This window comes from Cricetulus griseus, chromosome 2, assembly GCF_003668045.3.
Source record: "Cricetulus griseus strain 17A/GY chromosome 2, alternate assembly CriGri-PICRH-1.0, whole genome shotgun sequence".
Lineage (NCBI taxonomy): Eukaryota > Metazoa > Chordata > Mammalia > Rodentia > Cricetidae > Cricetulus > Cricetulus griseus.
The window spans coordinates 342,306,745-342,450,923 of record NC_048595.1 but is presented as its reverse complement, the minus strand read 5'-3'; the positions used below and the strand labels follow the sequence as shown (position 1 = coordinate 342,450,923).

The following is a 144,179-nucleotide window of genomic DNA, read 5'->3' as shown; positions in this document are numbered from 1 at the left end:
AGGCCGAACCTCATGGCTGTCGTGGGTTAAAGCTGAGACAAGCCGGGTCACGACAAACTATTCCGAAAATTCTTCAGTGGCTAATGGAAACAACAGCTGAAGATTATTTTTACGATGAGTATTAAAAATGATTGAGATTAATTTAGGGAAATGGACATCTAAGTGAAAAGTGACTTCAAAGCGTGTTGTGTAAACAAACTTTTACACAGCTGCACATGTCAAATTGTTTTCTTTGAGAAAAAAACTTAAAAATAGCCTGGAACTTTGAAGTAGGTGCTGCTGATCCTCTGACATGTGCATATCTTGTGCTTTTTATGTTAGTGACATCACTAAAATTCCCAGATTGATGGCAAATGTCAGCAAACATTTTGTGCAAATCTTAAATTTGCCTTTGTCTTAGCAGCTTTCCACCACAGGAACAAATAACTGAGATAAAAAAAAAAATTTACAAAGATGAAAGGTTGATTTTGGCTCACGGTTTTGTAGCTTTTGCCCCATGATTGATTGGTCCAATTGCCTCAGGCCTAGGGCCAGCCAGCACATCTTGTGGGAAGCAGGTGGTAGAGAGAAGCAGCTTAACTAACAGCAGGTAAATAAAATAGAGGAGAGGTTAAGTGTTGGGTTCCACTATCCCCTTTTAGGGAAGACTTTCAGTGACCTGAAGACCCCTACTCTGCTTTATCTCCTAAAGATTCCATGACCCCTCCTGAGTGTCAAGCAGATGATCAAACCATTCGTGGGCCTTTGGGGAAACAGTCTAGATTCAAAATAGAACAGTCAACATCCCACACCTAATTTTTCACTTTCGGGTTTTTAGTTTGTTTTACCATCATTGTTTTTGGTTTGAGTTTTGCTCTTTATTTACCTTATTGCTGCTGAAATTATTACAAAAATTTTGAGTTGCCAGGTAAAAATAATAACACCAATATAGCAAGAAAATGTATGTTCTTCTCTGAGTACATCTCTTTTTCTATATTGTTAGGTTCTTGGGTCCAGCACATACCTCACCGTCTACCCCCTCCATGTTTCTCACTGGTGGGTAATCTGAATCTCCAGGCTTTGGGAATCTTCCTGGCCATGGCCCAGCACAACCAGGGAATAAATGACTAGAAAGGGGAAAGGCAAATACAGAAAGCAGTGCTAAAGAGAGACAGAGAGCTGCAGGTGGCGCACACCTTTAATCCCATTACTCAGGAGGCAGAGGTTTGAGGTCTACAGAGGGAGTTCCAGGACAGGCTCCAAAGCTACAAAGAGAAACAGGATACAGGACTGCTATATTAGTTTTCTGTGCATGAAACACACTTTCTTCATCTATAAAAAGAGGGATAGTGACACTAGATCTGTTTGGGTTTACAAGGGCTGAAAGAGTCAATGCATATAAACATGGCTGAGTTGAGGGAACTATACCAAGATTACATAGTATAGTAATCATCACTGCTTGGAGGGGGTGGAGACACACAGCTATTGTAATTCTTTCAGCATGTGTCATTGTTGAAATTGCCAGAAACCCACACATCTTCTAACCCTCCGCTGTGATCGGTATTCTCAAAATGTCCCATTTGCCACTGTGCTGTCACAGTTGTTTCTGCAATTTTATTGCTATATCTTCAGCAACTTGCTCTTTGGGCAGCCATGTCTCATACTTAAAATCCAAAAGAAAAATCCAGATGTGTTCATGTGATCCGTTTCTTAGTCCACATCGCATTCCCCAAATCAGTTTGCGTTTCTGAAGGTACAGCCAGGCTTTCCCATCAAACCCTTTCACCTGACCTTATTAGCTTCATCCCATATCTCTATTTTTAATAGCTTTTATTAATCATTCAAATTAGCAGCTTTGGATTATTTGTTATCAAACTAACAATTCTGAATTTAATAATTATAGGTTTGAATATCAGAACCACTGTTCACTAACTGCATGCCTTTGGACAACATAATCTAATTCCATTTCATCTGTCAAATGGAAATCATAATAAATACGTCACACCATGGGAGTCTTGAGATGGTTAAATGTTATAACCGGTATCTTTTCCAATCCATCATTATATAATAAAATATCGCTGTAAATGTTTATTTAGTCATAACGTTTACTATATACAACATAGCATTCAATATTAATGCAACAGGTCAAATATTACTGTTTATAATAATTGAGAAATGTTATGGTCTTTATTTCTCATGATGACAATGATCCCTTGACATTCCAATAAAGATCTCTTTTTCAGGGGTGGGGATACAGCTCAGTTAGACAGTGTGCCTAACATGTATGAGGCCCAACACAATCCATAAAAAGAGAGGGAAAGGACTCTTTCTAGGTAGGTAGACATATGGCAGCTTCAACAGCCTTTAAAACTCCACTGAATAAATGAAATCACCTTACTGAAAATCAACACAATCTTACTTGACTCCTTACACACAGACCTTTCTGGTATGCATTACTTTTGTGCCTCAATCCCATGTTATTCTCCAACCTCTTGTTTATGTCTACATCAATGCGTCCACCTTGAAGATGAAACTCCTGAGCAGAAGACATCTACTCAACTGAGCACATTGAATAAACTCAAAGCACAGCATATGGACCCATGAGGGTCAGGGAGTGTTTTCTAAAGGCAGTCCTCCTGGTAGTATCCAACTTTCATTAAATACCTTCTGAGTGTGGGTGTTGAATGGCTACAGCTAATGCTCCATTGAAGTTCTTACTGTTCCCGGCACTTCATGGTGTCAGCAGTCTTCTCTGGGTATATGCCTATTTAACTCTATAACAATCTGTAGTTGGCACTGCTTTCATGGTTACAAAGAGAATACTGAGCCCAGGATTGGTATGTATTAATACTTATCTGAGTGTCAGAACTGGGTTATAAGCCCAGAGAGGGCAGCACTGTCATGCCTTTAGCTCAACCCCACCTCTCTTCAGGCAGAAGACACTAAGCGCCATACATAACAGTTTCTCCTGGCCAGTGTGCTACCCAAAGGGGCACTCTGGGCAGAACTCACTGCTGGAACATATTCCAAGATAACACACCCCAAGGGTTGTATGAATCCTGCTCCATTTAAGAATGCTGCCTGTTTCAGAATGACAGGCAAAGCAGGCTTCCCACATGACTGTGCTGTCCATCACAGCCCTGCTCTGTGGATCCCTCTTGTCTTGAGTATCCCCATGAGGAGATATGAGATGTCCTACTTTTCCTCTCAAAGCCAAATTTCTCTCTCTCTCTCTCTCTCTCTCTCTCTCTCTCTCTCTCTCTCTCTCTCTCTCTCTCTCTCTCTCTCTCTGTATTGTTTTCAAAGCACCCTACACAAAAAGTTAATTCCTCCTCCTTCTCCGTCTGGGTAGAGTTTAGAAGCCTCAGGATACAAGGTGATGTGGAGGGCTAAGCTGCCTTGCACTTCATGATTGGATATTGGACAAAATGCAACACTGAAGCCATTTCTTCTTCACTACACAAGCCAAAGGACCCACCCCAGATGTCCTATTCACAATTGTTCTGGCAAGCAGCCCAGTTCATCTTTCCCTTGCTCTACTTGGTTTGTTTTTAAAGCTCTTTCGTCACAGCTTTTCACTTTGGAACATGAGGAAGAGGGACAAAGTTGAAGAAGGAGTAGCAATCTCTTTACCACATTCTCCACAGGGCTAGGCGGTCTGCACATTTTGGACTGCCATACATCTCCAGCCCCCACCTGATACGAGCACCCCTCTTCCTGCTGCCCCCTGGGTCAGGTCTAACTGCCATGTGGCTAGCTAGCCCTAACCACTCTACCTCTTTGTTCCATTTCCCTTTCCTAAGCATTTTGACCACAACCAAGTACTGGTCCAGAAACTACTACTGGACAGTGCCCTTCTGCTAAGAGTCACAATCCATGCTGGCTTTCAGGCTCTTTCTCAAAAAACCTGCTGGGTGGTCAGTTCTTTAAGAGGTCAGTTCACATCTTTCCTCATCCAGAACCACAGTCATACTCAAGTGAACACTAAATGTCCCCATACACAATGTTTCATCTACAATAATTCAGGAAGACATATCTCATTCTTTCTTAGAGTATAAGCTGAAAGATTAGTAGCTGGAGAAAAGACAGCTTCCATGTGGAACGCTGAATACCCTCCAGGTCTACATGCATCACCTGGCAGTAAGTCCTCTAAGACTATTTATGAATGCCACAAGTAACAACCACCTGTCCTAGGACCTCATACTCCAAAACTGTTACCCTTTCTGCAGGAGTCAGAACATGAACCCTTAGATCTCTCAAGGGACACCATCGCTCCCTCAACTGAGCATCTACAGAATCTTATGTCAACCATTCCCACCTCCCACACCTTTAATTATGTTCATGGCTGCCTTTCTCCAACACTACCCCCCCAGAGTAAAGCCAACGTCGTGCACATGTTTATAATCAACTCCCTCTCTCTCACTTCACAGATGCTCCACAACATTTGTTGTGCAGAGATATTTTAAGATAGACAAGGGTCATATAAGAAAGAGAGTGTTTATTGATATTTTAGCTCAGGTTCATATACAAAGGGGACTCCAAAGGAAAATATTCGAACAATATACCCACCCAGCATTATTAAGAACAGCAGTTGTTTTCTTCCCCTGCCCCTCTTTTGAGCATAGTAATAACTTTTAGTATAGCATCCCTCCCAGTGTTTGTCCTGTCTGGACTGGAAGATCCTCGACAATGAGTCTGTGTGATTCATCTCTGTGATACTTGAGTAACAGATGTTTCCTGGGTGGATACCGATGACATTAACCAGGTGGTTCACTAAAACGTGAGGCAGGATGGCACTGGCACCATGTTTGTCAGTGTCTTGGAGCTGTAGAACACCAGTGTCAAAAGACACCATAGAAGGGAAGGCCAGCTCCCTCATTTTCAAGAATAAGCTAGAGTAGAGAGGGTAAGAATCTTGAAAAAGGTCACAGCCACTGAGCCAGAGTTTAGACCTTTGATCTTCTGGTTCCAAGTCCAGGATTCCTATCCCTTTGATAATTCGAAATAAATAGGAGAGAGTTGTTTTTTGTTTTTAATCTTCCAAGTGTCCCTATTCCCCCTGCCCCTTAACCCAGGCCCTGCAGAAAAGGACCCTCACACTGTCACCCTCCTCCAGATATGGGAATTAGGAAAACTTTAGACTGAGATAGATGAGAACACTTAAATGGCACCAACATTTCCTTCTCTCCTCTCAGCAGTGACTTCCACTTGGAATGTTCCTTCATCCAATAGATCTACAGTTTTACTATGAAGGATTTTCACTGCTGGGTTCTTTAATAGTGATTTTTTTTTTTTGAGACGGGGTTTCTCTGTGTAACAAACAGCCCTGGCTGTCCTGGAACTAGCTCTATAGACCACACTGGCCTCAAACTCACATAGATCTGCCTGTCTCTGCCTCCCAAGTGCTAGGATTAAAGGCATGTGCCACCATCACCCGGCTAATTGTGAAATTCTTACCCAATATAAATTTCTAAAATCAGTAAGTCATTTAAGTAAATCATAGAATGGCTACCCAATGACATAGATTATACAGAACAGCTATGCAGCAACTCATTGAAATTAAGAGCTTTATATATGTTATCTTGGTCCTGATGGACTCCATTTTATACATGAGGAGAGTGAGGCAAAGAGAAGCCAAGAAATGCACCCAAATAATACAAATAAAAGGGAATTAAGAATTCTGGGGAAAATGTTGATATTATAAAGTTGGGTTTTAAAAACCAGTTATTAATCCAGGTATGGTGGCACACACCTTTAATCCTAGCACTCAGAAAGGCAGAGGCAGGCAGATCCTGTGAGTTTGAGGCCAGCCTGGTCTACAAAGTGAATTCCAGGACGCATAGAAACCCTGTTTCAAACCTGCCCACAAAATCAGTTATTATCCCTACTATGTGTTCTACCCAAAGGTAACAGCAACTTAAGATATATGTATTCACAGATACTAGAAATAAGCATAGCTTTTGTTTTCTAAGAATACTGAATATTTTTCAAAATTCTATGATGGATACATATTCTTATTTTACTTACATTTTTGTTGGTTTACTCATTTAAAGACACAAGTAAAGCTTTTTTTTTTTAGGAAAGAGGTTAATCTTAGTCCATTTTTGGCTGTCACTGAATACCACAGGTAATTTGTAGACAATAGAGGTTTATTCAGTTCACAGTTCCAAAACCTGGGAAATCCAAGCAGCAACACTTGGTGGCTGATGAGGGCCTTCTTGCCACATCACAGCTCTGCAGAGGGCATCACATGACTAAATAGAGCAAGCAGGTCAACTGTCTCTCTCCACTTCACTTCTTATCAAGTCACAATTCGAATCCACCCTATCTAATCCTAATTACCTCCAAAGGCCCCACTACTAAATCCGTTAACATGAACTTGGTGATACTTACGATTTCATAGGGTCATTTGTTTGAATACTTACTTGGTCCCCAGCTAGTGATGTTGTCTGGGTAGATCATGGAACCTTTAGGAAGTGGGCCTTGCTGGAAGAAGAAGGTCACTGAAGGCTGACCTTGAGGATTTTGTTGTTGTTTTTCTCTACTTTTGTCTTAGTTAGGGTTTCTGTTGCCATGAAGTGACACCATAGCAACTCTTATAAAGGAACACAGTTAATTGAGGTAGCAGCTTACAGTTCAAAGGTTCAGTCCATTATCATCATGGTGGGAAATGGCAGCATGCAGGCAGACATGATGCTGGAGAGGTAGCTGAGATTTCTACATGTTTCAGGCAACAGGAAGTAGTCTGTCTCATTGGGTGTAGCTTGAACATATATGAGACCTCAAAGCAGGCCTCCACAGTGGCACACTTCCTCCAACAAGGCCATATCTACTCCAAAAAAGCCACACCTCCTAACTGTGCCATTCCCCTTGGGGGCCATTTTCTTTCAGACCACCACAGTTGCATTTTAACTATTATTGTGTGTGTATGATGTGTGAGTGTGGCCAAGTCCTGCATGCAATTGTCAGAGGACAACTTTGTATAGTCAAATTTTTCCTTCCACATTTCCCTGACTTCCAGGATTAAGTTTAAGTCATCAGGCTTGCATAGCAAGCACATCATCTACAAGGTCATCTCTCAAGTGCCACCTTCAAGTTTTATAGCTCACTCCACATCTGTTCACTTTCTATTTTCCAACCATGGGTGCAATGTGATCTCTCTCAACTGGTGCCATGCTTTCCTAGCCTCAATAGAATGAATCCCTAAACTGTGAGCCAGAATGAACTCTTTGTTCCTTACATTTCTTCTTGTCTGGCACTTTGTCATAACAATGAGAAAATAACTAAGACAAAAATTCAGTTTCCAACATGAGATTCGAAGCTACATTCAAGCCACACCAGTGAATACCTTAGAAAACTCCATGAGAAAGTGAAGGAAGCTGAGCCATGAGCTACCTATACTCCTTCCCCTCCTCTAAGCTGCTTCTTCAAGGCCCAGCACAGGTCCTGCCTTTACCAATAAGCAGTTTCCCACTTTTTGACTCAAAGTAAAAGGACCAGAACTTCTTGTCTCACAGTATCAATGAGATAAGTGCTAGACACCTCTCCAAGAATTTCTCCCAGAAATCCTTGAGTGAAAATTCTAAACTCTCTATGCAGCACTGTAATTTCCCTCAGGAAAGAAAAAAGTTCCACCTAAACTCAGACCTCCAGACTCTATGCTGGGGATTTCACATGATTTCACAGAGTTCTGTGGAAACGGCCAAGAAGGCCAGAGGTGAACGCACGAGTTTCTTGCTCATTTCCTTCTTTCTCGTCCACTCTGTCCAGGATTTTCCCAGAATGATCTGAAGTTAGAATGAGTAGAGAATCAACACTTTGAAATGAATCTGGCTTCTGTTTCACCCAGCTTGCCCTTCTTCCATCACTCCATTAGCTTGCTCGCTGGGACTATATTGCCTCCTTTCTTTAGACATAGCCCCTACTTCCATAGCTGTTTGCTTCCAGGAGCACGCGCAGACAATCCACAGTCACCCCATACGTTCACAGTGCCGGAGCCACCTAAGAACCCACAACTCTTGTATAAGAAGGAAGGTAGTCAGCAGGCAAGCTTCTACAAGGCTACTCTCTTTTCCTTCTCCTTTACTGGTTCCTCTTCCCCACCTGAACCCACACAGGAAAATCCAGGGACTTAGTCCTGACCCTTACTACTTACTACCTTTTCCTCCAACTACTCCCCACCATGACGCCAGTCACGTAATAAGCTGGGGGTCCCCCAAATGTGTATTTCTAGCTCAGATTCTCTAGCTAATTCTTACACATCAACAATATTTACAGGTGGTCCCTCCATGGGAAGCAAAATGAAGACTATAAGTGTAACACAGAGATTTCAAAACCCATTTTATCTGGGGAAGCAAAGCTCTTTCTCTTACCATCAAATCTTTTAAACTAAAACATTTTTAAAGGCGGAAGAAATGAAAATGTGCTTTAAAATACAAAGAAGCTTAAGGGAGTTTAAATACGCGTAGCAGAAATGAGGGATTTATCTTTTCATGAATAAGCATAATATAAACAAAATCATGTATTTTGGTACTCTTCTCTACTTATTATTATTTTTTACATTGGGGATGGGGAGCACATTCAATTTGTGGAGGGCAGAGGGCAACTTGCATGAGTTTGTTATCTCTTTCTACCTTTTGGGTTCCAGGGCTCAAAATCAGATTGTCAAGTTTGGCCATCCTGCTGACAAGTTTATTATTATTTTTGAGTAAATTCAAACTTGCTTCTCCCCCACACCCTCCCCCCCCCCCGCTAATATTCCTAACAACCCTATAGAGCAAGCAAAGGAAACATCTTTATATCTTTATCCAGGTTTATCCTGTAAAGGAGCTGAACCCCCACAAAAAGGCACAGCAAGTATGTGTTGCAAGATATTTGATTGCACTATGTAAAGATATGTCACTGTGACCTTGTTGAAGTAGGTATGGCCTTGTTGGAAGAAGCGTGTCACTATGGAAGTGGGCTTTGAGGTCTCATATATGCTCAAGCAATACTCACTACATAGTATCTCCTGCTGCTGCCTGTGGATCAAGATGTAGAACCCTCAGCTCCTTCTCCCATACGTACTATGTCTACCTACAGGCCACCATGTCCCACCAAGATGATAATGGACTAAACCTCTGAAATTTCGAACCAGTTCCAGTTAAACATTTTCCTTAAGCTGTTGTGGTCATGGTACCTCTTCACAGCCATAGAAACCCTAACTAAGACAGGATATATCTTCCTTATCCATTAGACCCTTCAGGAAACATCCTCAGACATATCCAAAAGTTGACACTGGAGATGAGTCATCACCGAAGTAAAGAGCAGTGCTGAGTCTGGGGTTTTAGTTCTTCTCCTCTTATGACTTTTAGTCATCAGGATTTGCTTGTCACTTAGATTTGACTCACATCATGCATCTCAGCAGGGAAGTGTAGCCTAAAAGAAGTTAAAAGTCCACTCATGAAGAGTACACTGGAAAGACATTTTCCAGGGCTGGTTTGGCAACTGGAATGTGTCATCAGAAACTCGGGATCTCATCTCTTGTTCACCTTCATCATTTGTTTCTGTTGCCAAAATTCCTCCAGGCCTAAGGTGGAATCTAAAGTTCTAGCTTTCAAGGTCATCTTCTAGTCTCACATAAGAAGAAAGCAAGAGACAACTGTAAGACCCTCGAAAAGCTGAGGCTTTCAGAATCTTAGCCCAGGACCTCGGCCACCCCAATCACAGAATGGAGGCGAAAGCTTGCTGCGAACTGCATGAGGCTTTGTTGTAATTTAACAAGCTAACCCCATGTTAGCTGGGGTCTTTCACCCACCCGCCATTGCGGATTGCTGGCAAAAGACAGTTTGAACTGGCTGCTGAGAGATCTCGTAGGGCAGCGTAAGGGGAGTGTCTAGGGGTACGCACAGGCTTACAATTGGTGTGCCTCCAGGCTTGGAGGGCTTGCCCTGTGTTGATTGGTCAACTGGTTGTTATGGCCCATAGGCCCTCCCAGGGTGGTTGCTATGCTTTGTGTGTCATTGCTGTGCGCTTGTCTGTAAAGCACACCCAGGGTCGTAAAGCATAGCACCACCAGCTATCTTCTGATTGCTTCCTTGTCACAAGGCAGGCATCTGACTTTCTAGTGTCTAGGACAAGGTCATAGAAGCACGTGTTCAGCCGTTATGGCTGCCAAACGGGAAGCTGGTCCCTTCACAACTATTAAACTCTCTCCTTAAAAAGCCTTTTAATAGTGGCTTATGCCTGCTTTCCAGCACTCAGGAGACTGAACCAGAAGGATAAATGTAGCCTAAATAATAATGCTGAATGGTCAGAGAAGTAAAGGAATCAGTCCCACTACACAGACCACTTACCTCTACCAAGGATCAGACAAAAGGGAAAATCCTGTCCCTACAAATCCTCAGACTGAATGCTCTGAGCCCCTGTTTCTTCCCACCTTATATTCCTCTCTTTGCCTGGTCTCCACCACTTCCTGTCTCCACCATCCTAGTGCTGGGATTAAAGGTGTGTGATCCCAAGTGCTGAGATCAAAGGTGTGAGATCCCAAGTACTGAGATCAAAGGTGTTAGCTCTGTTTCTCTTTTAGACTGATTCAATCTTGTGTAACCAGGGTGACCTTGAACTCATAGAGCTCCGTCTGCCTCTGTCTCCTGAGTGCTGGGATTAAAGGTGTGTGCCACCACTGCCTGGCCTCTATGGCTGTGGCTTGCTTTGCATTCTGATCTTCAGGCAAGCTTTACTAGATCATAAACAAGATATCACCAAGTTCAAGACCAGTATTGAACTTGTGTTCTAGGACAGCTTGGCTATGCATCCACAAGCACAGAGAACCACAGATACAGTCACATGTACATTCACGGACAGATAAATAAATAAATAAATAAATAAATAAATAAATGCCTTTTCAAGAAGTTCCACATAGCCAGTCAATTTAGATTTTCTTAAAACCTTGTTGCATAACCAAACCAAGATACAAGGAAGGGAGGAGTCATAGTCTGTACTATAACTTGTCAATTTCCACCTAAACGTGTACATTTATTTCCTACTGCAGACACACATGTTCATCAATGAATGTTCTACTCACAGTAGTTAAAACATAGAAATAACCTACATGTCTCTCAGCTGATGAATGGATATGAAAACAGTAGTGCCTAATACGAATAAATCTTCCTCGGCTATAAGGAAAAATGAAACTATGAATTTTGCACATGAATAGATGGATCTGGAAAGCCCTGTACTCAATGAAGCAACCCACACCCAGAAAGACCAACATCATGCTCTCTCACTCATGTGGATCTTAGAATTCATCTTTAGATTTGTGTGATTAGCCTGGAGTAGCTGTAAAACATAAGAAACTAGAAAGGGCCCATTGGTGAGAAGGAAGAAAGATCTTAAAGGCAGCCAGTAGGACACATGTATATGAAGAGGAAGCAGGAAATAATGGGGGAGAGGTTCAAGTGAGGAATGGCAGGAGAAGTATCGTTAACACAAAGGGTATTTGGAAAAATCATATGAAACTCTACTATTTTATAACATATTCAGATATAGGCATATAGATATATAAGGAATTTAATTGTAGTTACTGTATACAGGGGATAACATTCCCCCAGAAGCTATGGGCTAACCAATAAAAAGTCCAATAGCAGGTATGGAATAGCTTCCCTAGATTTTTTAAATGTGGATGTCCTAGAAACCATACCTCCCCTGCCCCCCCCCAAAAAAGCCCACACAAGCCCATGACTTGCCACCAGATTTTGATAGTAAGACACAGTCTTAGTCAGGGTTTCTATTGCTATAATGAAATACTATGACCAAAAAGCAACTTGAGGAAGAAAGGGTTTATTTGGCTTACCTTTCTAAGACACTGTTCATCATTGAAGGAAGTCAGAACAGGAACTCAAACAGGACAGAGACCTGGAGACCAGAGCTGATGCAGAGGCCGTGGAGGAGTGCTGCTTACTGGCTTGCTCATCATGCCTGTTCAGCCTGTTCTTTTATAGAACTCAGGACCACCAAGAACTCAGGACCACCAGCCCAAAAGTGGCACCCTCCACAATGGGTTGGGTCCTTCCTCATCAATCACTAATTAGTAAATGCCTTATGATCTTATGAGGGCATTTCTGCAGTCGAGGTTCCTTCCTTTCAAATGACTCTAGTTTAGTTCAAATTGACATAAACTAGCCAGGACAGACATAACTGCTGAATATGCCACATAATGTGGCCACAGGACATCAAGAACATTCTTTAATACAGCAGCTTAGATATACCCTAGCTGAATATAATAGCCTTTACACTGAGGGACAACCATTGAATAGACACTGTACATCATATCATTTAATTCCCACAACGATATTATGGAAAAATAATACTAGACAGGAAGAAATAGACACAGATTGGCCTTGCAACTTGCCCACAGAGCTAGTAAGCAAAGGAGTTAGACTATGTCAAATGATTTAGAGACTAAACTGTTAATGATTTCCTGCCCCTTTGCCTTTGTTTTGTTCCATGACCAAAACAGACATCTCATATTTAAGCTTGTGAAATGTCTTTAACAAACTCTATGAGTTGTAGAATGCTCAATAACCATTTGTTGAACGAGTGCTTGGTTGATTTTACATTAGAAAAGTTGTTTTGTGGGGTTTTTTTAAATTACTAACTACAATATGATGCAATTGCTTCTCTCTACCGGCAGTACTGTTTCATACAGAAACCCCCACTAGTTGCCTAATAACTGACAAGTTTCTCATCAGAGAATACCATATATGCGAGCACTTACTATCTATGTCTCTATCCATTCTAAAACACAGCCCGCAGAGAGTCTACATGCAGCGACTGGGGAAATATGTAACCTGTAGTAGTCATCTTTATTTATTTACACAGCTGTACTTTCCCTTGTTCAAGCAGAGACTGCGGCCCAGAAACCAGAGATGGAAATAAAATTAGGGGGCTTTTGATGACTGCTGTGTGGGATCCTGTAGCCTGGGCTCTCAGCAGGGATTCAGGGTCCAGGGACTTTCAAAGTCTTCCTTTGTGTTAAGGGTACTGGTACAAAATGAAAAGTGCTAAGGGCTTGGGGCTGTGGGAGAGGTTGTTCTAAAGTACCGATGTCCTGCAGTGAGGGTTGAATGTGTTCTGGTCCTTGGGGCTCTTATCTGGAGCCCTAAGATAGAATGGGGAAAGAGCAGTCTGCCTGAACTGCTTTAGGGTTGCCTTCAGCCTTCCCCTGGGAAAACCTAGCTTCAAACACAAATCAAGGGGAAGCTGAAGAATTATTTTTTTTTTAAGGGTCGTCAAACAGCCAGGCTTTATTTCTTCAAGTAGGGAGACAAAAAGAAGAAATTGAAGCCAACTTTCTTTCTAATTAAGTTCCACGGACCTCCCAAAATACAACACAGATGCTACGATGAATATTAGCAGGCTCTTCAGCTGAGAGCACTTGTACTCAGTGGCAATTAGAGAGAGATTTTCGAAACTGAAATATTTAAAACCAAACAAAACACACAGAGAAAGACTATAAAAATGTGATGTAATTCTCCAGAAAGTTATGCAATAAAGTGTGATTCTTTTCTCATCTGTAAAGTCAAAATAAATCCATTCTTCTCTTTCAACCCCATGCTAACACATAGTTAGGATCAATTCAAAAGCAAGCATTATTTTTTCTCAGAACATAAATTAGGGGACAATGTCTAAGTTTCAGCACACCACAGAACCATATGGCTCAGGATAACGTACAGAGGTAAGAAATACTGACCACCCACAGGAATGAGTGAGTTAGGACCTACAGAAGTGCTGGTCAGTTTGGGTGTGGCCAAGTCCCATAGGAGAGGAGTGGGGTGGTTGAAAGTTGGGTGATAAGTTCTGGATAATTTTAGTTTCAAGTTCACCAAGCCGCAGCAAACATTAGGTCTTTTCTTCCAGTCCCAGGGTCCGTATTTATGTTCTCACGGATAACATTAAGAAGATGAAGGAGACACTAGGTATCTAACACAGTATCACTCAGACAGAGCCAGGTCATGGACTAGATTCCAAAAATGATAAATGATGCTATTTTGAAACACAGACCAGTAGAAGAGTTGATCTCCATGTGTATGATATTATAATAGTCATTATTTGTAAATCATATCAAGGAAGAAAAACAATGTAAATTGATAACTGTATGCTTATTAGGCAACCATGGAAATCCTTACCAAATATTAGAAAACATCAGCTAATTATAAGTACAAATTTATTTTTGAGATGCATTTGTATATTTGTGTGAGCATATTTGCATATTGATATACAGATATATATGCCCGTGTGCACACATGGAAGCCATAGAGGGACTTGGGTGTCTCCTTCTGTCATTCTCCACATATTCCTTTGAAGTAGGGTCTCATACTGAACCTGGGACCCTCATTTTGTCATCTCAGTCAGAAGCCAGCAAATCCTAGCAATCTTCCTGTCTCTACCCTTTCAGAGCTCTGGTTACAGGTGTTTGTGGAGAAATCCCAATTATGTTAGTTCTGTAATCTAAACTGTAATCTTCATGCTCCAATGCTCTTCGTCAATGAGCCCATCTCTCCAGTCCAAATCTACACATTTTTTTAAAAAGCAAGAATAGCAAAGATAGGGCTGGGTGGTGATGGCGCATGCCTTTAATCCTAGCACTTGGGAGTCAGAAGCAGGTGGATCTCTGTGAGTTTGATGCCAGCCTGTTCTACAGAGCGAGTTCCAGGACAGCCTCCAAAGCTACAGAGAAACCCTGTCTCAACCCCCCCAAAAAAGAATAGCAAAGATAGTTGTGAAGAACTGTAATAAAGCTATAATGATTAAAACTGTATTAGTATTCACACAGTGAATATGCAAACAGAGCAGTGGGTTGGATTAGAAGTCCAAAAACAGATCCATATATTGTAAAAATACACTAATTATAAACATAGCATGTAAATTGGCTTTTAAAAAGTAAAGCCTATTGATAAAATTATACTTTGTGGCAAGATAATTCCAGTTACAGTAAGCATTTAAATTTTAATTTTTTAAACAATAAAATTCAAAGAAAAAAATCATTGACATCTTTTTATAGACGAATGGGAAAAGTTTTTCAGAGTACCACAAAAATCCCCAGAAATTATAAAGGTGAAGACTGATTATTACAGCTACGTAAAAATGAAAACTAAGAACAGAAAAACCCACAGAAATTATAATAAAAATAAATAGCATTGAATAAGTATTAGAAACTTAAATCACAGATGAAACAAAGAATTCTTATTACATGACATTTCTAAAAACTAGTAAAATAAGACGAATAAGTCAATAGATAAACAGCCAAAAAAAACCATGTCACAGTCAAGTATTCATGGAGTCGGAAGGTGTTATGCATGCCTTCTGGTGGGAAAAGCCATCAGCAACCTGAATTGTGTGCCACAACACCCATATACCAGACAAGACGTGCCCACTGGTGCAATAGTGGCATGAAGATTGGGGGAGAGTGTAACAAACTACTTTCTGATTGGATGTTGAGGCCCATTCCACAGGACAGAATTCGTACTTGATATTATGAACCTGGTCAAAACCCTACAACTGGGAAAGCCACAGGCAGAATCTACTACTGATGTTTCACAAAGGTGGCAGGTAACCAAACTGCCTTCCAATGTCTACATGGAATATATCCATAGAATAGTGCTGTGCTCAGCCTCAGTCAGTGGGCGAGGGTTAATGAAGGGATTAACTGATCCAAGTGCTGAAAACAAGTGACTGTTGAGGGTTGAAGCCTAAACCACCTATATGGAGGAGATATCTGTATCACTCCTGCCAAGGATCAGAGACTTTCATTGTCTTAGTTACTTTTCTATTGCTGTAACAATACCCTGCATCCCAGGAAACGTATAGAGAAAAAGCGTTTACCGGGGGCTTACAGTTTCAGGGGATGAGCCCATGACCTTCCTGGCAGCAGACTGGCAGACAGATGTGGCATTGAAGCAGAAACTGAGAGCTTACAGCTGAGGCAGAAGCATGAGACAATAGAGAGAGCTAACTAGATATGCCCTGGGCTTTTGAAACCTCAAAGCCTACCTGCCTCCCCTAACCCCCAGTGACACATCTCTTCTTGCAAAGCCACACCCCCTAACCTTTCCCAAACAATTCCACCAACTAAGGAAACAAGTATCCAAACATATGAATCTACCAGTGCCATTCTCATTCAAACCATCACAATCATTGAAAACAGGGAAGATTTTAAAGCCAAAGGCTGAAGAGAGATGCTATGAGATTCCGTGTTCTGTATATGATATGGCTGTCAGGATCATGAGCACACAGCTGCTATGACTTCGTGCACAACAGCTGCAGAAGACTGGGCCCTTCAACTTTTGTCGTGAATGAGGGAGGGGTGTGTGAAGTTGACCTCTCTCTAAGAAGCTATTGGCAGCTAATGGTTGGGAGGAGAGTCATTTACTTCATGTGGCCTCTGTTCCAGGAAATAGATCTCCACTCACGTTCATATACTCAACCATAATTAAACTCATTGAGATGCCATGTGCATGTATGCACAGGCATACCCACAAAAGTCAGGGAGAGACTATTTGCAAAGAAGGGTGTCTGAAGGTATGACAGAGGGTAACAGAGGGAAGAGGAGGATGAATACATTACAACATATTGTATATATGCATGGGATGTCAACAATAATTTTAAACAAGATACGGCATAGAATAGCTCCCAAAGCTAGCATAAAATGTTTAGTGCCATTTATCAAGAAGATAATTAAACTTATTTACTTTTGTGCCTAAGTTTGCAAAGCTAAACCTATGCAAAACAGCTCACAGAGGAACCAGCCATATCGATATATTATTGCAAGAGTATAAATCAATAGCTTCTACAGAGAATAATTGGACTACATCATTCAAACTTCGCAAGGACACACATGTTTTGACCACAAAATTCCTCTTGCAGAACTACTTCCTCTTAATGTGTTTGTATGTGTCCAGAAGAAGATAAGCATCAAGCATTGTCTCCAGCAATTAGAACTATAGAAAAGACTGGAATCATCAAAATGTCTAATTAGGGATTTGATTACTTAATATGACATACATTAAGGGATTCTTGTTTGTTTTGTTCACTGATATATCAAGGGTGAAGGAAGTGTTTTCACACCTGGTACAATCTTAATAAATTATTCAGAAGGATGTTCTAAGCAGAAATAAAAAAGAATGCAGAGTTTTCTCAAATATAGACATGAAATGATATTCAAATATTAATAAGGGAAAACAGAAATGTGAAAAACAACATATACAATAGTGTATGTGTATGATGCTTATGTTTCCTTAACTGACTGAGCTGCTTGCCCAACCCATTTTTTAAAAAAATATTTTTACAGCCGGGCAGTGGTGGTGCATGCCTTGAATCCCAGCATGCAGGAGGCAGAAGCAGGAGATCTCTGTGAATTTGAGGCTAGCCTGGTCTACAGAGTCAGTTCCAGGACAGCATCCAGGTCTACACAGAGAAATCCTGTCTCAAAAAAGAAAGAAAAGAAAAAAGAAAGAAGGAAGGATAAAGAAAAGAAAAACAAACAAAAAACCTTGCACTAAAACACAAAAGAAACAAATAACATCCATTGCATCCAGAGAAGGAAGTAAAGAGTTGGAGCTGGGGTTAGATGGTAGTAAAGCCAAAACATTTCAATACATAACAATGTGTCTTTGAATCATGAATCATACAGATATATTTATTTATCAAATAAATAAATGCAATGTAAGTCATTTATAAATAAAAATGACTCTGTCTCTGTCATAGTGACATATATGACTTATATGACTTAAAAAATAAGACCTACATAATTGAACATGTTAACTGTATATCAATATACTATATTAATATACCATACAGTATATAGTACATAATACAATATACTATAAAGATGCTTAAATTGTAGGGTGAGCAGCCAGGCAGTGGTGGCACACACCTTTAATCCCAGCACTCGGGAGGCAGAGGCAAGCGGATCTCTGTCAAGACCAGTCTGGTCTACAAGAGCTAGTTCCAGGACAGCCTCCAAAGCCACTGAAAAACCCTGTTTCAAAAAACAAAACAAACAAACAAACAAACAAACAAACAAACAAAAAATCAGGGTGAGCTAGGAAAAGATTGACTATTTAATCAATGGAATATTTTGCTACTGTTTTAGAAAACAAATAGAAAGCTAATTTCTTACATTATAACAAACTCCAATTAGATTAATGCACTTGTTGGAAACAAAAGCCCTATTAAAATGTTTGAAGAAGTTGGACTTTGGAAACAAAGGCAGAAGCATTACTTCAAGTTCAAAGCCAGTTTGGCATACAAAGCCAGTTCCAGACTCGCCAGGGCTATATAGTAAACAATGTTTTAAAAAAACAAAAATAAAGCCAGATGTGGTGGCCCACGCCTTTAATGCCAACACTCTGATGGCAGAGGCAGGTGCATCTCTGACTTCAAGGCCAGACTGGTCTACAGAGTGAGTTCCAGGACTACACAGAGAAACCCTGTCTTGAAGCAAAGAATCAAATAAATAAACAAAAGAATTGAAATTAAATATTGGAGAGTACGGAATACTTTTATAACTTGTGAATGGAGGAAACCTTGCCAAGAAATACTTAAAGCCCGGAAGCCACAAATAAACAAGGAAGAGTAAGAGAGTCATCTGATAGTACATCAAACTTCCGACAAGAAGAAAAAAAAAAACAAAACAAAAGCCTCATAAATGAAGCTGATGTCCTTGATAGCACTGCAACCATATCAAGTGAGACACCTTGGATAAGCACATGCGTGAAGAATGCAAGTTCATAGGCAGCAGGGTCCTCATTGCCCCTATCAAGACCAACGAAATCCCTTCTCAGACAGACCATAATAAAATGCACATTAGCACAAAGTCAAATCCAAAAGATCACAGAGGGACCCATTCACCTCCAAATACAGATGTGTACCTGTGCTTTGTTTTTAAGATTTATTTTTAACTGCGTATAGGGGTGTGTGTGTGTGTGTGTGTGTGTGTGTGTGTGTGTGTGTGTGTGTGTGTGTGTGTCTGCCCCGGGAAGCCAGAGGCATCAGATCCTCTGTAGCTGGAGTTAGAGGTTTGAGCTCCACATGATGCCAATCTTAGGAACTGAATTTGGGTCCTCTGAAAGAACAGCAAGTGCTCTTAACCACTGAGCCATCTCTCCAGCTCTGTGCTTTATTGTAAGCCAATAAATGAGAGATAGCACCAAGTCTGTGAAATACTTTGACTCTGAAGCAGTGTGAGCATAAAAGCTTTGGAGATGCCTGGAACAATTTGAAAGATACTGTGAAAGGAAGCTATGGTTTTCAGTAGGTGACAAAGTCCAGAAACTGATGTGATATGCTGTCACCATCCATCAAGTGAGAAATATGCTGAATTTTATTAAAAGGTTTACAAATAAATATGCAATGCCAGGCGGTGTTGGTGCACGCTTTTTTTTTTTTTTTTTTTTTTGAGACAAGGTTTTTCTGTGGCTTTGGTTGGAGTGCTGTGGCACTCGGGAGGCAGAGGCAGGCGGACTTCTGTGAGTTAGAGACCTGCCTGGTCTACAAGAGCTAGTTCCAAGACAGCCTCCAACCAAAGCCACAGAGAAACCCTGTCTTGAAAAACAAAAAATAAACAAACAAATAAATAATAAATAAATAAATAAATAAATATGCAATGCTTTTCCTACGCAAGTTCACAGACCCATGGGTTCTAGCCATTCAGTTTGGCAGTTTGGAAGGTTTCTGTGATACAGGTTCAGTATTCCAGGGAAAGATCTTGATAAAATTTAGAAGGACCAGGAATGGCAAATTACAAAATGCAAACTCCAATCAAGTTGTTATCAATCAAGTTGCTTAAAGTCAAATAAAGAAACAAAACCCCTAGGTGTTGATTTATGTGACCACAGCCCTTATCCCACAAATACAGGACATAGAAACTCTAAAGAGTCCTTGAGCATGGCAGTCCCTCAACATCCAACTTCATATCACATGGCCAAAGACCCTAAACAATGGGCAACACTGCAAGTGAACATATGATCTTCAAGCATTGCCTTAGGAAAACAACTCAAAGATGTCTTGGATAATGTAATTACATTCTCATCAGGTGTGTATCTAAATCCTGGAGAGATTTAAATTTAAATATGGGCATGGGAGACAGCAAACCTACTACATTCTATGCATGTTCTGAGTTCAGGAGGCATGTGAGAATCTTTGGCATTTAAAGTTCTTCCCTTGTGGTTAAGATAATTGGCATTTTAGACACCACTTGAGCTCTTTCCTTCATGACTTCGCTGTCCTCTTCTACTGCCTCCACATCATCTTCTTTGTCGACCCAGGCAGACTCCTTTGTAGACTCAACCCCTTATTATCTAGCTCTTCTTTGGCTACATTCACATCCCATTCAAGCTCTATGAATATGCTGATGAAACCAAATCTAATCTCTAGCCATGCCTTTCCCCTGAATTCTTTCTTCTGTATCTACAGCCTACCCAACTTCCCCATTTGATTGCCCTGTTTGAGCTTCCTGACCACACGCTATGTAACCTATTCCCTGTCCCAAATCAGTAAATTACAACTACATTCCTCTAGTCACTTGGGCCAAAAGTCCTTTTAGATGTCATCCCTTTAGATCCTGTAAATGCTTAAGACAACTGGCAGCAGTATAAGGCGGAATAACAGAGCTTGACAAGGTATTATACCGATTTTTGTAGTTTGCTGGTAAACTGGAAAGCACATTGTTAAAATAACTCTATTTCACTTCCCATTTTTCCATCCCATGTATTTATGAATTGTCTCAAATGCCAGACAGTTCTTTCTTGGCACATCTACTCAGAGCTTCAAATTCCATGTGAGTGACAAGTCCCAAATGCAGAGTGCCAAGCCTCATCTCTCTAGACTGTCGTGCCACCTGGGCATCTCCATCTGGAGATTTGAGAGGACCCAAAATTCGGCTCTTCGTTGCCTAAGCCTCCTGATTCATCTACTCGTTTCAGTAAACCCAGGCCTAAAACCTTGGTGTCACCCTTCCAGATTCCCCTTTATACACACTGTCTACTACAGTAGCAGTGAACTCTGTGCCAGCATCCCAGGCACTGAAGACTTAAGGATTTGTGGTGGATTTTGTTTTGCTTTCTGTTCCTAGTGGCTAAATGAAATGCTTATGGCAGCCCCAGAACTCAAGGATTGACTATAAAGTTCTACTTATGTTTGGTGTTTTATTTATTTGTGATTTTTGTTGTTGTTGTTGTTGGCCTGAAACTAACTAACCAGGCCAGGCTAGCCTTGGACTTGTGGCAACCCTCTTCTCTCTGCCTCTCAAGTGCTGGCACTACCAGGTCCCTCCGTGAATGGCTTCATGATAGAGCCAGTTCTGGAAGGACAGGGATTTTCCTGGAAAAAGACAAGCAACAGGAAGTTACCCTCTGCAGGCCTTCTTTCCAAACACCATCCCAAACAAGAGCAAGCCCCGGGCTAGGATCACACTGATAGTGTGTTTCATCTTTAAAGGGCTCCAAAGAAGCAGGAGAAAGAGCCCTGGAGGAATCTGAAACCAGAGAGAAGGGAAAGCTCTACCTCCAGATTTTGGGAAAGATAAAATTCCCAGCAGCCATCTCTAAAGGGCAGATGGTACTGACTGTATCCAGGTTGTGAGGGATGAGTTCATTTTAAAGCAAGTATCACATGTAAAAACACGTTGCAGATGGAAAAAAAAAATCTCTGCTCTAGGTGGCAAAGGGTTCTTTGTGTAGTCTCTTCTGCCTGAGTCTGAAATGTTAGTGATTGTTATTCCTTGATAAGTGTGTCGTTCTCATGACAGGGCTTCTTCTAATGAAACAGATGAAAAACCAAGGCTCTGACCAAAGCCTGGGTAGAAAAGGGTAGAAGAAGGGGAGAGATTCTGGTGGGTATGGTTGAAGAATCCCCATTTGCTGTCCGTCGATGTTCATTTGTGTGTCAAAGAGGTTGGACAGCTCTTGGACCATTTATTCATGTTATGGCAAATGCTGGACCAAACTAAATCTTTCTACCTCAGGCATCAACACAAACCCTTGATCTTCTAAATGCTGTAACTGTCTACTGGAGAAAGAAGGTAATTTGATATATTTGTTTCTTTTTTGTTACCTTCTATCTTGTACTCTCAAGTACAAGCGCAGTATAAATAGTATAGTGTCCTCCCCCACCCCAACGCCACACACCGTGTATCACACACACCTTTCCTCTCTTCTTTTGGTATGCAAGCAGAGCACACTCTAGGCCTTCTGCTGGGCCCCTCTCAACTCTGTCTTTGCTGCTGACTTTTCCCCTACCATTAGAAATGCCTTTCCTTCATGTTCCTAACTCTTAGGGGGCTTGGGGTAGGGATAAAAAACCTTCCATCTTTTGAGTTCCATCTGAAATGCTGCCTTTTATATGAAACCCTGACCCCCTCCCTGACTAGAATTAACCTTTCTCCTAATTGCCTGGGGAATTTTAATTTAATAAGCCAATGTTTATTAACTCATTTATGAAAATACAGGTGCTGTATGTGCTAAGTAGGTGCCATGCAACGTTTCTATGCAGTGTGTAATGTTTAAATCGGGTTAGATATATTCCTCAGACATGGATTGTTTCTTTGCGGTGAAAACTTTGAAAATCCTTTCTTCTGGGCTTGCGCAATGTGTAGCATCGCTGGCACCTGTGACTGCCCTCCTGTGCAATGCACCCTAGGGAATTTTTCAGTTCATCTCTCCCATCCGGACTTCCTCTGTCTGCATCTCACTGCACATTTTCCCTGCTGTGATGTAAGGTCCTTCAGGGCTGCAAATATTTTGGCCTCCTCTACATCCCGTCTTCCCTCCACTGTTTCAACTGCCATGGGAATTTCTGGAGGCCTGAGGGAGGTGTTTTCACTGGGAATTTTATCTCAATGAAGTAAAATTGTAGGGCACCAATGCGCCTGAACATTGAGAGGCTTGAGGTGAGTCCCAGCTGCACCACCAATCAGCCAGCCTCTGACCTCGGCAGTTGCTAATTCTAGGAATCCCAGTTCCTTCATTGGTAAAGTGGGAATAATAGAACTTCACTAACAATACGATTGTTGTGACAAGCAAATGAGGCAAATAGAAAGGACTGGGCACAGTGCCCAGCATAGAAGAGACTTAATGAGTGGTCGATATTTTTATGGTTATTACAGTATTCTTAACATTAAACCTCTGTATGGAAACCAAAATATTCTTGCCACGTGTTAATCTACTTAAGTAAATTGGTCTGGAGAGGAAATTTTCATGGGTCCTGCCAATTCCATCGTCTAACACTGCTCTGTAAGGAGTAATCATTCTGTAGGCGTGCTATTGCATAGAAATAGAATGTGGGTCACGTGTGTGTCTTAAGATGTCTACTAGTTGCTCTAACAGGAGCAAAGGAAACAGGTGAGATTAATTTCAACATGCTTTTAAAAAAAAATTTAACCTGTTTTCAGTGAGAATTGTGTTCAAGATCATTCTACCCTGCTGTCGTCCCAGTGATCTCTTCCTTTCCTATCTGACACATTTGGCTCTCTGTTGCTTTTTCCTATCGTTGTCCAGTTTACCTGGCGATAGGCACCTTTCCAGGATGAATGCCCACATGGACAGTTGTGCCATTAACCTTTTCCTGCTTTTCTCTTTAAATGTAAAGGACATTTTTCTTCCTGGAAACCCAGCCAGCATTGCTAGTCTGCTGACCTTTACTGTCCTCACACAACCAGAACTTCATTCTTTTGGATCAGTGTAGATTGGACATTGTACTTCTGTCCCAAGTTCTTGGAAAGAGAACAAGACACAACCTTCCAACTATGAATGGTGTGCTGAAATGCCTTGCAGGGCTCTTGCTTCAGCCAGGAGTTACCAGGGGGTTGACATTTCCCTTTTGCAGCCAGCCCAGAGAATCCGTTCTTCACTTTGGCAGCTGCTGGTCCAGCAACTGATGTAAAACGGAAGGGTGACATGTTCTGTTTAATCCAGCACAACAAAATGGTATCATTATACTATAAAATCAACATAAATGGTTGTTAATGAGACACTGTGCATTTGGGGGAGGACTATGTCCAGTGTGCTTTACACATAAAGGGAGAATCTCAGTTACCTGCTGAATTCAAGTTTCCAGTGATAGGCAGCTATCATATTGAGCATCATGAATTCATAGCATTACATGTAAAACTCCTGCCTGATAAAGAAATCCCATGGTACCAGACACCTACACAACCCAACTGGTATTATAGGACAATATTTTTCTGAAAATGATTAGCACTGGGCTACCAAACTTAGAAATATGTTCTTGGTGCTGCTGTCCATTGGTTAGCTTTGAGCAAACTAGTTTTTTTTTCATTTCTCACCTTCATCCTGGGATTTAATGGGATCACAAGGCCATAAAACATGTGATTTAATAAAACTGTTCTGTTTTGTTTCCTTTGTGATGAGTGACTCGCCACCTGCATTAATTTTACTTCAGCAACTTAGGATCTTAGGATCTTTCTTTAGTGGGGAGGCAGCTGCATGGGCTCTCCTTTGCATCTTCAATGACCCGGAAGTGAATGTCTCATGAAGGTAACATTTCCCTTTTGCAGCCAGCCCAGAATATCCTTTCTTCCTTAATCTTTCAGTTTAGCATCCATCTAGACTTGTTGGAAGATGGGACTGTTGCTCAGGAGCACAACATAAATCTTAAACATATGTTTTAATGCATAAGCTAACTTTATTTCAATCTTCTCTCCTTACCACGCCACCCCCCCGCACCATTGCTATAACAGCATCCCAGGACCAAAAATTATCCAGCCCCTGAGGTTGATTTGTGATAGAGGTCCAGACAGTTTCTACCATCCCCCCTGCCTTCTCAACTCAAAGCTGCATTTTCTGTTGCTTAAAAATTTGCATATTTTCTCAGTGCCTGTTTCTGACTCACAATAAACAATGCTCCGACCTCCTGCCAAAAAAATGTCCAAATTCGAAATAGTTGCTATAATAGTCGTTTTTGTGATGGCAACTTTGAGCTGTGTGCTTTTAAATTATAATTACTTTTTTTTTCCTTACAAAAGATGTGTATCTGTCTTGATTGCTGTAATTATGATTCTATACCCGAAAACAGTTATAAAAGACTCATGTCATCACTCTGCCTCATGAAACCCTTGCCTTTCACCAAGCTTTCTCTGGTGACTGTATTATGTTTGTGTTCAATTTGCCACCGAGGAACCTAATGAGAAGCTATTAAGCACTGAGTATATATAAAAATGTGTGTCCTTAACTAAACACACCAAAGAGGGGGTGGCAAGCCCATTATTACCATGATTTGATTTAGAATTGTAAAAGCGACTTGAGACAAAGAATCTAGTCGAATCTAACTTTATGGATGACACTCAAAACTGGAAGGGAGAGTGTGTAGTTTTGTGATTGAAAACATAGTGGGACCAGAAGTCAAAAGACCTGAATTCTAAGCCTCAACCTGACACAGGAATTATGGCAAATGTTGACTTGACTTCCTTGTCATCTGTTTCCAAATTGTGATGTGCAGATCAACCCACAGTCTTGGCAGGTACTGGAGAGAATGAGAAGGTGCTAACCAACTGAGGGAGGCATAAAGCTCACACATGACCCATTCAGTTAGAGCAGCCTGCCTGCTTGTATTTTATATGGCAGTGATTAAGAGAGGAACACTTGGCCTTTTTTCCTTCCTGAAGTTTGATGTTTACTGTCATGCTTTCCTCTGGTGTTAGAATTGCTGATGGACCAGGAGAGAGAACTAAAGCACTGAGTGGTAATGACTTTAGAAATGTATGCCCAAAGGACTAGAGAACATGGGGAGGGACAGCAACTCTGCAGGATCTGGGAAAGCAATGGGGCTGGGAAGGGCTTAGAGTGGACTTCCCAAAAGAAAACACAGATGAAGGACCCTTCATTTTAATTTTCCTTCCTACCTGTCTTTAATAAAAGCTACTGAAGCCTTCTTTTGAAAGGAGATGAGAAAAGATAAGAAACTGAAGTTCTATGAATTATTTAAGCAGAACCCCTCTTTCATATAATCTTGGAAAAATTGCTTAATCTCTACAAATACAAATCTCCATTTCAGCATCTGGACCCACAGAACTAGCATAAACAGAAAATATCTCAAAATTATTATCATGAAGATCAAATTAGATGGTGTCTTAATTAGGGTTTTGTTGCTGTGAAGACACATCATGACCACCTCATGTCTTATAAAGGAAACTATTTAATTGGAATTGGCTTACAGTTGAAAGGTTTAGTCCATTATCATCATGGCAGGAAGTATGGCAGCACGCAGATAGACATGGTGCTGGAGAAGCAGCTGAGAGTTCTATATCTCAATTAGCAGGCCTCAGGGAGAGAGAGAAAAACTAGGCCTGGCTTGAACATCTGAAACCTCAAAGCTCACCCCTTCTATGAGGCCACACCTATTCCAACAAGGCTACTCCTACTAATAGTGTCACTCTCTAGAAGCCTATGGGAGCCATTTGCACTCAAACCATTAGCGAGGGTATGCATAAAAGTACTAATAAAAGGGCAGGAGGGATGGCTCGGGGTTAAGAGCACTTGTTGTACCTTCATAGGACCAGAGTTGGGTTTCCAATACCCCCATTAGGTGACACACAACTGCCTGTAACTCTAACTCCAGGGGACCTGATGGCCTCTGGCCCCTCATGACACACACATACACATAAAGGAAGAATCCAATAAATCAGTTTTCTTTTAGACTACTAACAAAGCTAGAAAATCCTATGATTGCCACTTGCAATTTCATGCTCTTTCCCAGTAAAACAAGACTTCAGTACTATAGAAGTTTAGCTTATGTTAAGCAACCTGGGAAAATGTAATTTCCAGTATAAGTAGTATTAATTGCAGTAATGGAATCTGTAATACAAAGTAGACCCCTTTTAGCTTTCATATAAAAGAAATCCATTGGGTTTCCTTAATGTCATGATCCTGTCCAACTCTTAATTAATTTTTAATAAAAATGATTGGTGTAACTTCTCGCTATTTGTGTATTTGCTTAAGGGGCTTATCTTTTTCATTTTCTACCTTCTATAGGGGTTCTCTGGGACCCTACCTTTGCTCTGACCTCTTCTTAAACCCCATGAAAGGTCAAACCATTAAGCTATACTAGAGATGCATGCTGGTAATAAAAAAGAGTGAAGGGCTAAGCCAGATGGCCTGGAGAAACAGTATCCCCAAGGAGTAGCCTTGACTCATTGTTGAGGCCTTCAAAGTCTTTGATGTTGTGAGACTTCTCCCATTCCTCAGTAGAATACAAGTTTTCATGTGAATGTGAATTCACCTTCCTTGGTTTCTGTTTCTCTTTTCAGCTTCCTAACTCAAGGGTTGCTCATTAAAAACTTTATATCCTATCTAAAATTAAAATCAGCCATGTGCTTATATATGGCTCCCAATACTTGAAATTATAGTTCAAGGTCCTCTGAGAGAGTGGGGTTGAGACTAAGTCTTATTCTAAGGCCTAGGCTAGCTTGGAACTTACTATGTCTTCTGTCTGATCTTAAACTCTGGGCGAGTGCCCTGCCTCAGTCTCCCTAGTCCCAGGATTACAGACATAAAACATGGGACTTGGCTCAGTTTAAGGTCTTTAATGTGATGCTTTGGGCCACCCTTGCCATCCTACCCATGATGCTTCACTTTATCTGCCAGTGCTGGCTCTGTGTGATTGCACGTCCTGCAGGAATTGCACAGCTCCCACACTCATCTTGTTCTCCATCTTATTAGCAAACAAACTGGCTAATAGGGCTCCCCATGGGATTCCTATAACACTCTCTAGTCTGCTACATAATGTTTGTGAATGTGTGGTTATGAAAGAAACCAGCATTTGAAGCCCAGTGATTGATTCATATTGGTTGAATGAATACATGAATGAATAAGCATGATTAACTAATTAAGCTCTACAGTTAGGATAGCTGCATTTTTCAGCTTTCATATGATTTTTAAAATGAAATCCAGTCAGTTAAAACAACAGCCTGGGGTTCACCACAGATGTTTCTGGGGTATGTGTATCCATACATGACAAAAAGAAAAGCTATCTACCTCCAGTCATGCATCTATGTCTGCTCTCTGTAGCTGGTCTACAGTTACACACTGGGGGCCAGTCAGGTTTCTTCTCATTGTCTTAACAGTCCTGATTTCCAAACTGTAAAAAGAACAGACACTTCTCAGGAGATCCTGAAGTGTAAGTTGTCCGAAGGAATGACAAAAATTCCTCCTGAAACTAAGAGATCAGAGTAGGAGATAGTCAACAAAGCTTGAAGTTTTTGTAATTAACTTCCTTCTCAGGGTGGGGAACAAAACAAAAAACCAAAAACAAAAACCCCATCACTTCCCTAGAGATTGTCCTGCAGGTGTCAAGACCAGCACTTATGGTCACCAGCACTCATAATGCAAGCCAGAAACAGGGCGCTTCATTTACAGATGAGTTGCTTTGTTGTTGCAGTATCCTATTTTTCCCAGAAAGAAGAATTTACCTAAACCACAGGCTGTCTGTTGTTGCCTGCACAAAAGAAAACTCAGGTCAATTTTCTCAAAAGAACCAGCATCTTCTCCCAGTGTGTGCTTGTTTGGGGGTTTTGTGTGCTTTCATCTGGAACTCCAGCACTAATGCTGCCTGGGCGCTGTGTCCAGTATCTGAGTAGCTTTAAATGTAGTACAACTGGCAGACGTTTGCTCGTGCTGTCTTGATCTCATTTATTTGATGTGTCTATGAAGGGGGGCAGTCATTTCCAAGTTCAATGGCCCTGCTTAGGAAGTGGAGGGGGCAGTGGGAGAAATACTCAGAGCAAATCCAGGTGGCCCCTGGGACATTAATGTTACAGTTTTCCAAAAGAGTAGTGCCCAGAAGTAATTCCCAATATTTGGCCCGGACCCAAACCTTGCAGTTCATATGAACTCTGAACTGAGCCTCTTTGCATCTCATTTTCTCAGTAGCTTTTATTACAACCAACAAAACCTTCAAGGGTGAATTATTTCCTTTCTCTATGAACTCCAGACTCCTGTGCTGTTTTCGAAAATTAAAATAATAAAATTGTTTTAGCCAAGTTTCAAGGATTTGGAAAGAGTGAAAAAAGGAAAAACAAAACAAAAAACAAAGAAAATACAGGCTCTCCTCTATGCTATCCAGAGTGGTTTTTCCAGGCCCTTTTCTTCCTGGCCTTGGGAGGTAGGCAGTGTGAGCAGAAATGCTATTGATTTGAAACTCCTCTTAAAAGTGTCCTATTTCTCTCTCAAGTCCCCTTAAAATGCTTAAAATACAGCAAGAAAAAAAAAAGTGAACATAGCAGTTCCAAATGCATGACTCAGGTGAAGATGGTAGTCTATGTTCTATGTTATGCATCCAAGCTACCAACAGAAAAACAGGTAGCTTTGATTTACCACAGAAAGTGGTAAATTGGTGATATAATCTCTTAGATTATGTTAGCCACCCATAAGAATTGCTTAATGCTCCCTGTTCATGAGGCACAAGACAGGTTCTTGCCCTCAAAGAGCTTATCATCTAGTTGAGAAGCCCAGACTTGACATGATCTTAAAAGGAAGCACACAGGGCAAGGCAAGGTATAATTAAGTGTTAAGCAACAGGGTGCAGATATTAGGGGAGCTGAGGCATCAGAGGAAAGAAAGCAAGAGATCACCAAGGGCTGAGACTGACAAGAGACAGTATTTTCATTAAATTAATGAAGTCGTGTCAAGTTAGGGAGTTGTTATAATTACTGCTAATTTGTCGTATCAGGCACTCATACAGTTCACCATTGCTTTCCAACTGGTAGCCGTTCCAAAGCACATACATAAACCATTAAGGCTGGCAGGGAACATTTTTTTTCTAGCTCCCTGGATTTGTTAATAAGGAACAAAAATATATACTTTGGTATTGGATGGCAGATACCAAAACAGAGCACACTTTGCTTGGGGAATCCAGCAAATAAGCAAATAGAACACTGGCTGTGATTTTGGGTATGTGTTTAGGTTCTGATGAGCCATTTTTTTTTTCACCTAAACTAGTTTTTAAGTTGGGGGGGTAAAGTCACACTCAACAATTCATTTTCATTTTATAGGATGTTTATTTGTGCGGTCCATTTTCCTTATAAGACAAATGGCCAAGGCCAGGTGTAGTGGCACATGCCTTTTAATCCCAGCACCCGGGAGGCAGGGGCAGATGGAGCTCTGAGTTTGAGGACAGCCTGGTTTAAGGAGCAAGTTCCAGGACAGCCATGGCTACACAGAGACACTCTGTCTCAAAACCACTCCCCCTCCCCTCCCCCCCCAAAAAAAAAAAAAAAAAAAAAAAAAAAAACAGAGAGAGAAGAGAATGGCCAGGAAAGTACCAGTTATAGTCTCAAAAGCAGGAGAACTTTATAACTCCTAAAAATAGGAAAGGGGACGTCCAGCATTCTTTAAAACAGAAGGAACTGAATAGCAATTTACCTTTGAAAATCCTGAGTGCATCTGCACTCTTGGTCTTAAAACGTTGACTTTATAGTTTGGCAGCGATCCTGGTACTTTTGCATTTCTTACCTTTCTGTCTTCGGAGCAGGCAGCCAGAGCTCAATTAGTTCTGTTATATTGGAGTTTTAAAAACTGCTAAAACAGGGGCATGTCTCACCTTGTGTTTTGAGTAATTTTATACAAGTTGAGAGGGCGTCAGTAAGCATTCTCCTCTCTATACTTAATTGTATTCAGGATCCTTCCAAGAAATGTCAATTATGTCTCCAGTGCTAGGGGTGGGGGGCACACAACAGTTGTATGAACAGGCAAAAGAACACCCTCTGACGTCTCTTGAGGGGAAGGAAACCTGAAATAAAGTGAGGTAATTAAATATGGTCTTGGAGAAGTCTTCCAAAGGTTCCTAATCGGGACTTCCACCGTCCAAGTGTGTGTGTGCTTTAGTTTTCGATTTTTCCAGGTCCTGATTTTTGCATTTCTAATAAAAGTGAACTGACAAAGCGTGAAAAAGGTCTGCGAAGCAAAACAAAGCGAGCGAGCATGCTTCTGGTGTGCCAAGATTAATCAATATTCCAGAGAGCTCGGGCTCTCCCTCCTCCCCCTGCTGTTTTCATTTCCCCACTCCCCCTTTACTCAGCCCAGGCTCCGCCCCTTTTCTTAAGTTGCCTGATAGTAAGTGGCGGTTTCAGAGCACATGCATTTTGTCAGGGCTAGCCTGCCCCGCCGCTCGCTCGCTCGCTCGCTGGCTCGCTCGTTCAGCTATTACTACGAGCTACCTGCTGGGGAATTCACCTTGACATTGCTAGGAGTGTCTTCCACCGGTCACAGAACCAGAAAAGGTAAGCGCAGCCTCCTATAACCCGCGGGGCTCAGTTTCGTGCCCCATTTTTCTGTTTGCTGAGCGGCGGAGTAAAGCTAGCCATGTTGGTAGGTAAGGTCCTGTTAGGACCGAGTGCCGCCAGCGTATGCTAATCAGCCAAGCCTAGTCCGCTCTTCATTTGAAATTCAGTCATTCAAGGTGGACTGGAGGTAAATGGAGGTCCGAGATGTAGAAATTAAATCAAGATTGAGCTGGTGTATTTTAAGGGGAACTGACGGCTTAGGGACATCAGAACTGTTAGTTAAAAAAAAAAAAATCTGGACTCTCCCTTTCTTCCCCACTCTCTAATCTTTTAATCTAGTGTAAAGTCTTAAACACATTGCAGGTCTTACTATCAATGACCTCAACCTGCAATTTTATTTCAAAGTCAAACTGTTAAGTCTCTTTTTTTGCACCCTTGGATTTGCCGAAAGCCTGAAAGTGCCTGGATTGTAGCTGCCTCCCCCACAGACGCACACGCTGGCTCTGGCTTTGCCAGATACACACGTCCACAGGCAAAACTGATCATCGCCAAAGACTAGGGATTAAGAATCTTGCACAGCAGCTGGAGGAAGCTCATGATTTCCAGCAGGGAAAATGGGCTAGTCGTTTGTATTTGAATAACCTAAGAGCGCTTTAAAGAAACCAGAAACCACACGCTGTAATGTTTGGAATGAAAATTGAATTCTCTCTTCATCTGTCCCAGAAATCCTAATTTTCAAAATACGAAGACTCGCGCTACTTGAAGGTTTGCCATAAACAAATTGTTGCGTTATGCTCTTACTTCTAATAATATGAAAATGGATTATGATTTCTGATAATTTATAGATGTGCCTAGGGCAATGTACTTGTTTCATGGAAAAAGTTACCCTGTAAAGGGCCCAAATGCATTTCTACTGTCCCCTGGGCACTCTGTGTTCTTTTTATGACCATATTTACAAGTTAACCTGTTCATGTTTCTTAGTGAAATTAATACATAAAACCAAAGATTCACTATGTATGTCAGTGGCCACATGTCAATATCTCAATTACCTCAATTCTTTTTATTGACATAGTTATGTCTTCAACCACATACAAGACGTGAGTTATCAAGTGAAATTTTCCGTGTGTTTAATTCAACCGGGCATTTATTGAGTGTGGGTTGTGCAAGGTGCTTGGCTAGGCTTTGAGGAACAGAGTGGGAATGTGGGTGCTTGGTCATGTCCAACTCTGAAGAACCCCTTACTCATTGAGGGGAAAGAGCAAACTGGAAGTTGGAACATAACTTTTTGATCATCTATTCTATTTGTATGTACATCTTGTACACCTATTGTGGCTCTCCAATCTTGGATTTCCAGTTCAATTTACCCAGTGCCCACGGTGGCATGAGCCAACACTGATTTCTGAGCCCAGGAGGCAGTAACTTTTGTGTCTTTCTGTCCCGTTCTAGTTGTATTCTTTAACACCAAAGAGGAGATTTCGCTGTCTGGGGACAATTTCACAACACTGAAGTATAAGGACGCGGTATTCCTAGAAAGATAAAACATGACAAAAAGCAATGGAGAAGAGCCCAGGATGGGGGGCAGGATGGAGAGATTTCAGCAAGGAGTCCGCAAGCGCACACTTTTGGCCAAGAAGAAAGTACAGAACATCACAAAGGAGGATGTTAAGAGTTACCTGTTTCGGAATGCTTTTGTGCTGCTCACTGTCACCGCTGTCATTGTGGGTGAGTCATTTGACCAAAACCAAAATTACAAAAGCCTGTATCCTGTTTCTGTGAGACCTTTGAATGCCTGGGAGTGTTATCAGATAGACTGATTGTAGGTATTCAAATTGATAGTTCAGGATCTCTGCATTTGAAGAAGTTTCCTGCCCTCCCTTCCCCCACAAGAAAACCCAGCAGCGTGTTGGGAATTATATATGCTAATCAGAAAGAATTGTTGATAAGAATTATGAGCTTCTGTTGATTGTGTGGATAAGAGAAATAAATGCTTTCCCAACTCACGTGAGGATAAATAAAGGAGTGGTAATTGAATCATTAGGCACGAGTACTTAGATACTAACAAAAACAAATCTAAGCAGGCTAGACATGGCCAAAAAAGTATAATCTTTATACAGTGTTGAAAGTGATTTATACAATTAGTGTACCCAAGATGAACCGTGAACCCTAGTAGTAATTATAGTCCTACCTAGTGCCGACTTGAAGCTGAGTGTCCGGTGCTTAAAAATGGAAGTCAAGTCTGCCCTGTGTTTGCACACTCTCATTCAGTGACTTGGGAAGGTAAACTGGGAAAATGTTAACACAGGTCTCTTTCATTCATTCATTGCCTCATAGAGCCTGCTATAGCTACCTACGTCATTTTTTAAATATTTCAGTCCCTTACTAATTTAGCATGGTTGATGGCAATCTGTATTAATAAAACTTCGGTTTGTTTGGTTTATAGCTGTTTGAAGTTTTAGTTTATTACTTACAGACAACACAAATCTTACCTTAAAATACAATATCTGGAATTTTTGACCAAGCCAGTATAGACACCCTTAGGCTGGAAACAATATAAACCAATACAATTAAGTCCTAAAATAAATTTCTACCTGTTTGCCACCAAAAGGCATTCATGTAAAATTTTAATTGCTGCTTTGTGATTAGCCAAGAAATCCATAAATTTTAAAGAATTAATGACTTCATAAAGATTAAGAAACTTGTATAACAAACAGACAGACATAATTTGGTCAAAAAAAGTTGACCTTATGAATGACAAAGAGAAATACAGCCGGAGAGAAAAGCTTGTCATAAACTTTACATTAATTCCATCTTAGCTCCTCTGGCCCTTTTCAGTGGTTGCTGATTAGTGGGATTCTGAGTCATTGTAGAAATACTCCAGGTGGCATGTCCTGATTAAGCCTGAAAAATAATGGCTTTTCTCAGGTTCCCAGCTTTGAGTTCATTCCAGGAAGAAGAGTTTTATTTAACACTGAGGCCTGGTCCTGGAGTCAGTACATACTGTAATGTTCTTGCTTCATTTTATGCTCTGATTAACAGTTGTTGTCAAGCCAAGAGACAGCATAATATTCAGTTTATACATGAGACAAGTCCAGCTACCTTCTGGGAGGGTTCCGTGTGCTCTCAGATCTCACTTGTGATGGTGGCTATGATACTACAGACATCCTCATTTTATGGATGAAACTGGTCACAAAGAGACCAAGCAGCTTGCCCAAAGTCACTATGCCAGAGAAGAGAAGTGAAGTCAGTCTAGTGCCAGACATTGTCCTCCTAAGAGGAGAGCAGTCTTGCCCTTGCCCTGCTGACTACTGACTTGTTTGAGAAGTGCTAAGAAGGGAAATGTCACGTGATGTGGAGGCCAGTGAGGCAACTCTGCTAGATGCAGCCATACAGCATTAGCACTCTACCATCTGACTGATTCAGTTAAACTCAAGGAAAAAAAAATCAGTTTCTACAATCTGATCAAAAATGACCAAAATTCTACAACTGAGTCTCATCCTTCACACCATTTAATAAATAACTACTTGCTTTGCAATACTATAGTATATATTACTATATGTAATACTGTAATGTAATGAGATATGTAATACTATAATATGTATGGAGCTCATTATGTTTGGGAAAGAGACAGAATGAACTATTCAAAATGGCATTCTAAACAAGAGTTCAAGCAGTATGACAAAAATACTTCCATTAAAAAATAGGAATGGGAAGGAGTAAGGCATGAGCTTGGAAGTCAGAATAATAGAGAAGTTGCTAAATACAGAGAAATAGCATTGCTCCGAACAAGAAGAAAATGCCAGGAATTAAGGGTCTGCTTCCTCTAGGGCTCTCACTTCCTAGTGGGGTATCCTCAGATCTGTGAGAACTACAGTCTGACTTGGCTGAGCTGGAGTAGATAAGTTGGCTGGATGCCCTCAGGGTTGGCTTTACTAGTGGAAACTGAGGAGTTAGAAGCAGTAAGAAGGCCCTGACAAAGAAACACAAAAAGAGCTCATTGACAGTCAGAGGGACCACCAAGCTTACACCAAAGGTCCTGAATAGCAAACAGACAACTTATAAGCAAACAGATTTAGGAGAAAAGGAAGAGGCCTTCGGTTATCTTTCCATATGTCTTCCTCGGCCCAGCCGAAACAAGGGCTCCATTTGTCATTGGAGTCCATGTCTATATTAGCCCTAAGCAAAATAATGGGGAAAGAACATGTCAGGACATCAATTTTTATGGGGGAAGAAGTCAAAACAGATGCTAGCAATGAAAAAGAAGTAATTTCCCCAAAATCTCACTAAGAAACAGGTTTTAATTTCCAAATTCTTAGGCGCTATCAGCATTAGGGAAAAGTTGCTTAACACTTTATCCAATCCATTTTGTTTTGTCTTTTTTTCAATAAGATGAATATGCATTTAATGTGAAAATGAAAACTAGACGAAGGTATTGTGGACTAGGGATAGAGACATGTGAATCCATGACCCCAGAATAAGCAGAGAATTGTACTTATTTCATCACCATGTCCTCGGCAAGTATGAGCACTTGCAGTTTGGTGCCATTTCTAAGCACAGGCAAGGTGTGAACGTGTTGTGCTATGACAAAACCTCATATAACAGGAAAAATTGGCAAGCTCCAAGTCACTTTGGAAGAGTTAGTGAGGAAAGCTTTAGACAATGTGTGTTTTCCTGGGCTACTGCAGACATTTGTTTGAACAGATGAACACATTATGAAGAGGGGTCGCTGTTTCCCTTCCTTTAGAAAGCACTTTGCGGTTCCCAACTGGTTAATCATGTTATAGTGACCTTGCATCTTGCTAAAAGAAAGGGAAACTTCTTTGTCTTATTGAAGACACAGACTGTGACCGTGTCAAGGGAATTTGGTTTCACAACAAAATAACCAGGAATAAGTGGTCATGAGATCAACTGCAAGGGATGAGAACTTGAACATAGATAGCAATGCCTGGATCAACACAGCACTGTTATCTGATGGAGCTCGCACATATAGCATCTTCACTCAGTGTTGGTCTTCCTGCAGATGGACACACACATACCACACACACCACACGCACATACAGTAAGTTGGCATCAGAATAGCCTTTACCTAAGTTTGAAAGAAATTGACTTCTCAGAAAAGAATAGATTGACTACATTTTTATAAATAATTTCTTCCCATTCTCTAACTTCTTTTGGCAATAAACTTAAGTAGACAAAACTTCAGTGTAGTTCAATAACATCTCAAGAAAATGGCCGATGTGGATGTCTCTTAGGACAAGAGATAGGAGTCTGGGGAGTTAGGAGGAAAGGATATTACTCTCTGTGATCAAGTTTCTGTATAGTTTGGGCAGGGTGGTGGTGGCACATACTTTTTTTTTTTTTTTTTTTTTTGAGACAGGCTTTCTCTGTGGCTTTGGATGCTGTCCTGGAACTAGCTCTTGTAGATCAGGCTGGTCTCGAACTCACAGAGATCCGCCTGCCTCTGGCACATACTTTTAATCCCAGCACTCGGGAGGCAGAGGCAGGCTGATCTCTGTGAGTTCAAGGCCATCCTGGTCTACAGAGGTAGTCTCAGGACAGCCAAGGCTACACAAAGAAACCCTGCCTTTAAAAAGAAGTTTCTGTATAGTTTGAACTTTGTATCTCATATATATATATATATATATATATATATAATATATATATATAATCAACTTATCTTCTCTCTATTAAAGTAATAAGTTAAACTACTTATTTAAAAATTCAATGTCATCCACCAATTTAACAATTACTGAAGGTTGTGTATTTGGTCCTGTGCTTTGCAGTGGGTTTCCCAGATCTTGGGTAGTTTACTAGGAGAGATGGATGAAAAGTAAGATGAAAAAGGAAAAGGTTGTAAGAGGGAAGTTTGTAATCTGAACCTTTAAAACAAAATAACATGCACATGTTGTTATAGTAGATACCCTCTTTGTCTGCTGTACCCCTAGATGTACCATATTAATAATAACTGAGGTTGAGCTTTTGATAAAAAATGTACCTGGATTCCTACAGTAGTTGTATTTATTATTCTATATCTGTGTGATCCTAAACAAAGTATTTAATCTCTCCAAGGCTTAGTATCCTCAGCTTTCATCAATCAAATTCAGCTAACAATGGCAGCCAGCTCTCGTGCTGGTTGCCACACACTCCTCTAGATTAACTTTGCTTAAACAACACACCAACACCAACCCAGTGAGGGAAGCACCTTTATGACACTTGTTTTATAGATGAGAAAAACAAAGCACAGACGCTCAGTGTCGATGCGTATTGAGGAGGATTCTAGGCAGACATAGTGACACACACCTGGGTCACAGCATTCAGGATGCTGGAGCCAAAGGATCACTTGAATTCAAGAATCAGAGAGCTCATCACACTAATGTGTGCACGTGTGCATGTACACACATTCACACACACACACACACACACACACACACACACACACACATTCTTTCTCTCCCCCACTCCCACCCCCGACTCTGGCTCCAGCTTCCTACTGGTATTCACACCACTCTGTGTGCCTGCCAGCCCCTGCTCTCAGGGATTGCTCATCCTTGTTTTGTTGTCAATTAGCTAAAGACCTGTGCTGAGTTCTCCATGTGAGAAATGAGAAGGAGAAAATGAGATCATTAGAAAGGTCGTTCATGAGACTTGAGGACTAAATGAAAGAGTATTGTGGCCTTATTCTTATATGACCAAGTGGTTGTATACAAGGGTTAGGAAACAGGAGAAAGATCCAAGAATCAGAGTGTGTTCCAATATCAAGCTACTTGGGCTCCCACTGAGTCTGAGACAGAAGGCACCTACTGGGACTAGACAGTGGAAGGGTTTCACTTTTGGAAGCTATTTCTATCACATTGGAGAGGATAAGGATGGCTTTGGATTGTAAGTGAGTAATGAGCAGTGCATCCTGCATAAGCTGGGTCCTTCCTGCCTGAAAGTAGTCATCTTTCAGAAATGCCACCATGTACCCCGTGGCTCAGACACTTGCACCGCTCAAGTTAGCTGGGTTAGCCAAATAGATTAAGCCACACGGATATAGCATGGTAAACTATCAGCTAGAGGGCTGAGGAGACAACCTGAGACCACACTGGTCCCCTGCTTTAGTCATGGAGTGGGCACAGTTTGATACCCATGATGATGTCACTCTGCTTCCCGAAGCCCCTAACAGTGGGCATCTCCACACAGGCTGGACAACAGGAACCCAAAGAGTAGTAGACAGGTTTTAGGAGCCATGGTTTCTTCAATACTTGTGGAAGATGAGAACAGAACTTCAGAAAGCTGGGAGGAATAGTAACCCTGGCAAGTCCTCTCCTGCTTTACCAGAGGCACCTATGCTCCCATTCATCAGAGGCTGTTGGGTCTGAGGACAAGGGAGAAAGGAAGCCGTGGATTTACAGTCCTTGCTCTAGAAAAGTAACACAGGGATTGAGAAGAAGGATTGAGTCTGTTCTCTCTCTGTCTCTGTCTCTGTCTCTGTCTCTGTCTCTGTCTCTCTCTCTCTCTCTCTCTCTCTCTCTCTCTCTCTCACACACACACACACACACACACTCAGAAGCAGAACTGCAGAAAGATTATCAAGGTTGATGGGGGCAACTATCTGGCACACATGCCAACTGCACACAGAACCTGTCACTGTCTCCCATATTCTCACAAAGTGTTCCAGGAAGACACCAGCTTTGCACCGATGGTCCCATGCAGAATAATGGAGATCAGAGCTCTGGCTTCTTTTGTTGTTGTTGTTGTTTTTTCGAGACAGGGTTTCTCTGTTTAGCTTTGGAGCCTATCCTGGCACTCCTTCTGGAGACCAGGCTGACCTCGAACTCACAGAGATCCGCCTGCCTCTGCCACCCAAGTGCTGGGATTAAAGGCGTGTGCCACCAACACCTGGCTAAGAGCTCCGGCTTCTGGAATCATACAACTTAGGTCTTGCAAGTGTATCCATAGAAAATGCAAAGCCCTGTGTTCTGCTTGCTTGATGCCATGGCAGAGATCCATATGATGCACTGATTTGGTGGTTCTCGTGGGCTAGGAAAGCCAGACTCAGGGTTTTAGAAGAATCAAGTGTAGGGATGACAGAAGATACTTAACATGGTTTAGGCTTAAGAGAAGTGGTTCAGATTTCCTTGGCTGGAGATGATTGCCAACAAAGTAGAGAGAGACTTGATAGCTGTAAAGTACTTTGAGAGGCAGATATGAAAGTCGGAGAGTGATATAGTCTATCTGACCCTTTCTGCCATGGCCTCTGGAGCAGAACCAGGGAGAATCCCCAGATTCTCAGCCATTCTCAGAGCACAGACTACCCAATGTGGGGAGCATTGGACAGACTGTGATTCTCTCAGAGAGCAAGTCATTACTGGGAACAATGTTTTTAATAAATGTGTCATACTCAAGGGTTTGGGTTTTGTTCATGCTTGAGGCCTATGGGAGAACTGTCACACACTCCCCACTCTTTCTCCAGTATTTTAATGTCTACCGCTCATCAGAGTTGGGGCTGGTAAAAGGAGCAGAGCTGGCGAGACACATGTTACTACTTCCCAAGAGAGTTGGTCAGGTTAAGGTTATTTTGAAGCAGAGGTTGAAGACTTGATGTTCTTAGATTATCTCTGGATTTTACTTTGCCCTGTTTTCCTTGTTGCTAGTTCAGATATAAAGAAAACCGAGCAAGCAATTTCTAATTTGCCTTTCGAGTGGGTGATCAGATTGTTCAGAACAATTACCTACAATAACAATGCTTTCCATTTTCAGCAAATTACAATTTATGAGGTGCATGTTCTCTGTGGTAATGTAAGCCACAGCCAGCCTACCACCATCTTGTTCCTTTCTGCAGATCTCTAGAACTCAGCTGAGAAGCACTGAGAACCTTAAGGCTCTGGTTACAGTCCCTGCTTTCCATACACTTGGAGAGTGAATTATTCCAATCTCTTGGCCTCATTTCTCCTCAATACTTAAGTTTGAATTAATGTCTGCTTCTAACACTTATGTTACAATATTTGAAGCATGCTTTTCCTGTCTCTAAAGTATTAGGATGTATGGAACAGTGCTTATTTTCATGCCAGCATTGACCACAGCAGAACCCTTTTCCTGGGCCTGATGAGCTCCTATTCCTTCGAGCCAGTTTCTCCAATGAAACAATCCTTATCTCCTCTTGACTCCGGGAAGGCCATCATGTAATTGGCCATGTGTCTGACAATAGATGTTTCCTATCTGGGGTTTAAGGACATAGGGGAAGCATACTGCAAAAGCCACTTGTGCTCATCCATCAAGGATCAGCAATGGAACATAGGAAGGCTTTGTTTTGGACTCACATAAACAAGATTATAAAGAGCTCATGTTGTGTAGGGGAGGCAACCAGAGGTTAAACACCATCTTTTCCAAGTTGTACATTCCAGGTTGAGAGTATACTGTATTTATAGAGCACTGGGATGTCATCATTCATCAAGTATTTGGTCTGGCAGCTGCGATGCTGTAGTATTGCCAGGAGATGAGGAAACACACAAAGCATTTCAGGGCACCACTTTTATCCATTATACTCATTAAATCTAAGAATTATGAGTTTTATGTCAAGGTTTATGGCTATCAAAATTGCCCAGAACTTGTTTTCTAAGCCAAGAGTAGCCACATGTCTATGACCGATCAAAAGGTATGCTCTTCAAACTTAATTGTGCAGGTCAAGGAAGTATATGGAGTCACCCAGTAGATTTATATAGCAAAAATGCCTGCCAAGCGGTGGTGGTGCATGCCTTTAATCCCAGCACCCAGGAGGCAGAGGCAGGCAGATCTCTGTGAGTTTGAGACCACCCTGGTCTACAAGAGCTAGTTCCAGGTCAGCCTCCAAAGCTACACAGGGAAACCCTATCTCGAACCCCCCCCAAAAAAATGCCTTCCTTTCATGTATGGAAACCATTTGAGACTAGAAAGCTATATTCAGTAAAGATTTTAATTTTTAGTTCTTGCAGTTCTGAAAAAGTTCAATATCCTAAAGAACTATTCACATACTGAAGAATAAAGGAGAGATACTCCAGAAGTTTTGAAATAAAAAAGAGAAGGATTAAAGCACCAAATAGGGAGGTTTAGATACACCAGAGATAGGTTGAGGCAGAGAGGGGAAGGCACTCCCTCTTTTCCTTGGGTACCATATCAAAGACCTAAAAGTAAAATTAGAAGCAGCTGATTGAGAAGCACAATCGAGTTTTGAATTTCAAGGCTGAATTCTTGTCTCCAGAGAAGCCGCTCCATTCTTCCTCTCCCCAAGAGACTTCTTAGGTTCTCCTTAGGCTTCCAGGCCACCAACTAAGGACAGATCTTTGTTAGCAAGAGATCCTTGTAAGAGGAGGCGTAATTATCCCTAATGAGGGTAGAGATGCTAGAGATGTGCGGTTCTCACCCTTCTCACTCCAAAAAGGTGGCCCATGTTGTTCACATTGCATCCCATCATTACAGCAAGAACAGACTCCAGGGATCCTGTGTTTGACAAGCTTATTGATGATTGTGAAAGCATCAAGACTTAAGAATTTATTTAGAGATGGCCTGTGACCAACATTGCCTTTGTTCTTGTTGGTAAATGCAAAAGTAAGGGCGTGGAGATGGAACTTACAAATCTTTTAAGAGATGGCCTGTGGTCAAAGTTGCCGGTTTTTGCTGTTGTTGATTCGTCTTTGCTTTCTTAGAGACTTTCATTTTAAGTTTAAGGGAAATAAGATAATACTGTCAGAAAGCTACTACTTCTTTATTCATTAAAACTCCTAATATGTTGTCAGTTCCTCCACTACAGTGCTTTTCACAAGTCAATGGGTGGTGGGGAAGCATCCCACCTTGGCTGGATGAGGTAATTTAAGTTGGCATATGTGGGGCGCCTCTATCCGAAGGGCTAAGTGATTGAAGCAGCAATGAGCCAACAACAACAATTAAGTTCAGAGTTGTTCTAGATTCATTCTCTGACCTCTAGAAAAATAGAAATGTGGTCAGAGTGGTCCATTTACCAAGCACCACGTAGAGCCTTTCTCTACTGTTCAAGCTAAGGAAAGCCTTTATTGAGGCAATTTAAGGGAGAACTCAGGAGAAACCAACTCAGAATGAAAAAGCAACTTCTTAGACAAGATAAAGAGGTAATATAGAAACAAATCAATAAGTGTTTTTAAAGTTGAAAGTCTTTATGGTCTAGCCATTTCTCATATGTCTTTAGAATAATTTAGTAAATATAAAAATAAGGATATACTTAATCATTTTTATAATTATTGGGTGGTCTTTTTTCCCTTGTATACTAATAATAGCATGGTATTAAAAACTCTGCTTTCTGCTTTTCTATATTTTCCCCTTTATCTTGGATGTTATTCCTTACTAACACGTAGAAGTTCCTCATTCTCTCTGAGCTACAGTGTATGTGGGTACCATAATTTCTTTAAGCATCCCTAGTTGATGGACATTGGATTGTTTTAACCTTTGTAAAAACAATTTGATGGATAATACTGTATTGGGTAAATACTGCATTATTATTTCATGCTGTAAAATAGACCTGTGGACTATATCTTAGGTAGGAACTTGCTGAGTCTGAAGGAGTTTTGATAAGTCTGTATAATTTCTGTCCCATAAAACTTAAACAGCAACTTGTTTCTCTGAGCTGTAGGTTTGTTTTTGTTTTGCTGCTATCACTGCAAGATTTAAGAAGGGTGAGTGAACTTTAGGATGTGGGCCTTCTGGCCAGAAAAATTAAGGAAACTAAAGAAACCTACATAAAGACAATATAAACAATTTGGAGGCTAGAACTAAGCAAATTCAGGTATTCTGTCTCCTTTCAAGATTTGGATTTACCTCAGATGGAATGCCCAAAGCATTTCATTTGTATGAGTCATTCAACTTTTAAAGCATTTTCTTATGCCTTACCATCTACAACCCTCACATCAAACCAAAAGGGATGGAGCAAGGTTTCGGTTCTTAATCTTTCTGCCTCAAATCTTTCCTTCAGTTTAGCAGAAGTTCAGAAGGTGATGCATTGAGCAACAAGCACTTTAGAAGTGGCAGCTGGGATTCAGACTCTAAAAAAAATGAGAGCCACTGCCTCCCAGGTCAGTCCTGGCCCTTAGGTGGGGCATCTAGCCATGAACAAACTCTCAGAATCCTGTGCCAGTTGCCAGAGGACCTAGTATTAGTGGGTCTCAATGGATGTTAGAAGAAGATAAAACACAAAAATAAGAATGAGCTATAGTATTCATGTTACACAGAGGCATGCACATGAGTGAGCAGAGGCTCTGAAGGAACACAGGTGCGTAGAAGCCGTTCACTGAATATGCAGCCCAGGACATGGGTGCAAAAGGTACACTAGGGAACTGGGAAATTTTTGCCTGTGTCTCATTTTGAGTTTCTTCTCACTCATATTAATACCTTTTTCAAGGAAGGAAGTCAACAAACTGATGATGTCGGCTGTGCTTTTTAGAGTAAAAATCAGTTTTGTTTCTTTTTTTTAAACAATATGTTGGACATGTAAAGGGCCCTTCTGATTATCTGTGAATTAAGTTTTCATTTCACACCAGTTTTTTTTTTTTTTTGGGGGGGGGGTGCTGGGACTTGAACCCAGAGTAAGCATGTGCTTCCATTCACAGAGAGTTGCACCCCTAACCTTACATAGTGTCAAGTTAGTATGCTTTTAGGAAGAGAGCTCCTGGCTTTTCTCACAACTAAAAGGTTTCACAACTGCTCTCAGTACCCCATCCAGACTTGAGTCTGCACACTGCTCATCCATCAGTCACCCTGAACTGGTTCCTATAGCACTAATGGTGGAGCAAGGCCAAAGCAGGTATTTCCCACTTCAGCAACAGGAAATACCAAAGGACAAAAGAGTGGCCCTGGCCAGGTCCTGAATCTCTGAAGGATGTGGGGGAGAGCTGAGAGGTTCCCTCCAATGTAGAGAAGCTTCTTAGCAGAAAAGGCCTAGAAGTTTGAATTGAAACAAAAGACCAGGGACAAGGGCCCAGCAGAAGTCTTGCCCAGGTAAATTTACCCGTATGCCCTTGTCCCATTTGTCAAAATGGACAAAATGGAACCTTATGTCCACCAGATTTGCCAGATTGGCCTGAGCTTGGCCTATGAATTCTCCAAATTGAGAGACAAACCCTGAGATAGAAATATTTGACAGTTCAAATAATTATTTATTGCATTCTTACCATAAAAACTTTAATAGGGGACTAGAGAGATAGCTCAGTGGTTAAGAGCACTGAATGCTCTTCAAGAGGACCTGGGTTGAGTTCCCAGCACCCACAGGCAGTTCATAATCACCTGTACCTCCAGTTCCAGGAGACCTAATGCTCTCTTCTGCCCTCCATGGGCACCAGACACTCAACTGGTACACTCAACATAGACATATGCAGGCAAAACACCTACGTGTACATGTAAAATAATAGATAATGTAGTAGTGAAATTGAAACATTCATGCACTATGAAAGAACCCAGAATTCCTTATAAGGAATCAGCTGAGTTAAAGTCAAATATCTAGGATTTATGTTTGGACTTGCATGGTTCTTTTAAACATTTCTCTGAGAATCTTAAAGAGCAAAGGGATCTTAGATACCACCTGTTCTGAAGGGACCAGCTCCCCATTTCAGCAGCCATGACAGTAACACGTGCTTGCCATAACCTTGCCTTGGTCACTTAGAGGTCAGATGCCTGCCTCGTGTATGGGCCATAACAACCAGTTGACCAATCAACACAGGGCAAGCCCTCCAAGCCTGGAGGCACACCAATTGTGAGCCTGTGCGTACCCCTAGACACTCCTCTTACGCTGCCCTACGAGATCTCTCAGCAGCCAGTTCAAACTGTCTTTTGCCAGCCATCCGCTATGATGGGTGGGTGAAAGACCCCAGCTAACATGGGGTTAGCTTGTTAAATTACAACAAAGCCTCATGCAGTTCGCAGCAAGCTCTCGAATCTGCCTGGTGATTGGCGTGACCGAGGTCGTGGCCTGGGACCCCGGATACCTGAGTTTTCCGGGGGTCTAACAGTTCCAATCTACCCACCCTCCCTGATTTTGTAGGTTAAAAAAAAAGAACTCTGGGGCGATTGCATGATTTGAGACTGCTAGAGAAACAGTTTGGAAGCTTATTCTGTAACGTTGCTTAATGCAACACAAATGGCTTATTCTTCCACGCCCAGTCTTCATCAAGGTGAAATGATAAACCTGTAGATTTCAGGAAGAGAGTATCCTTAAAGGAATACAGCCCTTATCTCTCTGGGAACAGTGTATTAGGAGATGGGGGCGGGCACATTTCCACAGTCACCAGTAGGAGCCTGTAGAGTTCACCTAATTTTGGAGTACCTCAATTTAGGTTAAACCCCAAGGTCAGGGCCTCTACCTGAGAGGGGATGAGTCAGACTGAAGCAGAGCTGGAGTTGCCAGGGAAAGAACTCAGCACACGATAGCATGGGGCAAGCTTCTCAAAGAAGAGTTTCAGCTTATTAAAGACATTTTAAGTTATTTTTGTAAACACAAAGTGGGAGTGTTCGGGGCAAGAATAAGACACACTCAAGTGTGAATATTAACTTCCTAAGGGAGAGTCACCATTACACGTGTTAATCCCAACAATGGGAAGAGAAAGATTCCCAACCCAAATCACCATGGCCAGATTAACTAAAGCAAGCAATTAATTGAGGCAAGCTTTTTTTTATTCATGTATATAGCTGGGGTTCAAGAGGTCAGCATTTGGATGTGAGGAAGACATATGGTTTATAGATCAGGGGTAGGAGGTTTCCAAATGGGGGATTTGGTGGGCAAAATGGGCAGGGTTGCAGGAACAGAGCATAAGTCAAAAATTAATCCCTCCAGAAACAAAGACATGGTTGCAAGGTATGTAAAACAAGGTAGTCATAGGTGGCCATATAACCTTTTGAAATAAAGGTAGGGTTGCAAGGTGGTTATAAACACCATTTTGAAATAATACTAATAATAAAACATGATTGTCATTCCTGGAACAAGCAGTACAGAACCATTTGTAGTTAAGGTTATCTGTGGGGCATAGCCCAATCCTTGAAAAATAGCGGTTTAATCAAACAGGAATGAACCTAGTTTGTCTTACTATAAGATGGCTTTTAAGCCTACAATGGAGGCAAGCTGGTTTGTGGAATGTTTTAGCATTAGCCATATATTCTGTTTCAGTGGCTTTCAAGTTATATCTCAAAGGGTTGCTATACTTTTCCTTTTCACTGTTTGATGGGTAGGATTATAGAGTGATTCCAGAGGTGTCTTGGTTGGAATTATAATCTGATGGAGTAAAGACAGGAGCCACTAGATTTGCACAAGAGGTTCAAGACATGTCTTTGGAAATGGAATTTCTAGTGAGATATCTAGAAGATTGTAGGTTTATAACCTAGGAAAGGGAGAGGGGCCTTAATTAAATGCGAATTGTGCTGAAATTCTTGATTCTCAGCTTGATTCTTGGAGGCTTCAGCCAAACTCCAGGGAAACCTCCCTTCCCACATCCCCATAATTTTCTCTTTCTAAACCTCTTCACCAAGACCATATGTTGGGATAAATCCAAACTGATGGGAGAGTGATGAGGGGGCAAAGGTGGAAGCAGAATCAAGGGAGGATGGAGTACGAGGAAGCTTCCTGATTCTGCAGAGCCATCAATTAACAGGGTCTGATGCCATCAGAGAGAGATATCAGTGACATCCTACTTTAGATGTTAAAGGGGTCCCTTTGGACACCAAGTTACTAGGGAGGCTAAGTAGTAGCAGGAAAACCAGTTAGAAGGCTACTTACTATAGCAATCCAGGCAAAGAGGAGTGGTTGTAGCTGAAGCCTACATCTGGATGGATAGATGGATAGAGGGATGGATGGATGGATGGATAGATATAGACATGTATGTATGTATGTATGTATGTATGTATGTATGTATGTATGTGAGTACACACACACACACACACACACACACATACACACTGTAATCAAAGCATAGGAGGTTAAGGGCATGCCCAGGTCATGGATGAAGGTAAAGTCAGGGCTGGGCCTAGCATCCCAGCATCATTCACTCACCATCATCACCTTCTGTAAAGCATTGTCAGTGAGAGCTCCTACACACTAGAAGGAGCACTGGGAGGAGGCCTATAGACTTCTGCCTGACATCCACGTACAACTGCCCCAGGCTTGAGACCCATTTCTAAGCAACAGAATACAACAAAGCAGAGTTCCTTTGTGCCTTCTAGCTCCACCTATCCTCTCTAGCTCCTCACCTTGGAGCATATTGCATTGTGAGGAATGACACGAGAAGGCTTTAGTCTGCCAATCCATTTAATGCAAGAGTTTATGGGTAAAAACGAACTTTAGCAAAATGTTGCTATTCCAAACACTGACATTCACCAAAAGCTAAATGGAATGATTTGCTTAACGTCTAACTTCAACTGTGTCTCACCTTCTCAGTCTTATTTATTGTCATTTCCAAGTTTTCCATGATTTTGACAGTTGACATATTAGCAAGTTAACGCTTTTAACTTGTGCATATTGAGCCTTAAAAATCAAGCCTGCTTTTGTCTTGGTTTAGAAAGTGAGATGATATCAGTCTTCTGAAGAAATGCTTGTATGCCCTCTGCAGGGAAACACAGAAAGCCTGCTGGAATTCCCACTTGGGCATTTCCTAAGTGAGAGCCTGTCTTTGGGCAAAAATGCACCAGTGTTCTTAGAATCCAACCACACAGAATTTACACCACCTTAAAAATCTCAGTTAGGACACTTCCTAGATTCTAGACTTCTTTTTAAAATACTTAATTAAAAATTCTGGAAGATTGCCGACTGAGCATGAGCAGCATAACATCCAAGTTTATACATCACCAACCTACAAATTTGGCTAAGTATGTTTTGGCTCTAACAGAGTTATTCTGATTTTTGTGGTCATTTTTGCAGAGGAATCAACAATAAAAATCTGTCGTTTTGCACTAACGTTCTGGTGGTCACCATAAGGCTTTGTGTTGGCTCTGGGGCCATCAGGCAGTACCTAAAACATCCACTGATGGAGATCAGCTTCTCAGTTTCTGGACCAAAGGGAAGCCATCTTTTTTTTTTTTTTTTTTGGTTTTTCGAGACAGGGTTTCTCTGTGTAGCTTTGGCGCCTATCCTGGCACTCATTCTGGAGACCAGGCTGGCCTTGAACTCACAGAGATCTGCCTGCCTCTGCCTCCCGGGTGCTGGGATTAAAGGCGTGCACCACCAATGCCCGGCAGGGAAGCCATCTTATCAGGGCTTGTCTGAAGACCTCACCTAGCTACCCCTCACTGGTAGGAAGGGCAGAGAGATGAGGGCTCTCAGAAGCCTGCAGCACACTGGGTTTCAGAGAAGGTTTTTTTGTTTGGTTGGTTTTTGTTTTATTTGTTTGTTTTTATTGCTGGGGTAAACGTAATGAGAAAAACAGAAAAACTTAACTGCTCGAAAAAGTGGGGAGCAGCTGTCTCATTCAGAGCATTTCCTCTTGATTTGGTGCTGATAGCTAGGTGACCTTCTACTGGCTTGGAGCAGAAAACTGAAGAAAAATGTCTTTTGTTTGCTCACTCAACATCGAAGTGTAGGGTAAAAGCGTTCTTAGGTAAAACCAACAACACTTTTCTCTCAATCACCAAAATTAGTTGTCCTAAACAGTCCTAGTCTGTTAGTGTTGTGCCTTGAAAAAGATAAAAGCTGGTCAAGCATGTTGTGATAACTTTGACTCCTTAAATCAGTAGCATGACTCTGAGAGGCCAAGGACAGAATAGACAGTGAGAGGACGAAGCTGTGCATTGGACATCCTGGGTGCCATGGCCCCTTCAGATGGTCACAGAGGGCCTTAGGCAGACAGCTTGACCCTGTCTAATCCCACCGAAGTGGCACTGTTCACTAGCTGTGTGGTGTTGGGACTCGACCTGCCTTCTCAGTGGCTGTTGTTCTTTGAGATGTGTATAATAGTTTCGACCTCAACAACTTTTGTGAAGCAACACACTTGTGAGGCCTCGTCACCCATCTGGCCCAGAGATGATTAGCTTTTGTTATGACTGAACTCTGAAAGATGTAAGAGCCTGAGGGTATAGAGGACACCTGGAGAACACAGCCTCTAGAACAACTGAGCAAGGCTCATATGAGCTCACAGAGACTAAAGCAGCAAGCACAGGGCCTACTACAGTCTGCCTCATGTCCTCTGTGTATTTACTGTAGCTTTTGGCTTAGTGATTTTTGTTGTTGTTGTTGTTTTGGTTTGGTTTTGGTTTTTCAAGACAGGGTTTCTCTGTGACTTTGGAGGATGTCCTGGAACTAGCTCTTGTAGACCAGGCTGGTCTCGAACTCACAGAGATCCGCCTGCCTCTGTCTCCCAAGTATTTTTATGGGGCTTCAGAGTGTGAATGAGCCAGTCTCTGGTTTTTGTGCCTGTTCTTGGGGCTCTTTTCCTTCTTTTGGTTTGTCTTGTACAACCTTGATGTGATAGTTTTTGTTTTATTTTATTCTATTTTTTTGCTGTTTGGTTGTTATCTCTTAGAGGCCTCTTCCTCCCTCCCTTCCCTTTTTTTGTTTGTTTTTTATTTTGTTTTGTTTTGAGACAAGATTTTTCTGTATAGCCCTTGCTATCCTGGATATCGATCTGTAGATCAAGCTGGCCTTGACCTCACAGAGATCCACCTGCCTCTGCCTCCTAAATGCTGGGATTAAAGGTGTGGCTTTAAAAGTATGGCTTTAAAAGCCATAAAAGTATGGCTTATGTCCACCATCACCTGCTGGACGCCCTCAGCCTGTTCTTTTCTAATGAGAGACAAAAAGGGAGTGTTCCTGGAGGGGAGGGGAGGTGGGGAAGAACTGAGACAGGGAGAGAGAAGAGAAACTGTATATTGTATGAGAAAAGAATCTGTTTTCAATACAAGGGTGGGGGGGGTTGAAAACAAGAAAGGAAGGAAGGGAGAGATAGAGGAAAGAAGGGAGGGAGGGAGGAAGGGAGAAGGAAGGAAGGAAGGAAGGAAGGAAGGAAGGAAGGAAGGAAGGAAGGAGACTGAACTCTGACACATTTTATTCACTTCATGTCCCTCCCACCTTTGATGCTTCCCAGTGATTAAAAAGGGTACAATGGGGAGGTGGGGAGGGACAGGCTATTTTATTTAATAAAATCATTTAGTTAATTAAAATATTCCTTAAGAGGAGGATTTTATAAGGCCAACTTGGTGGCACATGCCTGTGATCTCAGTACTTGGGAGGCTGAGACAGGAGGATCACAACTTCAAGGCCAGCCTGGGCTACATAGTTCCAGACCAGTCTGAGCTGCATAAGCAACACTGGTCTTAAAGGAAAAAAAAGGGGGGGGGCAAAGCAAGTAAGAAGCTCTGCAAGGGTTCCAGGATGTGCCAGGCACGCTTGTGGCACCCTGGGCTGTCCAACATTACTGAAGGCTGTGAGCAGCATGTCACTTAAAGAGGCTGAGGACCCAGGGACTTAAGTTTGCCTGAAAACTGCCTCAGGCCCAGGCTACAAAGCTGCATCTGTACTGGGTAGACACTTACCAACATGTAGTAGAAAAAGTATGGCTTATGTCTGGAGCCTTCTGTTCAGCTACTTACCAGCTTCCTAAGCTTGAGCAAGTTACTGCCTTCTTAGCATCAGTTTATTAATTTTTAAAGTTGACATGATAATATCTGCCTAATAAAATTATGATGAGGACTAAATACTACCATTAGCACATAATAAGGGCTCAATAAATATCCCCCTTCCCGAACACAAGCTTCTCTTTCCCAAGAGTACAAATGACTCACTTGGCAAAGAAGGTACAGTAAACACAACAAAATATAATCCAGGACAAAACTGATTCACAGTGTATATCTACCATCTGCTCCCTCCCCCCCCCATACCCTCGCTCTTCAAAGGCTGGTCCTGAAGCTATACCTTACAAATGAATGCTGCTTTGTGTCTGCTCTTCCCACCACAAAGAAGGGTTTTGGGGTGCAGATTATAGGACTAGGGTTGTAGTTCATAGTGCGTATCAAGCATGCATGAGGCCCTAGGTCAATCACCAGCACTAGAGGAAGAGGGGAATCTTTAAAATGAGATTTTAAAAAGGCCTCATTTCATAGGGATGATTGTACATTCATATTTATTGCTGTACTAGTCACAATAGCCAGGAATTGGAGCCAGCCTAGATGCCCATCAACAACAGAAGAATGAAGAAAATATAGAACATATACACATGGGATTATATTCATCTGTAAAGAAAAATAAAACTATTTTTAGGGAAATGTAATGAAATGAAATTGTGTTAAGTGCAATAAGTCAGATTCAGAAAGACAAATTCCATGTTTTTCTCTTACATGTGAAACTGAGGTGTGGTGTGGTTTGTGTGTGTTTACATTGTGACTCCACAGGTCATGAAACTAGAAAGAAGAGGGAAGGAAGAGACAGTTCTTAAGGGAGGGGAGGAAAGAGGAGAGGGAAATGGAATACATATATAAGAAAACGGAAACAAAAGCAAACAGAAGGTGGTGGCACCTCTGGGAAACAGGAAACTGGCCAGAGCAGGCTTAGGGACCCAGAGCAGGTAGTGAGGGAAATGATATGTGTGAAAGTGCCAAACTGAACCCCTTGCTTTGTATGCTAACCCATAGAGAAACTGAGGCATGCTCTAGAGGAGCAGATGTCTGGGTTGCACTGCCCAGCAGGGCCAGTTTGTTGATTGTAAGGAGACACAGAACATCACCACCTCCTGAGATGTGGCCTCCCTGATTGTCCTTCTTGTGCACTGTTCAATATCAATTTGACAAAATGAATGGGCTTTGTCAGTTGCATGTTGCCCATATATGAAATTATGTACCAGAACATTCTAGAAATAAACTCACTAGGAATCACTAACAGTGTTTGCCAGGAGAGGTGGGAAGTGTTCGAGATGGGGGGTGGGGGCATGAGATCTGAGAAGAAATGGCCTGGGCTTAAATCCTAGCTCTGCCACCAGAGTACATTTGACTTTGGACAAATTTTACATTCATTATGATCAGGTTTCTCTACCTTGCTGAACTAGCATCTGCATCCTGGAGTTGTGAGGATTAACTTGCTAGCAGGAGTAAAAGTACTGACAACAATGCCTGGCATGCAGTAAGAGTTTAGGGAGCATCAATGACTTCCCTTTATTTAAATTGTAGTAAGAGCTCAGGGAGCGTCAATGATTTCCGTTTAATTCAAACTGTAGAGCCAGCTCTCCGGCATTTCCCCAATCTGGTTTTCTTTCTTGCCTATTACTCTTACATTTCAGTAAACTGTTAAGTATTTTCCTGAATACCTGAGGCCTGGGTCAACTGGATTTTCTAGTCACTTACATCGAGGTGCTCTTTATTACAAGATCACAGTTGGAGAATGGGTAGTCGTGGTTGCTGATATCCAAGAACTGAAATTGGAGTTGCAGTGGTGATTGAAGTGAACTTTGTGTTCCATTTCATAAGGCAGAGAAGCAATTTCATAAGAAATTAGGCAAGTGTAGTTTCTGTAAGAACGTATTGCATTCCTATGAAAACCTCGGATTCACTCTCCCCGTTACTACCCTGACCTCTGGCTTCTAGTTACCTCAATATTTTATTTCCTCTATAATTTACTCCTTGGTCTTTTCAAAATGTGAAATTGCAATTCAAGGCAAATATTTGAAAGTGTTTACAATATTAGAATGATTCGATTTTTCTTGGGCAAAGAAAGTAAGTTGGAGAAAGAGAGGAGGGAGTAAATGTATTTGATAGTTGTATTAATTCCTGAATGTCAAAAGGTATCACACATCATCTAGCTTATTTACAAATTTATTATTCTGAAAGAATATTGTAAAATTTCAAGACCAAAAGGAAAGCTAAGGAGTCTTTTCTTTGTACCCACCCCTTTCAGAGTTTTCAAAAGGAAATCTTCAGGATTCTTTTTTCTCATTTTGAAGTCTTTTCTTGCCAGCAAATAGCAAGTCTGTATAATATAGTTGCCAAGGCAATGTCAAGACCATGTAGTGGAGAGAAAGAGAGAATGTGGTGTGTACAGACAGGGAGATGGTGACACAGCTGAACAAGGAGAGTGCCAGGGTCTTTGAGAATTGGAAAGTTTAACTGTGTTTTAGAAGTAGTTATGCTAGCAGCTATACAGACCATCTACCCTCGTGGAGCTTTCTCACGGGGTCTCTTTGAGCCACATCACCTTGCTCAGGACTGTTTGATTTGTCTGCCAATCATACCCTCCTCTTCATTCCTACACCAAGTTGTGTCAAAACGGGTTCCTTGAGTTTTGAATTAGACAGGGACATTTTTCATTTCCTTGGCCCAGAAACGCTTTTTCTGTGAACACTACTTAAGTGCCTGGACTCAAGAAACCCTTTTCATAATAACTACAAAGACAGATACATCCCTTGCTGCCAACACCGTATAAATATTTCTACTTAAATAAATTACTCTTGTCAGACTTGAGTAGCCACCAGCCAGATACTTGCCGATTGTCTAGAGACTATTGCCTAAGTCTTAAAAGACTCAATTTTCCTTTCTCTTTCTTTCTTTCTTTCTTTCTTTCTTTCTTTCTTTTTTTTCTCCCTTCAGGTACAATCCTTGGATTTGCCCTCCGACCATATAAAATGAGCTACAGAGAGGTCAAATACTTCTCTTTTCCTGGAGAGCTCCTGATGCGGATGCTGCAGATGTTGGTCCTCCCCCTTATCATCTCCAGTCTTGTCACAGGTACTTGCCATATGCAGTGTTTGCTGTGTTTTTTGTTTGTTTGTTTGTTTTTAAGTGTGCATATTGCAAGAGAATACTTAGAAAAGCCATTGCTTTAGGTTTCTGCTGGATGCATGCTCTCTGTTCTAGAAAAAAACAAGTCTCTTTGAAACGAAACGATGGAAAGGAGGGCTTTAGTAATGCATGAATGATTATGACTCTCGTATTTTTACCAATCACAAGAGGAAATGGATTTAAACAGCCACGTAATCTGGTCTACCTCCCCACGAATGAGGTACCCTGCTAAACACCACACAACCTGCCTTCCTCTGACCACATCAATATAGTTGACAACAGCGTACAACAGGTCTGTTTTCTCACCCTCTTATCCCACCCAGATAACATCTGGTTGGACAGCCTATTAGCTATTGATGCAAGAATGCTTGTTCTCAGAGCCACCAGGACATGAGCGGGAGCCTTCTTGGAAGCCTCATCAAGAGGTAATGCCCACCACACACTCACCAACCCTGCTGCCACCAACACTTATCTTTTCCTGGTGTGCCCGCATGATTTTGTTTCCTTCTCCGGCTTCCCCGCCCACCCCCACTACCTTTGATTGCTGGTGGGAGAATGGGGAGGGGGTGGGAAATGTCCCCATTGGCTACCCCATCCACAGACACTTGGATTTTCCGACAGTGGAAGCTTTGCAGGACAGGATATCTTTACTGTGACAGTGAGGGTACAGCTTTCTCCTGCATGGGTACAGGTTGAAGAGTCATTAGCTATGTGGTTGACAAATATAGTTGGAGCAAGAAGTTGCTGGGAAAAAAAAAAATTGTTACTGTACATGCCTTCCTGCCTACTCTTCTCCTTCCCCACAGCACATCTCTGACTTGGAGAAAGAATTTCCATAAACACTGCCCCAGCAGCACGGTGTCTGGGTCTGTGGCTAAAGCTCCAGACCTCAGGTACCATTGACCCTGACCCCTTTTCCCACCTGTGGTCATTGTCCTTCCTGGGCAGGCCAGTTCACCTCTGTGTGAGCTGAGTCTTTCCCCCTCTTCTCACGAGTTTTCAAAGAGAGTTATACTCTTTCAAGATATCTGTGTAACAAGAACTTCATAGAACAACTCAGCTTCACAGAGCAACTCAAAGGTCATGGGGCAGCATTCTGACTACCGCATGCCTTGGAGGGCTGGCCATTACATGGCACAGAAACTATGTCAGATTACTCCTCCGTGCTTTGCTGATTTGGACTGGCTACCACTTGCCCAGGGCCTAAAACAAGTAATTGCATGTACACAAGCTCAGAGTGGAGGATAAACTACCCACAAGCCAGTCTTGTCACCCTTTAGGGTACCTGTTTATGAAACTGGACTGGTCAGTTGCTGACTAGGCGTAATTATAGAAGCTAGAATTCTTATCCAAGAAGCTGTACCAAATGTTGGCCTGGGGCACATTTTCATTTTGCTAGCCATTTTTCTCAAAAAAGGAAATCTACAGAAATCACTTACAGGTCAGAGCCCATCTCTAAGATCTTATTGAGTGAAACCATGAATCCCCCTGCATAATCCCCAGCAACTAACTTGTAGGTTGAGAACCTGCTATTCCTGGACACACTGGTGCATCCTGGATCCCTCTCTACTGTTTCTTCTAGAGTGGAGCCCATGTTTCTGCTTTCTCACAGTTGTCTGATATATATATGATATATATTGAGACATAGAAACCCTTGTACAACACAGATAGAAAAAGCATTGCTTCCCCTTAGAAGCAGCCGGCCTCTCCCCTGAAGTGGAGTTCCCTGGTGTTTTAAATACTTAACAATCAACTTTATTAAAGGGACAAGAGCACTGGTTGAATAATTTTCAGGGAAAAAATTTACTCTGATGTAATCTCTTTCAGTGCTTCAAAAGAAAATTTTGGTCAAACATTGGGGAAATTAGCAAGCCTTATAATATGGCTATTAAAAAAAATAAAAACAGAACAGCAAGTTGCAAGCAACTGTTATAAAATGAACTCATAATATAATGTAGGTGCAAGTTGAGAGCGCTGTCACATGGGATTATTAAGAGTCATATCTCTCAGCCAGGATTGGGTCAAGGAAAGGGACATGTGGCAGAGTGTAGCCAAAGATTTTTTTTTTTACTGTGTTGTCTCCAACGAGTAATCCCTGAGCTGCACAGTAATCTAGACACTTTCAGTGATCAATTAAAATGAATGATTGATTCAATGAGGCATTCCTTTGTGGTTTTAAACACAAAACAATCTAAAAATGAGAATGTAGAGGAGGAAATGTTTGCAAATCACACAGACCTCCTAGAAGATCCCCTGGGCCTTACTGGGAGATGTTACTAGGGAAATATGTTGCCCTGGGAGGTAACAAAGTAAGACTCCATTATTCAAGAATGAAAAAGCAATCTCAAAAGCTCTCAGTCATCAAGTAGGTGACATGTACATACGAAGATACCCTTTCAGGCTACTTTTTGTTTTCCTACTTCGATAGTCATGGATACAGAGAAATATTTTCTTCAACAGGAGAAAGAGCAGGGCTAAGAGAGATGATTAAGTGGAGGGTGACTGCACTGCAGAATAATGTATTCAAAAGTGGGACAAGGAGGCTGTGGAGACCTGAGAAATAGAAGACTAATTGGCTTCCACCAGTCACTACTATGTGTCCACAAGCACAAAATAGACCATTTTTTTTTTCAAGAGAATTTAGTTATACCAAGTTTTAAGAGATCCTCCCAAGTTTTTAGGTTTGATACAGTTCACCAAACAGAACAGTGAGGCCAAGCAAAGTACATCAACTAGTTCAGTCAGCCATACTAATATCAAAACTTGTGTTTGCTTATCAGTGCCATTGCTTGACAAATGCCCCACTATTTCTGGACCTCTATCAGGCTTTTACTGTTTTTTCTTTTTTTTTTTTTTATTCTGACTCACCCATTGGTAATTCTAAACTAAACAAAGCTTATGTCTGGAATGAGCTGCTAAATACCGTGTTCGTTGCTGTTAAAGAAACGGTGATTGGGAAGGCTCTCTTCTACGTCTTCTGAGTACAGTCATATTGTGTCAGAGCTGTTCTGTTTTGTATCAGACAAGAGCATCATGGTGAGGAATCAGAGCTCACGCTGACATACAAGAAATTTTCCCGTGAGAAATGTTTCGAAGTCTTCGTGGTCTTAGATTCAAAAGCCTTGATTGAGGTCTGTACAAATGGAAATGAAGTTGAATAAAATCGTTAATTGCGTTTAGTTTTGTAACATTCCAGAGAATATACTATAACAGTTAGAGCCACTGAAGTCACATTTTATTTTATTTCTTAAAGTTTTATTTATTTGTTTGTTTATTGTGGCATGAGTAAACAAAGCTAGTACCATGCTGGGCAACTATTCTACCACTAAGCTACATTCCCAGACTAACTTAGAGAGAGATCTGTGGCAGATTTTTATACTTGAAACACTCCTTTTTGTGGGCTGAGGCATTAAGGCTCCATAAGCCACATTCTTGTCCTGCCTTGAAATCCAGTCTTCCCAAACATCCCCGGTGTGTATTAGCATTCCAGAAGCTCTGGGGAGAAGCTGGGAGGAAGCCCAATGGCTACATTTGTAATCAAGTACACCCCCCCCCCATTTTCTTTTCTTGAACAAGAAGAATATGTCTGTGCCAACACATCACACAATAAAACAAGGATTTGGCACCAGTTTCTATTGATTTGGTCAGGATAAGCAGCCAAACTAGCTATTTCATGCCAGAAATATGAGTTGGTTTGGCTAGCTTAGCCTGATTTAACATACAGGATAATAATTAAATGCCATGTCTGGTTATAGTGAGTGGACATAGCTAGCCTTACTTCTGAATCTTTTTCAAAAATTGGCGCTTTCTCGTGTTTGCATTCTAAGTTGCATTTTCCTGCAATCACTAACCACACAGGAAAACTTTACTGCCAACCCCAGTCTTCTGGAAGGGAAAAGCATTCGGCAGACAGTGTCTTTGGAGTGGAGCTTGTTGTAACTGAGAGGCGAGAGTCGCATTAGGTACAATTATGAAAAGCAACAGTTTGAAGCCCATGTTGGGGAATATTGGAGGTTGGATCACAAAATAGATAAAGTTCATCTTGTCCCATCCATTCATTCATTCACTTGCAGCTATGTTCTATGTCAGGCTAGGCACTGGAAGTACCTGAATACGAAGTCAAAGTCAAAGTGTAAGTAGATGTACACTGGGAAGAAAGAGAGATGATCCCCAAATTCTTCAACTCAGACAGTTACAATATCCGTGAGCAAATTCCTTCTCCAATTTCATTGTTCTCTGTATGCCCCCCAAAGGCAGTTTGATTGATTTTCTTCTTAATTTCTTGGTAATTTCATGCATGTGTACAACATATTTAGATCACATCCATCCTCACCTTCCTCTTGGTTCACTCTTTTTTGTTTTGTTTTGTTTTTTTCTTTTTCTTTTTATTTATTTGTTTATCTTTGGTTTTTCAAGATAGGGTTTCTCTGTGGCTTTGGAGGCTGTCCTGGAACTAGCTCTTGTAGACCAGGCTGGTCTCGAACTCACAGAGATCCACCTACCTCTGCCTCCCAAGTACTGAGATTAAAGCCATGCGCCACCAATGCCCAGCTTGTTTTGTTTTTTCAAGACAGGGTTTCTCTGTAGTTTTGAAGCCTGTCCTGGAACTCACTCTGTAAACCAGGCTGGCCTTGAACTCACAGAGATCTGCCTGTCTCTGCCTCCCGGGTACTGGGATTTAAGTCGTGTGCCACCACTACCTGGCTTGAAGATTCACTTCTTAGAACATGATTCCAAATCTGATTTTCTACAGTTGTGATATCTCCCATCTGACCTCAACTACTGCAGAGTTTACCAGCATAGATGTCATCCATATTCTCCCGTAAACATTTCTTCAAGTTAACACAATTTTTACACAGCCTCAAATCACTACTAACAATAATGGAAACCTCCTGCCCTTTGTCATGTAAAGAAGGTAATGAATTGTGGTGTTATGACATTCTGAATTAACACCACTGCTTGACATAGATTTCGAGGGACCGAGACCACCTCTGTCATATTTTAAGAATTAAAAGAGAAACAATTAGCAAATGTCTAAAGACGTTAAGTATACCTTAGGCATGAGAGCTGTCTCTTTCCTCTAAACCAAAGAACAGAAAGCAAATGAAACAAACAAACAAACAAACAGATTTCTCACTTTCTATGTGATTCTTCCTCCAGAAATCTAGATTTACCCCTGCTTGGGAAATACTGACATTCACCCATGCCTACAGTTTCCTTTCCAAATGACTGTCCAGCCTCTGCCCAGACATTTCCAGGAACAGGAGATCCTTGGAACTCACTTGTCCTTGTAAAACTAAGTGTTCTTTTTGTATCCAAAATAAGACAAGCAAAAAATTTAAAGAACTAGAAAAACAAAATACCTGCTTGCCTGTAATTCCCTCTCCACAGGACAAGCTTTCTTGTGGTCAGATGATACTTAGACAATTTCCCTTCAAATTCATAGACCAGTGACTTCTGTGGGAGATGAAAATTGACCATCTATAAAGCCAACAAGCTAGATCAGCCAGCAAAGGATTCTTCTGAGAAAATAATGAAAATAAAAGCAGTAAATGTACCTCATAGCCTGGCACTTCAGCTTCAGAAAAATGACAATTACAGCACAAGCAAACTAAAATTTTGTCATTTGACCCAAGTGATCAAAAACAAAAACCTGAGCTAGACAATTCATAGTTTTTTGAGACATATGTTAATGTGGTTACAAAAATGGAAGGTGGGGTCAGTTGAGAGAAATTTAATATTTCCAACTATTAGTTGCCAAGTGTCTAATGTGTATCAAGGTCAGTTTGAATACCCTGGGCACATATGGACAAGAACTGGAGGCAGGCTACTCATTTCAATTAGCTAGAATAAAAGGCAGTTCTCTCAAGAAATGAGGGTCTTTAGGCTTCACTCTCATTCTTAGTAAAGTAACATGGTTCGATGTATGTCCTAGGCTTGGTGTGAGGTTTTAGTCTAGCCCCTGGAATGTGCTCAACCAGAGGTAGCCATTGACAATAAGAAAAGCAACAGCAAGAGCTGTCCTCTCATTGCACACAAGAGAACTCAACATTGAGAACAGAGAACTTGAGTTTTCAGGCAGGCCTCCTTTGTTCATGATCCTTGCTTGTAGTGACCACTTTCTTATTTAAGGAAATTAAAGAACCCGTGAAATTAATACAGAAACAGCATGGAGCCAAAGAGAATTCCTCCCTCACCACTGGAGGTGATTGGTTTCTGCCCTGCAGCATAATTTTCAATTTCCTTGATCACAGCTACATAATTCTAGATATTATCATTGGTTATACAACTTCCCCGAGTCTTCCCTGAGAAGACAGAGCTCTTGTAGGGCACCCTGGATTTCACTAGGAAGTGAACATCACCTCTAGGAGTAGAGATTTTCATGAGCTAAAAAGGCCTTGGGCAAACAGCATCTACCTTAACATCCAAACTCCCTGGAAGGAGTTGGCCATAAAGGTACCTCATTTGAATTGAAGCCTGTGGGCTAGTCCTGTGTCATCTACTGTCCACAAACATGGGACAGAAAAGTTGAGCAATGCCTACCTGGAAAAGGAAGTCCTAGGATATAGTGAGAGAAGCCCATGCAAGGGGCAAGTCAACCTCCTGACTTCTTGCATCAGGTACAAAAGAAATAAGGGTATTTATGCCTGTGACTTTGGGTAGAGGTAAGATATAGACAAAGTCATTGAAATGGCTGTCACAGAAACAATTTTTTTTTTTCCAATATGACAACTTCACTGAATAAGCAGTTACTAAGGCTTTGTATATGCCAGCTATTGTATTACCAGGGCCTAAGGATACCTAAATGAAAAGGACAAGGTCCCTGTCATCCAAGAATTAATAGTCTGGTTTGTGGAGTCCAATCCACAGTTGGGCTATGGAGGGTGACAGTGACGGTAGAATAACCCTAGTGGGGGACATTGTGGAGGAGGTATAGTGCCACCATCTCTCTTTTTTTCTCTCCAGCATTCAGATTTCCTCATGTACAAATAATTGTGAGCAGGGAAAAGGTCTTGTTTGGTTGGCTACCTGAGTCATTCACAATTAAATGCAATGTGAGCCAGGGGTGGGGCTGTGTGAGTCCTGCAAAACAAGGAGTTTGAAGTCCCACCAAAAGTCACCATGGGAAATGAGACCTCGAAGATAGAAAGTCAGGGAGAAAGGGTGCCTGATGAGGTTTCAAGGACAGAAACTGTCATTTTTGTAGGGGAGGAAGGAGATGGGACTCCTTGAGCAAAGAAGGAAGTAGAGGCAATGTTGTGTCATCTTGCTCAGACACTTCGCTCACCCAGCACCCTGGCAGGTGCTGTCCAGCTCTACCTGGCCACTGATCTGTAGCTCACTTTCTACCTGCTGGCCTTAACTGTGCATGTGGGAGAAGAGACAGTATTCACATGGAGTCCCTGGGTACCTGAGCCCCTGAAAGATGTCCCAGTGCTTTTGACGGACCCGTTCCCCAAGTCTTCTACCATCCTGAATACCTCCCACACCCAGCCTTGTACCCAGAACTGACTGTGGCTCCAGGTGACAGGGTCGGGACAGTGATCTTTCCCAGCTACAACAGACCAGTCAGTCCCATGGATCTGGATTTTGTGGAAAGATTTTTATGACTAAATTGAAACAATTCTTTATTTGAAGACCTAGAGACCACAGGCTCAAGGTTCAGGTGGAATGCTGTGTGAGTTGGAAATTCTTATCTGTGCATTTCAGTAACTTCAAGTTAGCCTATGGTTCAGGTCAATTCTGGTTTAGAAAACACTATGGAGAATATAAAAGCCTCCTATTTTCCTCTAAGAAAAACCAGATGTTTCTCTCACTTTAATTACCAATGTGGTGGGCTCCTCAAGACCTACAGAAAACACATCTCTCTTGGTGCCATGGGAATAGAAGACTTTGGTCACTTCATACTGTTAACAGTAAGATCAGGATGAATCCTGTCATGGGGTCTGTGCTTGAGTACTGCAGGTGGCTAAAGAGTGGGCAGGATGGTCCTAAAATGAGACATCATTGTGTCAGTCAGGATTCTCTAGCAGACACACCACTAGAATGAATATTCATTAAAACAGGTTTTATTAGATTGGCTTACATAATAGGGTCCAAGTAGTCTGCTGATGGCTATCTCATATTTGAGAGGCCAAGAACCCAGCAGTTGGCCAGACCATGAGCTTGGGTATTTTAGTAGTCCCAATCTGAAATCTTCATGGAGATCCAGTGGTCTTCAGTCTATTTGAATGCATGATGAAGCTGATTCAGATACCAACAAAAGAATCAGAGGTGTCAGTAATAGAGTGGATGGACCGGGCCACAAGAATGGAGATTAAGCAAGCAAAAGACTAGGGTAGGTCTTCCTATGTCACTTGTGGCAATCAAAACAATCCCCTACAGACAAGTCCACGAGTCAACCTATTGTTCACAGTCCCTCACTGAGACTCCCTTACCAGATAATTCTAGGTTGTATCAAGTTGTTGATTTAAACTAAACATCATAACTGTCTTAGTCCTTTCTGACTTCCAGACCTTACCATCTGAGAATAATCACTGTCCCACTCAGATTCATCACCCCATTTGGAGACAGTACTGGGACCCCAAATAACTCTTCCCACAAGAGTTCTTCAATTAACTGGTTCAAAATGGGGCCTGGAAATTGATGTTTTCTAAATAGTTCTCAAGGTGGTTCTACTGTGAACTCAAGGTTGAATGCTACCATGTTATAGTTTCTCTGGAATTGCCCTCTGGTTTCTAGTGCTAGGGTCTCCTGTGTTAGCATTTAGTTACAGCCATAATTAATTCAGCTGCTTCCTTTTCCAGTAAGCCATCCTAGCTTTTCCCCACCTCTGCTCTAGCAGAGTTCTTAGATCCTAGAGCCATGGGTTTGTTTCTGTTTCATAGTTACTGCAACACCATCTGGCTCCTCACCAAGGCCTCAGGAGAGTGCTGTGTCTTTGCCTCATCTGTTCTTTGCATTGCCTAAAGAAGGAGTTCCTGCCAAGGCAAACAAGACCTTTGACAGACTTCACAAGCCACTGTGCCAGCTTTGTGGACCACTGCTTCCCTGACACAGTTTCCTCTTTCGATGTTTTGGTACCCTCAGCACTTCAGCCTTCCTCCTTGTGTGTTTTGTCTCTTGATGTGACTTCTTTCACAGCCCTACTGAGGTTCTTTGACTTCTCCAAGAGCCAGCTTAGCCTTCAGACCTTGCATAAAGTTATCCTTACTGGCTCCAACTGAATGCAAGGATCTTCTCCCTCGAGTAGCTACTACAGTTACTTATACGTCACTAACACACTGTAGGTTTATCCTCCCAACTAAATTAAGACTTCCTTGGGACCATGTCTTGTGTATTTTTATGACTCTTTGTTCATCCTACTTGACAGAATACTATTTTAATGGTTATCTTTAAGGACAAAAGTCATATGTAGAGAGCACTAAAAATGACACAAATAAACATTGATGTGCAAAAAGGGGAGAGGGAAATGCTACCCTGTAGAGGTAGGCACCATGCACAGTACTTATGCCATCAGGGGAGCGGTGCATGCTAGTTGAGGGTAGGATGATTGTAGAACTCAGAGTGGCCTCTTCCTATCTCAGTGACCTTAGACAAGCTATGTTGAGCTCTCTGTGCCTCGGTTTCTTTAATAACAAAATGGGAATGATGGCTACCTGCTTCACTGGCTTTTGTGCGGATTCAAGCTAATACCCATAAAGCTTGTGGATGCTACCTGATAAGGTGTCTGCTGAAATATGGGAATAATGGTTGGTCTTTCATGCCCTTTTAAAAAAAGCTTACAGACAAATAGGCTATCTTATTAACAGTCACACTTGCTCAGCAATATGCTTAACTGAAAAACATGTTTCATCAGTCTCCGATGATAATAATACAGACAGATATGTCTTGTGATTTTCTTCAGAATTTTGTTCTTTCTGGGAAAATAATACTCATTAGCCACTTGTTGTTCATGCCTGTGGTTCCAGCATTTAGAGACAGAAGCAGGAAGACTGTGGGTTCCACAGATATTTGGGCTACCTAGGAAGTTCAAGGTCAGCCTGGGTTCTAAAGTGAGACTCAGGCTCAATAAAATAGGCAAACAAAAAGATCTTCATTAATTTCATTATGTACATATCTTTGTGTTCTGAGTGAGAAATTTCTAAAAGTGGAACTGTTAGAATATTGAGTATGGTCTAAATCTGTTGTTTAAACACGAACTTACTAATACTGGATGATTTCTAGTTGGGCTGCAATTTGAACACATTGGGTTGTTTTGCCTGGCCCTGAACACATTGTTTTAAGGGTCTGTCATTATCTTAAAGCTAACTTCCTCAAACTATATTGCAAAAATTTCAAAAATTGAAACATAAGAAAATCCTCAGTGGCAGTATTCCTACACCACACACTGAGTATTTATGAAAAAAATGGAAGAAGTATCAGCAGCTTCTAGATTATATTTATTACTTGACTTCAATTCACGTAAATCTAGAATTTAAGTCATGTCTTGGGACCTAATGCTTGACATGTCATATTCATTCACACTTGTTCCTTTGACTTGGACCCCCAAAAGCCAGACTTTAATGTAATAATACCTAGCAACATAAGAATTCATATCATTGTTGTGAAAACAACCAAAATGTTTATATATTAAATTCTATAAGCTGGGTAGTGGTGGCCCACTCCTTTAATCCCAGCACTCGGGAGGCAAAGGCAGGCAGATCTCTGTGAGTTTGAGGCCAGCCTGGTCTAGAGAGTGAGTTCCAGGACAGGCTCCAAAGCTACAGAGAAACCCTGTCTCAACAAAACAAAAACAAACAAACAAAAAACATGGAAACTTGTATATCCTATAAGGTACAGTAACAAAGCTGTATTTCCATGAATGTAAAGCTATTAAATCTAAGCATGGTTGACAATTTCAAAATTTCCAACATCATTTAGGTGAAATGCTTCAGGGCTGTCAAGTCCCTTTCTGTTAGTGTTCAAAAAAATTAGAAGACCAGAAGGGGTGAAGAAAATTTTATAATGAAAAAAAACTTAAGATTGAGATAATTTTATCTATTACCTTTAATCTATTTTTTTTTTCCTGAAGTGGGCACAGGGTATCATTATTTTATTTTAACAGAAAACATCTGCATGTAGCTTATAGACCATGGATGCTCTGTAGGGACATGTCTTGCTGCCACTAAATATTTTACCATTAAATGAACATATGAACTTTAGTGAATAAGACCAACTTCTTGGGAAGAGCTGTGTACATACAGTGAGAGCGTGTTCCTTCTATAACAGAAGGGATTTCATCAAGGTGTGTTATATACCTTCTATTATTAGAACATATTCTGTTGCCAAACTTGTCACCTGTATGGTTCCCCCCATTCCTTAAATGATAGAAACTTACTTCACAGTTGAAAAACAAATTATTTCATTTATATGAGTTCTCTAAACTTATTTCTTGGTGTTGGTAAACTCAGGTTTGTTTTGATTGCACATATTTTAAATAGGTTTGTTGAGAAACAATTCACATTCAAATGCATACATTTCACACACACACAAGTGAAAGTCTACAACGTAGTGGTCTTTACCCTCTTTGCAAAGTTGCATAGTCATTATCACAATCAGTTTTAGGACAAATTTCATTACCTCAGATATAAATGATATTATTTGGCCATCATCTCCAAATTCCTCCATTCACCTCAGTGCTAGACACGTATTAATCAACACTCATACTTCACACATCTACATAGCACACAACATGTCATGGCAATAGAACACCCCACCATACATGTTCCTTTGTGACTGATTTCTTTCACATTGCCGTGTTTTCAAGGTTCATTTGTGGTTTTTCCCATTCATCAATATTTTTTTCTCTTTTTATAGTTGATAGATATTACATTGGTTTTCCCACATTTTTCTTCAATTCATCAGTGGACATTTGAGTTGTCCTCATTTGTGTGTGTGTGTTATTTTTCTTTTAACTATTACAAAGAATGCTGCTATTAATATTTATAGGCATATCTTTTCATGTCTCCTGGGTATGTACAAGTAGAATTACCAGGCTTTATAGTAACTTGCTTTCTTCCTTAAAAAATTCAGTGTATTTTTTTAAATGGCTGCACTATTTTACCATCCAACAGTAGGACAGTTCTGTATTTGCCACTTTCTTGCCAATGCTTGTTAAGAACTGCCATCTTGTTGACATATTTATTTTTGTCAAAACCAGTATAAAACACTATCTCCTTGTGATTTAATGTGGATTTTTCAGATTGTGATATTGAATGTCTTTTCATGTGTTATTGTCCATTAACTCTCCCTTGGAAGGATGGCTCTTTAGATCTTTCTGTTTAGTACTGAATTATACTTGCTCTTTCAATGTTAAAATTATACTTTTAAAAAACTCTCCATACACAAAATAATAATAGCAATAGCTATGTGTATAATTTGTCATAAGATGGTCATGATTATTCTTGAGAAGGATCCTATAGTTAATGCTGTATGTAAGCACTCATAAATACTGAATATAAAACATAATGCAGCCAGGCGGTGGTGCCTCATGCCTTTAATCCCAGCACTCGGGAGGCAGAGGCAGGCGGATCTCTATGAGTTCTTCACCAGTTCAAGACCAGCCTGGTTTATAAGAGCTAGTTCCAGGACAGCCTCCAAAGCCACAGAGAAACACTGTCTCAAAAAACAAACAAACAAACAAAAACCATAATGCAAAGAAGAAAACACTGGCAAAAGTTAGTAGTTCTAGACTAATAAGCACTTTTGAAATAAAACATATCCCTTCCTTTAGAAAAGTAAGCATTGACCGGCATTGTCTAATACGATGATCTGTGATTTAAACTACATTGTGTTCCTCTAACACACAGGGAGACGCTTTCTTTTCTGTACATTGTGTTTTAGTTAAAACCTAGACACCCATGGGACAGCAGTCTTGGTACATGTACACTTGGCTGAATTCCTTTAAAGTATAGATTCTAAATTTGTCAATTGCATATTTTTATGCAATAGGGTAGAATGAAGTGTGTATTAACTTCTTTAGTTACAGTTAATTAAAATGAAGTTAATTTAAAAAAAAACTGGCATACATAACACAGCAGTTTGAGTGCAGTCAATTCTACTGAGCTATGTGCTGTAAAATGGCTAAAGTGGATAACTGTGTTATATGACTTTATACAATTAAAATGTCGAAGCCCAACCCCCAGACAACTGTGGCCAACTAAGGAATGCTTAGAGAAGGAAAAACAGCCTTCCCCAGGGGAAAGCCCCTAACGGGTTTTCCAATGCCAAGTAGTCAGCCCTGCAATCATACATATACAAGGAACAATATACAGACTGAGCAGTTGTGTTTATTTGTCTAGAAATGTGTGTGTGTGTGTGTGTGTGTGTGTGTGTGTGTGTGTGTGTGTGTGTGTGTGACAATTAAAAAGAAGAGGCCTTGAATTTGAGAGATAACAGGGAGGTACATAGAAGGCTAGAGGGAGGAAAGGTAAAATGATGTAATTATATTTTAATTTCAAAAAGAAAAAATGTAAGGGCTGCTATAATTTAAAAATAAATTTCATGGACATATGTTTTTTGTACATGGTAATTGGTTTCATAAATAAATTTTCATACAAATATATCGTGTTCTTTGACCATACCTCCCCACTCTCCCCTCACTCCCTCCTACCTATTGCATTGATTCCCACAGTTTTGCTTCTACCCCCATGTCATAGGTGTACATATATACATCTGGGTTGTCCTTTTTAAATCTTCACTGGAGGGATGTCTGTTCAGATTCCTTATCCTTTTTTAGTCATATTGTCATCCTACTACTGAACTCCAATCATTTCTTTCTATGTTAAAATTGAACTTTGAAAATCAAATACACTAGATTACATAGCAGTTACTATTCGTACAGGTGTGTGTGTGTGTGTGTGTGTGTGTGTGTGTGTGTGTGTGTGTGTGTGTGTGTGTTACAGCTATAGGCAATCTAGGATTCACAAATGAAAAAACAAAACAAAAAGCATGGTGTTTGTCTTTCTGGGTCTGGCTCGTTTCACTTCACACAATGGTCTTCATCCAGTTACATCTGTTTTCCAACAAACCATATAGTTCAATTCTTCTTCATTTTTTTCCTTTCTTTTTTCTTCCTTTCTTAATGAAAAGGTCTCATTCTGTAGTCCCAGCTGGCCTGGAACTCATTATATGGATAAGGCTGGCCTCAAGACTCACAGACATCAGCCTGTTTCTGCTTCCCAAGTCCTGGGATTAAAGGCATGCACCATCATACTTGGCAATTTTATTCTATTTTTTTTTAATGGCTGAGCAAAGCTCCACAAACATTCTAAGTGTTGAATACTAGCCTATCAATATAACCTGCTACAGTTAATTTTGTTACTACTGTTTCTGTGTTTTGTTTGGTTTTCAATTTTTCTAAAAAGCTTTTGAAGCTCACTCTTGCTACTTTGAGTTAGATAATTTTCTTCCTGTCTGGTTTTACTTTCTGGGATGAGTCATCCAAATACTTGAGCTATCCGGAATAAGAAATGTTGGGGGCTGTGATCAGCTAGCTATCTCCTAGTTAAAACATTCTTCAGCTGCCCCTGTAATTGACCTAAGGAGAGAAGGTATAGGGGAAGGCACAAACGTCAGCATAAAACCTATTGGGTTTTACAGGAGTTCTCACTGAGGAATGTGCATGCTAAGACCAGAGTGCTGATACAAGTCTCATTGGTATGAAGTGGATTTTACAGGCTCTCTGGTCCCCTGGTACAGATCAACTTACAGAATGACTCTGCTGCTACAAGTTCTGTTTGGGTCTTTGAAAATAGTTTGGATTAATATTCTTTATAATTCTGTTTCTGATGAGTTACAACTCAGAGTCTGTAGTTTTCAATCCAGAAGGTATGCATTTGTTTTCTGTAGGTCTTCATCTTAAGTGTCTGCCAGAAAGGATTGTCTAGTTGTGTTCTTCTAGTATCTTTCTCTTTGGAAAGCATAAACAAGACTTCAAACCCAAATCTTATGTAGTAAATTTTAGAAGGATGACCCCCAAAACTGTGTGTGTCTGGGTATGAATGTGAGTACACATGTGTATGTTCATGTGAGTGTACACATGTGTGTGCCTGAATATGTGTGCGTGCCTACTGTTTGTGTCTGCATATGGAGGCCAAATGTGAACATCAGATATCTTCCTCTTTTTTAATTATTTTATTTTTGAGGTTATAATTACATCATTTCTCCATTTCCTCCTTCCAAATCCTCTCATATACTCCTCTTTGCTCTCTTTCAAATTCATGACTTCTTTTTTCATTGTTTATTATACACACACACACACATATACATACACACACACAAATATACATATATATATATATATATATATATTCCTAAATACATAAATACAACCTTCTCAGTCTGCATCATATTTTCTATATGTTTTCAGGATTGACCATTGGTATTAACTAACCAATTTGTGTGCTCTTCCCTGAGGACAGACTATTTCTCCGCTGTCAGCATTCCATATTGAGTAGGGTGGAGGCCTCCATTGGCTTTCCCCCATCCATTTTAACATTTTGTTGTTGTTGTCCTTGATCAGGCATGTTTGGGCAGTCCTGTTGGTGAGAATTGATGGTGTAGCTTCTGATGCTACCAGCAGACACAGTCTCACAATACACTTCCTGATCTGGCTATGACAATTTTTCCACCCCCTCTTACAAAATGATTCCTAGCCTTTGGTTTAAGAGTTGCTTTTCAGAAGTGTCCACTGGGGCTGGGCTCCACAATTCTGAATTTTGATTGGTTGTAGGTACACTGTGAACATGCCTGGAGCCCCCCAGAAGTGATAAGAAGTGTCAGATTCCCTAAAACTGGAGTTATGGATAGTTGGAATTCATGGTTGGGTGCTGGAAACCAAACCCAGGTCCTCTGCAAGAACAAGTGCTCTTAACCATTCAGACATTTCTCCAGTTTATTTTCTCTATTTCTTTGATGAGTAGGATTATAGGGTGGCTCTAGAGATGCCTTGAATAGAATAATAATCTGATAAGGCAAAACCAGGAGCCACTAGGGTTATACAAAGGGTTTGGGACATGTCTTTTTGTTATTGTTGTTGTTTTTCAAGACAGGGTTTCTCTCTGTAGCCCTGACTATCCTGGAACTCACTCTATAGACCAGGCTGGCCTCAAACTCAGAGTTCCACCTGCCTCTGTCTCCCAAATCCTAGGATTAAAGGCATGTGCCACCACCACCCAGACTCGCACACACACAGACAAACACAGACACACACACACACACACATACACACACACACACACACACACACACACACACACACACACACACACAGGATTTCTTATAAGATTCCTAGAAAAGTGTAGGTTAATAGCTGGAAGGGAGAAAGGCCTTAAGCATATGCCATGAACTGTGTTAGAATTCTTGATTCCCAGCTACCAAGGGCCTTAAGCCAGACTCTGGAGTGAGGAGCTTTCCCTTCTCATGCCTTATCAGTTTTTCTATTTTTCTATCCTGCCTCACAAAGCCAATTATTCTTCAGTATTCACTTTAGTTGGTAACAGGGTCCCCCTTAAATTTCAAACAATGTGTGTACGCAAGCTCATCATGAGATGGTGTAGCGTTTTAGTGTAACCTGCACAATCCAAACCCCTTGTAGATTACCTGTGATGGACTTTCCCATGTAAGCAATGTTGAGGCCCAGTGACTTTTAAAAAAAAAAAATTGTACATAGTCAGGACAAATGAAAGTGTTTCCCAGTGAGTTTTTTAAAAGTTTGTACTTGGTCAGGACAAATGAAAGTGTTTCCCAAATATTTTCTGTATGTGGCTGGGTGTGAAATTCACTTATGTGGAAGCCTGACTGTAATGCATGCGTGGATTACAGGTCATTCCACTCTATTCCTTCAAGAAAACAGCTCCAAAAGAATCCATAGTACAAAGTGTGAGCTACTAAATGATCTTTAAGGAACCAGAGCTGTGCCAATGAGGGGAAATGAAAGATGGCCGAGTCTGTCAAAGCTAATGTCAAGGGGGGCCACATCGTCCCCCTTAAACACTCTGCCAATGCAATTGTCCGAAACAAGACAGCTTGTTGCTCAGACCCAGGGCGCATTGGAATGTTTAGCACACTGTCTCTTGCATGCTGCCCTTGATGACAAGGGATGTCTGTTTTCCACTAACAATTGGTTTCCTCCGTTTATTGCTTCTGCAGATTATCTATTCTGTGTTGAAATCTACACGGGGGCATAATAAAATACAAACCCTCCAAAAAACAAAGGTAAACAAACAATCCCAAACTTCTCAGAAATCTGAATGTTGAATGTTAGACATTGTTTCACACTGTCCGCTTGCTTCGGTTGAACAAACCACCCTCTGGTATGTGTATGGGCTTTGTTCTTCTGCCCTGGGCTCTGCTTTTGATGGCTCCGCACCAGTGTCCTCTCCAAGTACTAGCTACATGATGGCAGAGAAGTGACTCTACTTTGAGCTTTGCAGTCAGCCTGGCCCTGAAACTTGTATCCATGGCTGGGCACTCTGCAATCTGTGTAAAGGCCCATTGGGATGCTCATTGTTGTTGGTTGGTTGTTTGCTCTTTGCTCTTACTCTTTGAGGGGCCCAGCTCCCAAATAAATCACACACAGAGAGACCTATTATTACTTAGTTATGCCCAGCCCTATCTGGCTTGTTTCTTACCAGCTTCTCTTAAGTTAACCCATCTACCTTTTGCCTCTGGGCTTTTCTCTCTCTCTTCTGTAGATTTTATTTTCACTCTTACTCTGAGGCTGGCTGGGTGGCTGGTTCCTGACATCCCCCTCTCCTTGTTCTCGAGTTCTTCCTATCACCTTTTCCAGATTTCTCCTCCTATTTATACTCCCCTCTTGCCAGCCCTGCCCATCCTTTCTCCTGCCTCGATATTGGCTGCTCAGCTCCTTATTAGACCATCAGGTGTTTTAGACAGTTTCGTGGAGTTGCAGCATAAACAAAAGCAACACATCTTTACATTGTTAAACAAATGTTCCAGAGTGGAAACAAATGTAACACACCTTAAAATAATATTCTACAACGGCTAATCTTCCTAGTGACAAGGGGGAAATTCTTCACAGTTTCATAATGCAGTTTCTACAAGGAGGAAATCCCACATTACACCTAAGTCTTTGAAATGTTTCTATTTCAACAGTACCTAGAAATAATATTGAAAGGGACATTTCTGAGAAAACAAACACCTTGAACCCTGCCTCAATGGAGGATAGAGTGTGGTTGGTGTGAGGGAAGCAGGGGTACTGGCAATAATTTAAAAGCACGTTGTGCTCACCTGCGTTAATTGTGCTATTGAAGTTCAAAGGGATAGAACTGGCTCCATAGCATCTATCTGGTTGAAATGACCTCTATTCCAAAGCCCTCATGTCATTAGTCAAGCACCCTCTATCTATCTGTTCTAATTTTTAAAAAGGGGGCTAAGGCACACTATCTATTGTGAAATACGGTTTCATTTGTTTTTCTTTAATTACTCTATTGGAAATGTGTTCTCTCTGTCTCTCATATCAAATGAGTCAATTTTGGTCATTTTCCTCTTGAAATATGCTCTGGGCCCTGCAAACTCTCAGTAAACATCCACTGTTGAACAGTTTCCACTTTCAGCCACATACCATTCACAAGGAAACCTATTTAGATAAGCTAAATGAAATAAATTGCCTATTTTCTATTTACAAAGGGCAATATTAGCTGCCCTGAATTTCACTGGAACAAAGCAACCTTGATTCTTCCAAACAAATGTTTTCACTTTTGACATCCCATCAAGATATACTCAAATTCAGATGGACTGTTCACTAAGGGGAGTGTTTCCTTTGGCATTAAAAATCACCCCAATATTGCCCAAAAGAAAGAATGGATAAGGAGAACAAATGCATCAGTGAAAGTAAAATCTTCCTTGGCAAGCGATTTCTACCCACTGTAAACCTAGAACAGAGCCACACCTATAATCCCAACACTTGAGGGAGGAAAGCAAGAGGATCAGGAGTTCAAGGCCAGCTTAGATGACATGAAACCATCTTTAAAAAAAAATCAACAACCAAACAAAATTTAAAAAAAGGCAGTAACCTTTCCAATAATGGTGATTTGTGTTAACTCCAAAACAAAGGGAGATTTATATTCACTGAAGGATGTTTCCTTAGTAAGAATCCAGACTTCAGAGATCTGTTTCATTACTAGAATCAGTTTTTGAGAAAGGGCAGAAGTTGCCATAATTATTGTCATTTTGGCAGTTTCCTTCATCCCAGTTTATCATAGTAACTCCATGGCTTATTTGTTTCTAGTTTTTGCGGTTTTTTTTTTTTTTTTTTCATCCTGACCTTGATTTGGAAAGGGCTATGAAGCCCTGGTATTTGGATCATCAATACTTTTCTGCAGCACTGGAATTAGGATGCCATGTGTGACCATTTAAATGTCTCCTTTGGTGAAGGCACCCATGGGCATTGACTAACTGGTTTGTATGGGTTTGCTTCTTTGAGGACCAAGCACACAGAGAGATGCAGGGAACAGTGTTTCATTCTTCTAGATATTTAATAAGTTCCTTAAGCTTCACTGCTGGCAGACTTTTCTGTCCTGCCATCCACTCCCCAAATAGCCACACAGAGATTTAATATTATAAATGCTCAGCCGATAGCTTAAGCTTGTTTTTAGCTAGCTCTTATAACTGGTTAACCCATTTCTACTAATCTATATGCTTCCCCAAGTCTCATTTACCTCATCTACGTACTTCCCATCCTGCTTGTTCTCCATCTCATGGCATCTTCTTTGATTCTTCCTTGCTTCTTCCCAGCATTCCTCTGCCTGAAAAACTTACCTAGCTATCAGCAAGTCAGCTCTTTATTAACCAATGAGTAGTACATATTCATATTGTACAAAAGATTGTTCCACTGTCCTTCACTGTCTCCTGGAGGCTGGGAAACAAGCTCAGTGGTAGCATGGTACTGACTTAGCATGCACAGAGCCCTGGGTTCTATCCCCAGCATAACATAAAGCCAGCTGTGTGACAGAGGATTTGGGGATTAAAAAAAAAAAGAGGCATAAAGAGTAGGGCTGCAGCCTTTCTGTAATTTGTTACCTGTTAAAAAGAAAGGTATTTCTGTCTTCTTCGGGAGCTTCATTACAACAGATTTGTTCTACAAACAATCCCTAACTATGTTGAAAGGACAAGGTGTAATCCACTTTGAGAAAATGCCCTAAAGCAAAGTCCAGATCAGTGCATCTCAAAAAATGTTCAAGTTCCAACAGGATAGAACAAAATCACCCTCCTTCTTCTCAGTAATAGATAGTAATGTAACCACTTATTTTGTTTTTACTGTTGTCATGGAAGAAGCAGTGTGAGCTATGCAAACTTGGGGTTGTAGAGACTTTGAAAGTTACTCTAATATCCTGAGAACTCATTTCCTCCTCTTAACACTCTAGTGAAGTCTATCGCAACAATTGGAGGTCTCCGAGTTAGTTTTTGGAGAATAGAGAGCTTTAGACACTTCCTTTGCAGATCACTTTCACACACTTAGATTTTTGTCTTGAAGTTTCAGGAGCACCAGTATTCTGCCTCGGGGAATATATTTCTGAGTGATTATTAAGGCTGAGCTTGGAGATATCTGTTTTACAGTTAGAAAGCCAAATGCTGTCTTCAGTAGAGGCCTGTGGAAGAACAAGAGTAAATGTGAGTGAGCGCATACACATTGAGTCTGGGGCAGGGCCAGAAGCCTTCATCCCTAAGTGTAGGACAGTGCTGCAAGAGTCTGATGGAAAGATCACCTTTTGCCAGGCTCATTTGTCTGCCTCTAAAACTAAAGGATGGCTTTTTATTTTTAAAGGAAGTTTTCTTTTTCCCTAAATATAATTATAATATCTGTATTGTTCTTTAAAATTTACCAATAGTCCTTTATTATCATGAGCCTGTCCAGTTTCAAAAATCTCCATCTCTAGGCCTGGCACAGAATGGGATACACCTAAAATCATCAAGAAGATCCTGAGTTTGGGGCCAGCCTGATCTACAATAGTGAGTTTGAGGCCAGCTTGACCTTCGTTATGAAACCCTGTCAAAATAAAAATAGAAAAAAGTAAAAATAATAACCTCCCATGTCTTTTTCTTTTCTTTCTTTTATTTTTTAAAAAATTATTTTGTTAAACAGGGTCTCACTTTGTAGCTCTGGCTGATCTGGAACTCACTAAGTAGACCAGGCTGGCCTCGAACTTGAGTGCCTGGATTAAAGGCATGAGCCACCAATGCCCAGTCTCTCTCTCTCTCTCTCTCTCTCTCTCTCTCTCTCTCTCTCCTCTCTCTCTGTCTGTCTGTCTGTCTCTGTCTCTCTGTCTCTCTCTCTCTCTCTCACACACACACACACACACTCACACACACACACACACACACACACACACACACACACACACACACATAAACATGGAGGAGAAGTTACCTATTTTAGATTTTGAAAGAAAGAAAAGGAGAACTATTGAAAAGTTTATTCAAAAGAAGAAATCAGAAGTATACTGAAACTAAGAATTAAGCCGGGAAGTAGGTCCATCCTTGGGTTGCTCCCCAATTTGCCATGCTGGCTAAGTCTACCTCTCCTGCTGGCTTCTGACTATGGCTCCCTCCTGCACCCTCCGAACACCGTATCAAATCTGATCCACAGAACTTCCTCCTGGTCTCCTTGGTTTTTCTCCCAATCCCTCTCTCTGGGGTCTGGCTCTTTTCCTGCCAACTTTCTCTGTTACATGAATCCAGGACAATCTCTCCACAGCTCAGCTCTGAATTTATTCATCACATTTCTTTTGGAATAAAGTTCAAATATGTGAACACGTTTGGTATGGATCCTACCTATGTCTTTCCATCTCAGATCTCATTCTAGCCAGCCACTCCCTGCAGTCCTGCCAACGTGTCTACCTGAACTCACTTTCCTGCATCACTCTTATGTCTTACCTGGCAAGCCACTTGCTCCAGGAATCCTCTAACTTTGCATTGTAATTAAGTGGTCCCGCTATCTCCTCCACCCAACTGTGACCTGAATGCAAGGACTACTTTGTTCAACATTCCATCCCTAAAAACTGGCAGCTGTGGTTTTTGAGGTTCCCAAGAGTCTTAAGTTATTTTGTAGTGTTCAGAACATCTCCACTTTCACTTTCCAAAGCGTTCTGTACTCTGTAACAATTTACAGAAGTTCTTTTGGAGAGGAGGAGAAGGGATTAATGTGCCAAGGTTTGAACTGCTTCCTTGTGCAGTTGGGGAAAGGAAGATTGACCTAAAAGATATTTTGTTTCCTAGTGCCAATTTATGCAGTTGGATTTCCTTCCTTCCTTCCCTTTCCCCCCTCCTTACCTGCTTTCCTTTTTCCTTCCTTTTCTTCTTCCTTCCTTCCTTCCTTCTTCCTTTCCCTTCCTTCCTTCCTTCTTTCCTTTCCCCCTCCCTGCCTGCCTACCTGCCTTCTTTTACCTTCCTTTCTCCTACCTTTCCTCCTTCCTTCCTTCCTTCCTTCCTTCCTTCCTTCCTTCCTTCCTTCCTTCCCAGACAAAGAGCTTTGTCATGCTTTTCCTGGAAAGATTCACTGATTCAATCTTTTAGTTATCATTGGTGGAATGTCTGCTTAAAGCTGTGACATGCAATCTGCCCTAGGATACTAGAGTATGCCAGGCTGCTGTGAAAGTGCTAAGCATAACATGGGAGTTTTCTGCTTGCCACCTAGTTTGCTTCCCTGACAGGCATTTCTGGATGTGAAGAAAGACATGTTTTAGTACCCCAGCTCCTACTAGAGTGTGCATGTGTACACACACACACACACACACACACACACACACACACACACACTCCACTTTGCTCACCCTCAGTACCTAGGACTACATGTCCTCAGAGTTCAGAAGCTGAATTTTCACTGCAACATAATAGTTGGCTCTTTGTAACTTTCAAGGGGAGAAAGGACATCTCTCCCTCTCCCAGAGTGGAGTACAATCGCTTAAAAATAGAACAGCGTGTGGTTAGTGTGCTCTTTTCATCCTCTGCATCAATAACAGGTATACAGTTACTGACACAAAACACTAGATTCCCATCTTCTGGAGGCCTCCGGAGAATTCCTGTAGTTGCCAACAGAGCAAGAACGGGGCCAATGGAAGTAACCTAACTTAGCTACGTTTTACCAACACTTCTGTATCACACAGGGCTTCTTCTAGTCATCGTAGGATGGAAATGCACAATGAGGGAAGCTTTCACCAGAAACGGCTCTCAGGAAATCCATGCACACACCGTTTCCAGACCAAGAATAGAGATAATGCCCCCAAAAGTTAAACTGGAGAAATTAGTAGGCCACCATACTCCCTTTGAAATGCTCTGGGTTAAAGTGCAGAAAACTTTGGAGCCTCTGTCAGAGAACACAGGGGCAGCTTTGGAAAGCTGTGTGAGAATTCAGGTTGAAATCTCACTTGCTTCTTGAAGTGTTTTCTAAGGTGAACTCCTAAAGTTTCCCCATTCCTCCTAGAGAGTTGGATCCTGAGAGAGCACGCAGACTCGGAGATGGTGTCACCTAACAGTCCTCCTGCAAGTGTTCAGTAGGGAAGCAGCTTCCCCAGCAGCACACTTCTCAGCAACTGCTTTCCGTTCCCTCCTCTTCCTCCCCAAGGAGATGGCTCATACTAGATGTGCGCAGGGGCTAGGTGTCATGAGAGATGCTAGCTAGCCCTCAAGAGTTGGGTTCTTTCATGTCTCCTGTTTAGAATTTCAGCAGCCTTTAGGCTTCCCATGTGTTCTCATATTCGTATGTTCACAGAAACATTCAACTACTGGCTCCGTGTTTCTCTCCTCATCAGTTCTCCAAACCTATTCATTGGTTCTGACAAGATCACTGCTAAATCCTTGGCTCCTGGTCAAATCTGGTAAACATGCACTAGGAGATCGGATTTGGCGGATAAATCATTTCTCTCTTGAGATGAGCTTCTCCAGCCGACCACAGGGGTGTTGTCAGAACACCAACTTACACCTTATTTGCTCCAAGTCCCCTGGGTCTCCTCCTCTTCTCAACTTCATATTCCATGAGACAGATCTGGCAAGACACTGTACTCCCCTAGGTGGTCAGGCTTTGAGAACATATGTTGGATTTATATGTCTATTGCTCCTACATCTAGTATACATACAGTAAGTGCTCAATGCATGTATCTCAAATGAGCCAAGGATGATCAGATAAGAATATGGGCATTTTAAATGCTTTCTTCTTCATCCACTTTACCTCAGAAGACTCAGAATCATCTTCGGGTTGGGGGGGCGGGACTGTGAGGTCCCTCCGGGAGCTGCTGAGAAGTACACCCTAGACTGCTCAGGTACACTGAAAATGTAGTGTGTGTTGTCTGCACACAGTGAGAACAGTCTTAGGCTTCAAAACAAAACTTAAGAGCCATCTGCCCGGGGGGGGGGGGGGGGGGGCTGGAGAGATGGCTCAGAGGTTAAGAGCACTGGCTGCTCTTCCAGAGGTCCTGAGTTCAATTCCAAGCAACCACATGGTGGCTCACAACCATCCGTTATGAGATCTGGTGCCCTCTTCTGGTGTGCAGATATACATGGAAGCAGAATGTTGATTACATAATAAATAAAATCTTTAAAAAAAATCCATCTGCCTGTCTTATGTTCTGATTCCTCACTCATTAATACCCCATTCATCTTTCTCTCACCTCCCAACTTAAAACAGTTTGCATTATCCTCTTTTTGAAAGATATTCCTCAGCATCCAGGAGGCATTTTGCAAAGTACTGTGGCTTCCAAAGACAGTTGATAAGCCTTTTGGAGACATCCACTACAACATTTCCTTTATTTCCCTGTCAAGCCCTATATAGCTCTAGGCTTTCACTGAATGTGTGTAAATAGTCCTGACAGAAAGTACGTTCACGCTTCATTTCTTTCTGGTCCTCGTTGCATTTATGCTCCGAGTTTTACACAGCAGCAACTGCCTAGCTAAGGCTATTCATTCATTCAATATTGAGCTCCTCTGGCAAGACGTTGATGAAGGAAAGCATAGCACTGCTAACCTTGGCCTCCAGCACCTTCATCTCTCTGCACTGCAGCAAGATGCTTACATCTGAAAAGTTAAACTGGGGCCCAATGAAAGGGACAGTGAATACTCAGACTACCATAGGCTTATTTTTGGTAATTCCTGCTTGGCTCATAAGAAAATAAACTTATGGGATACCAGACTACTTTCTATACTAGGCTCAGCCCTGGCTGGTTGTGGAAGCTGTTTTTTACATTTGGGGCTCATTTATGCAGTGGAAATCATAGTAGCGGTGAGAATAATAAAAAGGACTCTGCGCTGGGAGGGGGGCTTGGTGGAGACCTTGGCTGTAAGTTGCCTAACCTGAGTCTGGGGCTGGTGCCAGCGATAATCACTACTCTCAGATTCTGTTTTAGCATCATGAACATGAACTTCAGAAACCTTTTTGTCTTCCTTGGTGGAGAGTGTCCAACATCAGGTCTTACACGTAGAGGCAGCCCAGAGAACACTATTTTTTTAGCCATGGCCCAGGTCCTCCTGGCACCCCACAGGCCAGCAATGCAGAGATGACAATGTGTGTGTTCCCACTGCTTTCAGCTGACATGCTTCCTGAGTTCTGCTAAGGGTGTCCAGGTACTCACGGGAAAGCTACTTCTTGTGAGCCCCCAATAAGCTAGTAGTGCCTTTATATTTCTATGGTGGATTGTTTTTAAGAAAAGGAGATACGGAATTGGAAATAAAAAGGACTTTGCCAAGAAAGCACATGACTATGCAAGACTAGGGAGACTTCAGGTTTTGTTAGTGTACTCAGTTCCACACGAGTACTCTGAAACACAGCGTTGAGCTGACTAAAGTTAGCAAAGCCAGTGACGCTTCCATTCAGTCCTGGCTGCACCCGTAACAAATGGTGTCATTTTGTACATCAGTGAGACTTTTGGGGTCATTGGTACTGCTTGCCAAACCAGGAGAGCCTGGGCGCTAACTTAGGCCCAGGTTTAGATGGCTAATTTTGGCTTTCTGATGACAGACTTGGTTTCCAAAGGGGGGTTGTGGATTTATGTTCTCTGTAACTCCATTCCCCTTGCATGAAAATGAGGGCAGGATTGGGAAGGTGACTCTATGGGAGTGCTTACTTTAACTTGTTCTCGGCTCTGAGTTCAACCCCAGCATCAAATAAGTGAGTTTCAAGCAAGTCTAAAAGCCATACTGTATGGTTTACTTAAGCTGGAGCCAGCCTGGACATTGGTAACTCTCAGTAATTATGTGATATTCGGCTTACAGCCGAAGCTGTGAATGTTGAACCAATTGTCCACCTTAATCTGATTAAGTGATTTTCTGATTGATGGGTGGCATTGTAGCTTTTTTATTTGCTAGCAGTTACTGAGTATAAATGACATACCAACTACTGAACGTAAATATTTAGATATACACAGAAACTTTTAGGAAAAATTTTTTGCCTTTTTTTTTTATTGAGCTATACATTTTTCCCCACTCCCTTTCTCTCCTTCCCTCTCCCCTTCCACCCTCCCCTCATCCCCCTACCCTCACAATTTACTCAGATCTTGTCTTTTTTCCCCTTCCTAGACAGGTCCATGTATACCTTTCTTAGGGGCCTCTTTGTTACCTAGGTTCTCTGGGGTTGTGGCCTGTAGTCTGGTTGTCCTGGGCTTTATGTCTAATATCTACTTATGAGTACATATTATATTTGTCTTTCTGGGCCTGGGTTACTTCACTCAGGATGGCTTTTTCTAGTTCCTTCCATTTGTCATTTCAAGATGTCATTGTTTTTTTACAGCTGAGTAGTACTGCATCTAGGTTGTTTCCAGGTTCTGGCTATTACAAATAATGTTGCTATGAACATGGTTGTTTAAGTGTCTTTGTGGTGTGAGTGGGCATCCTTTGGGTATATGCCTAAAGGTGGTATTGCTGGGTCTTGAGGTAGATTGATGATACTTTTATGAAATTTATTTCCTAAAGTTACAAGCTCAGCCTTAATGTTTTCTCACAAAACATCTTGTAGTAACTCCACGTACTAAGGATTCTTTCTATCTTTAAAAAAAAAAATGCTCCTTTGCTGCTACAACCTTTTGATTGTGGGATTCCTGATATAATTTATTTCAGTTATTCTGAAAAAAAAATGTAAACTCTCCCCCAATACCTTTATCAGTAAGACAGGGTTTGAAAAAAGCAGTGAGGTGGCCAGATGTGATGAGGGTACATACATGTAATCCCAGAACTCAGGAGGTAGACACAGAAAGATCAAGGCATATTTAAAGCCAGCCTAGCTACACAGTGAGTTCAGGACAGTCAGGGTTCCACAGTGTCTCCAACAAATACAAAAAAAAAAAAGGAAACAATAACAAAAAGCAATGAGCTAGATTACAATCCAACTTAACATTTATATCTCAAATATGTAAGGTTCTACATTAACCTGGGAACACCCTCAGAAAATGCCCTGGTGTACTTTTCCCAGAAAAACCCCTCTTGTTCCATATTTTATCAACAACTCGAAGACATGGAAAGCACTTACTAGTGTTTTCAGATGGCATAAGGCCTCCCTCGCCCCCCCACCACCACCACCACCACCACAAAAAAAAAAAAAAATGGATGGCTTTCGATGCAAATGCCTGCACTCCCAGTGAAAATTACTTCAATAGGCTGCAGTGCTGGATGGAAACCAACAAGATGGAGCGGGAGCAGGCAAGAGATGCACACTCTACTTTTAGATTCAAAAGGCAGTTGCGCAATTACAGGATGGGAGCAACTGAGCTTGGCAGCAGTTCCTGTGACTAAAAGCTTAATATGAACCAACAGTAGGAAGTGATGGCTAAAAAGGAATGAATATAGCTGTGTGCTTCCACAGGAGAAATATTAATAGTTCATTTTACTCTGCAGTGGTCACACTGAGTTGGGAGTAATGTGCAGGGTTCCAAGCACATTCGGGAGGGACTTTGACAAAGCAGAGTAGCTATTAAGCGAGTGTTGAATCCAGTCCAAGATACATTTACGGGGCTCCTGTTTCGAGCAGGCAGTGTACAAACTAGTGCCAGCAATAAAGCTAGGAAGAGACGTTGCTGGTCTCTAGCCTCAAGGACTTGAACATATAAATGGAGAGCCAGACAGGTAGGCACATGACTGTAAAACAAAGCAGGCTAGGAAAGCAAGAAGCACAAAGAATGTGCTGTGGGAATTTGGGGGTTGGGCTGGCTGTAGGATTTGTACAGGAAATGAGGAAGGCCTGAAAGCGAAGATGTAGAGGCAGGAAAACTCAGGCATCACTGAAGGAATACTGAGCAGTGTAGGTTGGCTGGAAGAGCAGGGTAAGGCTGAGAGAAGAAACCGACCCGAGAAAAGCTTGAGGACAGAGCAGGAGGACAGTGGTTGGGGGTGGAAAAGACACTGCAGTTAATGAGCCCTGGGAAATAGTGACACACGTGACAACTCTTCGAGATGGGTATTTAATCAAGAGAAAAGATAGCCAAATTGCCCTGGTGGCTATGGGTCAGATTTATCCTACATACTTCCAGAACCAAAAATGTGTCTCAGAGGATTTCTGATGTTCTTAAGCACAGGTTTGATGCTGTTTTTTGTTTGTTTGTTTGTTTTTTGTTGTTGTTGTTTTGTTTTTGTTTTTTTAATCAAAACTGCCCAGGTGAAGCACTACTTCAGGGCTTGTGAGTACCACCACGGATAGACTTAGGTCTCTGGCCTGAGCATTGACAAGAATCTTCATCGTGATTTAATGCATGAATAAGTAAAAAGTTGTTTCAACAATAAACACCCTTTAGAAAGAGCAAGATATTGTTAATACAACTCTGCCACTTCCCCAACTCACTTCACTATTTTTAATGGGCCAGCCACAGCCCTGAAATACTCATTTAAATTCCATGTTTGCACCTTGTTTCCCTCTACCTTGCTTTCGAGCACCATATCCCTTCTTAACAATATCCCCCATGCGTCCCCATTGGCTGAATCATGTTCACTCTGTTCCTGAATTCTGAGTTATTTTTTTCTACCAACCAGACCCATACTTCATCTCTCTCAAGTCAACCAAATGTCACCTCTATGCCTTTTCTTTTCTTCACACCCCTAGATCCCCGAACCATTAGTAATAAACGTAGCAGACTGAGGCACATTTAAGGCCAGCCTATAGTGAGTTCAGGACAGTCTGGGCTACATAGTCATCCTTGGTCACTCCTAGGATCCCTGGTCCATTAGTAATAAATGTAATTTAATGTAAGACACCGTCCAATTTTCTTTGGAGAATTTTTTTAATTTAAATTCTTTAATTACTACCCAATTACAAATCCATTCCCCCATTCCCTCTCCCTCCCATCCTTCCATGTTCCCCACCAACCCCCCCAACACATCCCCCCAACTCCTCGCCAGGGATAGTGAGGCCCTCCACAGGGGACCTTCGACGTCTGTCATATCGTTTGGGGGAGGGCCTAGGCCCTCCTTGTTGTATCTGGGCTGCAATAGTATCCCTCCATAGGGAATGGGCTCCCAAAGTCCATTTGTGCTCTACGGATAAACACTGAAGTATCCTAATCACCCCTTGAAACCCCTTTAAAACAGGAAAGTGATGGGCAAAAGCAACGACTGCACATGAGCACTATGGAACTCAAGCAGCAGTCACAGAACTAACCCCCTTCTCCAGAAAGCAGCACATTGGGAAAGTGTTGGCCACTGCTTGTAGAACATATCAGGAAACATACAATCCATTGTTGACCCTGTGGCTGGGGCAAGCACACAGTTTTTCCTGTTACAAGGGGGTGGGAGGAGATGGCCATACAGTCATACAATGCAAAAGACAGAGATGGGAAAGGCTGACTGGTCCCCGATCTGAGGACTGTTTCACACTGGGACTGATATTGCATTATTGTTTGGCTCAGTAGCTGGGAGAATATAATCTCTGACTCCTTGGGTGTGTCTATTCCTTTATAGATTAGATAAGAACAATCGATGAGCTTTTAAATGCTGAGAAAGCTAAATCTGAACCAAAAGGGAGTTGTGTGGGCCACAGCCAAGAAACAGAAGCGAGATAAAGGCACCTTTTCTCCTCTACGTTCCTTATTCCTCTGCTTTTCAGTTCCCCAGTCTCTGTTTTTTGTCTTTTCTGTCTTCTTGTCAGTCTATCAACTCTCTCCACACACGCTTCTTCCTTTCCTTCCCATCTTAATTCCATCCCCAAAGACTGATTTGGCACACTCTAACTGACCAGAAAGTGGACCTGAATTTGACTTTTAAATATATTCTTTTACAGAGCAAGTAAGATTCATATTTAATTTAGGGAATAGATGGGCGAGATAAAAATCTCTAATTGCAGGCTCGGGCCATGAACTTGAACCTCAGTCCCATTCCAAATTGGGTTCTGGTTCCAGAATCTTGGCATGCCAAGGAATGGGGGTGGGGTGGGAGGCAGATGGATACGAGTTTGCATGGACGTACGAGGCTCTTTTGACCCCAGGAGGATGTATACTGGACCTGAGCCATTGTCCTGTCTCAGCTGTTCTTCTGGGAAGCTGGGCCAGGTTGAATGGGTTTTCAGCATCCATGCTGCTTTCAACTTCTATGGGGTTTTCACTGCACTTCCTTTTCTTCTGGGGTGGACGAGCCTTGCTGCGTGGGAAGAAAAAGCACCCCTCACCCCAATATCTGACATGTTCTGCACTCAACTACAGACATCATCCAGTTAACTTTGGACAAGTGGAGCTCAATTGTAGAATCTGCTCATGGCCATTCAGCATTCTGGCAGTCAGGAGACACACTGTCGTGGTCATCTTCATAAAAAAAAAAAGGCCTTCAGGAAGGTCTATTCTACAACAGGAAACGGAAGCCAACTGTAAAGAGGGCTGTTTTGGAAATCGAAGACTACACATCCAGTGGTTGGTTGCTAGTTGTGATTAGGGAGGGGGCAGAAGACAGAGGGGGGCCCTCAGCTGGGGCTCTGGCCCTCGAAGAACTTCCCCTCATTAACCCAAAGCTATTGACCGCCTCCGCAGGTCCTTCCTATTAGTGAATTCACCTACTTTCCCACTGCCTCCTGGTGGGTACCACTAGATGCCTACCATGCAGAGGGAAGCACGTCTTCCACAAGGAAGGGGATTGTTTTCAAAGGCAGCCCTGTAGGTATGACCAAGGGTCTCTGATCATCCTGTTGTCCCCTCTAATCGCACACACTTGTCCTTTTCCTGCTCTTTTCCATGGTCCTGGAGTTTCTAAATCTTGGCAGGAAGACAGTCATTCCTTTGTGCTGGGCTGTGACAATGAGGTAAGCAAAGAAAGGGTCTTGGTCTGAGGCTGTCAGCTGTTACTAATCACTCTTCTCCTGCCTGTCGCGGGTCCACTCGCCTCTCCCTCTTGCTCTGCTTAGCACACATAAAGAAGATGAATTACTCTCTGGTTCCTCTTCAAAAAAGCATATTGTGTGGCACATTCCAATACTGTGAGCAAAGGATGGGCTAATGTGAAGGGTAAATGGGTATCTAAACCACCTCACAGGGGGTTTCGCACCCTCAGCTGGGAGCCTCTGAGACAAGAATTTCAGAGTTGCCCCCTACGACCATTTCCGGTGACCTCGCTGAGAGTGACAGGAAGTCCCTGGGGTAGGGTCCAGAGTAAACAGCACCACTAGAATTGCAGGGCTGGATTAGGACCAGGAATGAGAAAGGGAAAGTGTGGGCACTCAGGGATCTCGTGCCTGAATGACTAAGAGAGAGTGCTTCCAAGCTCAGGTTAAGCCAACAGGCACTTTGGCTCTGATATTAGAGGCAGCAGCGGTGGGCCTCAGTTTCCCTTCTCTGCTTCTTTCAATGTAATTTGAAAAACAAAACAATTTCACCATGGTTATGGCCAGAGAAAAAAGAAAGAAGACTGTCTGTTCAGTTCCCACAACCTGAGGAGAAAAGTATCTATTTGTCTTTTTCCTGGCCGCTAATAATGTCCACTCCACTGATTTTTTTTTTTTTTCCATTGACCAATCTTTCAGAAACAGTGTTCCATGCTTACTTTTCTGCACTTCATTATTTTCCCCTAGGGAACGCTGGAGCTCAAAGAAAGATGTGTTAGCAAGTTTTAGAGGTCAAATTAAAAAAAAAAATCAATTTCCCTGACAAATTATATGTCGTCACGAGCAACCAAGTGTTATCACCTGTTGCTTTCACGTGTACACCCTTCCAAAGCTAAATGGCACTCCAAGATAACAAAATGACAGGTTCTTCGATACACTCAGACATCATCAGGAAGGATACTTCAGCCGTGGTGAAAAAACACGTGAAAATATTTGTAATTGACCTGGCAGAGAAAGCTGCAAAGTTTCTGTCAGCCTTTGTGGAGATGACTTAATGTTCAGGATGGCTCAAGCCTGCAATCTCAAGAGGCTGAGAGAGAGCAGGGATGTCATAGCTGCAAGGTTGGCTTGGACTACATAGTATGTTCTGGATCAGCTATAGCTACATAGTGAAACCCTCTACCAAAAATATAAATAAATAAATAAATAAATAAATAGAAAATGCTGGGGAAATAACTTACTAAGAAAGTTTGAGGTGCAAGCATGAGAACAAGGACCCAAATTCAGATGCCCAACACTCACTATGAAAGACCCCTGGAGGCTCAGGCCCCCAGGATCTCATCCCAGGACCGAGGCCACCCCAATCACCATGTGGAGGCGAAATCTTGATGCAGACAGCAAGAGGCTTTATTGTAGTTGTTTAACGAGCTAACCCCATGTTAGTTCAGGCCTTTCATCCATCCACCATGGCGGATGGCTAGGAAAGATGCTGTGAAGCCACAGCATATAGATCTTATAGGGCAGCGTAAGGGGAGTGTCTAGGGGTATGCACAGGCTCAGGATTGGTGTGCCTCCAGGCTTGGAGGGTTTGCCCTGTGTTGATTGGTCAACTGGTTATTATGGCCCATAGGCCCTCCCAGGGGTACTGCTATGCTCTGCACGGTCATTGCTGTGCAGGTGTCTGTAAAGCACACCCAGAGCCATAAAGCATAGCACTACCAGCTAAGTTCTGATTGGCTCCTTGCCACGAGGCAGGCATCTGACCTCGTGACCAAGGCAAGGTCAGGCAAGCACGTGTTAGGCTGTTATGGCTGCTGAAATGGGGAGCTGGTCCCTTCAACTAAAAAAGCTGGCTCTGCAGTCCATTCTGTGTTGGCTAACTAACCCTGGGCTTGAGGCCTGTCCTGGACTGTGGATGATACACCAAGTGATACTTCACTTGGCAAAGCTGATTTTCCCTGTTCCAGAGATACCAATTGCAAACGGCTTCTTGTCTAAGCATGGGGCTTCATGAGCACTTCCTTTTCTCAGTGCTGGGATTTTGTCCTGTTTGAACCTATATAGGTCTAGTGCTCTCTGTCACAGTCTCTGTAAGTTCACAGGTACATCAGTCCTGTTATGTCCAAAGACACTCTTTACTCAGGGTCATCTACTCCCTCTAGCTCTTACAACCTTTCTGTCTTCTCTTTCCCATCAGTCTCTGAACCTTTAGGGGAGGGCTGTAGGCTCCAAAGACTCCACCTCTCTGCACATTGTCCAGTTGTGGGTCTCTGTATAAATGACATCTACTGCAAGAAGATGCTTCTCCTATGAGCGTTGATCAGGGCACTGGTTTATGGTGTAGCAATGTGTTATAGGACTCATTTTATTGCTATGCTCACCTAACAGAGTAACAGTAGTTGTTTTTTTCCCTATCCCGAGGCCAATCTAGATTCAGGTTCTTGGCCACCTTAATGTTGTTCGGTATGTATTCTGTCTTGTTGGAATGGGCCTTAAATGCAGTCCAAAAGTGCCTGGTTGTTTTTTGTTTTATTGGTTTCCTCTTTTTTTTTTTTTTAAGACAGTTTTGATTTTCAGGGTTTTGTTTTTGCTGAGAAAGAGAAAGAATAAATGTGAAGTTGGGTAGGCAGGGAGGGGGTGGGAAGGATGTCGGAGGAGATGGAGAGAGGAATATGATCAAAATATATTGTATGGAAATTAGTTGTTTTTTTGGTTTTTTTTTGTTTGTTTGTTTTTTTGTTTTTTGAGACAGGATGTCTCTCTGTAACAGTTCTGGCTGTCCTGGAACTAACTCACTCTGTATATCAGGCTGGCCTCTAACTCACAGGGATCCACCTGCCTCTTCACTCGAGTGCTGGGATTAAAGGCGTGTGCCACCATGCCCAGCTGGAAATTAGATATTTACTTTTAAAAAGTTCCTATAGTTATATGTACTTGTAACCTAAGCACCATGAGTGCGAGGGACAAAGATAAAAGGAGTTCAGTGAGAAATCCTGTCTCAATGGATTACGGCAAAAGGCAACAAAAGAGGAGCACCTCCTTGAGTACCTCCTTTGGACTCCACACACTCAGGCACAAGCCCCCCCCCCCAACTCACACACACACACGAGCACTCATGCATGTGTAAGACCCTCAGAAAGCTGAGGCTTCCAGAATCTTAGCCCAGGACGGCGGCCACCCCAAACACAGAATGGAGGCGAAAGCTTGATGCAAACTGCATGAGGCTTTATTGTAGTTTAACGAACTAACCCCATGTTAGCTCGGGTCTTTCACCCACCCGCCATGGCGGATGGCGAGAAAAGACGGCTCCTTGGGTCTCCCAAAAGATCTTATAGGGCAGCGTAAGGGGAGTGTCTAGGGGTACGCACAGGCTTACGATTTGGTGTGCCTCCAGGCTTGGAGGGCTTGCCCTGTGTTGATTGGTCAACTGGTTGTTATGGCTCATAGGCCCTCCCAGGGTGGTTGCTATGCTCTCTACGTCATTGTCGTGCGCTTGTCCGTAAAGCACACCCAGGGTCGTAAAGCATAGCGCCACCAGCTAACTTCCGATTGGCTCCTTGTCATGAGACAGGCATCTGACTTTCTAGTGACTAACTTCTGATGGGTTCCTTGTCACGAGACAGGCATCTGACCTCTACGTGACCAAGGCAGGTTTATGGCAAGCATGTGTTCGGCTGTAATGGCTGCCAAAAGGGAAGCCGGTTCCTTCACATGCACACATCACACACAGAGGAAGAAGGTTCCCTTATCGTAGGGTCTGAAAGGTTTCTGTTCAGATGAATTGACCAGACACCAGAAACCAACACCCTCACTCCTTTGACCTCTGCTCATGAAAAGATGCTAGTTCTGAGGTCTGAGGAGTAGTCCAGAGTCACTGATAGTGACAATGAAGACAAGGGAAGACCACAGTGTGTGTTCCTTCTTAAAGCCCCTGTTGTCAGCTGAGTGAGGATATGACCAGTGTTTGTAAATTTGAACCCAGAGTGACAAAGGTATTCTACAGTGTGGCCCAGCATATTCGTATCTATAGGTAGGAAGCTGAAAAACATCTCTCCCACACACTGCTCGTCTTTGTCATGTGCAATACTTCTAGTATTTTCTGTGCTATTCTCTTCTGTGAGTTAATTTAAAAATACAGTTGTGACCCACTAAGTCGATTTCACAACCTGACAAATAAGCACTCACCTTTAGACCTCACCTTTCTCTACTTTTCTTTTGTTGTTTGCTTGTTAATTCGCTCACTCTTCTGTACAAGTATGGAAAGACAGAACAATAGCAATTACCCCTGTGTGCTCACCAGAAAGAAAGAACTAGATCAGCAAGCAGAGAAACTAAGACAGGAGAGTGCAAATGCTCTACTGCAGGGCTACAGCCCCGGCCTGCCTTAGACTTTCTCTTTTGAGATATAGTACCATTAAGATGCCCAGGCTGACCTTGAACTTGCAATCCTAAGCTCCTGTGTAGGTAGAATTCACAGGTCTATACACCACCAGACCCGATATGACACATCATTCTTTACCAACAATCTGAAACCTGACTTTTGAAGATTGACTCGAAGCTGAATAGAATCACAGAACTTTTACTTTCTTTATTGTCTAATCTACAAAGGGCTAGAACAAAAATATTGCATTACAAACGATGTTTGCATAGTTTTAGTCAGAGATTTAAAATGACTTCCTGAGCGCTCCTATCCACTGCCCCTTCCTCTGTGACCTTGTGACCCTCTGGTTCCAACAACACCTTTGTAGGTGACTGTTTGCCCAATACTCAGCAGCAGACAGCTGCTCAAGATACTAGGACTCATTTCTCTATGTACTATACACACATGAAATAAACGGTATTTTTAGAGTTTACTCTTCCTGTCTTTAAAAACCACACCACCCTGTGTTCCCATGAATACGGTACGTGTTCATCCTTGAGTGCTTTGCTGTAAGTTTGCCCATCCTGAAATTCTAGGAGGGCTGGAAACAGGCGACTTTCATTAGATGAGTGTTTGAGAATGCATCGTGAAGAAGAAACACAGCTAAAAAGAACTCAAAACCGAAGCAGAGCAGTCTTCTTGAATCAGCAGCTGCCACTACCCTTTTGTGTCCCTGCTGGGTCTGGTCCAGGGGCTGTGGAAGAACGATGAAGTGTCGTGAGGATACATGGAAAGACAATTCAAAACAGAAGTTGCTTTGGATTTCTCATTCCAAAACCAGAGACAGGAATTGTGAGAGAAGCAGACTGAAATGTGTTCATTTGTAAGGCATAGATTTTTTAGCAGATGGGAGAGTGGATTCCATGAAAATGACAGAACCTTGGGAGCTTGGCGTTATTTATGTCCCCCTTTAAAACTTGGCTGGAGACGTATTTCATTTATCCAAGCCATTCTAAAACATTGTATCAAAGGAAATTTAATTTACAATTCAGAGTTCCACATAGCATGCAGGAAATACTCCTCTCTTCCCCCTCCAAAATACCCCATGAATTTTTTTGCTGCATATTTGTTATGCTAAACTGACTACCCAAAGACTTTCTTCATAAGAAAAGAAGTTATTCTATATTTGCTTCAAGAAGCTTGCTTCTTATCTTCAAGTGCCTGCCACCCAAGACATACAGGTATTTGTAGCAATTTTTAAATCTTTGATAGTCTAGAAAACTTCCTGTTTAATCTCTTTTCAGTGCTTAGCTCTTAAGTATATTGAAGGTTTTCAGGATAATTGCTTATTGATGAACAGATTTTTCAGAAGCGGAAATCTGCTCACAGCCAGAAAAAACTCGATGGCCTTCCACCCTCCATTACAACATGCCTGCCTTCTCTGGACCACTTTTCCAGGAGTGGAGGGAGACTTCGCACTGCCAAATAAGCTCTCTAGATAGGCCTTCCTGTGACTACTCGGGTTGGCCCTGGGGTGGACCTAAGGCATGGAGAGGAATTGATCAGAGGCTTTCCATAATTACATCGCTATATTAAATAGTGTCCTCCTCAGACCAAGCACTTTGTCTCAACTTAACTAGGGAAAGTCAACATGAGTAACAAGAAGTGCTATGTGGGCAACTCCTGAATGGAAGCAAAAGGCAAGGTGGTCTTTCAGAAGCATGGGTTGGATCCTGCCACTGTGGTTATTATCTGTGGAACACTGGGCAAGTCATTCAGTTCTCTGGGCTCTTGTTTCTTTGCCTACAAATTAGTATCAGGGATATCTGCATTAGGCCATGCCATGGAATTAAATAAATATGCAGCATCAGGACTTTATGAATAAGCCTACATAGCAGTTAATTCAAAGTATACAAAACATATGGACATATTGTTATACCTGCGAGAGCCATCATGGTATTTTACAAGAACACAATACAGGATTTTGTTTGAATTCCAGTATTCTGGTGGCAGAGTTTTGCCAAATGCAGATATAGAGATGAGATGTCAAGTGAGCAAAAAAAAAGGCCAGTGCGATCACTATCTTTACGACTCCTCCGGAATGCATTTTTCAGACATGTTAGACGAATGCACGGCTGTCCTAACAGACTCCCATTCCCAAATGACTTCTCAGTTCCCATCGCCTCAATGCCCTTTTCTCCCCTATATTTTAAACTAAATGACAAGAGTCCATGCAAACTTTCCCTTTCTAAACATTTGGGACATTCCTGCCAATGTTCCCTTTTCTACAAAGTGATTTAGTACTCTAACCTTGCCCCAGGCTCTCATCATGTGTGTGTTTAGTCTCTGCTGTAGAACTGGGTCTCTCGTATTTCATCATGAGGGAGAGATAGGATGGTTACAGAGTTCAGGTGTGGGAGAGGAAGAACAATGTCCTGCTTGCTTGAGGTTTGTCTTCCGGAATTCTCCCATCACTTTCCTGGCCCCACTAGTTCCAAGGCCATTGTGTGAGGAACAAATTGTGCACATTTGCCCTGCTGTTTCCCTGACAACAGTATATGGCCTTGTTCTTGGTGGTGTCTTCAGTTTTAGAAGCTGAAGTATTCTAGGAGCAGGAGAGAGTGAGTGTGGTCCTGTATGGGGCATCAGACTTCCTTTGGGAGAAGGACATTCATGGAGAATTGGTTAATGTCAGGATCTTCTTTGGTTAAAACCCTAGCAGCTCATTTTCTCACAAAACTTAAGGGGCCACTATGCAGAGGTGGGTGATTAATGGTTTTCATTCTGTGCTCATTGTTAAGAAAATGACTTCTGGTGGTCGGACTTCTTGTTTCAGAGTTAGAAAGAATGAAAAGATACTTTTATGTTGGTTTTCATGCAAAGCATTAAAAAAAAAAAAAAAGCCAAAGGATTTCCTAAAGGTACTGACCCTATAGCTGTGGCTATGGTGATGATGTTCCCATCCCTCTGGCCAATGGGTAGGGATACAGAAGCCTCTTTCTCTACCTTTGGACCCGATGCTATCCTGACCACCAGTGTTCTCTCTAAATAGCTTATAGACTGGCAGTCATGGGTGGGAGCATCAGGGAAGACATCTGAGAAGGATCACAGGGTAGCAGGCAGAGGATAAGAGAAGTTCCTCTCAGAGGAAGAAAATACTGCCTCCTGGTATCTCCTAGCAGAGATAGAAGCCATGGCATTTATGCTGCTCACTTAGACAAGGAAAGAGCCAGAAGGATGGTGTAGTTTAGTGATGTCAAGTCAGGCAATCCAGCAAGAGAGTGGGTCCCTTTGTGGAGATATTATTGCAATGACAGCAAAGTAAAGCTGTCTTGGAGCATGAGTCAGTCCTGAGAATGAAAATGGGGACATGAAGAACATCTGCTGAGAGCGTATTAGCCCTGTTATAATGTCGCAGAAGTGCTAAGTAGTACCATCTCAGTAAATGGGCATTTAAGCCTGGGTTTCACAGATAAGAGGTCAAGGTCATGCACTAAAGCCAGTCAGCCTGAGCTTGAGTTCCCAGGACATTCTACCTGCTATTCACTAGAACCTTAGGCTTTAGGTGATTGTTAAGTAAATGCTTATGAAAATCATATAATTTGTGATTGGAATTATAAATTGAAAGTTGTAACTTTAATCCCTCCTTCAGTACCTTTGTGTCAACATTTTTAGGCAAATTTAACCAGTTACTTAGCAATCATGAATACTTGTTTTCAATCTTACCCTAAATATGTTTGTATAAGTATGGGCACTGATATCTGTCATTGAAACACACCAATGGGTCTGGAGAGATGGCTCAGGAGCCATGACTGTCCATCCAAGGGACCCAGGTTCAATTCCCAGCACCCTTATGGCAGCTCACAGCTGTACAACTCCAGTTCCAGGGGATTCACACCCTCACACAGACATACATGCACACAGAACGCCAATGCATATAAAAATAAAAGTAAATACACCATTAAAAGAAAAAGAAGCACACTATTATTATCTTTTAATACATTGATGAAGAAATGCAACTTAAATAGTAAATAATGGGCTAGACAGATGGGTCAGAGATTAGTGCTTTCTGATCTTCCAGAAGACCCAAGTTCAATTCCCACATTGGGAAGCTTACAATTGCCTGTAACTCTAGCTCCTAAGGGTCTGATGCCTTCTTCCAACCTCTAGGAGCATTCTCTCTCTTTCTCTCTCTCTCTCTCTCTCTCTCTCTCTCTCTCTCTCTCTCTCCTCACACACACACACACACACACACACACACACACACACACACACACACACACACACGCACGCACAAATAATTCTCAAAAAATAGTAAAGAAAGCATTCTGATGAACATGATTAGATTACACAACAATTAGATTTCAGTACTGTGATAGGACTGGAAGGATAAAGAAAGGAAGTGGAGAGAGACGGCTAAGAAAACCAGAGCTCCCATGTTGTTATAGCTAAGTTAGTCTTTTGAGAGTTTCTTTCCCATTGTTCTGCAGCCCAACAAACCCTGAGACATGTCCCACTAGTTTACACCAGTGGGAGCCCTTAAAAGCCGTGTGTTCCTTTTCACCTGGACTAACACTGGACTTCCCCTTAAGTAGACATTGAGTATATCTTGAAAATGAGGAGAAGGGGTATTTTTAACATGTCATGAGGTGTCTGTGGGACAAAAAAAGAGGGAGATGGGATACAAGAATTCAAGGAGAACTCCACAAACATGTTTTCAACTTTATTAAATGAGATGAAATAAAGCAACAGAGATGTGTTATGAGAACTCTAGCTTTTAGAGCCCAGTGTTTGCCTGAAATGCAAAGTGAAGATAGATTGGCAAGTGCTTGTAATACAAACAAATGGTACATAAAAGACATCCAGAAGTCTCCTTAAACACACATAGAAAATAATAACTCTTCACAAAGAATTCAGTGACAGCCTGTGTACATGACATGACAGTGTTTGGGCTTAGGTAGACTTATATTATTCTGATGGAAATCTCCTCAAGTAATTCTGTACACACACACACACACACACACACACACACACACACACACACACACACGAACACACGAACACACACTACCCATACATGTAGGTTCCCCAACTTATAATAACTTAGGGAAGAAATGAATTGCACCTCAAGCTTTTAGAAAGCTGGCATTCCTTGGCCCCATGAAAGCAATCTGAGGTAGAACGTGGGTAATCACATGTTCACTGACATTCTCACAGTAGGTATTTCTGAGAGGGATGAGGGAAAGTGGATGTAGAAGGGAATGCTGCTCCCCTTATCTTCCACTGGAGAATCCCTTGGACTGACTTCCTGAAAATCTTCTCTGTTTGCCTTCTCCAGGAATGGCGGCCCTAGATAGTAAGGCGTCAGGGAAGATGGGCATGCGAGCTGTGGTCTATTACATGACCACTACCATCATCGCTGTGGTGATTGGCATAGTCATTGTCATCATCATCCATCCCGGAAAGGGCACAAAGGAAAACATGTACAGAGAAGGTAAAATTGTGCAAGTGACTGCTGCAGATGCCTTCCTGGATTTAATCAGGTATGTCCTTGGAACCCGTTCCTGGGGTGTAAGTCAACCAAACTCTCAAAGACATGTCTGATGGAACCAGCCCTGTCAGGCTTGAAATGGAAGTCACATCTCTCTTTCTTTCTAACAGAAGTTGATATTGAGGATCTAGCTTCTGACCTGTCATAGCAGATATGAGATAAACAGGAAGCAGATGAACTGGGATTCAAAAAAAAATCTAACTCCACTGTGCAGTTACCCTGGACTAACTGGGTAACTCTTAATGTTCTTTTCCCAAGTCTTGCTCTGTAAGGTAGTTTTTTTTAGCAAAGGATCCCCAATTTAAAATTAGTAGCCTGTATCATTGTCCACTGCAAGCAACAAGTGTGGCTCGGCAGGGACTTGTGTGTTCATCTGACCATTCCTGACTAATGCTCCCTCTCTTGTACTATCTGTGGAGAAAGGATTTGACAGATCACTAATAAAAAGTCAGAGGATGCTCTTCTGTTGTGTATCATAAACAAACTAGATGTTGATCACGGTCAAGTCCTATCAATTGAAGTGGAATTGATCATAAAAGCAAGCCAACGTTTGAGTCTTTTTCCTTCTTTCCCTCTCTCCACCTGCCCTTGGATCAGTCAGATCCACTACACAGTCGAAGGGAACTCTGAAAGTCAGTGTGGCGATGCAAACTATAATCTCAGCCCTGGGTGACTGTGACAAGAGAATCATGAGTTTGAGGTCTGCCTCACCTAGGCTGCATAGCAAGACCCCGTCTCTAAACAGCTTCTGGGAGGCCCCAACATATGAGATATTTGTCACTACACCTGACTGTGAAGGGACACAGAGCTGTCATCATAGGAAATGGGCCTTAGAGTAGGAGCTCTAACTAGAATGAGATGGAGGGACCTTCAGTTGAACTGAACCAGGAATGTGTACATAGACTTTTTTTTTCCCCTCTGATTTCCCTGTAAGCTGTCAGCAAATTCCAGTAAACAAAAGGAGTCAGAAAGCAAGCAAATCCATATGCTGTGTTGCCTATGGATTAGGTCCTAGGGCTCAGCACAGAATACTGGATGGATCTAGCAGGGCAAATGGTGGATGTCCTAACACAGGGCTCTAGATTCCTGTCTGCTTTGCATTCTCCCACTGTGTAGCACCAGGCTTTCTGATCAAACCTTAACCTTTTCTTCCTCTTTCCATCTTACCTGCAAAGAACCAAAGTTGTCTGTGCTAGCTAGCCACTCCCAAGGGTTCCCCCATTGCTCGTCTGAAAGAAGCTTCTTCAAGGGACTTATTTCAAGAGTGCGTCAAGAGATGTTTGGAGAAGAGGATCTCCTTTTGTGGCACCTCTCCATTCCCACCACGTGACATCCATCTGTTAGCTTCACCCAACCACAATAAGACTTTTTCTTGAAAGCCTTTTTCATAGAGTGGATCCCAGTGCTCTAAAGGTAGCAACTGCTTTGTATTCCCTGCCCAGAGAGAGCAATGAGGAAGATACATGTGCATGGGGAGGAGTTAGAGATAGAAAAGGGAAGGAGGAAATGATATAATTATAATTTCAAAAAATTAAAAGGTTTTTAAAAAGATCCCTGCATGTTAGTAACTAATAACTATGCTTTTATTAAGTTCTTGGAACTAATTACAGCTTTTACTGTTTTCATGAAATTAGTTTGGGTTAGGAATATTATAATTGTCCTCCTTTGTAATTTTTACCTTTGAAAATTGAGATCTTGTTATCCCCAGCCTAGTTGGCCCATCAGAACATCCTAAGTTTCTATCTGTTGCCCCAGTAAAAAGTGTGTGGCTGGCTGTCTTGCCCCTAACTTAGCATGGGAATTTATCTTAGAAGTTCTTTGTACGTACACTTGTATCATAGTAAACAAAACAAAACAAACAAAATGCACAGAGCACAGACTGGAAGAAAAAGAAAACAGGAGGATCCAGATAGCAACAAGAAAGAGACAAGCAATTATAGCCTTGAAGTATGACAGCACACAGTCTCTAAAATCCCAAGTTCATGAGTCATGTCCCCTTCTCGAAGTCTTCCATCTTAGAGCCTAATGACAGTTTAATCCACCCTCCTCCTTTTTTCTTTGTTTTGTTTTGTTTTGTTTTTTGTTGTTGTTGTTTTTGTTTTTCGAGACAGGGTTTCTCTGTGGCTTTGGAGGCTGTCCTGGAACTAGCTCTTGTAGACCAGGCTGGTCTCCTCCTCCTTAACAGATGAATCAACTGAGACAAGTGGTTGCCATTGGCTTGGCCAATGTCACAATCCTGAGCAAGACTATTTCTCCCCCTCAAACACCACTCTGACAGAGTCTCTGAAGAAGTGACAAACTTTGCCACAGAGGCCTCAAGTTCAAATGTTGGGTCAAGCTCTACATTACCTACCAAAGAGCCTCAGACTCTCTAGGATGCTGTCTCTATCTCCCTGAAAGCCTGCAGAGAAAAAAATATTCTGTGGTACAACTAATCATGTCTTTTGATTCAGATCTTTTGATCCCTAGACCCATAGCACAATAACAACATAACCACTTTTGGATACGTCCAGAGTCAGTCACCTACTGATGGAAAAGCATCTCTGTTCTCACTCATTCTTCCAAGCAGTGGAGTTTTAATAATCTAATGGCTGACTGAAAACTCCCGTGAGCTGAGAGGAGATTTGGGTTAAACTGGTGCTTCCCTGAAAAATGTAAATTTCACGGGCTATAAGAAGGAATAACCAAGTATCCAGTTTCAAGTCACAGTATCTCTGTTTTTCCATTTGCTGCTGGATTCAACGCTGTCTTAACCTTGGACACATTGAAGCAGTATTTAAGGATCAAGTTACTACTGGGGAAGTTTTGCAAATGACTTGCTGTTTTCTTTGCAGGAACATGTTCCCTCCCAATCTGGTGGAAGCCTGCTTTAAACAGGTAAATGTTCTCCAGCTACCAAGCCACCTTTTAAATTCTTCTTCAGGGACTGGAAAGATGGCTTAGTGGTTACAAGCACTGACTTCTCTTCCAGAGGAACCAAGTTTTCTGTTCCCAGCACCTATGTCCAGTGATTCACAATCACCAGTTACTTCAGCTCCAGGAGATCTAGCACCTCTAGCCTTTCCAGGCACCTGAATTCACACACACACACACACACACACACACACACACACACACACAATTAAAAATAGTTAAACTTAAGTTCCTCTTAGACATACCATGCCAGTAGGGCCCCTTTCTCTTGCCTTTTCATTCTCTACAGAAAGTGCCAGAATTACCTGGCAAACTTAGGTGATGATGGCCCTTTACTTGTATTAAAGGTGGCCTGTTGCCAGGCACACGTATATTGCACGTTTAGTCTAGGTTATATTTAAGAGGGCTAATTGAGAGGCCCTCTCTTTCTTTCCCTCCTTGGGCTCCTATACAAAAAGTCACCAAAGCAAGCAAATTCAAATATAAATAAATGCACTAACAACTTGCTTTAAAGTTAGACAGACTATTCTGGTTCCTGGGTTTGATTTAAAAATCACTGGCCTACTTATTAAAAGCCTCGGGATCCTAGAGAAGAACCATATCAGAAAGGAATGGCATCATCATGTACGGAATGCCTGCTGTGTGCCAGGCACCAATGTTATATTTAGTCCTCACATGAACACGATGAGTAGCACTGTCTTCACTTCACCCATGAGGCTGCTCATTTATGAGAATGGGGATTATGTAATAAGCACAAGTTCTCACAAGTAGTGAATGTCAGACCCAGAATTCAGGTCCATGTCCCCCATCCTCTTCCTATCGTTCCACATTGCTTCCTAGAAAGCAACACCGAGCCTCCACCTGGAGGCGTGGTGAGGTCTAGCTCTTTGTGCCTCTTATCTTAGCCATTCTTGGCTCTCTATATGGCGGATACAAATATCTTCTAGTATTGGGCAATACAGTTCTTTCTAGCCTCACTTGATTAGAAAAGCTCAGTTGCCCAAGCTATGAAAGGGTTACCCTATAGATTAAATGCTACTTCCCAGACACTCCCCTATGTGGTATCAATCCACCTAAACTTTCTGCTTGGGACATACAAATTAAAACCAAACCCTGACCTCATGGAGAACTGTAAGATACCATCTTTCCCCCTCCCTTAACTGCTTGTAAAAGTTAATGCACAAACAGATTGCAAGATCAAAACACACTCCCTTCTTAAGAAAGAAAAAAGAAAAAACACGAAAAGTCAATAGAGTGCAGGAGGATTACAAGTCTAAGGCTAGCCTGGGCTACAGAGTGAGTTCAAGCATACTCTGGGTGATTTAATGAGGCATTGTCTCACAGCATAAAGCAAAGGGCAATCAAGGTGGTAAAGGCACTTGTCCCCAAGCCTGATGACTTGAACTCAATCTCTGGGACCCATATGTTGGAAGGAGAGAAATGACTCTCCCAAATAGTTCTCTGACCTCCACATGTGCACCATGGCATCTGCTCCTACCCACACTAGATAAATAAATGCAACAAAATTTTAGTTAAATATGTATGTTTGTATGTATGTATGTATGTATGTATGTATGTATGTATGTATAACCAAAAGAGAGAGGTGGATACAGTCTAGGTGTAGAATGCCTATAGAATACATGCAAGACCATGAGTTTAGTTCCCAGGAACACAAAAGTTAAAAAAAAAATGCTCAGGCAGCCAAAAATCTAACTTCCTTTATTCAAGAACTACAATAACAATAAAGAATAAATCCTTTTCAATCCAGCAAACCCACCCACCATCGTGAGTCTGTCTGTTCATGAGCTGGCAATGGATGGCATCAAAACTGATGGTTTCTACATCTGTTAGATAGGGAAAGTGCTGACCTTTTTGGGCTTGCATTCAGTTTGGGTGCATTTGCAGAACTGTGTGTGGGAAGCAAATGTGTTGCCCTAAGATCTATTTGGCTTAGACTAGAATGCAAATAAGGTTTCTGAGGAGGCTCTAAACTATGTCTAAAGGTGAAGAGTAGGAGGTTTAAGACAGGATGAGCAGGTCTGAAAATGTACCCTGGGGAATCCACAGAATACACAAATGTCCAAGTGAATTGACTGAGAGTTGACTGTAATAGAATTTTATGTGTTTTGAAAATAACCAGCAGTCCACAGTATTGACAGCTGTCCATGCTCCTGTTTGGAGATGGTGGTTTCCCAATAGACCAGAAAGTCTCCTGCTCATTCTTGGTACAAAAATAGCCAAGTAGTTCATGTGTGGCCATGGCTTCCTACCTAGATTCCAAACCCAGTCAATGTTCACACTCCATCACTCACTGTTGCTTTACCACCGGTGCTATCAAGGCCAGGGCAGCAATTTCACTTTTCTGGAGATCATAGAGGCTTAACTGTGACTACTTCAATGTTCTCAGCACCTGCCGACTGGAGCATCTAGCAGGAGCTATGGGAAAAGGCTTGGCTTAGGAGAAAAGTGTCTTGGAGCAAGAAGGTTATCATCACCAGTTACTAAGCAGGGAGCTATTAAGAATAAGAATTTATAGGCCGGGAGGTGGTGGCACACACCTTTAATTCCAGCACTCGGGAGGCAGAGACAGTCAGATCTCTGTAAGCCTGGTCTACAAGAGCTAGTTCCAGGACAGCCTCCAAAGCCACAGGGAAACCCTGTCTCGAAAAACCAAAAAGAAAAAAGAAAAAGAAAGAAATACACTTGGTACTTTGTTTTTAAATTTTGAGGAGTCTAATTTGTTGATATAACATCAGGAATGACTTGGACTGGTCATTTGAGGATTTCTTTTTTTCCGTCCTCTGAAGTGTCTAACCAAGTCTACTCCTAAAGGGCATTGTCACTGAACACCATTAGTCCTCATTAATATTGTATTTTACATTTTACAAAATGTTGTCGATTGTGGTGCTTAATTTGGCCATTGCCACAACCCTGTGAAGTAAAATCAGTGGTTATCCTGTTTCACAGCTGTGGGATATGAAATGAAGGACTGTATGTTATGCAGTCCATATGGGTTCCATAGAAGACAAAAGGACTTAGGAATATTTGAGTTTGTAGCTCTTTGAAAATCTCATTATAGTCATTTTACTAAGATTCTAGAAGAAAGCAAGGGTATGTGTGTATGTTGAGTCTGACATCTTTTGCCAGGTATTCCCTGCTCATTGTAATTTGTTATGTATTTGAGTATGTATGTACACAATGTGATTTATATGTATTTCACTGTGGGTGGGTGGGTATGTCCATGTTGAGAAACAGGTATCTGTCACAAATTAGATAGATAATACATAGGTAGGTAGATAGAGAAATACTGTCTATAATGTAGTCCTTTAAATAACATATCATGATAGAAAACTTGGTCAACAAGAAAATATAAAAAGACAAATAAAAATCACTTGGTTCCTGTTGCACTTCTTATTTTTAAGTTTAAAACCAGCTATGAGAAGAGGAGTTTTAGAGTGCCCATCCAGACCAATGAAACACTCCTGGGCGCTGTGATCAACAATGTGTCAGAGGCCATGGAGACCCTGACCCGAATCCGGGAGGAGATGGTACCTGTTCCTGGCTCTGTGAATGGAGTCAATGCCCTGGGCCTAGTTGTCTTCTCCATGTGCTTCGGTTTTGTGATTGGAAACATGAAGGAGCAGGGGCAAGCCCTGAGAGATTTCTTTGATTCTCTTAACGAAGCCATCATGAGATTGGTAGCGGTGATAATGTGGTATGTATTTCTATGAGCTTCCTGGCTGTGTACAAGCTGGGTACCATTGTTTATTATAACCGGTGTGTGTTCTGTTCTGAGAAAGATGCCACCAAGCCAGTTGGATAGTTGCAGTGATCTTTTTCTGGAAACCACAGAAAGTTGGTGTATTTCTGGCACTGCAGAGGCCCTCAACCCAAATGTGCTTCCTTGTTTTGAAAAGGTTCAACTTCCTTACCCCATCCACCCACTTGACACATGCCTAGTTATTCATTCACACAGTTATTGAGTTTCTACTCTGTGATAAGTATAGAGTACCAAGCATACTAGCCACAGCAACAGAGACAGTAGACAGCAGACAAGGGTACACTGGGTCTCACACACTTTTAAGGCAGACAAACAATGAGCAAGCAAATAAATATCATATTCCTGAGTTCTAAGTGTGGTGAAAAGAAGTAAAAGCTGGGAGAAGGTGGGCCATTTGCTTTGGGTAATACAGAAAGGCTTGGGGTGACTTTTTTGCTCAGATCAAAATGACTTGGCACATCTAGTTGGACAAAAAGAGCATTCCCAGCAGGAGAAAAAGCAAACACAGGCCCTGATCATTGGAAGAGGGGGCAGGAATGAGTTTTCCCTTCTATTTGAACTCTGAGGAAGGAATCTATGTGGCAGAGCTGTAGCAGCCTACTGGAAGGCTCACAGGAAGCATTATGGACTGCTCAGCCACAACTTGGAACTTCTTTTAATAAAATTCAGAGCAGGAGACAAAAGAAAGACTACATCCAAAGGGGGAGAGCATTGACTTTGGAAAGTAAACTGTCCCCAGCAGGGAGAGGGCGCTGCCTTGGCGTAGGCCTTGTGTTGGAGTCACTTTTCTTTCATCCTTGATTTTTAATATCTAGGGTCCTTCTTTGCACCTGGGGCAGGAAGGCATCAATCGCTGAAAAAAGCATTCACTCACCAACATGATTAAAAATATCCTTTGTCTCTAATGCCCCCAAAGCCCATAGAAATCCACTTCTTAGGAGTTTGCACAAGATGAATATGAGCTTGGCATAATGACAGGTCAGAATGTGGTCCCCACAGGAGCCTTCACTTGGAAGGCTCCTTTGAAATCCTGGCTGGGCTGAAAGTGGACGTTTATCTTCATATTATTAAAATGCCTCCACCTCTCACCCCTTCTATGAAAGGAGACCATTCAAGGCCACTGAATGAACCTCACATGTAGCTTTTCTAGCTATACATTCGCCTACACACTCCACATTGAGTTATTACAGTTCTGAGAACAGGTACTTCTGCGATTTCCTGGCCCGCATTTTTAAAGGGCCTTTGAAAGGAGCATTGTGTTTCTTGAGATGCGGCAAGTCCTCCACAGTTCCCAGCAGACCCTTCTCCCTAAGGGTGATTGGCTTCCATCTTGGGCAGTATGTTTCGTTTTAGCTTAGTGCACACATTACGAAAAGGGAGTTGTAAGTCAGCCTTTCAGCAAGTAGGGTTAGTCCAGCATGTATGAGTAGTCGTAGGGTCATTTGCTCATTCTTGCAGGGACTGTGAGTAACAGTCTGTGGATAATTACTTAATTCGAATGCCTATAACCTGACGGCAGCTGTACATCCACACACTTTATTAATTTTAAGAGCTCTGGGTTTATTTTATGGTCTTCTAATTATGGTGGGTAGTAGTAGTAGTGTTTAGTTTGCATAGTAACATAAAATTTCCTGTGAAAGGAAATTTACTTAAGTATAAAAGGTGACTTGAAGAAAGTCACTAATATAGTTTAAGTAGAGCATAGCTATGGAAGAAAGCAATAAAAGTGGCCCTAGAGCAGTGGTTCTCAACCTTCCTAAAGCTGGGACCCTTTGATACAGTTCCTCATGTTGTGACCCCCAACCATAAAATTATTTTTGTTGCTACTGTTGTGAATTGTAATGTAATATCTGTGTTTTCTGTTGGTCTTGGGTGACTTCTGTGAAAGGGATTATGACCCACACATTAAGAAACACTGCCCTAGACTAAGAAAGCTGACCACATGACCTCTGGCAAGACTTAGCACAGCCTGGCATAGCATACCTCCTGCTTTAGCTGTGGTATGGAAAATGTTCTGAGAAGTGTGGATACTGTTAGAGTGGTTTGTTCCAGGTCCCTAGCAGGAGTCGAGAGAGAAAAGGAGTTGCAGGCATCTGAAGACCCAAGCAGGGACCCAATCATGTCTAGGAAAATGGAGATGAGGATCAAAACTTCTCCTTTCTAAGGTCTAGGGCCAGTGGGCATCGGGTTGGGTGTCCTAGAGCGATTCAGAGTAATTTATAATTATCTGGGGAATTTTGAATTTTAAACAGAAAAGAATGACATCTTTCTACAGGACTCAGTTTGAAAATACCCTGTCTTTCCCTCTTTATTTTTTGGTTTTTGGTTTTTTTTCCTCCACAACTTGGTAATTTACATGCAATAACTTATAGAAATCAAACGTCCAATTGAGCATGTGCTACTTTCCATAGGTATGCACCTCTGGGCATCCTCTTCTTGATCGCAGGGAAAATTGTTGAGATGGAAGACATGGGTGTAATTGGAGGGCAGCTTGCCATGTACACAGTGACAGTCATTGTTGGCCTCCTCATTCACGCTGTCATCGTCCTGCCACTCCTCTACTTCCTGGTAACCCGGAAGAACCCCTGGGTTTTCATTGGAGGGTTGCTGCAAGCGCTCATCACAGCTCTGGGGACCTCCTCAAGGTATGTGCATGTATGTGGCTTACTCCTCTAAGAAGGTGTGTCTAAGCCGGGCGTTGGTGGTGCACGCCTTTAATCCCAACACTCGGGAGGCAGAGGCAGGCAGATCTCTGTGAGTTCGAGGCCAGGTTGGTCTCCAGAGCGAGTGCCAGGATAGGCTCCAAAGCTACACAGAGAAACACTGTCTCGAAAAACCAAAAAAGAGAGAAAGAAAGAAAGAAAGAAAGAAAGAAAGAAAGAAAGAAAGAAAGAAAGAAAGAGAGAGAGAGAGAGAAAGAAAGAAAGAGAGAGAAAGAAAGGGAGAAAGAAAGAGAGAAAGAAAGAAAAAGAAAAAGAAAGTGTGTCTAAATCTTTACCTTGGATCCTAGCTTCTTGGGGTGGGAGTAATGGAGGCATTTTATTCTGGTTTTTAAATTTCGGGAATATTGAATTGGCTTTGTTCACCTCTGATATTGATCATGCCTCCTTGGGATCCTGGGAATGGCTATCTGTAAGTCCTTTGGGGGGCCAAAGGGAAAGGAAGAGGCCTTTCCTACCCACCGGCTTCCTATCTTCCATTGATGTCTGCCTGAGAGAAAAGGGAGAAAACGATGTGGCCCAGGCATCCGTGGTATGGGAATAATCACAAGTCAGTCCTCAGAGGAATCCAGGCACAGAAGAGTGGCCAAGTGACCCTGTGAGGGCACCACACTACTCCTAACCCCCTATTTAGACAAGTGCTAACTTAGGACATGAGAGGAAGGAACTATCTGTGCAAAAGACCAAAGGCAAAAACACAGAACTGCCAGGGACACTCAGTTGACATGCCCTGTTTTGCCATCCTCAGTTCGGCCACCCTACCCATCACTTTCAAGTGCCTAGAAGAAAACAATGGCGTGGACAAACGTATCACCAGATTCGTGCTTCCGGTGGGGGCCACTATTAACATGGACGGGACCGCCCTCTATGAGGCCTTGGCTGCCATTTTCATCGCTCAAGTTAACAACTTTGACCTGAACTTTGGGCAGATTATTACAATAAGGTACAAGGGAAGACTTCTACTCAACGTTTTCTTCAGAATGGTTTTAACAGATGAGGTTAGGTGAAAAAATTGATTGGAAGGGGCCCACACTTTAACAGGAGGTTGGAGTTGGAGGGAGTAGTTTTGGGTTTAGATGGATATGTTTTTCAGTTTTTTTACTTCAAACATGAATATTCATTCCAAGTAATGCAGAAGTGTGTGACATGGAAAGGACAACTTCCCTGTTACCATATTAAATCCCTCTGTTAGGTAACCATTGTCCATGACTGACTCCCAAAGACCTTTTCCAATGCAAGGACACATACACACTTCTTTTTAGTAATTAATCATATCACACATACCATGTACCCATTGATTGGTTTGCTTATCAGTACAGAATTTACAGATATACCTGGCTCATCTTTTAATGTCATATATATATATATATATATATATATATATATATATATATATATATATATATATATGGATAATTCTGTTTTAGAAACATTAAGTTATACTCCACTTTTGCAAACATAAAACTATGTCTATAGGCAACATTGGAAAATGAGAATACACTTGAAAACTGGATTAGCTTATTCTCTTGAGTTAGTTTCTAGACAGTATAAGATAAATCACAGATCACACAGGTAAGGCAAAGAACTCAATTTTATGGAGAATCATTTAACCCACGCTTAAGATATCTAGTGAAAAGTAATTCTCCTTTTTGTGCTTTTCTCAAATCTCTTAGTTTCCTCCTGCAGAGGCACCTATCATTCCTAGAGGTTTTCCTTGTACCTGCCAAAGACAGCCCACATGTCTGTGCAGATTTAACCCTTTACCTTTTCTTGCCTACTGGAGTAAGCAAGGAGCCAGAAAGACTAAGGGCAGCAGGAGGCTTTAAGACTCCTGGTTCAGATCAGCTACATCCTTCATTGCTGTGGTCTTGCACTTAGCTAGTAGTAACAATATTCGAAATTGGACTTTGGTTTTCACAGTTCTTTACTAATATAAGTTTCCCTACATATAGAAAATAAACAATATCTTCTACTTAGACCTACAAGTTAACATTTTGCCATGCCTGAGCGCTCTCTCTCTTTCTCACTGCCTTCTTCCCTCTCTGTCCCTGTCTCATTATATCACTTGGACATCATTCAGCATTCACGTCCTAATAATAATGATATTTTTCCACATGACCACAATAATAGAATCTCAAAAGTACTTCCAAAATGCCCATCCTTCTTCAGATTTCCCCCGCTGCACCCTAAAATGTCTTTTGCAGCTTTTTTTTTCTCTCAGATTAAGATCGAATCTCAATTTTATGTCTTAAAGTATGTTTTGGATCTCTTTTCATCTCCACCACTCACCCCACATTTTTCTTATGTTTATTTAAAATTGTGTTACAGTCTGTATGCTTGTGTATGTTGTTAGGAAGGGGTAATAGCCATGCTATACATTAGAATAAAATGATGAGGTTAGGTTACTGTGACCAGGAATCAGGAGGCTCAGTCTAACCACACTGGAGGCTAGAGATCAGTGTCTCGGTGCACTATCTCACCTGTTCTCAGACAGACCTTGGCATATTGGCTGAGGACTCCTGAGTTAACACAAAGTTCCAGCTGTGTGTGACTTAATGATGAAAATGTCATCAGTGACCTAAACAAGGTACAGAAACATTTCTCTTTAAGGTTTGCTTCATAAAGCCTTCAAGGCTGGTCTGTGTTCCATAATGCAAGGAATGAAGGCTGCAGTTCCAAAGTTTCTAGGTAGTTCCTTCATCCAGGTGGTCTATGATGGCTTTTCACCAGTTACTAATTTTCGCCAGTGGGAAGAGGGGAAGTCAGTCGGCCAGTCACTCCATCTGTGTTTCATGAGCCATAATTTAGGAGGCTGGGACGTGTTAATTTCATTCTAGGTGGCCTTACCAGTTAGCCATTCTAGTGCCACAGCAGAGGAGTTGGGGTGGGGGGAATCATAAGTGGTTTAGATCTTGCCAATACTTTATTTTCTAATGAGGAGGCAGTTTCACATTCTCACATCACCCTATCAAATAAATTTCAGATAATTAACATACTGACCACACTCGAGTGCTCACACACACACACACACACACACACACACACACACACACACACACACACACACACATACACACATGCTCAGACTCACTTGTGAGTTCCTTGGCAGTGCTGCGATAAATCCAGGGCCTCACACATGCTAGGCAAATCCTCTACCACTGAGTCACCCCCTTCTGCTTCCTTTTAGACCTTACAAAATGATTGTAAGAACATAGAAAAGAACACAGCCACCAGTTTCTTTACTTAAAAAACGGTCTCAGTAATAAAGCCCACTTCATGAGGGCCATTGTGACGATCAAATGGAGAAAACCAGGCTCAGCATATCAGTTGACACATAATAAAAAGTGCATGATCAGTTTTAATTAGTATGACTACTAGTTCATTGTTTTCACTTATTTATTTCCATTTTTCTAATGCAGGTCCTCCACTCAAGCATGGGAACTTGAGTTTTTCGCCATACTCTCCATTAGGAGGCATTTGTAAACTTTTCTGTTTTGGTCCTTCTGTCAACAGCATCACAGCCACGGCTGCAAGCATTGGGGCAGCTGGGATTCCTCAGGCGGGTCTGGTCACCATGGTCATCGTGCTGACATCTGTGGGACTGCCCACAGATGACATCACACTCATCATCGCAGTGGACTGGTTTCTGTGAGTATTGGGGACTGTGTTCTGACTCACACAACAGCTCCCACCCACAAGCTCATCCCCTTCTCGCACCCACAAACAAACAGCCTAATGGACTTGAAGGACAGAGCAAAAGACACACCAGCTTGTAATTAAATCTTCCTCTTTATTTAGTCCCCAGTCCTTATCTAAAGTCCCAGATTAACATGCCATGCAAGTTCCCTCCTCTCAGCCTGTAGGGCACATCTGGCTACTCTCCCTTCCACTCCATAAAGCCACTCAGAGTTGGGAAACCTACTGTCTGCAAAGCTGACATAAGTCAGCCAGGCTCTCTTTCGGGTTGCACAACACATGCCCTCAGCAGCTGGAGCAGCAGACCCCACGTGCCCGCTCAGCCTGTTTCTCCTTGGGCTTCTTCCTACAATGGGATAATTCAGGGCAGATGTTTGTGTCTGAGACCCATAAGGTGAGAGATAGCTGTACAGACAGAGAGTTCATATCGTCAAGTAGAATTGATCTGGTGCTCTGAGGAAAACCCCAAGAAATGTATCCTCCACATCTTTAGACCCCACCATGTAGGGCCTGTCTTCAAGCCTTCCTACTTCACCCTTCCAAGGATATTGTCTACCCCTAGTCTCTCATAAATTCCCATCTATTGGAAATTTTGTGTAAGGGACACCCAAAGAGAGTACCTAGGAGAACACATTGGATGCTGGTGTCCACATGGGATGATCTCACTACAGCTAGGAAGAGGCCAACCGTGTACACCAAGGCCAGGGGACACAGCATGAGTTCCTCGGTTACTTAGGCCATCACTTCAGGCCCCATGACTATCAGCCTACCTAGCCACCATAGTTTCTACCTCCCTAAAATGGAGATACCCGTGTCCTCTGCCTGCTGTGGACACTATAGTGATTAAATTCAATGACAGATAAGAAAGAACTCAGTCCATGATCTGGCTCTGAGACATCAATTAACACCAACACTTTGGGGCAAGGGCTGTAGCTGGGTTGGCAGAGTGCCTAATTCGAATCAGGATCTGTGTTCATTCCCCAGAACTAATAAACGGGGCGGGGGGAGGGGGGATGTCCAAACCTGTCATCTCAGCATGTGGTAAGTGAAGTCAAAAGGATCAAAAGTTAGAAGCTGTCCTCCAAGGCCACATGAGCTCAAAGGCAGCCTGGGCTAAATGGAACTGTGTCTCAACAAAAACAAAAGGGACTTTGGTGGAATATAAGCTTCCACTCTCAAGACTTTTTTTTTTTTATCTTCATGGGTAAAACTGATTGAAATGGGTGACATTAAAGCTATATGGTTTACGCCCATTGCCATAGTATAAAAACTCACACATGTTTTTATTTCTTTTAAAGGTTAGAATAATAATTCTTTATGTGCTGACGTAAATAACAATTTTTGTGAAAAGTAATCAATCACTTCTAGACAAAAAAGTTAGCCAAAAGAATGGCACTGGGTTACATTTTGTAAGTCCCCTAAATGTCCTGCTTAATATCAGACAGCTGTTGTTCCAACTGTCACTGCATCCAGTGTGCTATGAGGTTATACATCACATTGTTATGCAAAACTTACCACAAGTTTCCAAGAAAATAAGAGTAAAGGGAGCAAATGAGACCATAGTAATACTATAAAAAAAAACGGTTTCTATCCCAGGACCCCTCCCCATGGAGCCATGGTTTGAGAACCATTGGTACAATGGTAGGTGAAGGGAGGAAAGAGAAAATGTTAAATAAAAATAGAAAAGGGGACTGGAGAAATGGCTCAGTTGCTGTGTAAACATGAGAGCCTGAGTTCCATCCTCAGCTCGATACCTGTTAAAAAGAAGCAGGGTGTCATGGCACACACCTATAATTCCAGACTTGCACTGGAAAGGCAGAGACAGGAGGATCTTTAGAAATGGCTGGCAAGCCAGTCTCACTAAATCAGTGGGCTCCAGGTTCAACAAGAGTCCCTATCTCAAAACATAAGGTGGAAAATAATTGAAGACCACACTGTTGGCCTCCAAACATGTGTGTACACAGTCTAGCACAAAACATACACACACACACACACACACACACACACACACACACACACAAACCAGGAAAAGGGTGCAAGCAGGGAGAGGGGGATGGTCAGCCCTCACTGTTCACCTTCTGTTTATAGCCAGAATCACTGAAAACTAATCACCTTCTTGTCCTTATAACTTTTTTTTTAAGATTTATTTATTATGTATACAGTATTCTGGCATTCATGCCCACACCAGAAGAGGGCACCAAATCTCATTACAGAGAGTTGTGAGCCACCATGTGGTTGCTGGGAATTGAACTCAGGACCTCTGGAAGAGCAAACAGCACTCTTAACTTCTGAGGCATCTCTTCAGCCCCTTGTCTTTATACCTTTTGACAGTGACTGTTGTAGGTATGTGTCAAGTATGAAATCATTCCATTGGAGGGGTACACACTACAAAGAATTAAGAGATGCTTCTAAACACTCCTCCAGTCAGTTCACAATAGAAGCTGGGACCTGGTGATATTCATGGGACCCTCTCTTTTCCTCCCTTCCTGCCCCACCCACCTGCAGGGACCGCCTCCGAACCACCACCAATGTGCTGGGTGACTCTCTTGGAGCAGGGATCGTTGAGCATTTGTCTCGTCATGAACTAAAGAACCGAGATGTTGAAATGGGGAACTCCGTGATTGAGGAGAATGAAATGAAGAAGCCATATCAGCTGATTGCCCAGGACAATGAGCCTGAGAAAACCGTGGCTGACAGTGAAACCAAGATGTAGACTTCACAGAAGTCTTGAGCACCAGGCTTTGGAAAGCCATTCTGCAATGTGTCCATCTCATTGAGCTCCCTCGCGCAGTGAGAGCCCCTTCTCTTTTCCTCCCTACTCTGATAGGATTGGAAAATATCCAAAAACCAGGGAAGGCTTGGCAGCAGCCAAAATACATAATTTTCAGACTACATTTGAAATTGTTGAATCATCTCATATTATTCTTACCAAGTAAGCTACTGGAATCAAACATAGTTTGGATATTACACATTTAGATGGCAAACAATCCTGTGTGATTGTTTTATAAGCAAAAGCACTGAATAAATGATAGGTTAAAAAATTTTAAATCAACTTTCAAATTTTAAAAATCCTTCGGAACACAGTATAATTTTAGTCTTAAAAGGTAACAACTCAATGAGCAATTATCAGTTACCTTTGGGGTAGCAGAGATGTTGCCCCGTTTCTTCTGACTTCTATCCTGACATTATCATTACCAGGGCAATGCGCACATGTACACAGCATAGCTGTGAGGAGGAGCAGAAAGTGTGGTTTTGAGTGAGACTCATCTCATGCCTTGGCCTCAGTGTTCTCATCCAGAGAATGAGTGACTCCTCTAGACTCCTCTCTAGCTGAGATTGCTGTGACACCAGGAGGACTCTGCCTGCCCTGTATAACATGGAGATCTAAAAAGGACACTTAATGGAATGGACATTTCTCTCTAGGGGCAGGCTGTGTGTGGCTCACTGGGTCCCGGGTCCAAAATTTTGGTTATATAAGTAGACATGTGGAAGGCCATTCCAGGAATGAGATTATTTGTGGGGCCCCTTTACCTGTTTCTGGGTGATGTTTGTTTTGTTTACGAATACTAGAAGCACTCCCTTCTTGGGTATTCTTCCCAAACCCAAGGGATGGCTCTAAGAAAGCCTTCTACCACCCCTCAACTGACAATTAGATGTTCAGGAAATAAACAGAAGACTGGCAACTAGCAAGTGTGTTCATGGTCTTATGAACACTATGGAACACTAAAGAGCAGAGAACAGAGTATAGACAAAATTACAAAGGGAGGATTCTTTAATCCCAGCACTCGGGAGGTAGAGGAAGGCAGATCTCTGTGAGTTAGAGGCCAGGCTGGTCCACAGAGTGAGTTTCAGGACAGCCAGGGCTACATAGAGAAACCCTATCTCGAAAACTAAATAAATAAAGATCAAGAATAGTTGGTCTTCTTTACAGACCAGTAAAAGGGAGAGCTACATCTCCGCCCTTTTTGTTAACCTGAACACAGTGTCTTCAGTTCAATTTCAGTGTCGCACAAGGGAGATTTCTAGGACAGATCCATGTGCTAGGTGGATAATCTCATCTCTGAAATTATCTGGTTTTTTTTTGTTTTGTTGTGTTTTTTGGATTTTGTTTTGTTTTACAATTTGAACTGAAGTTCTTAGAATGAAAGAAACAAGATACTTCTTTGTATAAAAATGCCACTTGACACATCATTCAAAATTCTCATCTAGAGTGGGGTTTGCTTTAGTTTTGTTTGTGGTCCTACAAAAAAAAAAATGGTAGATGAGTCAGCTTGAAAATAACATCAATCAGGATGGGAGAAAAGACAACAGGGGCATTACTTTCAGGCAAGGCAGCCCCCAGGTTTAAAAGAGATTAATTATTTTTACCCCCTTAGAATATTCAGTCAAAGATATTCAGTGGGAGCCATCAGATAGTACCAGCTGCCTTAGTTTCTGACCGAAAATAATGAGTGGACATAATTACGCTAACACACTGAGTATCTAGAAACAGCATCTCCCAATCTACAATTAGACATGTTATATCTATCTTGAGTATTTCATGCATATAAAGGTTAACACTAGGCTATGGTGGAGTAATCATTTAATAACGTCAAGCTCTATTTTGGAAATACACTACAGAAGTTAATGTATGTGGCAGTCATTTTACAACACTAGTAGAAGGAAAGTTAATCATGTCAAATTAATGCTGTTACCCGGTGTGATTTTTTTTTTTTGTACTAACCATTTCTTATGAAATCAGGCCCTCTAAGGTGATCCCTTTGCCAGTCCGTCAGAGGCTCTGCATATGCATGCACCCACTGTGGACTGAAAAACATTACTTTGTAGATGTATTTTCAATAAAGAAAAAATAGTTTTACATTAATGTATTTGCATATTGTTGTTATTCTTTTCCACATTTATGGAAATACTGTAGTGAGCTCAAGACATGCTAGAGTAAGATGCCACTCCGGACAGTAAACTCTTAGCAGAACCAGAGGGTGAGGGGGAGATCAGGGGTTGGGACACAACTTAGCCATGAGGCAATGTGTAATGACATCTCTGTGGTTCGACTCCTAAAAACGGAAGACAAAAAAGAGGAAGAGACGCGGGATGCATGGTGCTTTGACAACTTGTTGCTCAGGTCGGATTCCGATTTCTCAAATAAAGGGAATCATTTCTGTGTTGGGAATCAGAAAAGCTAACACTACCATGAGACTCTTTCAAACAGTGATTTCCTGCCTGACCTTCAAATTAGGTAGATTTATCTCCGTGATTACGGCTGCCATTTAGGAAAAGAGCAGAATTAGATCCCAAAAGGTGTTTCAAAAGCAGCCCTAGTTACTAAGAACCAATTATGGAGGACTATTTTCCCTCCAGCTTCTTAATAAAGAATTGGTGGACAGACGATATCATTAATCCCCGGCCTGAAGGTCTAGCAATAGGTCCTTTAATCTCTCTGGCTACCAGCAGGGGGCAGTTAGCATTTTGGGAAGGCTTCAGTGGAATTACAGCGCTTCGTTGCGCGTTTGCGTTTTTCTTAACTTTCATCAATTTCTCTATAGGATATTAATTAGGATGGGAGTTTTTTTTTCACAAATCACTGTATTTGGACCTTTTTCCAAGTTATAGATGATGTTCACTTAGCCAGTTTGGGAATAGGAAGGAAATTGCTCACATCCAACAGAACAAAACCTGAAGAAAGCGATGATATAATCTGGACATTGGATTGCGTCCCGGGAAGTGCCACGGCAGATCAACCCACTGCTAGAAAGTACTCCCTCCTTAAGCAATTTCTCTTCACTCTGCAGCCTAAGGTGGAAGCCCCACAGAGCCATCTTATGGAGCTGGTCTCGCACAGTGAGATGGTGGAGGGGCCACTGTGGCTGAGGAACAAGGCACCTCAGTCCCAGTCTAACCCGAATGAGAAGGAAACAGGTAGAGACCCACACACACACGTGGATGGTCCTAAATCTGCTCACAAACAGAACTATGAAAGAAACGAAATCGGGCTAACATTTTTCACTGTTTCTAAGTAAATATATTTAACTTTGTGTTTTTTTTTTCCTAACATTTTTTCATTTTTTTTAAATTTCTAGTCCTTACTAAGGGCGGGGGGAGGGGTATCGAGCACCGTTTGAGTGAGTCTGAAGGGAGCTTGGAGGAAGGGTTTGTTTCCCCCTGGAGGCGAGCTTTGTGGGCAAGACCCCGCTGGGGTCCGGAACACAGGGCCTCTTTCCGGAGCAGCCCGCTGGGCACTTGACCCGAAGCTGCTGTCAGTCACCAGGCGTCTGTGTTAGTGGGTTGTGTCTCCTCTGCTCCCACCCGGGTGGTCCCAGATCTGGATCAACAATGCCTAGCTCTGTGTGGCCTCCTCTCCGGGCCAGGGCAGCTGAGAGGTGTCATGACTAGGGCACATTCTGAATGAATAAACCCACAAAAAAAAAAAAAAAAAAAAAAAAAAAAAAAGAAGGAATGGAGCAGGAAGGGAACTGCGAGTAGTGTCCTAAAAGGGGCGGGGGGAGGGGGTGAGAAGAAATCCCAGGAACATCCTCTAGCGGTCAAGGAAGCACAGTCAGGACCACCACGGAGGAGGCTTTGGAATTCACCTGAGTAATTCCAAAATCCATAGTAACAGGCTTAATCTGTAAACAGCCGTCAAGTGCTGTAAAATTCCTGAAGGTCTCCATTTCTCCGTTCCCTCTGCCACCCTACCTATGCAAAGTCTCTCCAAGATGCCCCATTTTCCTAGGCATCCTTGAATTTTCCTCTCTCACTGCCTTTCAGGGGGCTCCTCCACAAGTGGTTCTCAGCCTGTGGGTTGCAACCCTTTCAGAGTCACCTAAGACCATCAGAAAACAGAGATATTGCATTTCGGTTCATAACAGTAGCAAAATTACAGTTACGAAGCAGCAACAAAATAATTTCATGGTTGGTCACCATAGCACCAGGAAGGGTCGAAGCATTAGGAAGATTGAGAACCACTGGTCTGCAGTCTAGAAGACTCTCATCCCCCCCATACTTCCTCAGTCACACTTACGCACTCTGAAGGCAGCATGGCAACACCTCCCACCCATAAGGTAGAGTCAGCCGTGCTGCCCACAAAACTGCTACTCCCGCCTTGAGATTTAGGACATTCACATTTCAGTAAATTCTACCCCTGCAAATAGAGTGGTCAGATAAAATACAAGGCACCCCATTAAACTTGAACTTCAGATAAGGAGCAAATATTGTTTTATTGTAAATATTAAATAACAAATAATACATTGAGCATGCAAAATAGGGCACTGGATATTATTTGATAACATGGGAGGCCTGCTTACAAGTGAAATGAAAACTAGAAAATAATTTCTGTGTGACTCGGTACAGTGGGATATAATATGTGAAAGAGTCTGTATGTTGGGGGAAGAATACCCATTTCAATTTTTAATTGCTCGCAGAAAGGGAAAACATTCTTTAAAACTTCTACTTCTAGAATTCCCCACTGTTTATTTCTCTTGGCAGCATTAACACTGATTATGTCCCTGTAACTCTTGTGGCCATCATTTAAAAGCCTGATGGATCACCTCTGAGGCTCGGCACAACTGTCTTAAATAAGTTAAACGATGTTTAGCTTATCCTTGCCTGAAGTATCTGAAGGCTCACATTTGCTTTGTTTTGCTTCCCTCTCATTTTCTCCTTCCCTCCTCACTCCCTACTCCCTCTCTGTCCCAACCCCAACTTACAATATTTTCTGCAATCCATTAAAACATACAAATGGCATTAACATTGCTTTCAAGAGATGGGCACTTTTCTTTTTATTTGGGGGTGGCTTTTAGAAAAGTACCTGTGCACCTGTAATATTGTCCTATTCAAACCCATTTTCCAGTGGCCATAAAGAGGGAAATTGGAGCATTTTTTCAAAATCTTTTCCAGACTCTGTGAATGGTAGTTACTCCACAAGGGCCCCTACATTAAGCCAGGCCTGGTGGCCAGAACAACCAGGGACCACCTGGGAATGCAGGAGAAACAAATACAATTAGACTCTCCCCAGTGATGGCAGGTACACGGCCGCTTTCCAGAGGACAGTGAATCTACTGGAAAATGTCATCAGGTGGCTTAGGAGTCCTTTCTCTAACTCTGTAGGTTCAGGAAATCATAAAAATGTCCCGAAAGTGCCCAACCAGGAGCTTTGAGACAGCCATTGGAAGAGAAAATAAAGAGCATTTAAGATTCAGCTCGGGTCAGTGTGAGCCGATCGGATGGGAGATTGTGGCCAGCCAAGATTCTGTCAACAATACTCATCTGAAAATTGTCACCCAGATCCACTGCACTGATACAGACAGGAGCAGCGGGGTACTAGGCTCCACCTGAGTCCACGGTGGCCTAGAAGGAACTTAACCAGAAGGCAAAGGCAGTAAACGGATGTTTTCTAGGAGGGAGGCTTTGGGGAGGAGTCCTGTTGCCTCTGGAAATCAGCATCTCCAAAATTTGCCAGAGATCTTCAGGAGGGGCCCAAGCACTGCACGGGGGGGGGGGGGGGGGGGGGGGTACCAACAGTCCCTGCCAGGGTCTGCGAAGCTTTTGTCAGACCTGGTTCTCTAGCAGCCTGGCACTGCATGGTGGTTTTGTGAAGCTCACAATTCAACACTCTGAAGAGACCACCCAGCTTCCTCTCCCAGAGTCTCCCAGAGAACAAAACTGTCCCTCTGTGCGCCAGTGACCTCTCCCTCTGACGGCCCCCTCCCACTGCTGTCCTGGCCTCACAGCCAAGTGGAAATGGAAAAGCCAGTCAAGCCTTCCCTTGGTGGGAACCAGGGGATGCGATGCTAAAAGGGCCCACAGAGGAAGGCCACTCTGAGCCTGGAATACTGCTGCCACCGCGTGGCAAGGGCCTCCCGGGCCAGAGCAGCCCACACTGTACAGAAACGCCGAATGTTTTCTAGAAACCCATTGTGGATGGGCTCAAGGAGGGCTGTAGGTTGAGAAATAGCTCAGAAGTCCGAATGAAAACTGAACTTGAAGAAGTGTCTGCAGCATGATCCTCAAAGTGTAGGACCGGATAGATATTACATCCCTTGGGAACTTACTAGAAATGCTAGTTCTCAGGTGCCATCCTCAACCTGGAGTCAGACACTGGCAGGTGGAATCCAGCTGTCCACTTTATTTATTTTTTACATTCCAATCCCATTTCCCCCTCCCTCCTCTCCCCCTGTTCCTCCCACTTCCCCTCCCCCCATCGCTCATCTGCTCTTCTGAGAGGGTAAAGCCTCCCCTAGGAAGTCTACTAAGTCTGTCCATCATCTCGTTGAGGCAGGACCAAGGTACCTTCCCACCCACACCCACACTTCTGTGTCTAGGCTGAGCAAGGTATCTCTCCATATAGAATGGGCTCCACTAATGTGCATTAGTGTTAGGTCTTGGATCCACTGCCAGTGTCTCAGCTGCACCATGGTCACCTATATTTATGGAGTCTAGTTGTGTCTTTTGCAGGTTCCTCATTTGTCAGACCAGAGTCAGTGATCTCTCACCCGCTCAGGTCAGCTGATTCTGTGGGTTTCCCCATAATGGTCTTGACTCCTTTGTTCATATTATCACTCCTCCCTCACTTTGATTGTACTCCAGGAGCTTAGCCCAATTGTTAGTTGTGGATTTCTGCATCTGCTTCCATCTGTTTCTGGAAGAGGGCTCTAGCTTCTCTGGGGTTGTGGATTGTAGGCTGGGTATCTTTTGCTTTATGTCTGGTATCTACCTATGAGTGAGTAGATACTGCATTTGTCTTTCTGGGTCTAGGTTACCTCACTCAGGATGTTTTGTTGTTGTTGTTGTTGTTGTTGTTGTTTTTCTAGTTCTGTCCATATGCCTGCAAATTTTAGGATGTCATTGTTTCTTACCACTGAGTACCATTGTGTAAATGTAACACATTTCCATTCTTCAATTAAGGGACATCTAGATTGTTTCCAAGGTCTGGCTGTTACAAATAATGTTTCTATGAACATAGTTGAGCAAATGTCCTTGTGGTGTGAATGTGCCTCCTTTGTGTATATGCCCCAAAGTGGTATTGAAGGGCCTTGATGTAGGTTGATCCCTAATTTTCTGAGAAATCGACTGATTTTCACAGCAGCTGTACAAGTTTGCACTCCCATCAGCAATGGAGGAGTGTTGCCCTTTCTCCATATCCTCTCCTGCATAAGCTGTCATTGGTGGTTTTGATCTTAGCCATCATGATCAGTGTAAGATGGAAGCTCAGAGTGGTTTTGATTTGCATTTCCCTGATGACTAAGGATGTTGAGCATGTCCTTAAGTGTCTTTCTGCCATTTGAGATTGTTCTGTTGAGAATTTGTTTAAATCTGTACCCCATATTTTCCCTTTAAATTAGAAACAAGCTTGTTTTACATGTCAATCCCAGTTCCCTCTCCCTCTTCGCCTCCCCTGCCCCCCACTAACCTCCTATTCCATCCCCTTCCTGCTCCCCAGGGAGGGTGAGGCTTTCCATGGGGGATCTTCAAAGTCTGTCATATCATTTGGAGCAGGGCCTAGGCCCTCCCCGTGTGTCTAGGCTGAGAGAGTATCCCTCTATGTGGAATGGGCTCCTAAAGTCCATTTGTATACTAGGGATAAATACTGAACCATTGCCAGAAGCCCTATAGATTGCCCAGGCCTCCTAACTGACACCCACGTTCAGGGGGTCTGGGTCAGTCCTATGCTGGTTTCCCAGCTATCAGTCTGGGGTCCATGAGCTCCCTCTTGTTCAGGTCAGCTGTTTCTGTGGGTTTCTCCAGCCTGGTCTTGACCCTTTTGCTCATTATTCGTCCCTCTCTGCAACTGGATTCCAGAGTTCAGCTCAACGTTTAGCTGTGGGTGTCTGCTTCTGCTTCCATCAGCTACTGGATGTAGGCTCTAGAGTGGCATATAAGGTAGCCATCAATCTCATTATTGGGGAAGGGCATTTAAGGCAGCCTCCCCACTATTGCTTAGATTGTTAGTTGAGGTCATCCTTGTAGATCTCTGGACATTTCCCTAGTGCCAGATTTCTCTTTAAACCTATAATGGCTCCCTCTATTATGGTATCTCCTTTCTTGCTCTCCTCTATTCTTCCCCTGACTCAATCTTCCACTCCCTCATGTCCTCCTCTCCTCTCCTCTTCTCCTCTTCTCTTTCTCCTAACTCCCTCTCCCCTCTCCCCATGCTCCCAATTTGCTCAGATCTCATCCCTTTCCCTTTCTCCAGAGAACCACGTTTCTCTTTAAGTCCTCCTTGTTTCCTAGCTTTTTTAGTGGTGTGGATTGTAGGCTGGTAATCCTTTGCTCTATGTCTAAAACCCATATATGAATGAGTACATACCATGTTTGTCTTTTTGTGAGTGCTGTACCCCATTTTTAATTGGATTTTTTGGTAGTTTGATGTTTAGTTTCTTGAGTTCTTTGTGTATTTTGGAGATCAGCCCTCTGTCAGATGTGGGATTGATGAAGATATTTTCCCATTCTGAAGGGAGCCATTTTGTCTTATTGACTGTGTTCTTTAATTTACAGAAGATTCTTAGTTTCAGGAGGTGCCATTTATTAATTGTTGCTCTCAGTGTCTGTGCTACTGGTGTTTTATTTAGAAGTGATCTCCTGTGCCTATGCATTCAAATGTATTTCCCACTTTCTCTTCTATGAGATTCAGTGTGGATGGATTTATAGTGAGGTCTTTGATCTTTTGAACTTGAGTTTTGTGCATGGTGATAGATATGGATCTATTTGCATTCTTCTACATATGGGCAGCCAGTTATACCAACACCATTTGTTGGATATGTTTTATTTTTTCCATTTTATATTTTTAGCTTGTTTGTCAAAAATTAGGTGTTTGTAGGTATGCAGGTTAATATCAGGGTCTTCAGTTCAATTCCATTGGTCTACCTGTCTGTTTTTATGCCAATACCAAGTTGTTTTCATTATTACAACTCTATAGTAGAGCTTGAAGTCAGGGATGGGGATGCCCCCAGATGAGTCTTGATTATACAGGTTGTTTGGGCTATCCTGAGTTTTTTGTTTTTTCCATATGAAGTTGACTATTGTTCTTTCAAGGTCTGTGAAGAATTGTGCTGGGATTTTGATGGGGCCAGCAGTCCACTTTAACAAAACTGTTGCACACCAAGGCTTTAGGACCACTAATCTTGAGTCTGAGAAGGAAGGGACTGTGAAACTGACCACAAGTGGTTTTGTTCCTTTCTTAGTGAAGTGCTGTGGCTCTTGGGCAGGTTGTTCAACATTCCCATGCTTCTCTGGCTCATTTTTACTTCCTAGGATTATGGTGGAATAGATTAGATACGTACTTGAAAAAATGATTTTGTTCAAGGGCTTACTATACTGAGCTAATAAATTTGTCATGATACCACTGCAGTCCACAGAGAAAATTCAGGTCCTTCATTTATTTAACAGGTATTTGTGGAATGTCAGTCATGTGCTGGGCACAGTAATGGGCACTATAGATAAAGCCCCTCCCTTTGTGGAGCTCTATTTTATTCAGGTGTAAAATAGATTTCTGAGAACTAAACTACATCTTGCCTCCAATATTTGTATACTGAAATTCAACCCCCATGAACATGCATGCTCAGAGCAAAGGCCATATACCTGAAAGCCAAGAAAGGACCACTTACCAGAAGTCAATCATGCTGTCACTCCAAGGACCTTCAGCCTCCAGACTGTGCCAAATAAATGTGTTTCCTTTTAGTTGCCCAGTCTGTGGTGTTTCATTATGGCAGCCCAAGCAGACTAAAACATGGGATAAAAATAGTCACTGATGGCTGGAGAGATGGCTCAAAGGTTAAGAACACTGGCTGTTCTTCCAGAGGACCCAGGTTCAATTCCCAGCAACCACATGGTGGCTCACAACCATCTATAATTTGATATGATGCCCTCTTCCTGCATGTAGGCAGAACACTGTATATATAATAAATAAATTTTAAAAAAAAGAATAGTCACTGTTATGAAGAACAATAGCCGGGGGTGGGGGGAGATCTGGAGAGGGACCAGAGAAATGTACGTACAGGGTGGTCAAAGAGGCTTCCTGGGAAAGTCTTTTGTAAAAGATCTTAATGAAGTAAAGCACCAGCTTTGGACTTCAAGGGAAGGAAAAGCTGGTGGCAAAGCACCTCAGGTGTGCAGTGTGGACTGCCCAGGAAGCAAAGTACCATGAGCAGCCAGTGTGGCTGGATGAAGGGGATGGAGACAGATAAGGACTGAGGCTCCATCTGGGAGGGTCTTACAAAGCACACGGAAGAGGAGGGCTTTAGTCTATGTATGGTGGGATGCCTCTGGGAACGAAGGGTTAAGAGACCCTTTACTTAGATGTGAATGTGCCACCTCCAAAATTCAGTCGTCGATAGCATGGTGATAGTAAGCATTGGGCCTTTAAGATGTGAGGAAGCCAAGGACGCTTCTGCTTCATCAACAGTGACTAGGATAATAAAGCCCTTAAAAATGAGGCTCCCTGCAGCCTTGGGTTGCTCACGTCCTGAGCAACCCAAGGCTGAGCAAGGTTGCTTCCACCTGAGAAGACAGTGTTCTTCCTTCCAGAGGATGAGCTCCTCCACAGACAACTGAACCTTTATCTTCAGTTCTCTAGCATCGCAGGAAGGTAAACCCTTGCTCTTCATAAATTCCTCAGTGTCCGGTATTTGATGATAGCAAATGGGACTGAGATAATACATAACTTCTCTGTTTGTCCTTCAGCTTGACAGTTTTTGCCCAAATCTTCAGGGTAAGTCAGTGATGTTCTAATGAGATGGTCAGCATCCTTCAACGCCATTTCCTGCTCTTCCTGCTCCCTTTTCTCTTCCCTACATTCTTCAATCATCCCTACCTGGCCTATCAAGAGAGGGCCCCATGAGACCCCCCTGTTTCTCCACCTGTCATCCCCATTTCACAGGAATGAGAATAACTCAGATATGAAAGTCACCCTCTGTTGGTCGGGGCACAAAACACAGCCAGGGAATGAGATGAGGTCAGGGCACACAGCATTCTCTTCAGAAACCTCCCCTATGGCATCCTTATTTTCCAGCCATATCTGCAGCTGGAAGGTCTGGGTTCTGCACTGCCCACTTCCCCTTTTGCATAAGAACCCTGTGGTCTGGCTCACGATAAGTAAGGTGGAAAATGAGGGAATTTAGCAAATTGGATCCCTCCATAATACCTGCTCTCAAGCCGATTGCCTTGAAACAAGATCCTATTTTGAGAGCCAAATCCTGAGTACTGTCGATTTCTCTCTACCATAATTATTCCAATTTCTTCAGGCAAATGAGTGGCCTTGGCCGGCTTGGCAGAAAGTATATTCTGTGAAGTAAAAGAGAAAATTACATCAACTCTTCCTCAAATATTATATCATTGTTATGGGGGTGGGGAAGGCCTGGCAGCAGAGAATTCTTCTCTGTAGTTCTTTTTCATACAAGTTTTTCAAAACCTCATCTCCAGCTTCCTAGTTCTCCCTTGGAGATTTATTCACTTATGAAACTCAAACTACTTGGGTCTTTTATGTCAGACTTGAGTTTTTTCCCTCCATAATTTATTCCACATATCCCTCCCTTGAAGTTGCAGGTCGTGTCAGGTCAGGCCACCAGGTCACGCTTAACTTCCTGGACTTCAGAGGCCCTATGAGCTTATCCCTTTATGGGCTGAGAGCCCCCACGGAAATAGGCCATCCTGGACTTCAGATGCTGAAGGAGCTTGGCCCCAACTTCTCACCATGGATGGATTGTGTCTGGATCCTCTCTGGTTCTTTCCTCGTAAAAGAACCCTCATGAGGAGAGGTGGCATCACCCAAAGTTAACGGGCATCTTCTCCAAGCCTTCCCTCCAAAAAGATGGCTTCTTGTCTGGACCGGAAGCATCGATGGGGCGGCAGCAGCCTCTCTCCAACCCAATTCCCATTGTGCAGAAGGAAGTCATGGGTCCATCCTAGCAGAGTGAAAAACTCCCTTGTCCATCACCTTCTACTCACCTTGTCCTGCTCTACCCCGTGCTCTCTGTGAGCTCCTGAGAGCGGAGTCACTCCTGGTTAAGTCTGCGCACCGGCTGTGTAGCCTGAAGCTCCAGATGCGCATCAGAACCTTTTTCTTTTAAAACTGTATTTATTTGTTTGTTTGCATATTATTGGAAAAGACATATGTGAAGGCTGGAGGACAGCTTGTGAGAGTCAGTTCCTTCCTCCCCACTGTTTAGGATCTAGGGATTGAACTCAAGCAAATGCCTTAACCCACTGAGCCATCTCTCCAGCCCCAGCCTCCTTTTTTTTTCCCCACATTCTAGTACCTGCACTGGTAACTTCCCATCTCTATACCCAGTATCGCCTCCTTCTCTGGGGAAGCAACATTAGACTCAAAGAAGTTTGTGGAGATTTAATCAAGACACTCTTGGCTCAGGCCCAGCACCTAACGTGCTCAAAAAATTATATCTTTATTAGGGCTGAAGTTAAGCAGAACACCAGTGCACCACTCTGGCCACAAGGGCTCTGTGTAGTGATGTCACTTCTGAAAAATCAGCAGCGCCAAGGACTTTTCCTGCTGTTGTCAATGCCAATGTCCTCACTAAGCGCTGCTTTCCTGTGTTTAGTCTCCTGTGACTGCGTCTGCAGAGGGAACAAGGCTGCCACAGGATGGCAGCAGATGGCCGCCATGGTGCTTTCAGGCTCTAAAGCCACATCAGTCTGTTGAAGTGAGCTATTCAGCTGGAATATCACTGTAAGACAGGTCCAGGGAATCTGGTGCTCCAGGGAGGACTATCTATCAACACATCACAAGAAAACTGGCACAGATTAAGGCTCAGAGGGGCTGGAGTATAACAAAATCCCTTGCTTCCTCGGGGATCTATGAGACTCTCAAAATGAAAACAAACAAACAAAAAACACCATCAACAATAAAATACCCACCTTACATAAACTCCTATAAGACAAATCCTAGGTCCTAGTGTCAGTCTTCCCAGATCTTCCTCACCACCCAAGTGTCCCTTGTTATAACTCTCTGAGAAAGACATCTGGCCCACCAGTTCCGGGCTCATGATAATTGTGCATTAATTTATCTATTTGTGGGGTGCCTACTATTTGCTAGACAAGAACAGATCCTATCAAGGAAAACAAAGAAGCAATGGTATTCATGTGTTGCCATCAAGAAGAAGATGAGGCAGGGTGTCCCAGGGGACCACACCACAAACCACGTCCATCTTCAACCCTCCAAATCTCGATGTGGTAGTTTGTCTGACGTTCGGGCCCAAGCACTGTGACACATGGACTACAGCAGGACCACTTCATGCTTACATGTCTCTAGACTCTGGTTTAAGTACTCAATTGCACATCAGAAATGCTCTAATTTAATTTAATTATAACATGTCTTGTCATGTATAGTATAAAAATCTTCACATACAGAATGGGGAAGCATGTGCTAAAAGCCTATTGCCTGTCAGGACCTCACAACAACCCTGTATATAGGCCTTATTTTAGTTACTTGGATATGAGAAAATGGAGACTCACAGGACAAGTGGTTTATTCAATGTAAACTTTCAATTTAAACCATGTCTACATCCAAAGCAGGTGTTCCCCTGCCATGGTCTACTCCAACCCTGGAAGTTAACTCTGGGTAAGCACTGAACATTCAGAACTTCATCTAAAACATTCTGGAGGTTTGAGGTTAGTGGGCCCCAGATAGCATTTTTAAATGAAAGAATATAAATTCATAGATACGAAAGCCCTATTTTGAGAAAATTTCAGTTACTTTTATATATATTCGTTTATTCTAAGCTATATTTCATGAATCACAAGCTTAAAGCTTTAGTTCCAAGCTTTTGCTGATCAATTACTAATAACTGATCAATAATTTTCATGTTATTTGAGGACTTTTAGTTTCCAGTACTCATGGCTTTCAAAGGTCATCTTTTAGAGTCAGGTTCTACATCACAGAGTAATGTTGTGGATTTTAAAAAGCCAAATACTTTCCTAGCATACATTTTGCAAGTTTAGTTCTGAGTTCTGTTGCTGTGGTCCTCTGTGAAAGGAAAAATACCAGCTCAGGACCCCCAAGACCAAGTTCTTAGGGCAAGTTCTCAACATAAAGGAGATCTATTTGCCCCAATTGGATAGAGGGCATGGATAAGACACAAAGGCAAGAGATAGAGGAAGAGTGAGAAGGGGGGAAGGGAGGGGAACAAAGAAGAGGAGACAGAGTATTTGTCCTGGAGGGCACATAGAAAAATGGCAGTTTATAAAGGTACAAGGGGAACCCCCATGAAGTGTTTCATTTTAACTGTGCATGTGAATTAGGTGAGTCAAAGAGGGCTTCTGATTGCTGGACTTCAATTACTTTGATAGCTGGACCTTGTTAGTCAGCTTCAGGAGGAGGGATTGGCCAAATAAGGGATTAAACCTTGGTGGCTGGCTAGCTTCAGAAATGTAGTCTAATAGTTTTTAGGATAGGAGAACGGCAAGGCCTGGCACAGCTACATGCTTAAGTGGCCTAGATACTGTCCCTTCACTGTAGTCTACTCCCCCCCCCCCAAAGCATCCTACACTACAATAAATATGAAAAACGGTCTTCACTAAGAGGCTTGCTTTATCTGCTCAATGGAGACCTGAGTGCACTCTGGAACTAACTCCTAAGACAGAACCTGAGAGCAACCCTTCATCAGCACTGACATCTGGTGGCCGTGGAGAGGCCAGCATGTCAATGCCCTACTCAAAGCATAGATCCAGGGAAAAATGTACCACCCCAACTTCAGCGGAATTTCCCTACTCCCCCTAGACCATCTTGCTTCTCCATGGAGCTGTACTCCACAGCTCACTTATAATCATACAGGGTCAGGATCATCTTCCATCATGTGTTCCTGAGTAAGCTACTCATACTCTCTAGGATTCCCTGTGACATCGTAAGAAGAAAACCATCTATGGTGAGAATCAGGGTATCTTTTTTGTTTGCCCTCTAATAGCCCCTTCAGTGTCAAGTTCCATACATCTTTCAGCCCTTCTAGAGAACTTATTAAGCATTGGGCTCTTTGCATGTGTTTTCCTGTGTGACCTTTATAAAGTCCTTTACCTTCATAAAGTGCTAGGAGATGGATATTACTGTTACTCTCGTCTACAGGTGAGAAACCTGGGGCTAACTTGCTCTCAGTTGTAGAGTGAACAGATGGTAAACTTGGAACTCCAACCAGGAAAGTCTGATGTTACTGTCTTTGACCTCTAGTCTTCTCCCCTAGTCTTTCCTGTGATTTCAGCCACCCAGCTGTGTCAAGGAAAACTAAGCACAGAAAGTCCTTCCTCACCTGGCAGTTGATAGCGATGACTGTGACCAGACCAAGCTCATAAGGAAGGCCCACCCACCCCTTATGAATATACCATAACCCTACATTAAGGGTAATAAACAAAGAAGGGCCTTGTCCCAGGTGACTCTCAGCATATTTCCTGGCCACTATGTAAAGGTGGTGACAACACTGATTTTAGTAAAGTTCTAAATACTGTGCCATTGCTGCTGATACAGGTTTCTGTCACCATTGATTTAAACCCTTCATTGGCTTCTCCCAGCTCCAGGAAAGAGCTCACATTCCTACAGAGTTTCATGGACTTCATCTGAACCCAGCCCTCTTCATCCTTATCTCCAACCCTTGACCTTGTCAGGGTAAAAAGGGCAACATGCTGAACTTCTTATCCCATCCCAGTGACACTAAACACCCATGCTTGTGTCCCCTTCCACTCCAACTAACCCCTCCCACTCCCAAACACTACCCACCCTTTCCCTGATCATCCACTTCAATAGAGGCAGAAGGATCCTCAGAAAGTCCTTCCAAATTATTCCTTCTTATGCCTTGGCCTCCCAGGCAACTACTGTTGAAATAAAATGTTTCTTCCTCATTCCCAGCTGAGATTCTTCTTAGGGGGCCAAAAAGTATTTCATTTCACATTGTACTCAAATGCACTGCATATAATTTAGATAGATGATAGAAGATAGGTACATAATTGAGATAGATGACAAAAGATAGATAATTGATAGAAGATAGATGATATATAATTGATAGATGATAGATGGATAGATAGATAGATAGATAGATAGATAGATAGATAGATAGATAGATAGATAGATAGATAGACAGATGATAGACAGATGAGAAAGATAGACAGATATATAGAATAAATGGCCAGTGTTAGCATAGATTTTGGTAAGCCTTTCTTCCAGTGTTTCCAGGAAGAGGAATTATTGAAATTTGGGGCAAAGTAACTCATTAAGGAAACTGTCCTTCTGGAAAGAAGAATCTTCCCCAGGTCAAGAACCACGATAGCTAAAATGTGACTCAGTGATGATAGGATATACTTTGCTTTGAGTTGGGCACATGCAAGGTGTTTTGTTTGTTTTAATGCTCTGTCTCTAATGCCATTGCTTTTTCAGTCATGCCTCATCTATAAGTTCCTGGAGACTCTCTTGGGTGTCAATGAACTTGACATGCCAACCATAACATTCTGGTTAAAAGCCTGCCCACCACAGGGATGGTATGGGATTATAAGAGGACTCTATAGGGGCTGGAGAGATGGCTCAGAGGTTAAGAGCACTGATTGTTCTTCCAGAGGTCTTGAGTTCAATTCCCAGCAACCACATGGGAGCTCACAACCATCTATAATGAGATTTGCTGCCCTCTTCTGACAAGCAGGCAGACAACTGTATACATAATAAATCAACAAATCTTTTAAAAAAGGACAAAAAGAAGACTCTACACAGAAATGTTGGTCAGATTGCTAGAGCAGGGAGAACTTTCCCTTTTCTTTTTAACCAACCTTGTGAAAACAGCAAAAATATTTTTCTAAGATTTTCCATTCTTCATTGTGAACATTAGACACACAAGCTATAGACATCAAGTTTGGGTTTGAAGTAAATGGCCAGCCTGAAGCACTGCTTATATGCTGGGATTTAAAAGCTAAGTTATGATGACTATTCAATGGTACTGACACACAGTCATGTTGAGAAAGCAAAAATCCATGAATTACAGGTGGTCCTAGCATCCTTCTTTGCAAATGAAGACTTTTATGTAATAACTGTTTTCCAACTGAGTGGAAGAAATTTCTGTAATGAGTATACCACTTTGAAGGACAACCTTTACTTATGCAAGGCCTTGTATCACCCTCATCCATGTCAGCACATGAAAGGGTTAACTGTCACAGAAAAGACATAAAATTCTGTCTTTAATTCTTGTATACTCATAGGCACTGGTCACTTAATGTAAAAAAAAAAAAAAGCATGTCACTTAGAACTTGTATAAGCAGAACACGGTGTTGTGAATGCGTTCGCTTTCTTCTCCACTACACAGGCATCATAATAGAGACAAGAAAAGTAGGTAGAAGATGACTCTAAGTAATTTCGAGGCATTATTACCAAGTGAGGCTGCTGAGTTTTTTTGTCTTTTTGACAAATTGAAGGAAGGCAGCAGAACAAATCTTGTTTCCGAAGAGCGCTTTCACTTAGCTGCCCTCTAAGTGGAGACGCATTACTCCTAGAAAGAAAAATCAAAGTTCTCCAACCACCAGAGATAAAAATGACAAATTTGGCTTCCAGCAATACATTCTTGACAGCTACTACAGTTTCAGAGAAAAGAAAATAAGAAAATTAAATTTGACAGAAGCGAAGGGAAAGAAAAAGAGAAGGAATTTCCAGTTAGTATTTCAATGTCTTTGGAGAGATTTTAGGGCAATTCAGTAACAGCCCACTTCAGCATCTCCCCAAATTCATTTATAAATGTGAATGTCATTTTAATGGTGCTGTGACCCTATGGGCAATAGACAGTGCCTACATGTTAGTCCCTAGATTGATTACATGATGTCTTACTCAAAACAATTGGAGAGCAAGCCCGGAACCAAGACTCATCTGGAAGTGAGCACACCTTTCCATCAGACATAGTTCGTATAAACTCACCAATGCACTTCTCTAGGATTGCCACAAGCATCTAATCTCCAGGTGTGGCCTCAGACCGAGGGATTAGTTGGTTCCCTGTTTGGATAACTGGATAACTGTACTTTTTCAATAGGCAGTAGTTATTTGAATATTTGATATTATTTCAAAGAAAATTAAATTTAAAGCTGATTCTTCTTTTCCTTCTTCTTCTTCTTCTTCTTCTTCTTTTTCTTCTTCTTCTTCTTCTTCTTCTCCTTCTTTTTCTTCTTCTTCTTTTGAAAAGGCTGACCTCAAGCTTTTGTTTTGTTTTGTTTTGTTTTTGTTTTTGGAGACAGGTTTCTCTGGGTAACAGCCCTGGCTGTCCTGGTACTCACTCTGTAGACCAGGCTAGCCTTGAACTCACAGGAATCTGCTTGCCTCTGCCTCTGCCTCAGCCTCCGGAGTACTGGTATTAAAGGTGTGCGCCATCACCACCCAGCCGTCCCGAGTCTTCTAAAATCTGATTCTTAATTCTGAATCAATTCCCAACATCATAAAAAAGCAAGTTGATTCTTCATCCACAATTGTCCTCACAAGGCCAATGGCTACAACATTGGACAATGCAAATACTACATAGGATGCAACCATCATTCCAGAAAGTCTTATCTGTTGGGTTCTTTCTGAGCATGTGGATAGAGAAGAACTGGAACTTGGTGGTGAAGTGCTACAAAATAAAGACATTGAGGGAAGAGACGTTATGGTGGATGCTAGAAATCAGCCAGAAGGAATTTCAAGTGGAGAAATGATTGCTGATCATCTGCTCTGTGAACACCGAACCAAACTTCAGAGTAAAAAAGATAGGTAGTGATAAATTAAGAACATGATGGAAGAAACAGAAACACTCTGTACAAACCAGAAACACACTTTACACTTTAATACACATTACAGTGGGGGACATGATGTATCAGGAGAGTGCTATGGAAGAGCTCATGGCATTACAATGGGGATTAAAGAGGAGGTTATTGCATAGCTGAAGGTTGAAGGGAGAAGATCGGTAGGTAGAATGAACCCTACGAGAGAAGTGGCAGGGATTGGAGGGGACTATGAGAACAGAAATGCTGACAATATGAGCCCAATGTGGAGCAAGGCAGGCAAGGGTGTAGAGTTCTAAGGCCACTGTTCCTTTTGCTTTTAATTAGTTTCCTAGCACTACGTTGTAAAGTTCACTTACCTTTATTTCCTTATATGAAATTTGATAAATTTAGGAGTCAGAACAGGGTTCTGAGTCCCAGCTTGATTGTCATGCATCAGCTGTATGACTTGCCTAGATTCCTGAAGCATCCAAGTTCATCGTTGGCCACAGGACTGGGGGATGTAAGAGATGTTCTGGAGTCCTGACATGAGGATGGAGTGAAGCGATTTTAACCGTGCCTGGCAGAGAATAGACACTCTGCAGGTGTTGGGTCTCTCCCTTTCCCAAAGGCGGTGGAGCAAGCTGCTTGATTCAGCTCCCATTCAGTTCCGCCTGGCAAGGTGAGGATGCATATGTTGGGTTCTCCAGTGACAGAGGAGTGTGGATGTGTCACAGTGCGAGCCGAGCCTATCAGTGCTGCAGCTGGAGTGAAAACCACAATCATCTGGTAGGCCTCCATTCACACTTCTTATGCTGACGATAAACGTTTGCCAGTTGATTTTACAGTCGGCAGCAACGACTCAGGACACTTGAGAGGAGGAGTAATGGCGGATCGTTTCTGTTTATACTCGATGGTCAGCTCTGTGTAAACTGCATCCATAGGTGGCCTCGCTCCCTACACTTGACACATTTACAATTTAATCACATATGTGTTAGTCCTACGGAGTTATCTTTTCTATAACACATCATCTTCTGCCTCTTCATTCATCTTAGCTCCCAAGCCAATGTATAATTTCCTTGAAAGCAAGAGGTGGGTAAGTGTCTATATACTCACATGGTCTTAAGCTAGTTGTAAGAGGAAGAGAGAATTTATTTCTGTGTATCAGAAGTCTACAATTTACCCAGAAAAATTGTGAGATCAGGTTGGACACAAAGTCCCTTACAGTCTAACATTGGCATCAGATCTTGATAGTATAACATTTCCTGTTGCTGTGGACAAGTCTGGCCTTCTTTGCATCAGTCTCAATCAAGACTGCATCCTGGGGCTGGAGTGAAGGCTTAGTCGGTAAAAATCTGAGTTTAATCATCCCCAGAATCCACACAAGACACTGGCATAAAGGTCTGTGCATGCTGTGCTAGCAATGGGGAAGTGGAGGCAGACAAATCCCTGGTGCTCACTGGCCTGCCAGCCTAGGTATATCAGTGAATTTCCAGGCCAGAGAGAAACTCGCTCACAATAAAAAAAGGAATGCCAACCAAGGCTGACCTTTCACCTCCTTTGGCACATACACCTGCATATATAAGAACACCCACATGGACACTCACATACATGTATGTACACGAACACATATAAAACTTCGTCCAGGAAACATGCTAGGAAAATCCTTTCAAGTTATGCAGCCGTTACCTGTTCTGGGTTATCTTAAAGAGATATAGTAGTATGCCTTAAATTTTTTCAGTTCTACATTAATTTTCCTTTTGTAAAGAATTGAATGTTAGGAAGACATATGAAGTAGATCACAGAAGTATCTTCACTGGCAATTGTATTGTCCAGCCTACACAAGAGGGCTATTAACAATTTGCTGTTTTCCCTGAGGTGATCACACTCATCAGGTTCAAGTTACTTAAACAATTAGTTTCTTGTGGCTGCTGTAACAAATTACCACAAACCTAATGGCTAAAAACAACAGCAATTTATTCTCTCGCTGTACCAGAGGCCAGAAGTCCACCATCATTATCACTGGACTATAGTCAAGGTAGCGGCAGGACCATGGTCTGTCTAAAAGCCTTACTGGAAAATATGTTCCTTGCTTCTTCCAGCTTTTGCTGGTTGTAGCATTCCTTGGCTTGTGGCCACATCACTCTAGTATCTGTGTCTGTGGTCTCATTGCCTTTTCTTCTGTGTGTATCAAATTTCACTGTTTCCTTCTTAGAAGAATCACATTGTTGATTACAGTTGGGGCCCACTGGGTGAGGTGGGATGGAGTCTCCATCTCAAAGTACTTAATTTAATCACATCTGCAAAGATGCTTTTCCAACTGGGAATGAAAATTCCCAGAAAGAAGCTACAACTGGACCTTCTGGAAGGCTGATTGACTGGTTAGAATGTCAATGACTGTGGGAGGCTGGGATGTTGTTTTTAGATCCTAATTATATTTTTATCATGGGGTATCATTAGCCCCCCAGTAGCATTCCTTGCCCACCTATGTTTCAGGCCTAACACTGGTGACTAAGAGAGAAAAATCTTTTGAAGTGTATTAGTTTAACTAAACCATAGTTTCTACCTACTGGAAGGCCAAGAGTCATTAGATAGCCATCTGAGACCCATAGCTGAAATTTCTCTGCCTTGCTACAACTGTCAATATACCTGAAAATATATTTGAAAAGTGCCTTTACTAATGATTGTTTTGTTACTATGAAAACGCCATGAAACTGCTTCCATATTGGATCATGGAAGTAGGGGTAATGTAAATCAGGGTCACTCACACTTGACTCCAGAATAAACTATCTCAGACCCCTCTGAGGTGGGAGTTGTGGCTTTGCATCAACACAACAAATGATATTTATAGGTTCCAAGGTTTAAAACTTGGTGTCCTTGTGAACTGTAATTCAGCCCACTACAGTAAGTTTCAAAAAACACTGAAGCTTTTCATCTTACACACACACACACACACAACACACACACACACACACACACACACACACACACACACACACACACACACACATTACTCACAATAACAATGACAGAAGTGCTGACCACACCTTATTTATGGTGACAAACCAATAGGGAAGTACCCTGGCAATTCTCTGTTCTCTAATAGCCCTCATCACTTTCCTCTGAGGGACTTTATCTGCTTCCCTTTAAGGTCATCTTGGAAGATATGGAGTGCTCCCAATTGTATGAACTGGCCTGTTAAACATTGTACCTCAAGATACTGCTTTTCATTTTCCCATGGGCAAGGGTTGCCTAAGTCCCAGACTACCAGCCCCTTCTGTCCTGTTGCATCAGGAAACCCAACCTACTTAGCAGAGCAACTGATGAAAGCTCCATAACAGCTGATGCAAGGCCAGGCTCCTGGGGCCCCGTGCCTGAGCAAGTTGGCTCAGTGCCCCTATGTGACAACTAGGCTGCCTTTCTGTGGAACATTCAACAGTCCCCAGAGCCCTGGCTTTGCAGGCAACCTTCAGAGCTTTACCAGTGAAGCAGAACTCTGGAGAATCCAATGTACAAAGACAAGGAACAACCAAGATACTGTGCAGTCCAGGAGGGAGAAAAAGACAACACTCGCAGCCTTTGCTGGCAACATCCTTTCCACATTCAGTTGCCTCCATCCCAAAGACTGGATTTTCCAGACACAGCCTAGAGAATCTCCTCTGGGGAATTCAGAGCAGAGCCATGTTAGTTTTGCTTTCTCAGGTGATCAGGCACTGAAAATGATGACTAATACCAAACCTACCAGGAGAAGTTGAGTTCACAGCTCAGCACCTTCTTGCCTCTCATGCTCTTACTCACCGGTATCTGTTTTACTGCAAGAGAAGGAATCGGTTAAATTTCAATGTGAAACAACTGCTTCCAGAACTTCCATTTGCCACCAGTAATTGTTACTCAAGGAAGAAAAAATTTAAAACAATAATGAAACATAACCCCAATTCCCCATAGCCTGCTACTTTTAACTTTCCCAGTGGCCAGCAGCCTATTTACTAATATATTTTAAGTCAAGCATGAAAACATGAAGAATGCCAATAATTTTATTATTTGCAGTGCTGACAAAAGACATAATGGAGCAATTAAACACCACGTCAGATTGGTCTCATTACACAAACAAGGGCATACTCCAGGAAGGCTGCACTGAAGAATGGGTGAGCCGATGAAGCCAGGGTGTCCACGTAGCACCTGGCAAGTAGTACTGGCTTGATTAATAGCAGCTACTGCTATTATTAGCACAACAGAGGGGCCCACGTGGAAACTCCATGCAGAATAAGGAAAAGGAGGAGAAGTTAGGAGAATTGCACAGCGAGAGCTGGGGAGGGGGGCAGAGAAAAGAAACTGACAGAGGGGTTTCCCAAGCTTCTGCAGTGTGAACCTACACCCAGGATGCACCATCTAGCATGACTTTTATCTGACTTTTAGATGCCACCAATTGAGCTAAAATTGTCATACTTTTCATTCATGTCAGAAAACATCAGCTCAGGCTAGAAATGCAATTAGCCCTGTTTATTTTCTTCTCTTAATAAAACTGAAAGCCCCAGGTGGCGATTTTGTTTAATCTACTCACCCCTGAGATTCAATCCTGGCACTATGGTTTTGTGGGTCATTTACCTATCTGTAATATTTGGAAAGTGTGGTTGATCAGGTAAAGCTTCTCCCTTCTCACCAGGCAACCAAGAACCTCTTGATCTCCATACTGAAATGGGTGACATTTAAGTCAACCCCCCTCTGGCCTGCTGGTGTGCTGGAGTGAGATAAGTAGCTAGTGTTCATCTCCACTTTTTCTCTGGGGGTGGGGCTGAGTGTTAACCACTGATGTTCTAGAACTCATTCATTATGTCATGTGTTGGTCCATGAGGATTTTAAACAGTTTCTCAACAACAGTGTATACAGTATTATAAGAGCATGTACGTTGTGATACAGAGCTGCAACATACAAAAATAGAAAGTCAAGACTGAAGACAACCCAGGGGAGTCGCAGGTGCTACACTCTGCTTCACTTTAAGTAGAGAAAGAAGTTTCTAGGCAGTCAACGTGCCAACCTGGGAACTGGACCCAAGAGATCCACCTCAGACTGGAGAGCAAGGGACATCAAGAACCTCCAGCATAGCCAGGAATGCAGCAAGTATGACCACACACCAGGACCAGGCTGGACGGCCTAGAGTCTGCATCAGGACAACGAGTGTGGGATAGAGCTCGCTCCTGTCCTTGCAGACAAGCCCACCCCTCATCCTCCTGCAATGTGGTCCCACACACATACTGAGGACTAATCTATAACTACTTAGTGTGCAGATAGGGACACTGGTGGAGGGTGAGTCCAAATGCTATTGACATCAGATGAGTAAAAGAAAAAAAGGACCATGCAGGCTACCTGTGGACAAAGCCAGGGATTATCTGAAGAAACATTCAGCTTCCTGTGCATCAGCAATGAAGTGTGAGCTTCCTGGCATCCCATATGAGGGGTTGCAACTCTAACATTCCTGACAGGGAAAATGCTCAGAGCATGTGTTACCCGTCATGCAGCAAGGAAAAAAAAAAAGTCTCAGAAATGCCTTCATGAGTAATAGCTTCCCAATGAACCTGTCTGGGTGGATTAGCTGTACAACAGCCCCCAGAGGAGTAGGTGAGTTAGCCTGCGGCAGATGGTGACTAGCTGCGAAGCAGGGCATTTTGGAGGACACCTGCCAAAAAGAATATTTGTCAAGAATAGAGTGGTTAAGCCAGGTGTGGTGGTGCAAAGCTGTCACCCTAGTACTGGAGGCTGAGGCAGAGGGTAGACAGTGTTCAAGGCCAGCCTGGGGTGCATATTGGGAATTTGTTAGCAGTGGGGTTTTAATACTAAATGACTCTTTTTTTATTAAGTGTGGAGGAGGGATGCCCAAGTGTCTGCTCCCCATTCCCTTGTCCCTTATTTCCTCACAGTAAATTAAATAGTGTCATAGCCTAGTCCCCAGAACCTAAAAATACAATAGAGTAAGTGGCAAAGGGGAAATTCTTGGGCTGTCTGGAGCAACTAAACCAAAAATCTCTGAATGTACAGTTCAGGTTTGAGTGTTTTAAACCCTGCTGGAGGGTTCTAAGACGTGTTTCCCTTTTCTGAGTTTAGGGATCACGTGGTTATATTGTGTCCATGAGGATAATCTTCCCATTACAAAGTCTTGATTAAGAATCCTATTTTACCTTAATTCCACTTTGCCACATAACATAATAGAGCAAGTGCCTTAGTCACTGTTCTATTGCTGAGAAGAGACACCATAACCAAGGCAACTCTTAAAAAAGAAAACATTTAATTGGGGTTTGCTTACAGTTTCAGAGGTTTAGTCCATTATCATCATGGAAGGGAGCATGGCAGCATACATGGTGCTAGAGTAGTAGGTATGAACTATACATGGATCTGCAGGATGAGAGAGAACTGCTCCCCACACAGGCTTTTGAAACCTCAAAGCCCAACCCGAGTGACACACTTCCTCCAACAAGGCCACACCTAATTCTTCTAATCCTTTGAAAGAGTTCTACTCCCTAGTGACTAAGCGCATATATAATATATATATATATATATATATATATATAATATGGGTCCATTCTACTCAAACCACCATAGACTCCCATAAACTTTACTGAGGTGATAAACGCTTACATTTTTATGATCAAAAAATATTCTAGATCATGGACCAAGAGCACCTGAGACTTTGTTCACTCAGCCATGCCATCAACACAGTGGTCAGGTCTGCTGTTCTATGTCAGAGTTTAAGTATTCTCCACTCATGACTTCTGCTCAAGAAATTCTACATGCATATCAGCCTGCAAAGTAGATGTTTTACTGTCTCCGCTTTTACTGTTCTGTACCAAATGAAACAGAAAAAGAGTGAGGTGGTTTGAAAGAACATGGCCTCCAAAGGGAGTAGCACTATCATGGGTGTGACCTTGTTGGAGTAGATGTGGTCTTGTTGGAAGAAGTGTGTCACTGTGGAGGCAGGTTTTGAGGTCTCATATATGCTCAAGTAATGCCCAGAGAGACAGACCACTTCCTGTTACCTACAAGATGTAGGACTCTCAGCTACTTCTCCAGGACCATGTCTGCCTGCATGCTGCCATGTCCCACCATGATGATAATGGACTAAATCTCTGAACTGTAAGTCACCCTAATCAATTAAATGTTTTCCTTTATAAGAGTTGCTGTGATCATGGTGTCTTCTCACAGCAATGGAAACCTGAACTAAGACGGAAAGTATTTTCCAGTTCAACAGCTCTGTACCAAGAACAGAAGCCATACTGATTTGACATGAAGAACAGTGAGTACAGTTGTGGTCACCATCTGATGAAATTTGAAGTGATTTGCTGTCAATCTCTAAGACCCATAGTGTTCCTAAATCCCAACTAGATGAGTTAAAGGCAAATTGAAGAGAAACGACTAGCGCTTTCACTTTTTAAAAAGCCTTCTGTGAGGCGCTGATCTCTGATTTCCTTGGGGTGGTATGGTTGTAGTGTTTTTGTTTTCCTATTGTGACAGGTGACAGTGGTTCTTGTTCCACTGGTCCCTTAATCGTCAAGTCTTCGCACCACAAAGCCAATGCCATGCTCCTGCTGCTGATGTGTCTGCTCTAAACATGCAGAAGTTGAGAAAAGATGGCATCACAGACCTACAGAGATACATTGTCACCCACAATGTTTGTCACTTCTGGAGAACCTCAGTGGTGTTGTGGGTCTTGGGACATTAATATATGAATACACCCTCCCAAGTCTTTATTTTTCCCTTTTCACAGGGTGGAGTTCAGTTATCAAATAGCTTGGACTTTATTTGAGAAAGTTACATTAGCTCCTTTTGACAGGGGCCCAAGACTCTGACTCTCCCCGCCCCCCTTCATTCAATGGCTCTAGGTTTATAAACTTCTTAGGTCTGAAAATTAGATTAAAATCCTTTCAGTTTCACCCTTGCAATTCAACTTGTAACAATGGCTTCCAGATCCATGGTATCATTTATGTTTACACACACACACATGCATGCATATAGATATAAATATATGAACTTCAAGTGTACCCTCCTGATAAACTGGATATCTATTAAGTTCTAAAACTTCAATAATCAATTAACTACCAACAAAGATAAAAAACGACAATCTGTCCTGCTGCCAGAGTTGTCTGACTCACTGGAAATAAGACCCACTGTTATGCTTAGAAGGAAATTGAAGTGTCAGAAAGCCTTCACGTAGGGAATAGAATTTAATTCCCTAAATGCTTTCTTCAGGCATTAAGTCTTTCTTATTTTCCTCCTTACTCCAGTATCTTAACAGACCCATTGAATTTCAGGAGCATCGCCTACTACATAGGATTTGACTGCATACTGCCCAAGAATGAATTTCTCACCCTTGCATTCACAATGCTTTGGCGAAAGGGCCATTTTGATAGGTTACTGGTTCATGCATGACATGTATATACAAATAATGTTCCTAAGTGTTTGGAATTTCTCCTGTATACATTTTCCTTCCAAGTATGTCACCAATTTGTTCTGTGTCCAGTCAATAAAACGGGTTGAATCACAACCATTTTTGAAGTTGTACCAACTAGAAACATGAATTAGAGTCTTTTGAAACGCCCCCATACCAGAGAATCAAGTTAGATTAAAAGTTTTGCTCCATTCGTTGTAGCTTATATTCTTATAATCTAGTCTCTCAGGGGTTTGCTGATCTAAACAAGCTAAATCTTTTCATTCCTTGGATATGTAAACCTGTGCCTGAAGCTCTTTGTGCCTATCTATCCTTTTGGGGCCTGTTAGGGTTTTACTCTAGTTACAAAGTCTAGAATAAGTGTCTCCACGCAACTGATTGACTAGGCTCATCAGACAAAAGAAGATACTCCAACCATCAAGATGGAGTTGATGGGATCTTGTCATTTATGAACTCAAGTTTGACTGAACCCACCCAAAGGACCCAATTACAGGTCTCAGAGCCCAGCTCTTTCCCAATCAATACTCAACTTTTGTATGAGAGACCTAGAGACACTGTGGGTTCCATTTGTCTTTTAGTCATCGGCCCACAGAATCAACTGCATTTGGCCTGCTCCTGACATCCATAATGCAAAATACCCCTATGATTGATTATCTTAGCAAAGAAATAGTAGAAGCAGCAAAAGTGTGGCCCCCTTCTTCAGTCTGTCCTCCCAGCCTTGTACCCATAAAACATTGTGGTTAGATTTAAGTCCAGTCCTGAGGGAAGGAATCTGGGAACTGTGGCATGGCTACTCCAGGCTCTTCAGTGCAGAGTGGCATGCTGGAAAACACTGGTGGCAGATTTACTAAACTCACCACTAATCTCAAATACTGGCTTCTTACCTGGAGCAATGACAAAGATCCTATGTAAGGTAACTATTTGCATCCCCCCTTTTTTTTTTCTTTATACTCCCAACCTATCTAGTATGATCCATTGATGGCTGTGAGTCAGGGAAAGGTATTTGTTTCTTCCTGTTTGATGTCATTGAGAAATGGCTCCTTGACCCTGCTGCAGCACAAGACATTTTCTGTTTATCTTGAGATCCCCAAGGAGAGTCTAAACCATTCAGGTACCAGTAAGTGATATTTGGTAGCATTATAGTTTGAAATGCATTGTACAGTTTACTCATTTCTGAAAATCGATATGGGGAACCAAAACACCCCTTTTTTCCATTCACTTCCAAAAACAGAGAGTTTACTGTCTTGAAGAGAAGCACATCCATGGCCTCTTGCCTTGAAGTCAATAATGTGCCATAGAGAAGAGTCCCCTCGGGGATGACCAGCCTACCTTTTTCAAGATATCCTCTTTCTTATCTCAAATTCAGTTGTCTTGAAACTCCCAAGGTCTCTGGAGTAAACCCTCTGCCTGAAACAGAGAAGATCTTTGTAAGTGTCTCTCAAAGGAACAACAGTCCCCTCTCAACGCCAAGTCCTATTTGGAGTATATACATATTCATTTTACACAGGGCACCAAGTATTGAGCAGAACCTACCCACTACATTGCCCACCTATCAATTTAGAATTTGGAAGATGGGGCCATCCTATTCATCTGTCTGTCTTCAGTAAAGACTGTAAAATCACTCTTAATCTAGCAGAAACTGATGTGATTTGCAAATGACACGAGACACTAAATAGCCATTTTCTTTTCAAATCAGTTCCCCCTATTACCTATCAAGACATTGATTGAGAGAGAAAGGTAGCCAGGAAGGGTAAAAGGAATCAGTTTCAGGAGCAAGATCTTGCCAAGGACCGTAGAGGCCCAGAAAGCTATCTACTCAAAAGTTAATTTAAGAGACAGCTTCAGCCCTCTCTCTCTCTCTCTCTCTCTCTCTCTCTCTCTCTCTCTCTCTCTCTCCTTCCTTCCCTCCTCCTCTCTCTCCAAAAAAGGAAAGAAAATGGAGATAATTATTCCAGTAATTCAATAGTTCCCTCTCCACCTGAATTATTGGAATAATTGCCTCTCGATAGTGGAGACTGGATTACAGGTTTAGTAGCTGTTCTGGGCTTGGATCCTAAGAGCAGCCATCACAGTACTGTTAACTTCTCTTTCAACATTCCTGCTGTGAACCGCAGGCTCCTCCACAGTATGTGTATACCTCCTCTTTCTTATGTCTTTAAATGTACTCTGATCCCTGCTTTCCTGTCTAATCTGAAGCCGCTACTTGTCTGTCAAATAGAGGCAGGTCCCAGCTGGTACTGGCTGGTATAACTCCAAGAGAAGGTATTTAACGTGGAAAAAAAGTGATTATTATATGCCATTCCTACTGTTTTATAAGAAGTCAAGGAAGGAATAAGGGAACACACACACAATGTATGTGCATGTGTGTGTGTGTGCATGTGCGTGGACACACACACACCCCAGGGATTTCTTGTTGGAATACTGCCTAGCTTGCTGCTTTACAGTGTCTTTCAACTCCCTCCCCCAACACACACCAGTGGAGGATTTCTGAACATTCTTGCCTCTATGACCTAATTTCTGTCTAGTATTCTCCCTCTTAACACACACACACACACACACACACACACACACACACACACACACACACACACTATTTCTTAGCATGACCCAGCAGTCATAAATAACAGCACTTTAGTTTCAAGGCTCCTTAACTATGCAACTCCCAGTCATAGAGTCATCTATGAACTGCTGGCAAGTTTAAGCCCCCAGTTAGTTAATATGAAAAATGAGAATAATGAAACATTTATGGCAGATCGCTGTTTTGAAGGGTTAAATGTTAATGAAGTACTTAGAAAAGAATGTCTGAACAAGGTGTGCTGAACTACATCAGTTCTTACTGTCAAGGACATGCCTCTAGATGGCGTATTATGTTATTAAATCTTAGTACTAAGTGCTAACCATGTTCAGGCACTATGTGAATCACTCTTCATCACCAACACAAACCATCGAGAGGAAACACTTGAAAGGAAAAATTTCTTTTGGCTATTAGTTTCAGAGTTTTTTCAATCTATGGCCAACCAGTCAACAAACGCCATTGCTTTTAGGGCCATGTCAAGGCAGAAACATCATGCCTCAAAGACATGGCAAAGAAACACTGCTCGCCTCATAGCAGCAGAAGCAACAGAGAAAGAAGAGGGCAGGAATAAGACACACACTTGAAAGATTTGCCCCCCAATGACCTACTTCCTCCAACCAGGCCTCACCTAATAATCCTTTCAGTTTGAAATCATCAATGGGTTAATCCATTGGTGAAGCAGAGCCCTCACTAGCCAGGCATCTTTGAAAAGTCCACTAGCCTACAACCAAGCCTTTTAGGGACAATTTTAGGTTCAAATCGTAACCGGTCCCTTCAGAAGAAAAGATACGCTTTCTTTATTAAAAGACTAGAGCAGAGCTGGGAAGATGGTTCTGTGGACAAAGTACAAAAGTGTGAGGACCTGAGTTTGGATCCCTAGAATCTACATGACAAACTCAAGGTGGTTGCTCATGCTGGTAATCCTAGCACTCCTGTGCCTAGAGGGACTGTGGAGATAGGAAAGTACCCAGAGCTCAGGTGCCAGCTATCCTGGTGTATGCAGCAAAGAACAAGGGACTTTTCTCAAACAAGGTGTAAGGTAAAGATCAATACCCAAGGTTGTCCACTGATGTGTACATGCATGTCATGGCATATGGTGTTTTCCCTGACAATACACATGGGGGGGGGACGTTAAGAAAAAAAAAAAAGCTACCAGAGCCAAACCATCCTTGTCTTGAATAGCCCTTAGTTGTAAAGTGACAAAACCTAGAGTCATCTGAGAGGAGCTGAGGAATTGACTAGATCAGAATGGCCTGTAGGGACACTTGTGAGGAATTGTCTTAATGATTAATTGATATAGCAGGGTCCAGTCCACTGTAAACAGTACCATCCTTGTGCAGGTGGCTCTGGGCTGTGTAAGAAAGCTTACCCACTGTGTGATCAGCTGGGTGTGTACCTTTGAGTGAGCCCAAAAGTAAGGCATCAATCAGCACTCTTGTGTGGCTCCTGCTTCCAGCTTCCTCCCTCAGTGAGGGATTATGACTTGGAAGCATAAGCCAATAAACCCCATCTTTTGGAAATTGCTTTTGGTCATCACATTTGTCACAGCTAAAGAAGGAAACTAGAACATTCATTGCACCAACAGTGAGTACCCTAGACAAAGCAGATGCATCTAAGGAGGCTTGGAACAGGAATGTTGCCAAGGAAACAATGTGCTTGAGATGCTACCCAATTAAAGGGAGCAAGAGAGATCTGCTTAGAAGAATAGATCACTAATGGGACAAATGCCTTCTGATTGGCAATAACTCAGAGCTATCCATGAAGCTGGGAAACAGAAGATCTATGGATGGCATAGATTCGAAGATGAGTTCCCTCATCTCTTTTCTTCTGGTATGTTTTTCTCCTAAAACTAATCTCCTAAGCAGTGATTTACAAACTTTAACAGTAATAGGAATCTGAGAAATGTGTTAAAATGTAGCGTTCCCTCTTTAGAGATTCTGACTCAGTAGAACTGGATGAGCCTTCGTTCGTTGCATATTGAGTACAATGTGGATGTTTTATGATAGCTGTATAATGTACAAGCTGCCTACCTGAACATGGCACTATGGGTAAGTCTCGTGTAGGTGACTCCAGTTTCATACTGAAGATAAGTTGGATAGCTTGACATCTGACAAGGAATTCAATTAGCAGTCCCCTACTGAACCACTCACTGCCCACCCTAGTCACTGCTTATCTACCACAGGCAAGGACTGCACTGGAGAGGGGGGAAAGTTAGGTGAAGAAAAGCCCAGAACATTTGTGTTTCATTATGTGCAGAAAGCTTTAATAAAAGACTGGACATTTATTCTAAATATATGTCCCTTCTGAGTGCTACTGGCTGTGAAGCAATCCAAATGCAGCCAAACACAAAGAGCGCAGAATGAATTGCTGATGGAAAAGTTATAGCACCCCAAGGCACTGCCATTGTGCTCCCAGCTCCCTGACCCTCATTAAAAATGCTACTTTCCAAGCTCCATTAATTGGGAGGTCTCAGTATAGTTAGAGAGTCATGGAAGACTCCACAGGCCTCCGAAAACAATTGAGCCTGTAGAGAAAGGATTTATCATCCTCCAGGCAAGCTCAATTCAACAAGTTTCTGCCAAGCACAGCTGAGTTCAAAGAGGGTAAAAAGAAGTAGAAGATACAATTAGAAACTGCCAAGGAGACTGGTATCTGTTGTGGGCAAAGGAGGCACAATCAAGACAGAGGGAAGAAAGGGTGGTGGCTTCAAGTGTGACTTTGCTGACACTGAGTGTGCAATCAGAGCACACAAATCTACACAAAAGCAACTGAACAATAATAGCTTGGGGTCAATTTGCAAAAGATTTGAGAGGAGAGACACATGTCTATTTTTTCTGCCAAATGAGTCTTGTGTTTGACTTGGCTTTTGTCCTCTTCAAAAATCTCCGAACCTGGCTTGGTACTCCATTTTTTTCCCAGAGGACATTTCATTGCCAGAGATTATGAGGTTTTTGAGATAATGACTGGGTAGAATTCATCAATGGCTATTTTAATAGGCTATTAGGAGGTGGTGGAACTATGGAAGGTGTGGCCTGGTTGAAAGCAGTAAGTCTTTGGGCCTATCTCCTGCCCTGGCCTCTTCATGTTAGTTCTCTGCTCTGTGCCCTGTCCACCATGGTGTGAGCTTCTTTGCCATGCTCTCCCCAACATGGCACACTGAAACCACAAGCTGAAATCAGTCTTCCTCCCTAAGGTCACTTCTGTCAGTTACCCAG

At 42.2% G+C, this 144,179-nt stretch overlaps 1 protein-coding gene and 1 long non-coding RNA gene across 2 annotated transcripts; one reads left to right on the top strand and one right to left on the bottom strand.

Annotated features, from left to right (window-relative positions):
- The first annotated feature begins 32,793 nt into the window (after nucleotides 1-32,793).
- Slc1a3 (solute carrier family 1 member 3) lies at nucleotides 32,794-110,978 on the top strand. The gene is given in 9 exon segments (NM_001246722.1): nucleotides 32,794-32,974; nucleotides 53,777-53,914; nucleotides 94,943-95,147; nucleotides 97,990-98,032; nucleotides 101,491-101,783; nucleotides 104,261-104,494; nucleotides 105,318-105,512; nucleotides 108,083-108,217; nucleotides 110,771-110,978. Coding segments are annotated over 9 exon segments (1,632 nt in total).
- A 9,109-nt stretch (nucleotides 110,979-120,087) lies between these two features.
- On the bottom strand, nucleotides 120,088-123,785 carry LOC118238252. The gene is made up of 4 exons (XR_004768044.1): nucleotides 122,948-123,785; nucleotides 122,400-122,539; nucleotides 120,865-120,979; nucleotides 120,088-120,507 (listed from the first exon to the last, which is right to left on the bottom strand). It is a non-coding gene; the product is annotated as an uncharacterized LOC118238252 (long non-coding RNA).
- Between the last annotated feature and the right edge of the window lie 20,394 nt (nucleotides 123,786-144,179).